The 127,318-nt window shown below is 44.2% G+C and overlaps 2 protein-coding genes and 27 non-coding genes across 35 annotated transcripts; 1 reads left to right on the top strand and 28 right to left on the bottom strand.

The window, feature by feature from the left end:
• Positions 1-281: 281 nt before the first annotated feature.
• TRNAT-CGU (transfer RNA threonine (anticodon CGU)) lies at positions 282-353 on the bottom strand. The gene has a single exon. It is a non-coding gene; the product is annotated as a tRNA-Thr (tRNA).
• A 1,223-nt stretch (positions 354-1,576) lies between these two features.
• Positions 1,577-1,648, bottom strand: TRNAT-CGU (transfer RNA threonine (anticodon CGU)). Its single transcript has one exon. It is a non-coding gene; the product is annotated as a tRNA-Thr (tRNA).
• Positions 1,649-2,871: 1,223 nt separating this feature from the next.
• TRNAT-CGU (transfer RNA threonine (anticodon CGU)) lies at positions 2,872-2,943 on the bottom strand. The gene has a single exon. It is a non-coding gene; the product is annotated as a tRNA-Thr (tRNA).
• A 1,223-nt stretch (positions 2,944-4,166) lies between these two features.
• On the bottom strand, positions 4,167-4,238 carry TRNAT-CGU (transfer RNA threonine (anticodon CGU)). Its single transcript has one exon. It is a non-coding gene; the product is annotated as a tRNA-Thr (tRNA).
• A 1,223-nt stretch (positions 4,239-5,461) lies between these two features.
• TRNAT-CGU (transfer RNA threonine (anticodon CGU)) lies at positions 5,462-5,533 on the bottom strand. The gene has a single exon. It is a non-coding gene; the product is annotated as a tRNA-Thr (tRNA).
• Positions 5,534-6,756: 1,223 nt separating this feature from the next.
• TRNAT-CGU (transfer RNA threonine (anticodon CGU)) lies at positions 6,757-6,828 on the bottom strand. Its single transcript has one exon. It is a non-coding gene; the product is annotated as a tRNA-Thr (tRNA).
• Positions 6,829-8,051: 1,223 nt separating this feature from the next.
• TRNAT-CGU (transfer RNA threonine (anticodon CGU)) lies at positions 8,052-8,123 on the bottom strand. Its single transcript has one exon. It is a non-coding gene; the product is annotated as a tRNA-Thr (tRNA).
• Positions 8,124-9,346: 1,223 nt separating this feature from the next.
• TRNAT-CGU (transfer RNA threonine (anticodon CGU)) lies at positions 9,347-9,418 on the bottom strand. Its single transcript has one exon. It is a non-coding gene; the product is annotated as a tRNA-Thr (tRNA).
• A 1,223-nt stretch (positions 9,419-10,641) lies between these two features.
• TRNAT-CGU (transfer RNA threonine (anticodon CGU)) lies at positions 10,642-10,713 on the bottom strand. The gene has a single exon. It is a non-coding gene; the product is annotated as a tRNA-Thr (tRNA).
• A 1,223-nt stretch (positions 10,714-11,936) lies between these two features.
• On the bottom strand, positions 11,937-12,008 carry TRNAT-CGU (transfer RNA threonine (anticodon CGU)). Its single transcript has one exon. It is a non-coding gene; the product is annotated as a tRNA-Thr (tRNA).
• A 1,223-nt stretch (positions 12,009-13,231) lies between these two features.
• TRNAT-CGU (transfer RNA threonine (anticodon CGU)) lies at positions 13,232-13,303 on the bottom strand. The gene has a single exon. It is a non-coding gene; the product is annotated as a tRNA-Thr (tRNA).
• A 1,223-nt stretch (positions 13,304-14,526) lies between these two features.
• Positions 14,527-14,598, bottom strand: TRNAT-CGU (transfer RNA threonine (anticodon CGU)). Its single transcript has one exon. It is a non-coding gene; the product is annotated as a tRNA-Thr (tRNA).
• A 1,223-nt stretch (positions 14,599-15,821) lies between these two features.
• On the bottom strand, positions 15,822-15,893 carry TRNAT-CGU (transfer RNA threonine (anticodon CGU)). Its single transcript has one exon. It is a non-coding gene; the product is annotated as a tRNA-Thr (tRNA).
• A 1,223-nt stretch (positions 15,894-17,116) lies between these two features.
• On the bottom strand, positions 17,117-17,188 carry TRNAT-CGU (transfer RNA threonine (anticodon CGU)). Its single transcript has one exon. It is a non-coding gene; the product is annotated as a tRNA-Thr (tRNA).
• A 2,519-nt stretch (positions 17,189-19,707) lies between these two features.
• Positions 19,708-19,779, bottom strand: TRNAT-CGU (transfer RNA threonine (anticodon CGU)). Its single transcript has one exon. It is a non-coding gene; the product is annotated as a tRNA-Thr (tRNA).
• Positions 19,780-21,002: 1,223 nt separating this feature from the next.
• Positions 21,003-21,074, bottom strand: TRNAT-CGU (transfer RNA threonine (anticodon CGU)). The gene has a single exon. It is a non-coding gene; the product is annotated as a tRNA-Thr (tRNA).
• A 1,223-nt stretch (positions 21,075-22,297) lies between these two features.
• TRNAT-CGU (transfer RNA threonine (anticodon CGU)) lies at positions 22,298-22,369 on the bottom strand. The gene has a single exon. It is a non-coding gene; the product is annotated as a tRNA-Thr (tRNA).
• Positions 22,370-23,592: 1,223 nt separating this feature from the next.
• TRNAT-CGU (transfer RNA threonine (anticodon CGU)) lies at positions 23,593-23,664 on the bottom strand. The gene has a single exon. It is a non-coding gene; the product is annotated as a tRNA-Thr (tRNA).
• Positions 23,665-24,887: 1,223 nt separating this feature from the next.
• TRNAT-CGU (transfer RNA threonine (anticodon CGU)) lies at positions 24,888-24,959 on the bottom strand. Its single transcript has one exon. It is a non-coding gene; the product is annotated as a tRNA-Thr (tRNA).
• Positions 24,960-26,182: 1,223 nt separating this feature from the next.
• On the bottom strand, positions 26,183-26,254 carry TRNAT-CGU (transfer RNA threonine (anticodon CGU)). The gene has a single exon. It is a non-coding gene; the product is annotated as a tRNA-Thr (tRNA).
• A 1,223-nt stretch (positions 26,255-27,477) lies between these two features.
• TRNAT-CGU (transfer RNA threonine (anticodon CGU)) lies at positions 27,478-27,549 on the bottom strand. Its single transcript has one exon. It is a non-coding gene; the product is annotated as a tRNA-Thr (tRNA).
• A 1,223-nt stretch (positions 27,550-28,772) lies between these two features.
• Positions 28,773-28,844, bottom strand: TRNAT-CGU (transfer RNA threonine (anticodon CGU)). Its single transcript has one exon. It is a non-coding gene; the product is annotated as a tRNA-Thr (tRNA).
• Positions 28,845-30,076: 1,232 nt separating this feature from the next.
• TRNAT-CGU (transfer RNA threonine (anticodon CGU)) lies at positions 30,077-30,148 on the bottom strand. Its single transcript has one exon. It is a non-coding gene; the product is annotated as a tRNA-Thr (tRNA).
• Positions 30,149-31,371: 1,223 nt separating this feature from the next.
• On the bottom strand, positions 31,372-31,443 carry TRNAT-CGU (transfer RNA threonine (anticodon CGU)). The gene has a single exon. It is a non-coding gene; the product is annotated as a tRNA-Thr (tRNA).
• A 1,232-nt stretch (positions 31,444-32,675) lies between these two features.
• Positions 32,676-32,747, bottom strand: TRNAT-CGU (transfer RNA threonine (anticodon CGU)). Its single transcript has one exon. It is a non-coding gene; the product is annotated as a tRNA-Thr (tRNA).
• Positions 32,748-33,970: 1,223 nt separating this feature from the next.
• On the bottom strand, positions 33,971-34,042 carry TRNAT-CGU (transfer RNA threonine (anticodon CGU)). The gene has a single exon. It is a non-coding gene; the product is annotated as a tRNA-Thr (tRNA).
• Positions 34,043-35,274: 1,232 nt separating this feature from the next.
• TRNAT-CGU (transfer RNA threonine (anticodon CGU)) lies at positions 35,275-35,346 on the bottom strand. Its single transcript has one exon. It is a non-coding gene; the product is annotated as a tRNA-Thr (tRNA).
• Positions 35,347-62,116: 26,770 nt separating this feature from the next.
• Positions 62,117-78,774, top strand: LOC143975824 (uncharacterized). 3 transcript variants are annotated; one of them, XM_077478382.1, is made up of 2 exons: positions 62,117-63,210; positions 78,541-78,774. In XM_077478382.1, exons 1-2 carry the CDS (start codon positions 62,133-62,135, stop codon positions 78,591-78,593), a joined length of 1,131 nt encoding a protein of 376 aa, XP_077334508.1. In that variant the 5' UTR covers positions 62,117-62,132; the 3' UTR covers positions 78,594-78,774. The 3 variants fall into 3 exon arrangements, with proteins under 3 accessions (XP_077334508.1, XP_077334511.1, XP_077334510.1); XM_077478385.1 differs by lacking the exon at positions 62,117-63,210 and adding an exon at positions 72,077-73,228; XM_077478384.1 differs by lacking the exon at positions 62,117-63,210 and adding an exon at positions 72,084-73,255.
• Positions 78,775-87,732: 8,958 nt separating this feature from the next.
• Positions 87,733-121,635, bottom strand: LOC143975825 (RING finger protein 145-like; the record flags this gene model as incomplete). Of its 5 annotated transcripts, XM_077478390.1 has the most annotated exon segments (9): positions 87,733-89,581; positions 89,732-89,761; positions 89,822-90,307; positions 95,957-96,313; positions 104,157-104,304; positions 106,749-106,931; positions 115,542-115,682; positions 119,069-119,244; positions 121,400-121,635. In XM_077478390.1, coding segments are annotated over 9 exon segments (2,975 nt in total), but the record flags the coding sequence as incomplete, so codon positions are not given.
• Between the last annotated feature and the right edge of the window lie 5,683 nt (positions 121,636-127,318).

Raw genomic sequence — 127,318 nt, forward strand, 5'->3', positions numbered from 1 at the left:
GTTGCAGGAGGGGGCAGACTTAATTCTACTTTTGTTATCATAACAAAGAAATGCACAAGCAACAGTTTTTCCATGATTGTGTTATCTCTGAGCCAACATTAATCCAGGAAGTGGATGGTGAACCCGGATGAGGACCATAACCTTCTCTTACCCTGGTGAATGGTACATGTTTTCTTCCTTACACCCAGATGAGATACATGCCTTCATAAATGAGGTTAATATGGTTCACCAGCTTATTGCCAATTATTATCACGCTCAATAGATTAATTTGAGAGAGTATTAGGTACAGATGGGGATTGAACCCATGATCTTTGGTTTACGAGACCAACGCCTTACCACTTGGCCACTGCGCCCTCTGTTGGAGAAAGACGGCTTCTTGTTAAATTCAAAAAATGCACTCAAGCTTTATTTAGTATTAGTACTTTGTACATATGACAATACAATGAAAGTCTTCAATCTATTGTTTGATTATATCCAACATAGTTATTATCATTCTTTGACTTGAAGGGATAAAAAATGTAGGGTGGCAGGGGTTATGCTTTGTTTGGTGTTTTGCAGTTAAATAAAGCACAAGTTCAGTTATGTAGAATATGGTTTCACTTATTCAATATAGAAGTTTTATAAAATGTCTCTGATAAATGATCTACCGAGGTGAGGGTTTGTTGCTGATGGTGTCCTATTTTCTGTTTTATTTAGTGTTGACAGGACATTTTTTGAATTTTGAGATGCTCAAAAAAATCCTAAGTGCAAGGTCAGTGTGCACCAAAACCACATCACATTATATCACTCACATTACCTGCACCCCCTCTCCACCTTGATAAAATAAAAGTTGGGCTTACACTGGTTAGGCCTTATCCCTCATTAAAATTGTCCGGCTGATGTTCAAGCACTTCTGTATCTTAATTCTTGTAGTGAAGCCCCCAGCATGTGCTCTTGTCTCTAGTAAATTTTGGCCCAGTCTTGCTCATTGAAATGCTCCTGCTGCTGGCCAGTTGTATACTTCTATGCAGTCTTCAGTCTCTTAAATCTTGTAGTATGATGCCAAGCTCAAGAGTATATGCAGTATTTCAAAAGTGGATCTTCGTCTGAGGTGTTCCAATGTTTGTAATGTAAGTCTCCACTTCTAGCACAGAGATTGCTCCTGGTTTCATACTTATAATCCATCCATGAGCTTTAGTTGGTAACTTTGTCTAGGCTGTGATCATGTCATGTCTGCTGCAGGCAGGAGGAAACTTTTCCCTTCTCCTCTTGCCCAGTGATTAGACTGTACATTCTCACGAAAAACTTGGTGAGAAGTTGCAGGAGGGGGCAGACTGAATTCTACTTTTGTTATCATAACAAAGAAATGCACAAGCAACAGTTTTTCCATGATTGTGTTATCTCTGAGCCAACATTAATCCAGGAAGTGGATGGTGAACCCGGATGAGGACCATAACCTTCTCTTACCCTGGTGAATGGTACATGTTTTCTTCCTTACACCCAGATGAGATACATGCCTTCATAAATGAGGTTAATATGGTTCACCAGCTTATTGCCAATTATTATCACGCTCAATAGATTAATTTGAGAGAGTATTAGGTACAGATGGGGATTGAACCCATGATCTTTGGTTTACGAGACCAACGCCTTCCCACTTGGCCACTGCGCCCTCTGTTGGAGAAACACGGCTTCTTGTTAAATTCAAAAAATGCACTCAAGCTTTATTTAGTATTAGTACTTTGTACATATGACAATACAATGAAAGTCTTCAATCTATTGTTTGATTATATCCAACATAGTTATTATCATTCTTTGACTTGAAGGGATAAAAAATGTAGGGTGGCAGGGGTTATGCTTTGTTTGGTGTTTTGCAGTTAAATAAAGCACAAGTTCAGTTATGTAGAATATGGTTTCACTTATTCAATATAGAAGTTTTATAAAATGTCTCTGATAAATTATCTACCGAGGTGAGGGTTTGTTGCTGATGGTGTCCTATTTTCTGTTTTATTTAGTGTTGACAGGACATTTTTTGAATTTTGAGATGCTCAAAAAAATCCTAAGTGCAAGGTCAGTGTGCACCAAAACCACATCACATTATATCACTCACATTACCTGCACCCCCTCTCCACCTTGATAAAATAAAAGTTGGGCTTACACTGGTTAGGCCTTATCCCTCATTAAAATTGTCCGGCTGATGTTCAAGCACTTCTGTATCTTAATTCTTGTAGTGAAGCCCCCAGCATGTGCTCTTGTCTCTAGTAAATTTTGGCCCAGTCTTGCTCATTGAAATGCTCCTGCTGCTGGCCAGTTGTATACTTCTATGCAGTCTTCAGTCTCTTAAATCTTGTAGTATGATGCCAAGCTCAAGAGTATATGCAGTGTTTCAAAAGTGGATCTTCGTCTGAGGTGTTCCAATGTTTGTAATGTAAGTCTCCACTTCTAGCACAGAGATTGCTCCTGGTTTCATACTTATAATCCATCCATGAGCTTTAGTTGGTAACTTTGTCTAGGCTGTGATCATGTCATGTCTGCTGCAGGCAGGAGGAAACTTTTCCCTTCTCCTCTTGCCCAGTGATTAGACTGTACATTCTCACGAAAAACTTAGTGAGAAGTTGCAGGAGGGGGCAGACTGAATTCTACTTTTGTTATCATAACAAAGAAATGCACAAGCAACAGTTTTTCCATGATTGTGTTATCTCTGAGCCAACATTAATCCAGGAAGTGGATGGTGAACCCGGATGAGGACCATAACCTTCTCTTACCCTGGTGAATGCTACATGTTTTCTTCCTTACACCCAGATGAGATACATGCCTTCATAAATGAGGTTAATATGGTTCACCAGCTTATTGCCAATTATTATCACGCTCAATACATTAATTTGAGAGAGTATTAGGCACAGATGGGGATTGAACCCATGATCTTTGGTTTACGAGACCAACGCCTTACCACTTGGCCACTGCACCCTCTGTTGGAGAAAGACGGCTTCTTGTTAAATTCAAAAAATGCACTCAAGCTTTATTTAGTATTAGTACTTTGCACATATGACAATACAATGAAAATCTTCAATCTATTGTTTGATTATATCCAACATAGTTATTATCATTCTTTGACTTGAAGGGATAAAAAATGTAGGGTGGCAGGGGTTATGCTTTGTTTGGTGTTTTGCAGTTAAATAAAGCACAAGTTCAGTTATGTAGAATATGGTTTCACTTATTCAATATAGAAGTTTTATAAAATGTCTCTGATAAATTATCTACCGAGGTGAGGGTTTGTTGCTGATGGTGTCCTATTTTCTGTTTTATTTAGTGTTGACAGGACATTTTTTGAATTTTGAGATGCTCAAAAAAATCCTAAGTGCAAGGTCAGTGTGCACCAAAACCACATCACATTATATCACTCACATTACCTGCACCCCCTCTCCACCTTGATAAAATAAAAGTTGGGCTTACACTGGTTAGGCCTTATCCCTCATTAAAATTGTCCGGCTGATGTTCAAGCACTTCTGTATCTTAATTCTTGTAGTGAAGCCCCCAGCATGTGCTCTTGTCTCTAGTAAATTTTGGCCCAGTCTTGCTCATTGAAATGCTCCTGCTGCTGGCCAGTTGTATACTTCTATGCAGTCTTCAGTCTCTTAAATCTTGTAGTATGATGCCAAGCTCAAGAGTATATGCAGTGTTTCAAAAGTGGATCTTCGTCTGAGGTGTTCCAACGTTTGTAATGTAAGTCTCCACTTCTAGCACAGAGATTGCTCCTGGTTTCATACTTATAATCCATCCATGAGCTTTAGTTGGTAACTTTGTCTAGGCTGTGATCATGTCATGTCTGCTGCAGGCAGGAGGAAACTTTTCCCTTCTCCTCTTGCCCAGTGATTAGACTGTACATTCTCACGAAAAACTTGGTTCGAAGTTGCCGGAGGGGGCAGACTGAATTCTACTTTTGTTATCATAACAAAGAAATGCACAAGCAACAGTTTTTCAATGATTGTGTTATCTCTGAGCCAACATTAATCCAGGAAGTGGATGGTGAACCCGGATGAGGACCATAACCTTCTCTTACCCTGGTGAATGGTACATGTTTTCTTCCTTACACCCAGATGAGATACATGCCTTCATAAATGAGGTTAATATGGTTCACCAGCTTATTGCCATTTATTATCACGCTCAATACATTAATTTGAGAGAATATTAGGCACAGATGGGGATTGAATCCATGATCTTTGGTTTACGAGACCAACGCCTTACCACTTGGCCACTGCGCCCTCTGTTGGAGAAAGATGCCTTCTTGTTAAATTCGAAAAATGCACTCAAGCTTTATTTAGTATTAGTACTTTGTACATATGACAATACAATGAAAATCTTCAATCTATTGTTTGATTATATCCAACATAGTTATTATCATTCTTTGACTTGAAGGGATAAAAAATGTAGGGTGGCAGGGGTTATGCTTTGTTTGGTGTTTTGCAGTTAAATAAAGCACAAGTTCAGTTATGTAGAATATGGTTTCACTTATTCAATATAGAAGTTTTATAAAATGTCTCTGATAAATTATCTACCGAGGTGAGGGTTTGTTGCTGATGGTGTCCTATTTTCTGTTTTATTTAGTGTTGACAGGACATTTTTTGAATTTTGAGATGCTCAAAAAAATCCTAAGTGCAAGGTCAGTGTGCACCAAAACCACATCACATTATATCACTCACATTACCTGCACCCCCTCTCCACCTTGATAAAATAAAAGTTGGGCTTACACTGGTTAGGCCTTATCCCTCATTAAAATTGTCCGGCTAATGTTCAAGCACTTCTGTATCTTAATTCTTGTAGTGAAGCCCCCAGCATGTGCTCTTGTCTCTAGTAAATTTTGGCCCAGTCTTGCTCATTGAAATGCTCCTGCTGCTGGCCAGTTGTATACTTCTATGCAGTCTTCAGTCTCTTAAATCTTGTAGTATGATGCCAAGCTCAAGAGTATATGCAGTGTTTCAAAAGTGGATCTTCGTCTGAGGTGTTCCAATGTTTGTAATGTAAGTCTCCACTTCTAGCACAGAGATTGCTCCTGGTTTCATACTTATAATCCATACATGAGCTTTAGTTGGTAACTTTGTCTAGGCTGTGATCATGTCAAGTCTGCTGCAGGCAGGAGGAAACTTTTCCCTTCTCCTCTTGCCCAGTGATTAGACTGTACATTCTCACGAAAAACTTGGTGAGAAGTTGCAGGAGGGGGCAGACTGAATTCTACTTTTGTTATCATAACAAAGAAATGCACAAGCAACAGTTTTTCCATGATTGTGTTATCTCTGAGCCAACATTAATCCAGGAAGTGGATGGTGAACCCGGATGAGGACCATAACCTTCTCTTACCCTGGTGAATGCTACATGTTTTCTTTCTTACACCCAGATGAGATACATGCCTTCATAAACGAGGTTAATATGGTTCACCAGCTTATTGCCAATTATTATCACGCTCAATACATTAATTTGAGAGAGTATTAGGCACAGATGGGGATTGAACCCATGATCTTTGGTTTACGAGACCAACGCCTTACCACTTGGCCACTGCGCCCTCTGTTGGAGAAAGACGGCTTCTTGTTAAATTCAAAAAATGCACTCAAGCTTTATTTAGTATTAGTACTTTGTACATATGACAATACAATGAAAATCTTCAATCTATTGTTTGATTATATCCAACATAGTTATTATCATTCTTTGACTTGAAGGGATAAAAAATGTAGGGTGGCAGGGGTTATGCTTTGTTTGGTGTTTTGCAGTTAAATAAAGCACAAGTTCAGTTATGTAGAATATGGTTTCACTTATTCAATATAGAAGTTTTATAAAATGTCTCTGATAAATTATCTACCGAGGTGAGGGTTTGTTGCTGATTGTGTCCTATTTTCTGTTTTATTTAGTGTTGACAGGACATTTTTTGAATTTTGAGATGCTCAAAAAAATCCTAAGTGCAAGGTCAGTGTGCACCAAAACCACATCACATTATATCACTCACATTACCTGCACCCCCTCTCCACCTTGATAAAATAAAAGTTGGGCTTACACTGGTTAGGCCTTATCCCTCATTAAAATTGTCCGGCTGATGTTCAAGCACTTCTGTATCTTAATTCTTGTAGTGAAGCCCCCATCATGTGCTCTTGTCTCTAGTAAATTTTGGCTCAGTCTTGCTCATTGAAATGATCATGCTGCTGGCCAGTTGTATACTTCTATGCAGTCTTCAGTCTCTTAAATCTTGTAGTATGATGCCAAGCTCAAGAGTATATGCAGTGTTTCAAAAGTGGATCTTCGTCTGAGGTGTTCCAACGTTTGTAATGTAAGTCTCCACTTCTAGCACAGAGATTGCTCCTGGTTTCATACTTATAATCCATCCATGAGCTTTAGTTGGTAACTTTGTCTAGGCTGTGATCATGTCATGTCTGCTGCAGGCAGGAGGAAACTTTTCCCTTCTCCTCTTGCCCAGTGATTAGACTGTACATTCTCACGAAAAACTTGGTGAGAAGTTGCAGGAGGGGGCAGACTGAATTCTACTTTTGTTATCATAACAAAGAAATGCACAAGCAACAGTTTTTCCATGATTGTGTTATCTCTGAGCCAACATTAATCCAGGAAGTGAATGGTGAACCCGGATGAGGACCATAACCTTCTCTTACCCTGGTGAATGGTACATGTTTTCTTCCTTACACCCAGATGAGATACATGCCTTCATAAATGAGGTTAACATGGTTCACCAGCTTATTGCCAATTATTATCACACTCAATACATTAATTTGAGAGAGTATTAGGCACAGATGGGGATTGAACCCATGATCTTTGGTTTACGAGACCAACGCCTTACCACTTGGCCACTGCGCCCTCTGTTGGAGAAAGACGGCTTCTTGTTAAATTCGAAAAATGCACTCAAGCTTTATGTAGTATTAGTTCTTTGCACATATGACAATACAATGAAAATCTTCAATCTATTGTTTGATTATATCCAACATAGTTATTATCATTCTTTGGCTTGAGGGGATAAAAAATGTAGGGTGGCAGGGGTTATGCTTTGTTTGGTGTTTTGCAGTTAAATAAAGCACAAGTTCAGTTATGTAGAATATGGTTTCACTTATTCAATATAGAAGTTTTATAAAATGTCTCTGATAAATTATCTACCGAGGTGAGGGTTTGTTGCTGATGGTGTCCTATTTTCTGTTTTATTTAGTGTTGACTGGACATTTTTTGAATTTTGAGATGCTCAAAAAAATCCTAAGTGCAGGGTCAGTGTGCACCAAAACCACATCACATTATATCACTCACATTACCTGCACCCCCTGTCCACCTTGATAAAATAAAAGTTGGGCTTACACTGGTTAGGCCTTATCCCTCATTAGAATTGTCCGGCTGATGTTCAAGCACTTCTGTATCTTAATTCTTGTAGTGAAGCCCCCAGCATGTGCTCTTGTCTCTAGTATATTTTGGCCCAGTCTTGCTCATTGAAATGCTCCTGCTGCTGGCCAGTTGTATACTTCTATGCCGTCTTCAGTCTCTTAAATCTTGTAGTATGAAGCCAAGCTCAAGAGTATATGCAGTGTTTCAAAAGTGGATCTTCGTCTGAGGTGTTCCAACGTTTGTAATGTAAGTCTCCACTTCTAGCACAGAGATTGCTCCTGGTTTCATACTTATAATCCATCCATGAGCTTTAGTTGGTAACTTTGTCTAGGCTGTGATCATGTCATGTCTGCTGCAGGCAGGAGGAAACTTTTCCCTTCTCCTCTTGCCCAGTGATTAGACTGTACATTCTCACGAAAAACTTGGTGAGAAGTTGCAGGAGGGGGCAGACTGAATTCTACTTTTGTTATCATAACAAAGAAATGCACAAGCAACAGTTTTTCCATGATTGTGTTATCTCTGAGACAACATTAATCCAGGAAGTGGATGGTGAACCCGGATGAGGACCATAACCTTCTCTTACCCTGGTGAATGCTACATGTTTTCTTCCTTACACCCAGGTGAGATACATGCCTTCATAAATGAGGTTAATATGGTTCACCAGCTTATTGCCAATTATTATCACGCTCAATACATTAATTTGAGAGAGTATTAGGCACAGATGGGGATTGAACCCATGATCTTTGGTTTACGAGACCAACGCCTTACCACTTGGCCACTGCGCCCTCTGTTGGAGAGAGACGGCTTCTTGTTAAATTCGAAAAATGCACTCAAGCTTTATTTAGTATTAGTACTTTGTACATATGACAATACAATGAAAATCTTCAATCTATTGTTTGATTATATCCAACATAGTTATTATCATTCTTTGACTTGAAGGGATAAAAAATGTAGGGTGGCAGGAGTTATGCTTTGTTTGGTGTTTTGCAGTTAAATAAAGCACAAGTTCAGTTATGTAGAATATGGTTTCACTTATTCAATATAGAAGTTTTATAAAATGTCTCTGATAAATTATCTACCGAGGTGAGGGTTTGTTGCTGATGGTGTCCTATTTTCTGTTTTATTTAGTGTTGACAGGACATTTTTTGAATTTTGAGATGCTCAAAAAAATCCTAAGTGCAAGGTCAGTGTGCACCAAAACCACATCACATTATATCACTCACATTACCTGCACCCCCTCTCCACCTTGATAAAATAAAAGTTGGGCTTACACTGGTTAGGCCTTATCCCTCATTAAAATTGTCCGGCTGATGTTCAAGCACTTCTGTATCTTAATTCTTGTAGTGAAGCCCCCAGCATGTGCTCTTGTCTCTAGTAAATTTTGGCGCAGTCTTGCTCATTGAAATGCTCCTGCTGCTGGCCAGTTGTATACTTCTATGCAGTCTTCAGTCTCTTAAATCTTGTAGTATGATGCCAAGCTCAAGAGTATATGCAGTGTTTCAAAAGTGGATCTTCGTCTGAGGTGTTCCAATGTTTGTAATGTAAGTCTCCACTTCTAGCACAGAGATTGCTCCTGGTTTCATACTTATAATCCATCCATGAGCTTTAGTTGGTAACTTTGTCTAGGCTGTGATCATGTCATGTCTGCTGCAGGCAGGAGGAAACTTTTCCCTTCTCCTCTTGCCCAGTGATTAGACTGTACATTCTCACGAAAAACTTGGTGAGAAGTTGCAGGAGGGGGCAGACTGAATTCTACTTTTGTTATCATAACAAAGAAATGCACAAGCAACAGTTTTTCCATGATTGTGTTATCTCTGAGCCAACATTAATCCAGGAAGTGGATGGTGAACCCGGATGAGGACAATAACCTTCTCTTACCCTGGTGAATGGTACATGTTTTCTTCATTACACCCAGATGAGATACATGCCTTCATAAATGAGGTTAATATGGTTCACCAGCTTATTGCCAATTATTATCACGCTCAATACATTAATTTGAGAGAGTATTAGGCACAGATGGGGATTGAACCCATGATCTTTGGTTTACGAGACCAACGGCTTACCACTTGGCCACTGCACCCTCTGTTGGAGAGAGACGGCTTCTTGTTAAATTCGAAAAATGCACTCAAGCTTTATTTAGTATTAGTACTTTGTACATATGACAATACAATGAAAATCTTCAATCTATTGTTTGATTATATCCAACATAGTTATTATCATTCTTTGACTTGAAGGGATAAAAAATGTAGGGTGGCAGGGGTTATGCTTTGTTTGGTGTTTTGCAGTTAAATAAAGCACAAGTTCAGTTATGTAGAATATGGTTTCACTTATTCAATATAGAAGTTTTATAAAATGTCTCTGATAAATTATCTACCGAGGTGAGGGTTTGTTGCTGATGGTGTCCTATTTTCTGTTTTATTTAGTGTTGACAGGACATTTTTTGAATTTTGAGATGCTCAAAAAAATCCTAAGTGCAAGGTCAGTGTGCACCAAAACCACATCACATTATATCACTCACATTACCTGCACCCCCTCTCCACCTTGATAAAATAAAAGTTGGGCTTACACTGGTTAGGCCTTATCCCTCATTAAAATTGTCCGGCTGATGTTCAAGCACTTCTGTATCTTAATTCTTGTAGTGAAGCCCCCAGCATGTGCTCTTGTCTCTAGTAAATTTTGGCCCAGTCTTGCTCATTGAAATGCTCCTGCTGCTGGCCAGTTGTATACTTCTATGCAGTCTTCAGTCTCTTAAATCTTGTAGTATGATGCCAAGCTCAAGAGTATATGCAGTGTTTCAAAAGTGGATCTTCGTCTGAGGTGTTCCAACGTTTGTAATGTAAGTCTCCACTTCTAGCACAGAGATTGCTCCTGGTTTCATACTTATAATCCATCCATGAGCTTTAGTTGGTAACTTTGTCTAGGCTGTGATCATGTCATGTCTGCTGCAGGCAGGAGGAAACTTTTCCCTTCTCCTCTTGCCCAGTGATTAGACTGTACATTCTCACGAAAAACTTGGTTCGAAGTTGCCGGAGGGGGCAGACTGAATTCTACTTTTGTTATCATAACAAAGAAATGCACAAGCAACAGTTTTTCAATGATTGTGTTATCTCTGAGCCAACATTAATCCAGGAAGTGGATGGTGAACCCGGATGAGGACCATAACCTTCTCTTACCCTGGTGAATGGTACATGTTTTCTTCCTTACACCCAGATGAGATACATGCCTTCATAAATGAGGTTAATATGGTTCACCAGCTTATTGCCATTTATTATCACGCTCAATACATTAATTTGAGAGAATATTAGGCACAGATGGGGATTGAATCCATGATCTTTGGTTTACGAGACCAACGCCTTACCACTTGGCCACTGCGCCCTCTGTTGGAGAAAGATGCCTTCTTGTTAAATTCGAAAAATGCACTCAAGCTTTATTTAGTATTAGTACTTTGTACATATGACAATACAATGAAAATCTTCAATCTATTGTTTGATTATATCCAACATAGTTATTATCATTCTTTGACTTGAAGGGATAAAAAATGTAGGGTGGCAGGGGTTATGCTTTGTTTGGTGTTTTGCAGTTAAATAAAGCACAAGTTCAGTTATGTAGAATATGGTTTCACTTATTCAATATAGAAGTTTTATAAAATGTCTCTGATAAATTATCTACCGAGGTGAGGGTTTGTTGCTGATGGTGTCCTATTTTCTGTTTTATTTAGTGTTGACAGGACATTTTTTGAATTTTGAGATGCTCAAAAAAATCCTAAGTGCAAGGTCAGTGTGCACCAAAACCACATCACATTATATCACTCACATTACCTGCACCCCCTCTCCACCTTGATAAAATAAAAGTTGGGCTTACACTGGTTAGGCCTTATCCCTCATTAAAATTGTCCGGCTAATGTTCAAGCACTTCTGTATCTTAATTCTTGTAGTGAAGCCCCCAGCATGTGCTCTTGTCTCTAGTAAATTTTGGCCCAGTCTTGCTCATTGAAATGCTCCTGCTGCTGGCCAGTTGTATACTTCTATGCAGTCTTCAGTCTCTTAAATCTTGTAGTATGATGCCAAGCTCAAGAGTATATGCAGTGTTTCAAAAGTGGATCTTCGTCTGAGGTGTTCCAATGTTTGTAATGTAAGTCTCCACTTCTAGCACAGAGATTGCTCCTGGTTTCATACTTATAATCCATACATGAGCTTTAGTTGGTAACTTTGTCTAGGCTGTGATCATGTCAAGTCTGCTGCAGGCAGGAGGAAACTTTTCCCTTCTCCTCTTGCCCAGTGATTAGACTGTACATTCTCACGAAAAACTTGGTGAGAAGTTGCAGGAGGGGGCAGACTGAATTCTACTTTTGTTATCATAACAAAGAAATGCACAAGCAACAGTTTTTCCATGATTGTGTTATCTCTGAGCCAACATTAATCCAGGAAGTGGATGGTGAACCCGGATGAGGACCATAACCTTCTCTTACCCTGGTGAATGCTACATGTTTTCTTTCTTACACCCAGATGAGATACATGCCTTCATAAACAAGGTTAATATGGTTCACCAGCTTATTGCCAATTATTATCACGCTCAATACATTAATTTGAGAGAGTATTAGGCACAGATGGGGATTGAACCCATGATCTTTGGTTTACGAGACCAACGCCTTACCACTTGGCCACTGCGCCCTCTGTTGGAGAAAGACGGCTTCTTGTTAAATTCAAAAAATGCACTCAAGCTTTATTTAGTATTAGTACTTTGTACATATGACAATACAATGAAAATCTTCAATCTATTGTTTGATTATATCCAACATAGTTATTATCATTCTTTGGCTTGAGGGGATAAAAAATGTAGGGTGGCAGGGGTTATGCTTTGTTTGGTGTTTTGCAGTTAAATAAAGCACAAGTTCAGTTATGTAGAATATGGTTTCACTTATTCAATATAGAAGTTTTATAAAATGTCTCTGATAAATTATCTACCGAGGTGAGGGTTTGTTGCTGATGGTGTCCTATTTTCTGTTTTATTTAGTGTTGACTGGACATTTTTTGAATTTTGAGATGCTCAAAAAAATCCTAAGTGCAGGGTCAGTGTGCACCAAAACCACATCACATTATATCACTCACATTACCTGCACCCCCTGTCCACCTTGATAAAATAAAAGTTGGGCTTACACTGGTTAGGCCTTATCCCTCATTAGAATTGTCCGGCTGATGTTCAAGCACTTCTGTATCTTAATTCTTGTAGTGAAGCCCCCAGCATGTGCTCTTGTCTCTAGTATATTTTGGCCCAGTCTTGCTCATTGAAATGCTCCTGCTGCTGGCCAGTTGTATACTTCTATGCCGTCTTCAGTCTCTTAAATCTTGTAGTATGAAGCCAAGCTCAAGAGTATATGCAGTGTTTCAAAAGTGGATCTTCGTCTGAGGTGTTCCAACGTTTGTAATGTAAGTCTCCACTTCTAGCACAGAGATTGCTCCTGGTTTCATACTTATAATCCATCCATGAGCTTTAGTTGGTAACTTTGTCTAGGCTGTGATCATGTCATGTCTGCTGCAGGCAGGAGGAAACTTTTCCCTTCTCCTCTTGCCCAGTGATTAGACTGTACATTCTCACGAAAAACTTGGTGAGAAGTTGCAGGAGGGGGCAGACTGAATTCTACTTTTGTTATCATAACAAAGAAATGCACAAGCAACAGTTTTTCCATGATTGTGTTATCTCTGAGACAACATTAATCCAGGAAGTGGATGGTGAACCCGGATGAGGACCATAACCTTCTCTTACCCTGGTGAATGCTACATGTTTTCTTCCTTACACCCAGGTGAGATACATGCCTTCATAAATGAGGTTAATATGGTTCACCAGCTTATTGCCAATTATTATCACGCTCAATACATTAATTTGAGAGAGTATTAGGCACAGATGGGGATTGAACCCATGATCTTTGGTTTACGAGACCAACGCCTTACCACTTGGCCACTGCGCCCTCTGTTGGAGAGAGACGGCTTCTTGTTAAATTCGAAAAATGCACTCAAGCTTTATTTAGTATTAGTACTTTGTACATATGACAATACAATGAAAATCTTCAATCTATTGTTTGATTATATCCAACATAGTTATTATCATTCTTTGACTTGAAGGGATAAAAAATGTAGGGTGGCAGGAGTTATGCTTTGTTTGGTGTTTTGCAGTTAAATAAAGCACAAGTTCAGTTATGTAGAATATGGTTTCACTTATTCAATATAGAAGTTTTATAAAATGTCTCTGATAAATTATCTACCGAGGTGAGGGTTTGTTGCTGATGGTGTCCTATTTTCTGTTTTATTTAGTGTTGACAGGACATTTTTTGAATTTTGAGATGCTCAAAAAAATCCTAAGTGCAAGGTCAGTGTGCACCAAAACCACATCACATTATATCACTCACATTACCTGCACCCCCTCTCCACCTTGATAAAATAAAAGTTGGGCTTACACTGGTTAGGCCTTATCCCTCATTAAAATTGTCCGGCTGATGTTCAAGCACTTCTGTATCTTAATTCTTGTAGTGAAGCCCCCAGCATGTGCTCTTGTCTCTAGTAAATTTTGGCGCAGTCTTGCTCATTGAAATGCTCCTGCTGCTGGCCAGTTGTATACTTCTATGCAGTCTTCAGTCTCTTAAATCTTGTAGTATGATGCCAAGCTCAAGAGTATATGCAGTGTTTCAAAAGTGGATCTTCGTCTGAGGTGTTCCAATGTTTGTAATGTAAGTCTCCACTTCTAGCACAGAGATTGCTCCTGGTTTCATACTTATAATCCATCCATGAGCTTTAGTTGGTAACTTTGTCTAGGCTGTGATCATGTCATGTCTGCTGCAGGCAGGAGGAAACTTTTCCCTTCTCCTCTTGCCCAGTGATTAGACTGTACATTCTCACGAAAAACTTGGTGAGAAGTTGCAGGAGGGGGCAGACTGAATTCTACTTTTGTTATCATAACAAAGAAATGCACAAGCAACAGTTTTTCCATGATTGTGTTATCTCTGAGCCAACATTAATCCAGGAAGTGGATGGTGAACCCGGATGAGGACAATAACCTTCTCTTACCCTGGTGAATGGTACATGTTTTCTTCATTACACCCAGATGAGATACATGCCTTCATAAATGAGGTTAATATGGTTCACCAGCTTATTGCCAATTATTATCACGCTCAATACATTAATTTGAGAGAGTATTAGGCACAGATGGGGATTGAACCCATGATCTTTGGTTTACGAGACCAACGCCTTACCACTTGGCCACTGCACCCTCTGTTGGAGAGAGACGGCTTCTTGTTAAATTCGAAAAATGCACTCAAGCTTTATTTAGTATTAGTACTTTGTACATATGACAATACAATGAAAATCTTCAATCTATTGTTTGATTATATCCAACATAGTTATTATCATTCTTTGACTTGAAGGGATAAAAAATGTAGGGTGGCAGGGGTTATGCTTTGTTTGGTGTTTTGCAGTTAAATAAAGCACAAGTTCAGTTATGTAGAATATGGTTTCACTTATTCAATATAGAAGTTTTATAAAATGTCTCTGATAAATTATCTACCGAGGTGAGGGTTTGTTGCTGATGGTGTCCTATTTTCTGTTTTATTTAGTGTTGACAGGACATTTTTTGAATTTTGAGATGCTCAAAAAAATCCTAAGTGCAAGGTCAGTGTGCACCAAAACCACATCACATTATATCACTCACATTACCTGCACCCCCTCTCCACCTTGATAAAATAAAAGTTGGGCTTACACTGGTTAGGCCTTATCCCTCATTAAAATTGTCCGGCTGATGTTCAAGCACTTCTGTATCTTAATTCTTGTAGTGAAGCCCCCAGCATGTGCTCTTGTCTCTAGTAAATTTTGGCCCAGTCTTGCTCATTGAAATGCTCTTGCTGCTGGCCAGTTGTATACTTCTATGCAGTCTTCAGTCTCTTAAATCTTGTAGTATGATGCCAAGCTCAAGAGTATATGCAGTGTTTCAAAAGTGGATCTTCGTCTGAGGTGTTCCAACGTTTGTAATGTAAGTCTCCACTTCTAGCACAGAGATTGCTCCTGGTTTCATACTTATAATCCATCCATGAGCTTTAGTTGGTAACTTTGTCTAGGCTGTGATCATGTCATGTCTGCTGCAGGCAGGAGGAAACTTTTCCCTTCTCCTCTTGCCCAGTGATTAGACTGTACATTCTCACGAAAAACTTGGTTCGAAGTTGCCGGAGGGGGCAGACTGAATTCTACTTTTGTTATCATAACAAAGAAATGCACAAGCAACAGTTTTTCCATGATTGTGTTATCTCTGAGCCAACATTAATCCAGGAAGTGGATGGTGAACCCGGATGAGGACCATAACCTTCTCTTACCCTGGTGAATGCTACATGTTTTCTTCCTTACACCCAGATGAGATACATGCCTTCATAAATGAGGTTAATAGGGTTCACCAGCTTATTGCCAATTATTATCACGCTCAATACATTAATTTGAGAGAGTATTAGGCACAGATGGGGATTGAACCCATGATCTTTGGTTTACGAGACCAACGCCTTACCACTTGGCCACTGCGCCCTCTGTTGGAGAAAGACGGCTTCTTGTTAAATTCGAAAAATGCACTCAAGCTTTATTTAGTATTAGTACTTTGTACATATGACAATACAATGAAAATCTTCAATCTATTGTTTGATTATATCCAACATAGTTATTATCATTCTTTGACTTGAAGGGATAAAAAATGTAGGGTGGCAAGGGTTATGCTTTGTTTGGTGTTTTGCAGTTAAATAAAGCACAAGTTCAGTTATGTAGAATATGGTTTCACTTATTCAATATAGAAGTTTTATAAAATGTCTCTGATAAATTATCTACCGAGGTGAGGGTTTGTTGCTGATGGTGTCCTATTTTCTGTTTTATTTAGTGTTGACAGGACATTTTTTGAATTTTGAGATGCTCAAAAAAATCCTAAGTGCAAGGTCAGTGTGCACCAAAACCACATCACATTATATCACTCACATTACCTGCACCCCCTCTCCACCTTGATAAAATAAAAGTTGGGCTTACACTGGTTAGGCCTTATCCCTCATTAAAATTGTCCTGCTGATGTTCAAGCACTTCTGTATCTTAATTCTTGTAGTGAAGCCCCCAGCATGTGCTCTTGTCTCTAGTAAATTTTGGCCCAGTCTTGCTCATTGAAATGCTCCTGCTGCTGGCCAGTTGTATACTTCTATGCAGTCTTCAGTCTCTTAAATCTTGTAGTATGATGCCAAGCTCAAGAGTATATGCAGTGTTTCAAAAGTGGATCTTCGTCTGAGGTGTTCCAATGTTTGTAATGTAAGTCTCCACTTCTAGCACAGAGATTGCTCCTGGTTTCATACTTATAATCCATCCATGAGCTTTAGTTGGTAACTTTGTCTAGGCTGTGATCATGTCATGTCTGCTGCAGGCAGGAGGAAACTTTTCCCTTCTCCTCTTGCCCAGTGATTAGACTGTACATTCTCACGAAAAACTTGGTGAGAAGTTGCAGGAGGGGGCAGACTGAATTCTACTTTTGTTATCATAACAAAGAAATGCACAAGCAACAGTTTTTCCATGATTGTGTTATCTCTGAGACAACATTAATCCAGGAAGTGGATGGTGAACCCGGATGAGGACCATAACCTTCTCTTACCCTGGTGAATGCTACATGTTTTCTTCCTTACACCCAGATGAGATACATGCCTTCATAAATGAGGTTAATATGGTTCACCAGCTTATTGCCAATTATTATCACGCTCAATACATTAATTTGAGAGAGTATTAGGCACAGATGGGGATTGAACCCATGATCTTTGGTTTACGAGACCAACGCCTTACCACTTGGCCACTGCACCCTCTGTTGGAGAAAGACGGCTTCTTGTTAAATTCAAAAAATGCACTCAAGCTTTATTTAGTATTAGTACTTTGTACATATGACAATACAATGAAAATCTTCAATCTATTGTTTGATTATATCCAACATAGTTATTATCATTCTTTGACTTGAAGGGATAAAAAATGTAGGGTGGCAGGGGTTATGCTTTGTTTGTTGTTTTGCAGTTAAATAAAGCACAAGTTCAGTTATGTAGAATATGGTTTCACTTATGCAATATTGAAGTTTTATAAAATGTCTCTGATAAATAATCTACCCAGGTGAGGGTTTGTTGCTGATGGTGTCCTATTTTTTGTTTTATTTAGTGTTGACAGGACATTTTTTGAATTTTGAGATGCTCAAAATAATCCTAAGTGCAAGGTCAGTGTGCACCAAAACCACATCACATTATATCACTCACATTACCTGCACCCCCTCTCCACCTTGATAAAATAAAAGTTGGGCTTACACTGGTTAGGCCTTATCCCTCATTAAAATTGTCCTGCTGATGTTCAAGCACTTCTGTATCTTAATTCTTGTAGTGAAGCCCCCAGCATGTGCTCTTGTCTCTAGTAAATTTTGGCCCAGTCTTGCTCATTGAAATGCTCCTGCTGCTGGCCAGTTGTATACTTCTATGCAGTCTTCAGTCTCTTAAATCTTGTAGTATGATGCCAAGCTCAAGAGTATATGCAGTGTTTCAAAAGTGGATCTTCGTCTGAGGTGTTCCAACGTTTGTAATGTAAGTCTCCACTTCTAGCACAGAGATTGCTCCTGGTTTCATACTTATAATCCATCCATGAGCTTTAGTTGGTAACTTTGTCTAGGCTGTGATCATGTCATGTCTGCTGCAGGCAGGAGGAAACTTTTCCCTTCTCCTCTTGCCCAGTGATTAGACTGTACATTCTCACGAAAAACTTGGTGAGAAGTTGCAGGAGGGGGCAGACTGAATTCTACTTTTGTTATCATAACAAAGAAATGCACAAGCAACAGTTTTTCCATGATTGTGTTATCTCTGAGCCAACATTAATCCAGGAAGTGGATGGTGAACCCGGATGAGGACCATAACCTTCTCTTACCCTGGTGAATGGTACATGTTCTCTTCCTTACACCCAGATGAGATACATGCCTTCATAAATGAGGTTAATATGGTTCACCAGCTTATTGCCAATTATTATCACGCTCAATACATTAATTTGAGAGAGTATTAGGCACAGATGGGGATTGAACCCATGATCTTTGGTTTTACAAGACCAACGCCTTACCACTTGGCCACTGCGCCCTCTGTTGGAGAAAGACGGCTTCTTGTTAAATTCGAAAAATGCACTCAAGCTTTATTTAGTATTAGTACTTTGTACATATGACAATACAATGAAAATCTTCAATCTATTGTTTGATTATATCCAACATAGTTATTATCATTCTTTGACTTGAAGGGATAAAAAATGTAGGGTGGCAGGGGTTATGCTTTGTTTGGTGTTTTGCAGTTAAATAAAGCACAAGTTCAGTTATGTAGAATATGGTTTCACTTATTCAATATAGAAGTTTTATAAAATGTCTCTGATAAATTATCTACCGAGGTGAGGGTTTGTTGCTGATGGTGTCCTATTTTCTGTTTTATTTAGTGTTGACAGGACATTTTTTGAATTTTGAGATGCTCAAAAAAATCCTAAGTGCAAGGTCAGTGTGCACCAAAACCACATCACATTATATCACTCACATTACCTGCACCCCCTCTCCACCTTGATAAAATAAAAGTTGGGCTTACACTGGTTAGGCCTTATCCCTCATTAAAATTGTCCTGCTGATGTTCAAGCACTTCTGTATCTTAATTCTTGTAGTGAAGCCCCCAGCATGTGCTCTTGTCTCTAGTAAATTTTGGCCCAGTCTTGCTCATTGAAATGCTCCTGCTGCTGGCCAGTTGTATACTTCTATGCAGTCTTCAGTCTCTTAAATCTTGTAGTATGATGTCAAGCTCAAGAGTATATGCAGTGTTTCAAAAGTGGATCTTCGTCTGAGGTGTTCCAACGTTTGTAATGTAAGTCTCCACTTCTAGCACAGAGATTGCTCCTGGTTTCATACTTATAATCCATCCATGAGCTTTAGTTGGTAACTTTGTCTAGGCTGTGATCATGTCATGTCTGCTGCAGGAAGGAGGAAACTTTTCCCTTCTCCTCTTGCCCAGTGATTAGACTGTACATTCTCACGAAAAACTTGGTTCGAAGTTGCCGGAGGGGGCACACTGAATTCTACTTTTGTTATCATAACAAAGAAATGCACAAGCAACAGTTTTTCCATGATTGTGTTATCTCTGAGCCAACATTAATCCAGGAAGTGGATGGTGAACCCGGATGAGGACCATAACCTTCTCTTACCCTGGTGAATGCTACATGTTTTCTTCCTTACACCCAGATGAGATACATGCCTTCATAAATGAGGTTAATATGGTTCACCAGCCTATTGCCAATTATTATCACACTCAATACATTAATTTGAGAGAGTATTAGGCACAGATGGGGATTGAACCCATGATCTTTGGTTTACGAGACCAACGCTTTACCACTTGGCCACTGCGCCCTCTGTTGGAGAAAGACGGCTTCTTGTTAAATTCAAAAAATGCACTCAAGCTTTATTTAGTATTAGTACTTTGTACATATGACAATACAATGAAAATCTTCAATCTATTGTTTGATTATATCCAACATAGTTATTATCATTCTTTGACTTGAAGGGATAAAAAATGTAGGGTGTCAGGGGTTATGCTTTGTTTGGTGTTTTGCAGTTAAATAAAGCACAAGTTCAGTTATGTAGAATATGGTTTCACTTATTCAATATAGAAGTTTTATAAAATGTCTCTGATAAATTATCTACCGAGGTGAGGGTTTGTTGCTGATGGTGTCCTTTTTTTTGTATTATTTAGTGTTGACAGGACATTTTTTGAATTTTGAGATGCTCAAAAAAATCCTAAGTGCAAGGTCAGTGTGCACCAAAACCACATCACATTATATCACTCACATTACCTGCACCCCCTCTCCACCTTGATAAAATAAAAGTTGGGCTTACACTGGTTAGGCCTTATCCCTCATTAAAATTGTCCGGCTGATGTTCAAGCACTTCTGTATCTTAATTCTTGTAGTGAAGCCCCCAGCATGTGCTCTTGTCTCTAGTAAATTTTGGCCCAGTCTTGCTCATTGAAATGCTCCTGCTGCTGGCCAGTTGTATACTTCTATGCAGTCTTCAGTCTCTTAAATCTTGTAGTATGATGCCAAGCTCAAGAGTATATGCAGTGTTTCAAAAGTGGATCTTCGTCTGAGGTGTTCCAACGTTTGTAATGTAAGTCTCCACTTCTAGCACAGAGATTGCTCCTGGTTTCATACTTATAATCCATCCATGAGCTTTAGTTGGTAACTTTGTCTAGGCTGTGATCATGTCATGTCTGCTGCAGGCAGGAGGAAACTTTTCCCTTCTCCTCTTGCCCAGTGATTAGACTGTACATTCTCACGAAAAACTTGGTTCGAAGTTGCCGGAGGGGGCACACTGAATTCTACTTTTGTTATCATAACAAAGAAATGCACAAGCAACAGTTTTTCAATGATTGTGTTATCTCTGAGCCAACATTAATCCAGGAAGTGGATGGTGAACCCGGATGAGGACCATAACCTTCTCTTACCCTGGTGAATGCTACATGTTTTCTTCCTTACACCCAGATGAGATACATGCCTTCATAAATGAGGTTAATATGGTTCACCAGCTTATTGCCAATTATTATCACGCTCAATACATTAATTTGAGAGAATATTAGGCACAGATGGAGATTGAACCCATGATCTTTGGTTTACGAGACCAAGGCCTTACCACTTGGCCACTGCGCCCTCTGTTGGAGAAAGACGGCTTCTTGTTAAATTCGAAAAATGCACTCAAGCTTTATTTAGTATTAGTACTTTGCACATATGACAATACAATGAAAATCTTCAATCTATTGTTTGATTATATCCAACATAGTTATTATCATTCTTTGGCTTGAAGGGATAAAAAATGTAGGGTGGCAGGGGTTATGCTTTGTTTGGTGTTTTGCAGTTAAATAAAGCACAAGTTCAGTTATGTAGAATATGGTTTCACTTATTCAATATAGAAGTTTTATAAAATGTCTCTGATAAATTATCTACCGAGGTGAGGGTTTGTTGCTGATGGTGTCCTATTTTCTGTTTTATTTAGTGTTGACTGGACATTTTTTGAATTTTGAGATGCTCAAAAAAATCCTAAGTGCAAGGTCAGTGTGCACCAAAACCACATCACATTATATCACTCACATTACCTGCACCCCCTGTCCACCTTGATAAAATAAAAGTTGGGCTTACACTGGTTAGGCCTTATCCCTCATTAGAATTGTCCGGCTGATGTTCAAGCACTTCTGTATCTTAATTCTTGTAGTGAAGCCCCCAGCATGTGCTCTTGTCTCTAGTAAATTTTGGCCCAGTCTTGCTCATTGAAATGCTCCTGCTGCTGGCCAGTTGTATACTTCTATGCCGTCTTCAGTCTCTTAAATCTTGTAGTATGAAGCCAAGCTCAAGAGTATATGCAGTGTTTCAAAAGTGGATCTTCGTCTGAGGTGTTCCAACGTTTGTAATGTAAGTCTCCACTTCTAGCACAGAGATTGCTCCTGGTTTCATACTTATAATCCATCCATGAGCTTTAGTTGGTAACTTTGTCTAGGCTGTGATCATGTCATGTCTGCTGCAGGCAGGAGGAAACTTTTCCCTTCTCCTCTTGCCCAGTGATTAGACTGTACATTCTCACGAAAAACTTGGTGAGAAGTTGCAGGAGGGGGCAGACTGAATTCTACTTTTGTTATCATAACAAAGAAATGCACAAGCAACAGTTTTTCCATGATTGTGTTATCTCTGAGACAACATTAATCCAGGAAGTGGATGGTGAACCCGGATGAGGACCATAACCTTCTCTTACCCTGGTGAATGGTACATGTTTTCTTCCTTACACCCAGATGAGATACATGCCTTCAAAAATGAGGTTAATATGGTTCACCAGCTTATTGCCAATTATTATCACGCTCAATACATTAATTTGAGAGAGTATTAGGCACAGATGGGGATTGAACCCATGATCTTTGGTTTACGAGACCAACGCCTTACCACTTGGCCACTGCGCCCTCTGTTGGAGAAAGACAGCTTCTTGTTAAATTCGAAAAATGCACTCAAGCTTTATTTAGTATTAGTACTTTGTACATATGACAATACAATGAAAATCTTCAATCTATTGTTTGATTATATCCAACATAGTTATTATCATTCTTTGACTTGAAGGGATAAAAAATGTAGGGTGGCAGGGGTTATGCTTTGTTTGGTGTTTTGCAGTTAAATAAAGCACAAGTTCAGTTATGTAGAATATGGTTTCACTTATTCAATATAGAAGTTTTATAAAATGTCTCTGATAAATTATCTACCGAGGTGAGGGTTTGTTGCTGATGGTGTGCTATTTTCTGTTTTATTTAGTGTTGACAGGACATTTTTTGAATTTTGAGATGCTCAAAAAAATCCTAAGTGCAAGGTCAGTGTGCACCAAAACCACATCACATTATATCACTCACATTACCTGCACCCCCTCTCCACCTTGATAAAATAAAAGTTGGGCTTACACTGGTTAGGCCTTATCCCTCATTAAAATTGTCCGGCTGATGTTCAAGCACTTCTGTATCTTAATTCTTGTAGTGAAGCCCCCAGCATGTGCTCTTGTCTCTAGTAAATTTTGGCTCAGTCTTGCTCATTGAAATGCTCCTGCTGCTGGCCAGTTGTATACTTCTATGCAGTCTTCAGTCTCTTAAATCTTGTAGTATGATGCCAAGCTCAAGAGTATATGCAGTGTTTCAAAAGTGGATCTTCGTCTGAGGTGTTCCAACGTTTGTAATGTAAGTCTCCACTTCTAGCACAGAGATTGCTCCTGGTTTCATACTTATAATCCATCCATGAGCTTTAGTTGGTAACTTTGTCTAGGCTGTGATCATGTCATGTCTGCTGCAGGCAGGAGGAAACTTTTCCCTTCTCCTCTTGCCCAGTGATTAGACTGTACATTCTCACGAAAAACTTGGTTCGAAGTTGCCGGAGGGGGCAGACTGAATTCTACTTTTGTTATCATAACAAAGAAATGCACAAGCAACAGTTTTTCCATGATTGTGTTATCTCTGAGCCAACATTAATCCAGGAAGTGGATGGTGAACCCGGATGAGGACCATAACCTTCTCTTACCCTGGTGAATGGTACATGTTTCCTTCCTTACACCCAGATGAGATACATGCCTTCATAAATGAGGTTAATATGGTTCATCAGCTTATTGCCAATTATTATCACGCTCAATACATTAATTTGAGAGAGTATTAGGCACAGATGGGGATTGAACCCATGATCTTTGGTTTACGAGACCAACGCCTTACCACTTGGCCACTGCGCCCTCTGTTGGAGAAAGACGGCTTCTTGTTAAATTCGAAAAATGCACTCAAGCTTTATTTAGTATTAGTACTTTGTACATATGACAATACAATGAAAATCTTCAATCTATTGTTTGATTATATCCAACATAGTTATTATCATTCTTTGACTTGAAGGGATAAAAAATGTAGGGTGGCAGGGGTTATGCTTTGTTTGGTGTTTTGCAGTTAAATAAAGCACAAGTTCAGTTATGTAGAATATGGTTTCACTTATTCAATATAGAAGTTTTATAAAATGTCTCTGATAAATTATCTACCGAGGTGAGGGTTTGTTGCTGATGGTGTCCAATTTTCTGTTTTATTTAGTGTTGACTGGACATTTTTTGAATTTTGAGATGCTCAAAAAAATCCTAAGTGCAAGGTCAGTGTGCACCAAAACCACATCACATTATATCACTCACATTACCTGCACCCCCTCTCCACCTTGATAAAATAAAAGTTGGGCTTACACTGGTTAGGCCTTATCCCTCATTAGAATTGTCCGGCTGATGTTCAAGCACTTCTGTATCTTAATTCTTGTAGTGAAGCCCCCAGCATGTGCTCTTGTCTCTAGTAAATTTTGGCCCAGTCTTGCTCATTGAAATGCTCCTGCTGCTGGCCAGTTGTATACTTCTATGCAGTCTTCAGTCTCTTAAATCTTGTAGTATGATGCCAAGCTCAAGAGTATATGCAGTGTTTCAAAAGTGGATCTTCGTCTGAGGTGTTCCAACGTTTGTAATGTAAGTCTCCACTTCTAGCACAGAGATTGCTCCTGGTTTCATACTTATAATCCATCCATGAGCTTTAGTTGGTAACTTTGTCTAGGCTGTGATCATGTCATGTCTGCTGCAGGCAGGAGGAAACTTTTCCCTTCTCCTCTTGCCCAGTGATTAGACTGTACATTCTCACGAAAAACTTGGTTCGAAGTTGCCGGAGGGGGCAGACTGAATTCTACTTTTGTTATCATAACAAAGAAATGCACAAGCAACAGTTTTTCCATGATTGTGTTATCTCTGAGCCAACATTAATCCAGGAAGTGGATGGTGAACCCGGATGAGGACCATAACCTTCTCTTACCCTGGTGAATGGTACATGTTTTCTTCCTTACACCCAGATGAGATACATGCCTTCATAAATGAGGTTAATATGGTTCATCAGCTTATTGCCAATTATTATCACGCTCAATACATTAATTTGAGAGAGTATTAGGCACAGATGGGGATTGAACCCATGATCTTTGGTTTACGAGACCAACGCCTTAGCACTTGGCCACTGCGCCCTCTGTTGGAGAAAGATGGCTTCTTGTTAAATTCGAAAAATGCACTCAAGCTTTATTTAGTATTAGTACTTTGTACATATGACAATACAATGAAAATCTTCAATCTATTGTTTGATTATATCCAACATAGTTATTATCATTCTTTGACTTGAAGGGATAAAAAATGTAGGGTGGCAGGGGTTATGCTTTGTTTGGTGTTTTGCAGTTAAATAAAGCACAAGTTCAGTTATGTAGAATATGGTTTCCCTTATTCAATATAGAAGTTTTATAAAATGTCTCTGATAAATTATCTACCGAGGTGAGGGTTTGTTGCTGATGGTGTCCAATTTTCTGTTTTATTTAGTGTTGACTGGACATTTTTTGAATTTTGAGATGCTCAAAAAAATCCTAAGTGCAAGGTCAGTGTGCACCAAAACCACATCACATTATATCACTCACATTACCTGCACCCCCTGTCCACCTTGATAAAATAAAAGTTGGGCTTACACTGGTTAGGCCTTATCCCTCATTAGAATTGTCCGGCTGATGTTCAAGCACTTCTGTATCTTAATTCTTGTAGTGAAGCCCCCAGCATGTGCTCTTGTCTCTAGTAAATTTTGGCCCAGTCTTGCTCATTGAAATGCTCCTGCTGCTGGCCAGTTGTATACTTCTATGCAGTCTTCAGTCTCTTGAATCTTGTAGTATGATGCCAAGCTCAAGAGTATATGCAGTGTTTCAAAAGTGGATCTTCGTCTGAGGTGTTCCAACGTTTGTAATGTAAGTCTCCACTTCTAGCACAGAGATTGCTCCTGGTTTCATACTTATAATCCATCCATGAGCTTTAGTTGGTAACTTTGTCTAGGCTGTGATCATGTCATGTCTGCTGCAGGCAGGAGGAAACTTTTCCCTTCTCCTCTTGCCCAGTGATTAGACTGTACATTCTCACGAAAAACTTGGTTCGAAGTTGCCGGAGGGGGCAGACTGAATTCTACTTTTGTTATCATAACAAAGAAATGCACAAGCAACAGTTTTTCCATGATTGTGTTATCTCTGAGCCAACATTAATCCAGGAAGTGGATGGTGAACCCGGATGAGGACCATAACCTTCTCTTACCCTGGTGAATGGTACATGTTTTCTTCCTTACACCCAGATGAGATACATGCCTTCATAAATGAGGTTAATATGGTTCATCAGCTTATTGCCAATTATTATCACGCTCAATACATTAATTTGAGAGAGTATTAGGCACAGATGGGGATTGAACCCATGATCTTTGGTTTACGAGACCAACGCCTTAGCACTTGGCCACTGCGCCCTCTGTTGGAGAAAGATGGCTTCTTGTTAAATTCGAAAAATGCACTCAAGCTTTATTTAGTATTAGTACTTTGTACATATGACAATACAATGAAAATCTTCAATCTATTGTTTGATTATATCCAACATAGTTATTATCATTCTTTGACTTGAAGGGATAAAAAATGTAGGGTGGCAGGGGTTATGCTTTGTTTGGTGTTTTGCAGTTAAATAAAGCACAAGTTCAGTTATGTAGAATATGGTTTCCCTTATTCAATATAGAAGTTTTATAAAATGTCTCTGATAAATTATCTACCGAGGTGAGGGTTTGTTGCTGATGGTGTCCAATTTTCTGTTTTATTTAGTGTTGACTGGACATTTTTTGAATTTTGAGATGCTCAAAAAAATCCTAAGTGCAAGGTCAGTGTGCACCAAAACCACATCACATTATATCACTCACATTACCTGCACCCCCTGTCCACCTTGATAAAATAAAAGTTGGGCTTACACTGGTTAGGCCTTATCCCTCATTAGAATTGTCCGGCTGATGTTCAAGCACTTCTGTATCTTAATTCTTGTAGTGAAGCCCCCAGCATGTGCTCTTGTCTCTAGTAAATTTTGGCCCAGTCTTGCTCATTGAAATGCTCCTGCTGCTGGCCAGTTGTATACTTCTATGCAGTCTTCAGTCTCTTGAATCTTGTAGTATGATGCCAAGCTCAAGAGTATATGCAGTGTTTCAAAAGTGGATCTTCGTCTGAGGTGTTCCAACGTTTGTAATGTAAGTCTCCACTTCTAGCACAGAGATTGCTCCTGGTTTCATACTTATAATCCATCCATGAGCTTTAGTTGGTAACTTTGTCTAGGCTGTGATCATGTCATGTCTGCTGCAGGCAGGAGGAAACTTTTCCCTTCTCCTCTTGCCCAGTGATTAGACTGTACATTCTCACGAAAAACTTGGTTCGAAGTTGCCGGAGGGGGCACACTGAATTCTACTTTTGTTATCATAACAAAGAAATGCACAAGCAACAGTTTTTCCATGATTGTGTTATCTCTGAGCCAACATTAATCCAGGAAGTGGATGGTGAACCCGGATGAGGACCATAACCTTCTCTTACCCTGGTGAATGGTACATGTTTTCTTCCTTACACCCAGATGAGATACATGCCTTCATAAATGAGGTTAATATGGTTCACCAGCTTATTGCCAATTATTATCACGCTCAATACATTAATTTGAGAGAATATTAGGCACAGATGGAGATTGAACCCATGATCTTTGGTTTACGAGTCCAAGGCCTTACCACTTGGCCACTGCGCCCTCTGTTGGAGAAAGACGGCTTCTTGTTAAATTCGAAAAATGCACTCAAGCTTTATATAGTATTAGTACTTTGCACATATGACAATACAATGAAAATCTTCAATCTATTGTTTGATTATATCCAACATAGTTATTATCATTCTTTGGCTTGAAGGGATAAAAAATGTAGGGTGGCAGGGGTTATGCTTTGTTTGGTGTTTTGCAGTTAAATAAAGCACAAGTTCAGTTATGTAGAATATGGTTTCACTTATTCAATATAGAAGTTTTATAAAATGTCTCTGATAAATTATCTACCGAGGTGAGGGTTTGTTGCTGATGGTGTCCAATTTTCTGTTTTATTTAGTGTTGACTGGACATTTTTTGAATTTTGAGATGCTCAAAAAAATCCTAAGTGCAAGGTCAGTGTGCACCAAAACCACATCACATTATATCACTCACATTACCTGCACCCCCTCTCCACCTTGATAAAATAAAAGTTGGGCTTACACTGGTTAGGCCTTATCCCTCATTAAAATTGTCCGGCTGATGTTCAAGCACTTCTGTATCTTAATTCTTGTAGTGAAGCCCCCAGCATGTGCTCTTGTCTCTAGTACATTTTGGCCCAGTCTTGCTCATTGAAATGCTCCTGCTGCTGGCCAGTTGTATACTTCTATGCAGTCTTCAGTCTCTTAAATCTTGTAGTATGATTCCAAGCTCAAGAGTATATGCAGTGTTTCAAAAGTGGATCTTCGTCTGAGGTGTTCCAACGTTTGTAATGTAAGTCTCCACTTCTAGCACAGAGATTGCTCCTGGTTTCATACTTATAATCCATCCATGAGCTTTAGTTGGTAACTTTGTCTAGGCTGTGATCATGTCATGTCTTCTGCAGGCAGGAGGAAACTTTTCCCTTCTCCTCTTGCCCAGTGATTAGACTGTACATTCTCACGAAAAACTTGGTGAGAAGTTGCAGGAGGGGGCAGACTGAATTCTACTTTTGTTATCATAACAAAGAAATGCACAAGCAACAGTTTTTCCATGATTGTGTTATCTCTGAGCCAACATTAATCCAGGAAGTGGATGGTGAAGCCGGATGAGGACAATAACCTTCTCTTACCCTGGTGAATGGTACATGTTTTCTTCCTTACACCCAGATGAGATACATGCCTTCATAAATGAGGTTAATATGGTTCACCAGCTTATTGCCAATTATTATCACACTCAATACATTAATTTGAGAGAGTATTAGGCACAGATGGGGATTGAACCCATGATCTTGGGTTTACGAGACCAACGCCTTACCACTTGGCCACTGCGCCCTCTGTTGGAGAAAGACGGCTTCTTGTTAAATTCGAAAAATGCACTCAAGCTTTATTTAGTATTAGTAGTTTGTACATATGACAATACAATGAAAATCTTCAATCTATTGTTTGATTATATCCAACATAGTTATTATCATTCTTTGACTTGAAGGGATAAAAAATGTAGGGTGGCAGGGGTTATGCTTTGTTTTGTGTTTTGCAGTTAAATAAAGCACAAGTTCAGTTATGTAGAATATGGTTTCACTTATTCAATATAGAAGTTTTATAAAATGTCTCTGATAAATTATCTACCGAGGTGAGGGTTTGTTGCTGATGGTGTCCTATTTTCTGTTTTATTTAGTGTTGACAGGACATTTTTTGAATTTTGAGATGCTCAAAAAAATCCTAAGTGCAAGGTCAGTGTGCACCAAAACCACATCACATTATATCACTCACATTACCTGCACCCCCTCTCCACCTTGATAAAATAAAAGTTGGGCTTACACTGGTTAGGCCTTATCCCTCATTAAAATTGTCCGGCTGATGTTCAAGCACTTCTATATCTTAGTTCTTGTAGTGAAGCCCCCAGCATGTGCTCTTGTCTCTAGTAAATTTTGGCCCAGTCTTGCTCATTGAAATGCTCCTGCTGCTGGCCAGTTGTATACTTCTATGCCGTCTTCAGTCTCTTAAATCTTGTAGTATGATGCCAAGCTCAAGAGTATATGCAGTGTTTCAAAAGTGGATCTTCGTCTGAGGTGTTCCAACGTTTGTAATGTAAGTCTCCACTTCTAGCACAGAGATTGCTCCTGGTTTCATACTTATAATCCATCCATGAGCTTTAGTTGGTAACTTTGTCTAGGCTGTGATCATGTCATGTCTGCTGCAGGCAGGAGGAAACTTTTCCCTTCTCCTCTTGCCCAGTGATTAGACTGTACATTCTCACGAAAAACTTGGTGAGAAGTTGCAGGAGGGGGCAGACTGAATTCTACTTTTGTTATCATAACAAAGAAATGCACAAGCAACAGTTTTCTCATGATTGTGTTATCTCTGAGCCGACATTAATCCAGGAAGTGGATGGTGAACCCGGATGAGGACAATAACCTTCTCTTACCCTGGTGAATGGTACATGTTTTCCTTCTTACACCCAGATGAGATACATGCCTTCATAAATGAGGTTAATAAGGTTAATATGGTTCACTAGCTTATTGCCAATTATTATCACACTCAATATGTTAATTTGAGAGAGTATTAGGCACAGATGGGGATTGAACCCATGATCTTTGGTTTACGAGACCAACGCCTTACCACTTGGCCACTGCGCCCTCTGTTGGAGAAAGACGGCTTCTTGTTAAATTCGAAAAATGCACTCAAGCTTTATTTAGTATTAGTACTTTGTACATATGACAATACAATGAAAATCTTCAATCTATTGTTTGATTATATCCAACATAGTTATTATCATTCTTTGACTTGAAGGGATAAAAAATGTAGAGTGGCAGGGGTTATGCTTTGTTTGGTGTTTTGCAGTTAAATAAAGCACAAGTTCAGTTATGTAGAATATGGTTTCACTTATTCAATATAGAAGTTTTATAAAATGTCTCTGATAAATTATCTACCGAGGTGAGGGTTTGTTGCTGATGGTGTCCAATTTTCTGTTTTATTTAGTGTTGACCGGACATTTTTTGAATTTTGAGATGCTCAAAAAAATCCTAAGTGCAAGGTCAGTGTGCACCAAAACCACATCACATTATATCACTCACATTACCTGCACCCCCTCTCCACCTTGATAAAATAAAAGTTGGGCTTACACTGGTTAGGCCTTATCCCTCATTAGAATTGTCCGGCTGATGTTCAAGCACTTCTGTATCTTAATTCTTGTAGTGAAGCCCCCAGCATGTGCTCTTGTCTCTAGTAAATTTTGGCCCAGTCTTGCTCATTGAAATGCTCCTGCTGCTGGCCAGTTGTATACTTCTATGCCGTCTTCAGTCTCTTAAATCTTGTAGTATGATGCCAAGCTCAAGAGTATATGCAGTGTTTCAAAAGTGGATCTTCGTCTGAGGTGTTCCAACGTTTGTAATGTAAGTCTCCACTTCTAGCACAGAGATTGCTCCTGGTTTCATACTTATAATCCATCCATGAGCTTTAGTTGGTAACTTTGTCTAGGCTGTGATCATGTCATGTCTGCTGCAGGCAGGAGGAAACTTTTCCCTTCTCCTCTTGCCCAGTGATTAGACTGTACATTCTCACGAAAAACTTGGTGAGAAGTTGCAGGAGGGGGCAGACTGAATTCTACTTTTGTTATCATAACAAAGAAATGCACAAGCAACAGTTTTTCCATGATTGTGTTATCTCTGAGCCAACATTAATCCAGGAAGTGAATGGTGAAGCCGGATGAGGACAATAACCTTCTCTTACCCTGGTGAATGGTACATGTTTTCTTCCTTACACCCAGATGAGATACATGCCTTCATAAATGAGGTTAATATGGTTCACCAGCTTATTGCCAATTATTATCACACTCAATACATTAATTTGAGAGAGTATTAGGCACAGATGGGGATTGAACCCATGATCTTTGGTTTACGAGACCAACGCCTTACCACTTGGCCACTGCGCCCTCTGTTGTAGAAAGACGGCTTCTTGTTAAATTCGAAAAATGCACTCAAGCTTTATTTAGTATTAGTACTTTGTACATATGACAATACAATGAAAATCTTCAATCTATTGTTTGATTATATCCATCATAGTTATTATCATTTTTTGACTTGAAGGGTTAAAAAATGTAGGGTGGCAGGGGTTATGCTTTGTTTGGTGTTTTGCAGTTAAATAAAGCACAAGTTCAGTTATGTAGAATATGGTTTCACTTATTCAATATAGAAGTTTTATAAAATGTCTCTGATAAATTATCTACCGAGGTGAGGGTTTGTTGCTGATGGTGTCCTATTTTCTGTTTTATTTAGTGTTGACAGGACATTTTTTGAATTTTGAGATGCTCAAAAAAATCCTAAGTGCAAGGTCAGTGTGCACCAAAACCACATCACATTATATCACTCACATTACCTGCACCCCCTCTCCACCTTGATAAAATAAAAGTTGGGCTTACACTGGTTAGGCCTTATCCCTCATTAAAATTGTCCGGCTGATGTTCAAGCACTTCTATATCTTAGTTCTTGTAGTGAAGCCCCCAGCATGTGCTCTTGTCTCTAGTAAATTTTGGCCCAGTCTTGCTCATTGAAATGCTCCTGCTGCTGGCCAGTTGTATACTTCTATGCCGTCTTCAGTCTCTTAAATCTTGTAGTATGATGCCAAGCTCAAGAGTATATGCAGTGTTTCAAAAGTGGATCTTCGTCTGAGGTGTTCCAACGTTTGTAATGTAAGTCTCCACTTCTAGCACAGAGATTGCTCCTGGTTTCATACTTATAATCCATTCATGAGCTTTAGTTGGTAACTTTGTCTAGGCTGTGATCATGTCATGTCTGCTGCAGGCAGGAGGAAACTTTTCCCTTCTCCTCTTGCCCAGTGATTAGACTGTACATTCTCACGAAAAACTTGGTGAGAAGTTGCAGGAGGGGGCAGACTGAATTCTACTTTTGTTATCATAACAAAGTAATGCACAAGCAACAGTTTTCTCATGATTGTGTTATCTCTGAGCCGACATTAATCCAGGAAGTGGATGGTGAACCCGGATGAGGACAATAACCTTCTCTTACCCTGGTGAATGGTACATGTTTTCCTTCTTACACCCAGATGAGATACATGCCTTCATAAATGAGGTTAATAAGGTTAATATGGTTCACTAGCTTATTGCCAATTATTATCACACTCAATATGTTAATTTGAGAGAGTATTAGGCACAGATGGGGATTGAACCCATGATCTTTGGTTTACGAGACCAACGCCTTACCACTTGGCCACTGCGCCCTCTGTTGGAGAAAGATGGCTTCTTGTTAAATTCGAAAAATGCACTCAAGCTTTATTTAGTATTAGTACTTTGTACATATGACAATACAATGAAAATCTTCAATCTATTGTTTGATTATATCCAACATAGTTATTATCATTCTTTGACTTGAAGGGATAAAAAATGTAGAGTGGCAGGGGTTATGCTTTGTTTGGTGTTTTGCAGTTAAATAAAGCACAAGTTCAGTTATGTAGAATATGGTTTCACTTATTCAATATAGAAGTTTTATAAAATGTCTCTGATAAATTATCTACCGAGGTGAGGGTTTGTTGCTGATGGTGTCCAATTTTCTGTTTTATTTAGTGTTGACCGGACATTTTTTGAATTTTGAGATGCTCAAAAAAATCCTAAGTGCAAGGTCAGTGTGCACCAAAACCACATCACATTATATCACTCACATTACCTGCACCCCCTCTCCACCTTGATAAAATAAAAGTTGGGCTTACACTGGTTAGGCCTTATCCCTCATTAGAATTGTCCGGCTGATGTTCAAGCACTTCTGTATCTTAATTCTTGTAGTGAAGCCCCCAGCATGTGCTCTTGTCTCTAGTAAATTTTGGCCCAGTCTTGCTCATTGAAATGCTCCTGCTGCTGGCCAGTTGTATACTTCTATGCCGTCTTCAGTCTCTTAAATCTTGTAGTATGATGCCAAGCTCAAGAGTATATGCAGTGTTTCAAAAGTGGATCTTCGTCTGAGGTGTTCCAACGTTTGTAATGTAAGTCTCCACTTCTAGCACAGAGATTGCTCCTGGTTTCATACTTATAATCCATCCATGAGCTTTAGTTGGTAACTTTGTCTAGGCTGTGATCATGTCATGTCTGCTGCAGGCAGGAGGAAACTTTTCCCTTCTCCTCTTGCCCAGTGATTAGACTGTACATTCTCACGAAAAACTTGGTGAGAAGTTGCAGGAGGGGGCAGACTGAATTCTACTTTTGTTATCATAACAAAGAAATGCACAAGCAACAGTTTTTCCATGATTGTGTTATCTCTGAGCCAACATTAATCCAGGAAGTGAATGGTGAAGCCGGATGAGGACAATAACCTTCTCTTACCCTGGTGAATGGTACATGTTTTCTTCCTTACACCCAGATGAGATACATGCCTTCATAAATGAGGTTAATATGGTTCACCAGCTTATTGCCAATTATTATCACACTCAATACATTAATTTGAGAGAGTATTAGGCACAGATGGGGATTGAACCCATGATCTTTGGTTTACGAGACCAACGCCTTACCACTTGGCCACTGCGCCCTCTGTTGTAGAAAGACGGCTTCTTGTTAAATTCGAAAAATGCACTCAAGCTTTATTTAGTATTAGTACTTTGTACATATGACAATACAATGAAAATCTTCAATCTATTGTTTGATTATATCCATCATAGTTATTATCATTTTTTGACTTGAAGGGTTAAAAAATGTAGGGTGGCAGGGGTTATGCTTTGTTTGGTGTTTTGCAGTTAAATAAAGCACAAGTTCAGTTATGTAGAATATGGTTTCACTTATTCAATATAGAAGTTTTATAAAATGTCTCTGATAAATTATCTACCGAGGTGAGGGTTTGTTGCTGATGGTGTCCTATTTTCTGTTTTATTTAGTGTTGACAGGACATTTTTTGAATTTTGAGATGCTCAAAAAAATCCTAAGTGCAAGGTCAGTGTGCACCAAAACCACATCACATTATATCACTCACATTACCTGCACCCCCTCTCCACCTTGATAAAATAAAAGTTGGGCTTACACTGGTTAGGCCTTATCCCTCATTAAAATTGTCCGGCTGATGTTCAAGCACTTCTATATCTTAGTTCTTGTAGTGAAGCCCCCAGCATGTGCTCTTGTCTCTAGTAAATTTTGGCCCAGTCTTGCTCATTGAAATGCTCCTGCTGCTGGCCAGTTGTATACTTCTATGCCGTCTTCAGTCTCTTAAATCTTGTAGTATGATGCCAAGCTCAAGAGTATATGCAGTGTTTCAAAAGTGGATCTTCGTCTGAGGTGTTCCAACGTTTGTAATGTAAGTCTCCACTTCTAGCACAGAGATTGCTCCTGGTTTCATACTTATAATCCATTCATGAGCTTTAGTTGGTAACTTTGTCTAGGCTGTGATCATGTCATGTCTGCTGCAGGCAGGAGGAAACTTTTCCCTTCTCCTCTTGCCCAGTGATTAGACTGTACATTCTCACGAAAAACTTGGTGAGAAGTTGCAGGAGGGGGCAGACTGAATTCTACTTTTGTTATCATAACAAAGTAATGCACAAGCAACAGTTTTCTCATGATTGTGTTATCTCTGAGCCGACATTAATCCAGGAAGTGGATGGTGAACCCGGATGAGGACAATAACCTTCTCTTACCCTGGTGAATGGTACATGTTTTCCTTCTTACACCCAGATGAGATACATGCCTTCATAAATGAGGTTAATAAGGTTAATATGGTTCACTAGCTTATTGCCAATTATTATCACACTCAATATGTTAATTTGAGAGAGTATTAGGCACAGATGGGGATTGAACCCATGATCTTTGGTTTACGAGACCAACGCCTTACCACTTGGCCACTGCGCCCTCTGTTGGAGAAAGATGGCTTCTTGTTAAATTCGAAAAATGCACTCAAGCTTTATTTAGTATTAGTACTTTGTACATATGACAATACAATGCAAATCTTCAATCTATTGTTTGATTATATCCAACATAGTTATTATCATTCTTTGACTTGAAGGGATAAAAAATGTAGGGTGGCAAGGGTTATACTTTGTTTGGTGTTTTGCAGTTAAATAAAGCACAAGTTCAGTTATGTAGAATATGTTTTCACTTATTCAATATAGAAGTTTTATAAAATGTCTCTGATACATAATCTAACCAGGTGAGGGTTTGTTGCTGATGGTGTCCTATTTTTTGTTTTATTTAGTGTTGACAGGACATTTTTTGAATTTTGAGATGCTCAAAAAAATCCTAAGTGCAAGGTCAAAGTGCACCAAAACCACATCACATTATATCACTCACATTACCTGCACCCCCTCTCCACCTTGATCAAATAAAAGTTGGGCTAACACTGGTTAGGCCTTATCCCTCATTAAAATTGTCCGGCTGATGTTCAAGCACTTCTGTATCTTAATTCTTGTAGTGATGCCACCAGCATGTGCTCTTGTCTCTAGTAAATTTTGGCCCAGTCTTGCCCATTGAAATGCTCCTGCTGCTGGCCAGTTGTATACTTCTATGCCGTCTTCAGTCTCTTAAATCTTGTAGTATGATGCCAAGCTCAAGAGTATATGCAGTGTTTCAAAAGTGGATCTTCGTCTGAGGTGTTCCAACGTTTGTACTGTAAATCTCCACTTCTAGCACAGAGATTGCTCCTGGTTTCATACTTATAATCCATCCATGAGCTTTAGTTGGTAACTTTGTCTAGGCTGTGATCATGTCATGTCTGCTGCAGGCAGGAGGAAACTTTTCCCTTCTCCTTTTGCCCAGTGATTAGACTGTACATTCTCACGAAAAACTTGGTGAGAAGCTGCAGGAGGGGGCAGACTGAATTCTACTTTTGTTATCATAACAAAGAAACGCACAAGCAACAGTTCTTCCATGATTGTGTTATCTCTGAGCCGACATTAATCCAGAAAGTCGATGGTGAACCCGGATGAAGACAATAACCTTCTCTTACCCTGGTGAATGGTACATGTTTTCTTCCTTACACCCAGATGAGATACATGCCTTCATAAATGAGGTTGATATGGTTTACTTGCTTATTGCCAATTATTATCACACTCAATAAATTAATATGAGAAAGTATTAGGCGCAGATGGGGATTGAACCCACGATCTTTGATTTATGAAACCAACACCTTACCACTTGGCCACTGCGCCCTCTGTAGGAGAAAGATAGCTTCATGTTAAGTTCGAAAAATGCACTCAAGTTTTATTTAGTATTAGTACTTTGTACATATGACAATACAATGCAAATCCTCAATCTATTGTTTGATTATATCCAACATAGTTATTATCATTCTTTGACTTGAAGGGATAAAAAAAATGTAGGGTGGCAGGGGTTATGCTTTGTTTGCTGTTTTGCAGTTAAATAAAGCACAAGTTCAGTTATGTAGATTATGGTTTCACTTATTCAATATAGAAGTTTTATAAAATGTCTCTGATCTACCCAGGTGATGGTTTGTTGCTGATGGTGTCCTATTTTTTGTTTTATTTAGTGTTGACAGGGCATTTTTTGAATTTTGAGATGCTCGAAAAAATCCTAAGTGCAAGGTCAGTGTGCACCAAAACCACATCACATTATATCACTCACATTACCTGCACCCCCTCTCCACCTTGATAAAATAAAAGTTGGGCTTACACTGGTTAGGCCTTATCCCTCATTAAAATTGTCCGGCTGATGTTCAAGCACTTCTGTATCTTAATTCTAGTAGTGATGCCCCCAGCATGTGCTCTTGTCTCTAGTCAATTTTGGCCCAGTCTTGCTTATTGAAATGCTCCTGCTGCTGGCCAGTTGTATACTTCTTTTTTTTTTTTTTATTCTTTATTTATTATTTAAATTTTTCATTTAAGTTGCGTAGAAAACATAATCAAGTATTATAAAAGAAAACCATAGGACCAAAATACATTCATGCCCTTCAATTTTTCACATTATCCTGGTTTTCTTTCTTTACTTCTCGAGTTCTTCTAAAATATCTCCCTCCCACCCCTCTCCCCACCCCTACCGACCCATTACCTCGTTAAAAATCATAGATTGTCTAAAGATTTTCCAGTATTTCCATTTCACATGGAATCTCTTTCTTTCTCTTTCTTCCTCCATTCCCAGCCCTTCAATACTATACATTTCCTCAACCTTTCCTAGCCATTCCTTTACTTTGGGTGCTTCTATTTCTTTCCATTTTTTCGGAATCAGGCTTTTTGCCACGTTTATTAATGAGCTTGTGAGGGAATTCCTATACTCCTTAATTGGGGTATCTACTGCATGGAATAGGCATAACCATGGGTTCTCAGGTAACTGTATTTTAGCTATTACTTCAATATATCTTATTATTTCTCTCCAATACTCTTTAATCTTGGGACAGTCCCACCATATATGGGCCAAACTTCCTGTTTGTCCACAATTCCTCCAACATTTCCCAGATTGTCCCTCCTGGTACTTTGCCATTATATCTGGGGTCCTATACCATCTTACTAAAATTTTATAATTTGTTTCTATCGTCTTACTATTTTCTGTGGATCTGTGCACCATCTTCAATATTTTTTCTATATTTTGGTTTTCACCCCATGCTCCTATCTCTTCTTCCCATTTTTTAATGAAAGTTGGTACCTCCGCTTCACATTCCCGTCTCAAGACCTTATAAAACTGGGCAATACCTGCCCTTGGGGATTTCCCCTCACATATCCGCTCCAAGGCAGTCAAATTTTCTCTATCTCTAAGCGGTTGTGGTAGTCTTGAGACGAAATGTCTAAGCTGCAGGTATCGCCACTCATTCAAATCCATCCAATCATTTTCTTTCTGTAATATTGCTAGTGTTTTCAATTTCCCCTCTTTAATTATGTGTCGTAATTGCATATTATCTTGTTTTATCCATTTCCCTCCTATTATACTTTTACCAGGTGCAAAAAAATCATTATCTTTTAAATAAATTAAAGGGGAATTATATTTCCACTTGTTATGTTTGTGTATTCCCTCCCATACTCTAAACAAATTTTTTGTGACCAAAGGTGTTGTCTTCCCTAGTGATCTATATTTTAAAGGAGTCCAGATTTCTCTACCTAAATTTGTGCCTGATAAACTGTGTTCTATTTTTCCCCATCTTTTTTTACTTTCTAATTTTGCCCATTCCACCACCCGTGTTAACACTGCTGCTTCGTAATATTTTCTAAAGTCTGGGACATTCAGACCCCCCTCATCTTTTCCCTTTTGCAAAGTCTTCAGTGGGATTCTAGGTTTCTTGTTGTTCCAGATAAATTTAGAAATTAAAGAATTTATCATTTTAAAATATAGGGAGGGGGGATATATATTGGTAATAGCTGAAATTTATAAAGGATTTTAGGTTGAATAATCATTTTTAAGGCATTAATTCTTTCTAACCATGACAGGGGCTTTGTTCTCATTCTCCTTATTTCTTCTCTCAATTCTTCTAGAAGGGGGATATAGTTTATTAGGTAAATTTTTTCTATTGATGCAGTCAGTTTAATCCCTAAATATTTAATTTCTTTTTGCCATAGAAATGGGAATTCTCTCTTAATGTCAAGTTCTTCTCTCGGATTTATATTTACGTGGTGTCCTATTTTTTGTTTTATTTAGTGTTGACAGGGCATTTTTTGAATTTTGAGATGCTCAAAAAAATCCTAAGTGCAAGGCCAGTGTGCACCTAAACCACATCGCATTATATCACTCACATTCCCTGCACCCCCTCTCCACCTTGATAAAATAAAAGTTGGGCTTACACTGGTTAGGCCTTATCCCTCATTAAAATTGTCCTGCTGATGGTCAAGCACTGCTGTATCCTAATTCTTGTAGTGAAGCCCCCAGCATGTGCTCTTGTCTCTAGTAAATTTTGGCCCAGTCTTGCTCATTGAAATGCTCCTGCTGCTGGCCAGTTGTATACTTCTATGCCATCTTCAGTCTCTTAAATCTTGTAGTATGATGCCAAGCTCATGAGTATATGCAGTGTTTCAAAAGTGGATCTTCGTCTGAGGTGTTCCAACGTTTGTACTGTAAGTCTCCACTTCTAGCACAGAGATTGCTCCTGGTTTCATACTTATAATCCACCCATGAGCTTTAGTTGGTAACTTTGTCTAGGCTGTGATCATGTCATGTCTGCTGCAGGCAGGAGGAAACTTTTCCGTTCTCCTCTGGCCCAGTGATTAGACTGTACATTCTAACAAAATCTTGATGAGAAGCTGCAGGAGGAGGCAGACTGAATTCTACTTTTGTTATCATAACAAAGAAATGCACAAGCAACAGTTTTTCCATGATTGTGTTATCTCTGAGCCGACATTAATCCAGGAAGTAGATGGTGAACCCGGATGAAGAGAATAACTTTCTGTTATCCTGGCAAATGGTATTTGTTGTTTTCCTTATGAAGCGCACTACTCAATTGGGAGCTGCAAAGTTGTTCTCTTTCCCACTGGCCACCCCAGACACCTGGAGCTACCCTCTCCTCTGACACTTCGGGTTCCATTTGTGTAATAACACCAACTCACTGTTTATGATGAAAATAACATTACGTTTACTGAAGAATAAGTGTATACAAGGGGTTACACAACTGCACTGCTCCACTAACATAGTGCAACAATACAGTGAATATTCACAACAATATGTACAAATAAGTTGGTATTTGGATAAACCTTAAGATTGTGTCTCCAATTGGGACTGATGCTCAGGATGCAAATGCCTGGCTGGGCACCTTCCCACTTCCAGCACACTCAAACTGAATACAGAAATGCAAATAATAATTTATGATGCACCACAACTACAAGGGAGCTCCCCCTACTTTAATAAAGGTGTAAGGCCTTGAAATATAAGATGCAGTCTTTGTTCTTCTTTCTTCCGCTAGCTATTTGTGTTTGTGACAAATTTGTAATCCAACAGTGGAATAACAAAGGTTAATTTGAGATGAATACTGAAACTGTTCCTGTAGTGTGATCCACTTGTAATTATCTCTGATATAATTGCTTAGGAATAACACAGTGTTCAAGTGAAGGATAGGCTTGAGGCCTGCTTAAACTCAGTCTTTATTAGATTCTCCTCCGTGGGACTACAGGTCCCAGCAACACTGTGTTAGGATCTAGGTGTATGAAAGTTCGTAATAAACTGTGGGCAACAGCTCTCTCACCAAACGGGATCTGAAGAGTGTAACAGCTCTGCTCCGGTGCACTCTGTCTTGCTTCCAACCAGCTCACTCACACCGCTCTGCAAGATGCTCCGACCTGTGTCTCTGGATCCTTCCCGATCCGGTCACTCAATCTCTCCAGCGATCAGATGAATGGCAAAGTCTGTATTTCTTCTGCTTCGCAGTGGTTGTATGCTGTGCTCCCTGGAGACCTACTCACAGGTCCTTACAGGCAGGCCATGCGTCCAGAAAGAGAAAGAAAATGGCCACGCAGGCTCTTTTATAGCCTACATAGCATGCAGTTCAGTACAGGGTGATCATGGGTAGGTCACCCGGCATTCTGGGTACAGCTTAACCAAACACGTACAGACTTCTCTTTATAAATCTGTTCTTCTCTCTTCTTTTTGAGCCTTTCTTCCCCTTGGTGCACTCCCACTCCAGGAACGGGTCTACCACGATAGACCGAGAGGTCCTCAGACAGAATCCTTGAAGCTCCTAAAACGTTAGTACAACCCAACGAACCACTATGACCAGTAGATCCTCCACAAAATACATCTTAACACATAATGTGCAGGGCCTTAACTCCCCTACAGAAAGGGGAAAGGCCTTTCAACAATACCATAGCATGGGGATAGACATACTGCTACTACAGGAGACACGCTTTTCATGGAATTCTGCCCCTAAATATTTAAATGCACGATACCCTACGGTCTTTTTGTCAAATGGACAGGATAAAAAATGGGGAGTAGCTATATGTATCACTAAAAAGATTCCTTTCACAGCCATTAACATTATGAAGGACAAAGAAGGCCGCTATATCATGGTAACAGGGAAAATCAATGAAAACGTAATCACTCTTCTCTGCTATTATGTTCCCAACACAGGTCAAACACAGTTCCTTTGCTCAATGCTAACAGTGATTATGTCCCATGTGACGGGACATGTAATTTTGGGGGGGATAACAAGACTTCCCTAGACCAAATATTAGATTGATCTAACCCTAGGAAGACAGTCGTAAAACACACCCCAAAACAGAGTGAGGGAATAGCACTACTACACAGCTACGATTTGATAGATATATGGAGAGATGCCCATCCCACCTCTAGGGACTACACATTTTATTTCCACGTGCACAAAACATATTCCCGAATCGATCACTTATTCACATTATCCACTCTGCTTTCATATATCTTTTCAGCTAAAATACTCCCTATGGCATAGTCAGACCATTCCTCGATCCAAGTCACACTAATAAACCTATGGTCGAAACCACAACCATCGTCTTGGCGATTAAACGAGTCCATATTAAATGTCCCTATTATTGCCAAAGAAGTTGAAATGGCTCTCCAACACTACTTTCAGGACAATCCCCCTTCGACCTCCTCCCCAACCATGATTTGGGCAGGCCATAAGGCCACTATTCACGGAAAACGGATACAATTAGACTCCAGAGTGAAATGAGCGTGAGAACAAACGATCAGTCAACAAAACGAGGAGTTGCGACGCCTTATGCGTGAACAAAGAGCCAAACAGCATCTTGATCTTAGAGACCAGATTGATGCAGCCCGTACAGCCCTGAATTTGAGCCTCACCACAAAAGCAGAAAAATACATTAGATGGTCCAGACATTGATACTATAAGATGGGGTTAAACCCAATAAACTTTTAGAGAGGAAACTAACTCCCAGACCATTTACACCTGCTCTACCTAAATTGCGATTGCAGAACGGCCAGACAACCCAGAATCCTCAGTTAATACTACATCAATTCTTCACTTTTTACTCCAAACTATGATTCCCCTAACCCTCTCCACAAGGATAAGGCAGAGGAGTTCCTTCGAGATATCCGGCTCCCTACACTAGATCGAGATCATGTAGAGTTAATGGATGCGGAATTTACCATAGGAGAAGTAGTAGCAGCTATTAAAAATCGAAACCTATCCAAGGCGCCAGGCCTGGATGGATTCTCAGGCCACTACTATGCATATACGCAGAGATTCTGACCCCACATATGTGCTCTTTTTACAATGAATTAAGAAAGGGGTCCCTCTTACCATCACATGAAAATATATTTACTGTATTTTCCGGCGTATAAGACGACCTTTTACACTTAAAAAAACTGGGCAAAAAGGAGGGGTCGTCTTATACGCCGGGTCAGCTGCTGGGATGCCTTCTGGATGTGCGGTAATACTGTATGTAGCTTCGGCTACATACAGTATATACCGCTGAGCCAATCCCAGTGAGCGATGTATTCAAATGAATACAGAGCCTGCTCGGATTGTTTCAAATTTCTCTTTATTTATATTATAAAACATACATTCAAAATTTTCCATTCAAATTTCACATCATTATAAAACATTCCCCGTACACAAAAAAAAAAAAAAAAAAAAATAAAACACAGCTTGTCAATACTATTCCATTCAATCCCCCTCCCTTACATACATTCCCACACTTTTCCTGAGGTACTCAATTCCTCCCATTTCTTCCAATAGTCCGAAATCTGTTTTTCTACATATCCCTCTTGTCTAATCTGTTTCTCCATGAAGCACACCTCGCTCATCTCATAATTCCACTCTGCTATTGTTGGAGCTACTTCCTTTTTCCATTTCCGTGCTATTACGGTTTTAGCTACTGTAGTCATTTGGTACAAAAATTCCATCTCTTTTCGTTTTAATTTTTCAGATGTATGGGAGAATAATACTGTCTTTATATCAAGTTTTATTCTTATACCTGTCAGTTCCTGATATAATTTTATTATCTTACCCCAAAATATTTTTATCTTCCAGCAACTGTACCAAATATGCTCTAAAGTACCCTTCTCCTTCTTACATCTCCAACATAATTCAGAGTTCTGTTTATTTATTTTATTCATAACCACTGAGCTTCTATAACATCTTAATAGAATTTTATAATTTTTTTCTTGATATTTAATAGCTAAGGGTGTTTTATATATTCCTTCAAATATCTCTTCCCACTCTTTCTCTGTCAATTCCTGCCCTATTTCTTCCTCCCATTTTTTTATTCCTGCTATTTTTTTAATATCCCCACTAGGAAGTAATAGGTTATATATCTTAGCTAATTTCTTATTTGCTTTATCCTTATTCATTGCTATTTGTTCAAATATGGTTGGTGGTCTATTAATCATTATCTTTATTGGGTCAATAAATGCCCTCAGCTGTAAATACTGAAACCATTTATTTTTATATTCTTGCCCCAATTCCTGAAATGTTGGAATATTTCCATCATTTAGGATTTGTATTATCCGCTCATGTTCTTCCATATTCCATTTCAAAAATGTATTATCCTTTACAGCTGGTATAAATTCGGGATTGCCAAATAAAGGGGTCATAGGGCCTATTGAAGATGATAGTTGTTTTTTCTTTATTATGTCATCCCAAATTTTTTAAGTTGTTCTTACAAAGATAGGCATTTCCTTCCTCTCTGGTCTTGACTTAGGTTTTATCCATGGCTGATGTTTTATTTTAGCCCCTAATATGTCTTCCTCCAATTTTATCCATTGCTTGTCTTTTTCATTATGCTGCCAATCGATTATTCTCATTAAAGAGGCTGCTTGTGAGTATTTAAAAAAGTCAGGCATTGCTAATCCACCATTATTTTTCGTTCTAATTAATACTTCCCTACCTACTCTAGGGGTCTTATGTGCCCATACAAAGCCTTCTACCATTTCTTTCAGATCTTTCATAATTTTTTTTTGATGGTATAATGGGTACCGTTTGAAAGATATACAGCATAATTGGTAAAATCTCCATCTTTACAATATTTATTCTCCCAATCCATGAGTGAGTTATTTTATCATATTTTCCTAGAAGTTTCTTTACCTTCTGAACTGCCAAGTTGTAATTCAAATCTTGCAAGAGTTTTAAATCTCTTGGAATATATACTCCCAAATATTTTATCGCATCTTGCTTCCATTTAAACGGAAAATTCTTTTGTAAAACAATTTGGACTCTCTCTTCTAATGTAATATTCATTAATTCAGATTTATCATAATTTACTTTAAAATTACTAATTTAACCGAATCTCTCAAGTTCTTTTATTAAATTTGGTATAGTAATTATAGGATTAGTTATATATAATAGAAGGTCATCTGCATAAGCAGCCATCTTATATTCTTTGCCTTTGACCTTTATCCCCATAATATCTTTGTTTATTCTTATAGCCTCCATGAGATGTTCCATCATCATGATATATAAGGCCGCGTACACACGCGCGGACTGTTCGCCCAACCTTGTCCGCTGAACAGTGTTTGGGCGGACAGTCCGCTCGTGTGTGGGGCTTCAGCGGACAGTTTCAGCGGACAGTTGGCCGAACAAGGTCTTACGGAAATTCCGAAAAACTGTCCGCTGAAACAAGGTTTCAGCGGACTGTTCGCTCGTGTGTAGGCTTGTTCGGCCAACTAAGTCTCGCGCATGCTCAGAAAGGATTTCCACGTCGGAAGGTTGCATTGCAGTGTATAGGACGTCGTATTTTTCATCCCGTCGTACGTGCCGTTCACGTCATCGCGCACGGTTTCAGCAAACTGTTCGTCCGTCGTGTGTGGCCATGTCCGTCCATGCTAAGTTTGAGCGGACTGTTCGCTCAAACTGTTGGACGGACAAAGTTGGGCCAACAGTCCGCGCGTGTGTACGCGGCCAAAAAGTGGTGATAACGGACACCCTTGTCGGGTTCCATTTGAAATCTTTATATATTCTGATAATATCCCATTTGTTCTCACTTTAGCCCTTGAATTCTTATATAGGGCCATAATCCTTCCTAACATCTTAGGTCCCATCGTTGTTTGCTTCAATACTTCCTCTAAGAACCGACATCCCACCCTATCGAATGCCTTTTCGGCATCTATAGCCAGTAGTCAGGTAGGGATGGCAGTTCTCTGAGCGTATTCCATCAACGTGCATGCTTTAATGATATTATCTCTTGTCTCCCTCCCTTTCATAAACCCCGTTTGTTCCAGGCTTATATTATTTGAGATAATGGCCGTTATTCTTTTGGATAAAATTTTTGAAAATATTCTTATATCTAAATTAGTCAAAGATATGGGTCTATAATTTTTACATAGTGATTGATCTTTTTCCGGTTTTAATATTAATACTATATGAGCTTCCGTACCTTGTATCGCAAATGGCTGATTTAAAGATATAGAGTTAAATGTTTCCTTAAGTATGGGTATTATTTGATCCTTGAATGACTTATAGAATCTAGCTGTATATCCATCTGGCCCTGGACTTTTTCCCAGAGCAAGTTCTTTAATAGTTTGTTGAATTTCTTCTGTTGTAATTTATTCCTCCAACCCCTCCATCTTTTCTTTTAAGCGGTTAAATATAGCCATTTCCTTTACATATTTTTGTATGTTCTCCCCTTTGTCTTCTCCTTCCTGATGTTCCTGACCATCTTTTATATTGTATAATTTAGAATAATATGTATGGAAGGTTTCAGATATTTCCTCTGGGTCATATGTAATTTCCCCATTTGGCTTTACAATTTTCTCTATATAACTTGGGGGTTGTTGCTTTTTTAATGCTCTGGCTAATATTTTCCCAGGTTTATTACCAAATTTGCACCACTGCGCTCTATCCTTATCTCTTATCCGAAGGGAATCTTCATCCAGCACTGATTGTAATTCCAATTGTTTTTCCTTTAATCTAGCTCCATCACACAATTTCCTACTTACTTTATGCAGTTCTTCTAGTTCTTTGATCTCACTTTCCAATTGACATATTTTTTGTGTTTTTTCTTTTTTTTATTCTTGCTCCGTGCTTGATGAATATTCCCCTCAGCACACATTTTAATGTTTCCCATTGCGTTGGAGGTGAGGTTTCATCCCTTTCATGAATTATCAAAAATTATTTTATTACTTGTAGTATTTCTGCCTCGCATTTTCTATCTTTAATTAAATTATCATTCAATCTCCATATCCCATTTATTTTCTTTGTTTCAATCACTGAAATTTCCATATATATTGGGGCATGGTCCGACCAAAGGAATCCTCCTATTTCTGTTACTGGTTTCATCATTAAACCCTCTTTATTTATAAAAAAAATAATCCAATCTATGATATGAATTGTGTATATTTGAATAATATGTGTAATTTTTTTTCCTTTTGGTGTTGAGCCCTCCATATATCTATTAATTGATATTTTTTCAGTATATCCTTAAATTCCTTTATTCTATTGTTATTATTGTTTTTTTTTTTTGTAATTGAGTATTTGTAGTATCTTTCTTTACATCCATTAAAAAGTTTATATCACCACCCACTATTACCACTCCTTCCGCCTTCTTCATTGCGTCCGATAGGGCTTTAGTACCATTCTCTATTTGTCCATAATTAGGGAGATACAAATTTACTATAGTAAATTTTTTTCCAAATAACATAAACTTTATTATTAAAGATCTCCCATCTTTGCCTTCATATTTTTGTAGTATTTGGACCGGCAAGTCCCTATGGAACGCAATTGATACCCCTTTTGATTTGGAATATGGAAATGTGTCATGTAACCATGTACTATAATTTCTATTATTGATTTTAGGTATATGATCTGAGCGAAAATGTGTTTCCTGAAATAGCACAATGTCTATTTTCTGCTTATGTAGGAAATTTAGAATTTGATTTCTTTTAGCGGGGGAATTAATACCTCTTACATTAAAAGAACAGAGCTTCACACTACCCATAAAAAAATACAAAATAAAAAAAATAAAAAAATTTCAATAAACAATAATCTCACTTAGAGTTACCTCTATCTATTTCAACACAAATACTAGATATTACAAACCACCTATCCCGCATTCATTCCTTAACTTACATACCCCACCCACCCTATCCCTATCTCATATACACACCCACTTATCTCCCACACTTCAATTCCCACCCCCTATGACACCTCTTAATCCCTATATATTGACTATTTTAGTCTATCTCACCAAAGGTGAGGTCCCTATTGAGGGGGTATTTAAGACTACTGATCCAGATATACTACCATTTGGTCTGTGCAAGCTACTTACAATCTCTTCCCTTTCTCTCCTCACTCCATTTCTCCACTATCCCTCTATTTATATTCTTTCTTGGCTGTCCCTAGTTCTTAATACTTCTATCATTACTGGAAAAATATCAGGGATCATAGGGAAGAAGAGAACAGAAAGAGGAGAGAGAGAAATCGAGATATCGAGATATCCCGCTCCCTACACTAGATCGAGATCATGTAGAGTTAATGGATGCAGAATTTACCATAGGAGAAGTAGTAGCAGCTATTAAAAATCGAAACCTATCCAAGGCACCAGGCCTGGATGGATTCTCAGGCCACTACTATGCATATACGCAGAGATTCTGACCCCACATATGTGCTCTTTTTACAATGAATTAAGAAAGGGGTCCCTCTTACCATCACATGAAAATATATTTACTGTATTTTCCGGCGTATAAGACGACCTTTTACACTTAAAAAAACTGGGCAAAAAGGAGGGGTCGTCTTATACGCCGGGTCAGCTGCTGGGATGCCTTCTGGATGTGCGGTAATACTGTATGTAGCTTCGGCTACATACAGTATATACCGCTAAGCAGGGGCGGACTGACAACTCATGGGGCCCCCGGGCAATAGAAGATCATGGGGCCCCCCTTGGTCTCCACACTCAAGCCAAACCTGCACAGGGAGACACTGGAGAGAGAACATACACACAGGGGGACACGAGAGGGAGAACGTACAAACACACATGGGGACACCAGAGGGGGAACGCACACACACACACACACACACACACACACACACACACACAGGGGGACACTGGAGAAAGAAGGCGCACACAAAGGGGGACACTGGAGGGAGAAGACACACACAGGGGGACACTGGAGAAAGAAGGCACACACAAAGGGGAACACTGGAGGGAGAAGGCACACACACAGGGGGACACTGGAGAAAGAAGGCGCACACACAGGGGGACACTGGAGAGAGAAGGCACACACACAGGGGGACACTGGAGGGAGAAGGCACACACACAGGGGGACACTGGAGGGAGAAGGCGCACACACAGGGGGACACTGGAGGGAGAAGGCGCACACACAGGGGGACACTGGAGGGAGAACGCACACACACACAGGGGGACACTGGAGGGAGAACACACACACACACAGGGGGACACTGGAGGGAGAACGCACACACACAGGGGGACACTGGAGGGAGATCCCGCACACACACACAGGGGGACACTGGAGGGAGAACGCGCACACACACAGGGGGACACTGGAGGGAGAATGCGCACACACACACACGGGGACACTGGAGGGAGAATGTACACACACAGGGGGACACTGGAGGGAGAATGCGCATACACAGTGAGACACGCACACAGGGGGACACATGTGGGACACGCACACAGGGGGAAACGCACACAGCACAGGGGGACATGCACACGGGGGACACATGTGGGACACGCACACAGGGGGAAACGCACACAGCACAGGGGGACATGCACACGGGGGACACGCACACAGCACAGGGGGACATGCACACAGGGAGACATGCACACAGGGGGACACGCGCACACAGGGGGACACTGGAGGGAGAGCACACACAGGGGTACACTGGAGGGAGAGCACACACAGGGGTACACTGGAGGGAGAGCACACACACACAGGGGGACACTGAAGGGAGAGCACACACACACAGGGGGACACTGGAGGGAGAACGCACACACACAGTGGGACACTGGAGGGAGAATGCGCACACAGGAGGACATGCACACAGGAGGACACGCACACAGGAGGACACGCACACAGGGGGACACTCACACAGCACAGGAGGACACATGCACACAGGGGGACATGCACACAGCACAGGGGGACATGCACATAGGGGGACACACACAGCACAGGGGGACATGCACACAGCACAGGAGGACACGCACACAGGACACTTACACAGCACAGGGGGACACGCACACAGGAGGACATGCACACAGGGGGACATGCACACAGCACAGAGGGACATGCACACAGCACAGGGGGACACGCACACAGGAGGACATGCACACAGGGGGACATGCACACAGCACAGAGGGACATGCACACAGCACAGGGGGACATGCACACAGGGGGACATGCACACAGCACAGGGGGACATGCACACAGGAGGACATGCACACAGGGGGACATGCACACAGGGGGACATGCACACAGGACACACACTTACACAGCACAGGACATGCACACAGGACACTTACACAGCACACAGGGTGACATGCACATGGGGGGACATGCACACAGCACAGGGGGACATGCACACAGGAGGACATGCACACAGGAGGACATGCACACAGGGGGACATGCACACAGGAGGACATGCACACACGGGGACATGCACACAGCACAGGGGGACATGCACATGGGGGACATGCACACAGCACAGGGGGACATGCACACAGGAGGACATGCACACAGGGGGACATGCACACAGCACAGGGGGACATGCACACAGGGGGACATGCACACAGCACAGGGGGACATGCACACAGGAGGACATGCACACAGGGGGACATGCACACAGGGGGACATGCACACAGGACACACACTTACACAGCACAGGACATGCACACAGGACACTTACACAGCACACAGGGTGACATGCACACGGGGGGGACATGCACACAGCACAGGGGGACATGCACACAGGACATGCACACAGGACACTTACACAGCACACAGAGGGGCATGAACACAGCACACAGGGGGACATGCACACAGCACACAGGGGGACATGCACACAGCACACAGGGGGACATGCACACAGCACAGGGGGACATGCACACAGGACATGCACCCAGCACAGGGGGACATGCACACAGCACAGGGGGACATGCACACACACAGAGGGGCATGAACACGCACACAGGGGGAAACGCACACAGCACAGGGGGACATGCACACGGGGGACACGCACACAGCACAGGGGGACATGCACACAGGGAGACATGCACACAGGGGGACACGCGCACACAGGGGGACACTGGAGGGAGAGCACACACAGGGGTACACTGGAGGGAGAGCACACACAGGGGTACACTGGAGGGAGAGCACACACACACAGGGGGACACTGAAGGGAGAGCACACACACACAGGGGGACACTGGAGGGAGAACGCACACACACAGTGGGACACTGGAGGGAGAATGCGCACACAGGAGGACATGCACACAGGAGGACACGCACACAGGAGGACACGCACACAGGGGGACACTCACACAGCACAGGAGGACACATGCACACAGGGGGACATGCACACAGCACAGGGGGACATGCACATAGGGGGACACACACAGCACAGGGGGACATGCACACAGCACAGGAGGACACGCACACAGGACACTTACACAGCACAGGGGGACACGCACACAGGAGGACATGCACACAGGGGGACATGCACACAGCACAGAGGGACATGCACACAGCACAGGGGGACATGCACACAGGGGGACATGCACACAGCACAGGGGGACATGCACACAGGAGGACATGCACACAGGGGGACATGCACACAGGGGGACATGCACACAGGACACACACTTACACAGCACAGGACATGCACACAGGACACTTACACAGCACACAGGGTGACATGCACATGGGGGGACATGCACACAGCACAGGGGGACATGCACACAGGAGGACATGCACACAGGAGGACATGCACACAGGGGGACATGCACACAGGAGGACATGCACACACGGGGACATGCACACAGCACAGGGGGACATGCACATGGGGGACATGCACACAGCACAGGGGGACATGCACACAGGAGGACATGCACACAGGGGGACATGCACACAGCACAGGGGGACATGCACACAGGGGGACATGCACACAGCACAGGGGGACATGCACACAGGAGGACATGCACACAGGGGGACATGCACACAGGGGGACATGCACACAGGACACACACTTACACAGCACAGGACATGCACACAGGACACTTACACAGCACACAGGGTGACATGCACACGGGGGGGACATGCACACAGCACAGGGGGACATGCACACAGGACATGCACACAGGACACTTACACAGCACACAGAGGGGCATGAACACAGCACACAGGGGGACATGCACACAGCACACAGGGGGACATGCACACAGCACACAGGGGGACATGCACACAGCACAGGGGGACATGCACACAGGACATGCACCCAGCACAGGGGGACATGCACACAGCACAGGGGGACATGCACACAGGACATGCACACAGCACAGGGGGACATGCACACAGGACATGCACCCAGCACAGGGGGACATGCACACAGCACAGGGGGACATGCACACAGCACAGGGGGACATGCACACAGGACATGCACACAGCACAGGGGGACATGCACACAGCCAGGAGGACACTGTGGGATTGGGGGACCCGGGGCCCATGCATCTGTCTGTACCCCCCCATCATGTGTGGTGGCCCTGGTGTCTTGGCTTCACTCACGAGTCACTGGATGCTGAGCCTGAGAAACTTCTAATGGTGCGCTGCTCCCCACCGGCCCCTCCACTCTTCTGGTCCGTCCCAGGTCAGGTGATGTCACGACGCATACAGTACAAGCACCTGGCCTGGGATGGACGGGGGGGAAGGAGGGGCCGGCGGGGATCAGCGCACAGTTAGCATCTGCATCGCGGCATGTAATTCAGCCGCTGCAAGTGGCCTCTCATATGGCCGAGTCCGGGCCCCTAATGTCCGCGGGCCCTCGGGCGGCGTCCGAGTGACCGACTGGTCAGTCCGCCCCTGCCGCTGAGCCAATCCCAGTGAGCGATGTATTCAAATGAATACAGAGCCTGTTCGGATTGGAGTAACAATTTCTGCCAATCCGAGCAGGCTACACACAGTAGCCTGCTCGGATTGGCTTTGAGAGTCAGAGAGGCGCGGGCTGATGATGTTACAGCCTCTGCCAATCCAAGCAGGCTTTGTATTCATTAATAGAATACATTGCTCGCCGTGATTGGCTCCAGCACCAGCAAGAAGGAAGAAGGAAATGGCTCCAGCAAGAACGAAGAAGAGGGATATGAAGTGTAGGAAGCCTCGGAATGGGGGGGTCGTCTTAAACGGTGAGTACGGGCAAAACATTTTAAAAACCTGTACAATTAGGGGGTCATCTTATATGCTGGGTCGTCTTATATGCCAGGTCGTCTTATACACCGGCAAATACGGTACCCAAACCGAACAAAGACCAAAAGTGTCATTGAGCATATCGCTAAAATACACAACAGGATTGCAGCAATCATGCTGATGGTAAAAGATTGCAGGCCCGAACCAACTTCCACCAGGTATACTCGACCCTATCTCTACTGAACCGGATGACTTGCAATCCTCTACTCAGCCCTCTACATTTCCATAACCCTCCCTGGACTCGTGGATCTGCTTATACTAGTACTGTTCTCATGTCCTACATGTAGGGGGCTTGTGTTACTGTTTTTTGCTCTTGTTTTTATTCCTCAGTAGGGGTGTTATGCCTGCCGAGAGCCGTCTTTTTCACTACCCTTCCTCAACATGATTATGAGAGGGTTCTTGCCTCCCTGGGTACCGTTCCCCATCCCCCCCTTTACCCCCCTCTCCCCCCCCCCCCCTCCCTTCTATTTTTTCTTTCTTCTCTTTTCCTTTTCTCTCTTTTCTTTCTGTTAACGACTAAACTGCATGATGTCGCGACCCTTCGGGTCATCAGGATGTTGTATTCTTTTTTTTCTTTTCTACCATGATACTGTCAAACTGTTCAACTGATATGTATTGTCAATTCTTCAATAAAAATATGTTTAAAAAAAAAAAAGATTGCAGGCCCAAGCAGCCCAATAGAGAATATACAACAGGGGGGGTCCAACTCTGTGTTTTCTCACCCGGTGACAGGGTCCTGGTGTAAGTTCCCACTGTTGAGTGCAAGTTCCTGGCTAAGTGTCAGGGTCCCTTTTTGAAGTAATTGAAAGAGTTGGGGAGGTCAATTACAAAGTATATCAACCAGGAAAAAGGAAGTCCGAACAGATTTACCACATAAACCTATTAAAGCGCTAGAAGGATAAACTGGCATTAACTGCGAGGTCCCTCCCAGTAACATCTAAGTCCCCTCTGATCCCTGAGGTCATGATTCCAGACTCCCTGTCATATTCCCAAAAGCAGGAAGCTAGAGAGTTCCTGATAAGGAATAGAGTGAAATTTTCAGTTACCTGGCACGACTTCAGCAGTTCAGCATGATATTGTTACTGAACCTGGGATCCATATCAAGCTCAAACCAAATTCCCGAAAGCTATAAGAAAGGACATCAGTGATGAAGTTAAAAGGATGTTGGAACTAGATGTCATTGAGGAATCCAATAGTGACTGGTCTAGCCCCATCGTGTTAGTCCCAAAACTGGATGGCACTTGGAGGTTTTTTTAATGATTTCAGGAAGCTTAATGCAGTGACAACGTTTAACACGTACCCAATGCCCAGAGTGAATGAACTTATAGACTGACTTGGCAAGGCCCGCTATCTGACCAAATTGGACTTGACAAAAGGTTATTGGCAAATACTCCTGACTGGTAGCGCCAAAGAGAAGACTGCATTTGTGACCCCGAAGGGTTCCTTTCAATATAAAAAAAATGCCTTTCTGGTTGCAAAATGCCCTTTGCGACATTTCAGAGGGCCATGGACAGGACCCTAAGACCCCACCGATGGCATGCAGCAGCCTATCTAGATGGCATAGTTGTACATATCTCTGACTGGGAGTCTCACTTGCCCTGTGTGCAGGCTGTCCTTGATTCCCTCTTCAAAGAAGGTTTTACGGCAAATCCCAAAAAAATGCCATTGGTTTAGAGGAAGCAGTGGTGTCATAAAACCTGAATAAAATAGAAGCCATTGCAGGAGTGGCCACATCCTGCAAACAAGAAGCAGGTCAAGGCCTTTCTTGGGATTGCGGGGTATAATAGAAGGTTTATCCCGAATTTTGCAACTGTAGCTGCCCCACTGACAGACCTAATGAAAGGGAAAGTCTCTGTAATGGTGAAATGGTCCCCAGTAGCAGAGGAAACTTTCCAAGTCCTGAAGAAGGCTCTTTGTGCACAGCCAGTACTGTACTCCCATGATTTCTCCAAAGACTTGCTGATTCAGATGGATGAGTCTGATATAGGTTTCGGAGCAGTATTGTCACAGGTTCACAATGGGGAAGTACACCCCGTGGTGTACCTAAGCAGAAAGCTCAATGACCATGAGTAAAAGTATGCAGTCATTGAAAAGGAATGTTTAGCCATAAAGTGGGCCGTAGACACGCTAAGATATCATTTGTTAGGGCGCCAGCTTGATTTTATAACTGACCTTGCTCCCCTGAAATGGATGGCCCAAAAGAAGGAGACTAATAGACGGGTGAACCGGTGGTTTCTGGCTCTACAGGATTATTCCGTCACTGTAAAACACAGGCCAGGTGTTGAGATGGGGAATGTAGATGCCCTGTCCCGTGTTCACTCATGTTGGGCCACAGGTGTTCCAACCATGGGGTTGAAACAAGGGGGGGGATACAGTGACTACAAGTAGTATTCAACCCCCTGCAGATTTAGCAGGTTTGATAAGATGCAAATAAGTTAGAGCCTTCAAACTTTAAACAAGAGCAGGATTTATTAACAGATGCCTAAATCTTACAAACCAAAAAGTTATGTTGCTCAGTTAAATTTTAATAAATTTTAAACATAAAAGTGTGGGTCAATTATTATTCAACCCCTAGGTTTAATATTTTGTGGAATAACCCTTGTTTGCAATTACAGCTAATAATCGTCTTTTATAAGACCTGATCAGGCCGGCACAGGTCTCTGGAGTTATCTTGGCCCACTCCTCCATGCAGATCTTCTCCAAGTTATCTAGGTTCTTTGGGTGTCTCATGTGGACTTTAATCTTGAGCTCCTTCCACAAGTTTTCAATTGGGTTAAGGTCAGGAGACTGACTAGGCCACTGCAACACCTTGATTTTTTCCTTCTTGAACCAGGCCTTGGTTTTCTTGGTGTGCTTTGGGTCGTTGTCTTGTTGGAAGATGAAATGACGACCCATCTTAAGGTCCTTGATGGAGGAGCGGAGGTTCTTGGCCAAAATCTCCAGGTAGGCCGTGCTATCCATCTTCCCATGGATGCGGACCAGATGGCCAGGCCCCTTGGCTGAGAAGCAGCCCCACAGCATGATGCTGCCACCACCATGCTTGACTGTAGGGATGGTATTCTTTGGGTCGTATGCAGTGCCATCCAGTCTCCAAACGTCACGTGTGTGGTTGGCACCAAAGATCTCGATCTTGGTCTCATCAGACCAGAGAACCTTGAACCAGTCTGTCTCAGAGTCCTCCAAGTGATCATGAGCAAACTGTAGACGAGCCTTGACATGACGCTTTGAAAGTAAAGGTACCTTACGGGCTCGTCTGGAATGGAGACCATTGCGGTGGAGTACGTTACTTATGGTATTGACTGAAACCAATGTCCCCACTGCCATGAGATCTTCCCGGAGCTCCTTCCTTGTTGTCCTTGGGTTAGCCTTGACTCTTCGGACAAGCCTGGCCTCGGCACGGGAGGAAACTTTCAAAGGCTGTCCAGCCCGTGGAAGGCTAACAGTAGTTCCATAAGCCTTCCACTTCCGGATGATGCTCCCAACAGTGGAGACAGGTAGGCCCAACTCCTTGGAAAGGGTTTTGTACCCCTTGCCAGCCTTGTGACCCTCCACGATCTTGTCTCTGATGGCCTTGGAATGCTCCTTTGTCTTTCCCATGTTGACCATGTATGAGTGCTGTTCACAAGTTTGGGGAGGGTCTTAAATAGTCAGAAAAGGCTGGAAAAACAGATAATTAATCCTCTCCTGTTCTTTGTGCCTGAACTACTTCTTAATACTTTAGGGGAACCAAACAGAATTCTGTTGAATTGAGGGGTTGAATAATAATTGACCCTCTGAATAAACTTTTCACTATTTAAAAAAAAATTCAACAAAGAAATAACATTCTTTTTTGCTGCAGTGCATTTCACACTTCCAGGCTGATCTACAGTCCAAATGTCACAATGCCAAGTTAATTCCGAATGTGTAAACCTGCTAAATCTGCAGGGGGTTGAATACTACTTGTAGGCACTGTATGTAGCAGAACGTCCCAGAGAGAGCCGGGAAAAGCTGTTAAGCTATATCTATTGAAGCTGACAAAGCTGTAGGCTTGCTCAGCCTGGTAGGGCCTGTATATATTGTATAGTTAGTGCCGAGACACGGCTAGGTTTTTTTTTGGCGATTTTTGTTCTGTCCGTTTTTCTGAAACACTGTACAGCACCTGTGTATATATACACTGCACTGTTTGTCACTACCTCACTGCATTTGGTACCTGTGCCTAAAATACTGCTTATCCCAGGGAGCTTTGTACCTGCTACCTGTCCCCCAGGCTACAATATATAATTTATTTTATGAGTGGTGATAAATCACTGGTGGGGGAAAAAAACTTTCCAGCCTCAACCATACTATAAAATTTCAATTTCGAACAGATGGAGAATTTAATTGCAGTTTGTTGGCGGGTCTTAGTGCCCTTTAATTATCTCTCCTGTAGTGATGTAATGGGTGTAGATACAGCTGTGAGTGGGTGCCCAGTGATATGGGAATAAGACACCCCCTGATCACCCAAGATATAGCCCCTGTCAGGGAAGTAGGCCCAACCTCACGAGGTACGTTCGTGTTAACGCGCGTCAGCACTCACGGAAGCGCAAGGTAGTTCCAAGACGAACGCCCGACGCTACGTCTGATCAGGCGGGCGTACGCGGTGATGTTACGAACGCACAACGTACTCGACGTAGCCGTACGAACGCCTCGACGCGCTCACAACGTGACCTGGGCACCTTGCCTATTTAAACGTTCACCTGACAGTGCTGCATCGCTGGATTATCGTCAGCTCTCCTGTGTACCTGTGCCTGTGATTCTTGCTGTTTGACCTCCTGTGTACCGACCCGGCTTGCTCGACCTGCTCCTGTTGTTCTCCTGGCTCTTACCCCTGGCTTGTACCCGACGTTCCTTGTCTGCTCCCTGCACCCGATCCTGGCTCGGCTTAGACTCCTGCTCTCCGGTCTTCAGCTCAGTACCCGTTACTCTGATCCTAGGACTGATCTCCTGTGCTTGAACCTCGGCTTGGCCTTGACCCTCCTACTGGACTTCTGTTACCCCACTCTTGGACTTCCTAGCATGGTTGCCCCCGGAGACTTGTTCACTCGGCCCTTGTCTTCTGCTGCTGCTACCTGGCAACCTGTGCTACTGTGGGCATCGCATCGCTGTGTCATCTTCAGGGTTGTGCTGCACTCGGCCGCAAGGGGAGCCCTCTCAGCATCTCGGCCTCGTTCCTGAACGTGACAGCCCCTCTGCAGGGCTGAATTGCCAGTGCGGTGAGTGGGGACACTTGAGAGCAGACAGAGAAACCGTGACACCCCCCCCCCTCCCGACCCTCACCTAGCAGGTCCTGTGGCTTGGTTTAGAGCAGCCTCTGGGCCTATGAAGGACCTCCCTTGTGTGTGTGGGGAAGGAACACCCTGTGTTAGTAACACCATTACTACGAGACTGTAGAATCTGGGGAACAGGGTTGCCAACCATCTGTAAATTTATGGACCATTTGTAAAAATGTTTACACTGTCTGTAAATAAATGTTCCTTATCCTTGTCGCGGGATGGCGCAGTACCGAAGCTGGGTGGGCAGGCGCGTAGTGAGGTCATCGAGCAGCTTGACGCCTGTTACGCATTGTAGGAGGGAGACCAGGAGCAGCAGTACCGGGATGGGGGAGGGCTGGAGTCCAGATGGAGGATCAAGAAGCAAAGGTGGACCGTGGTCTGATTGAGCCTGCCTTCAGTTCCCTGCACCCAAGCAGTCTTAGCCCTTGTACACACGGTCGGACATTCCGACAACAAAATCCGTCAGATTTTGTCCGACAGATTTTGTCCGAAACTTGTGTTGCATACACACGGTCGGACAAAGTTGTCGGAAAATCTGATAGTTCGGAACGTGATGACGTAATTTCGTTACGACGGGACTACGTTCAGGCTAGTAGCCAATAGCTTTGGTGTAGGAATTTGATCTCAGCATGCGTGGCACTTTGTCCGATCGGAATTCTCTACACACAATCGGACAAAGTCCGATCGGATCATGTTGTCGGAAAGTTTTATAGCCCAGCTCTAAAACTTTGTCTGTCGGATATTCCGATGGAAACAGTCCGATGGAGCCCACACACAGTCGGATTATCTGACAACACGGTCCGATCAGACATTCCGATGGAAAATGTGTACAAGGGCTAACAGTGGTGGCAGGTCAGTAAAAGCCCCAGCCACCCAGGCCACACAAAGTCTCTGGGGGGGTCACTGATGTGATGGGGACTCAGTTGGAGAGAATACACTAATGTAAGGGGGGACACTGATATAAAAGTTCGACCTTATATCAATAACACCCCCTTACCTTACCTTAGTGTATTCACTCTGCAGAAGGTGGTCTTAGTGTCCTCAGAGTTCCCCTTAACTTACAGTACAAGGGTAAGGGGGAACTCTGTGGACCCTCGTGTAAACGTAAATTCTGATGTAAAGTGCAATGCTGCAGACCCTGAGTCCACAGAATTGTACCTTACATCACGGTCCACAGAGTTCCCCTTTGCATCGGAGTTCCCTTTTACATCAGAGTCTGCAGAGTTCCCCCTTACGCTGTAAAGTGGAGCCATGCAGACTCTGATGTAAGGGGGAATACTGTGGATGGTGATGTAAAGGGGAACTCTGGAGTCTGATTAAAGGGAAAAATCTCTGTGGACTGTGATGTAAAGAGGAGCTCTGTGGACTCTTGTGTAAGGGGGGGGGGGGGGGGGGCTTAGGTGACCAGACAGAGACAGTGTCCTGTCAGTAGATTTTTTTTGTTTTGTGTCAGTAAATTGAATTTTAGGAGCTTGGCAACCCTGCTGGGGAAGATGGCTAGAACGGTTCTGAGACACGATGAAGTGCTCTGCACTTCTGGGCCCCCCCCTGTATGGAAAGTCATGAGGGGGGAAAGTGTTACGCACTATGGATGTCTGCCAGTTGTGCTGGAGTGAAGTTGAGCAGTAAAGCATTTAAAAGGCAACTTGACTGGACATTCATTTATTCTGGACAACAGGCCTTAGGCCGGGCCAGGGGAAGTATGACACAATATGGCAGAGAACCTCTTTAGAATAGGTTGGTGACTGTCCCATCCAAGAAGCTAACCCCCAACCAATGAGATGGACTCTTGCAAATTTGCAATCACTATTTCAATTATTTAACCACTTTGCGCCGGGTGGACGTCCTGGGACGGCCTCGACTTTCCGGGGTTATATCTGAATGATGCCTGAGGTTACAGACATCATTCAGATATCGGTGATTCCCTGCACCATAAGAATGATCATAGCGGCTGTTCCGCCACTTGAATGTTCTTACGGGCAGTGGGAGGGGACGTCCCCCCCCTTCCGCCGCCCTCTGGTGCTTCTACCGACTCACCACTTCCATCGGTGAGTTGGACACAGGATCCGCCGACCCCGGATAATGATCATAGAGATTCCGGCGACCATCTGGTCCGCCGGAGTCTCTATGATCGTTCGGAGGCCGGGCGCGATGTTATGACGTCACACCCGGCCTCTGCATTCAAATTAACGGCACCGCCTCAGCTGGGAAGCCAGGATCGTTTTTTTTTTTTATTTTAGGCTTCCCAGCCTAGAGGTGAGATGTGGGGTCTTATTGACCCCCCATATCTCACTGTAAATAGGTCCGATGGTGCCATATTCCTATTACAAGGGATGTTTACATTCCTTGTAATAGGAAAAAAAGTAATCAATTTTTTTTTTTTAAAGTGTCAAACTAAAAATAAAATAAAAGTAAAATTAACAATAAAAATAAAATAAAATTTAAAGCGCCCCTGTCCCCGTGAGCTCGTACGCAGAAGCGAACGCATACGTAAGTCCCGCTTACTTATGAAAACGGTGTGCAAACCACACATGTGAAGTATTGCCGCGAACGTTAGAGCGAGAGCAATAATTCTAGCCCTAGAGCCCCTCTGTAACCCAAAACATGTAACCAGTAAAAAAATTTAAAGTGTCGCCTATGGGGATTTTTAAATACCAAAGTTTGGAGCCATTCCACGAGCGCGTGCAATTTTGAAGCATGACATGTTGGGTATCTATCTACTCGGCATATCTTCATCTTTCACATTATGCAAAAAAATTTGGTTACTTTATTGTTTTTTTTTTGTTTTTTTTTAAGGCATGCAACTGTTTTTTTTTTCCTGAAATTCGAAAAATTGCTGCGCAAATACCGTGCGAGATAAAAAGTTGCAACAGCCGCCATTGTATTCTCTAGAGTCTTTGGTAAAAAAAAAAAAACATATATCATGTTTGGGGGTTCTATTTAATTTTCTATCAAAAAAATTATGAATTTTACATGTAGGAGAGAAATGTCAGAATTGGCCTGGGTGCGAAGTGGTTAAAACAAAATAGCATATAATAAGCATTCCTAAAACATAGTTCAAAACAAATGCTACAGCAGCGCTCCCGTCAGTCCATGACAACTTGACCGGCATTAATGTAATAATAAATCCTATATGAGATAACAGGATGATGAAGGTGAGTAGTTCTAAAGATAGAAGGTGGTCCTAGGAGAAATTAGATCCCATCCAAGAAGCCAACCAATGACAGGGCCTCTTACAAGTTTCCAGTCACTATTTCAGCTGTTTTAAATTATTCTATTTAAAAAAAATGAACACAGCTCTGGCCTTATTCCATCTTACACAAAATGCTTTTTATGGTGTATTCAGCAGACCAGCAGCAAGTAAATAAGAGACATAAATTGTTATGCCCCGTACACGGGATAGGATTTTCCTGACGGCTTGTTGTCGGAAATTCCGACCGTGTGTGGGCTCCATCGGGCATTTTCCACTGAAATTTCCGTCACACAAAATTTGAGAGCTGGTTCTCAAATTTTCCGACAACAAAATCCGTTGTCGGAAATTCCGATCGTGTGTGTGTAACACAATTCCGACGCACAAGGTTCCACGCATGCTCAGAATGAAGCAGAAGGACTGGCTATTGAACTTCATTTTTTCTCGGGTCGTTGTATGTGTTGTACGTCACTGCGTTCTTGATGTTCGTAAATCTCTGACCAACTTTGTGTGGCCGTGTGTATGCAAGACAAGTTTGAGCCAACATCCGTCGGGAAAAAAAACAAACAACATGGGATTATGTTGTTGGGAAATCCTATCTTGTGTACAAGACATTACAGTTTATATACACTTAAAGAAACGTTTTAGGCCAACTCACAAAATAAGATCAAGGAATTGATCCTTTGACTGACCATCTTTCTTTCCTTATAATGTCTCATATTTATCTATGTTAGTCAGAAGAGTTTAGTTTCTGATTCCCAAACTGTGGTCGTGACGTTTGTCTGGGATGAAGCCAGTTCAGACTTCCTGTTTATGGTTTTTCCTCATGTATTGTGAATGTGGGGTGTGCCAATTCTTCATTGCCAAATTCGAAGTCTTTGTATACACACATGAGAGCTGAGACCTTCCCGATCAAAATGCAGCCCTCTGTACGGAGAAATCTAGAGGAGATAAAATCTGTCTTAAAATGCAGAGGATATCACTTCTCTGGAAAATTACTGTCCATTGAGGAGATTAAATACAACTTGACTTCTCTGGGTAATATAAAGACAGCCGGGAAAACCATGAAGAAGAACATTGACAGTGTTCACACCGATCTCTCTCTCCGTCTACCAATAGACTTCCCCGTCATGAAGCTGCAGCATGCCACCGATTGGGAATCCTTACAAGAAATTCTGAAATCAAAATCTTTCAAGGGAAGAGGAGACCATGAGAGAGAAGAATTCAGAGACCTGTCATTCTGGAGTTCAGACAACTGTCCAAAGTATATTGAGAGCGCTCGCCAACAGGCCTATGACAAAGTCCGACATGTGAGAAATGCCAAAAGATTCCAGACAGAGATAAAGGAACAATATGCCAGCTCCCCGGCGTTTGATCATTCTGCTTCTCGGTACGGCAACTTCAGACTTTCCTTCCCATTGTCCTACCTTCTGTTCTTGTACAAGACTCAGCACTGCGGGGGTGAGGAACCTCAACTGAGGATTCTGGGGACTGATATCTACAAACAGGAGATCGCTCACTACATTGTAGTTCACCGTCCCAACACCGACCAATTCAATGACCTTCTAAGTGTGCCAACTGCCATCTCTGGACATATGCCCTTTGTCTACTGGATGGAGGAAAGATTGTTCTGGAGACCAGAATCCACCTCCAGATCTCTGAAGCTGAAGATCTCTGAGGAAGACTGCCAGGTGAGACCTTCAGACCCTCCTCCTCATTCTAGAAGGTCAAAGCCCTGGCGTAAAAAGCGCGCCTATGAACCTCGCTGTGTGTGGAATGAGCTTGTGGTTGCCTTTCACCTTCCCGGCAATGGACGGCTTCAACTCCCTATGTCAGAGCTTCTGACCCACCTGACTCCTTGTGATGTCCTACAGCCTTACTTAAGGAAAACACCGATGCAGAAGCATGAAGCCAAGGCCATAATAGGAAGATTGAGGAAAGAGTTTAGTAGAGAGAGGAGACGGCAAAGTAAGACATTATGTTGTATGTGCTGTGTGTATCTTGGTAAATGCATTATATTTGTATAAAATATTGGGCAAAAAAAAATGCACTACTAATATCAACAAGCAGCCGGCATCAGCAATAAGAGTAAATGCACAAGGTAAAAGAACAGGGGAGATGCAGCGTTATAGAATAAATGTACACCCCGGATTGATGTCCAGGGGTGTGTGCTCAATGTGGGGTACTATAAAAAGTGTCAAGTGCATATATAACCAAAAAAAACAACTAAAAAGTGAAAAAATATATGAAAGGTATCAAGTAATATACCAAAGTGCTGTGTGCAGTGCTGTATACATGTATATACAAGAAATGCTCTTAGAAGTGAAGATCATTCAAGGTGGTGCATTAACACAGACTAAAAATATGCAACCATAAATAAGCCAGAATGAAATTTGCACATCATAGTTACATAGTTACATAGTTACATAGTTAGTCAGGTTGAAAAAAGACACAAGTCCATCCAGTTCAACCTTAAAAACAAATAAATAAAATAAAAAATAATCGTACAATCCAGATACCCAATTTTATGCCCACAATTGATCCAGAGGAAGGCGAAAAAAAAAACCAGCAGAGCATGCGCCAATTTGCTACAGCAGGGGAAAAAAATTCCTTCCTGATCCCCCAACAGGCGATCGGATTTTCCCTGGATCAACTTTACCTATGTTAGTACCTAGTTATATTATGTACCATCAGGAAAGTATCCAAGCCTTTCTTAAAGCAATCTACTGAACTGGCCAGAACCACCTGTGCAGGGAGTCTATTCCACATTTTCACAGCTCTAACTGTGAAGAAACCTTTCCGTACTTGAAGATGAAATCTCTCTTCCTCTAGACGTAAAGAGTGCCCCCGTGTCCTCTGGGTTGACCGTACAGAGAACAACTCAACACCAAGTTCACTATATGGACCCCTAATGTATTTGAACATGTTGATCATATCCCCCCTTAATCTCCTCTTCTCAAGAGTGAATAAATTTAGTTCCTCTAATCTTTCCTCATAGATGAGTTCCTCCATGCCTCTTATCAGTTTGGTTGCCCTTCTCTGCACTTTCTCCAGTTCCCCGATATCCTTTTTGAGAACTGGTGCCCAAAACTGAACGGCATATTCCAGGTGAGGTCTTACTAATGATTTGAACAGGGGCAAAATTATGTCTCTTTCTCTAGAGTCCATACCTCTCTTAATACAAGAAAGGACTTTGCTCGCTTTGCAAACAGCAGCTTGGCATTGCATGTTGTTATTGAGCTTATGGTCTACCAAAACCCCCAGATCCTTCTCCACTATGGATTCCCCCAGTTGTACTCCCCCTAGCGTGTATGATGCATGCATATTCTTAGGCCCCAAGTGCATAACTTTACATTTATCAACATTAAACCTCATCTGCCACATAGTCGCCCAATTAGACAGTGTATTGAGGTTGGCTTGTAAATTGGAGACATCCTGTAAAGACGTTATTCCACTGCATATCTTGGTGTCATCTGCAAAGACAGAAATATTACTTTTGATCCCAGACCCAATATCATTTATAAAGATGTTAAAAAGTAAGGGTCCCAGCACTGAACCTTGGGGTACACCACTGATAACCTTAGACCATTCAGAGTAAGAGTCATTAACCACTACTCTCTGAATTCTGTCTTCTAGCCAATTTTCTATCCATTTACAAACTGATATTTCCAAACCTGTAGACTTTACCTTACACATGAGCCGTGTGTGGGGAACTGTATCCAACGCTTTTGCAAAATCCAAGTATACCACGTCCACCGCCACCCCTCTGTCCAAGGTTTTACTTACCTCCTCATAAAAAGAAATCAGATTTGTCTGACAACTTCTGTCTTTCATGAATCCATGCTGTCTGTTGCTTAAAGTGTTTTTGTTCAGCAAGAACTCGTCTATGTGGTCTTTTATTAAACGCTCCAGTATCTTCCCAGCTATAGAAGTTAAGCTAACAGGTCTATAGTTACTTGGTAAAGACTTTGATCCCTTTTTAAATATAGGCACCACGTTCGCCCTGCGCCAATCCAGTGGGACTATTCCCGTCATTAATGAGTCCCTAAAAATTAGATACAATGGCTCTGAAATTACAGAGCTCAATTCTTTTAGGATCCGTGGGTGGATGCCATCAGGGCCAGGTGCTTTATCCACCTTTATTCCGTCTAAGTATTTCTGGACCATATCACTTTTGAGCCATTGTGGATCATTTGGGGCTGTGTCACTATCACCCCCATTATGGACATGAGCTCCCCCATGCTCTTTTGTGTACACAGAGCTGAAGAAAGTGTTTAATAAATTAGCCTTCTCTTTGTCCCCAGTCACCAACTCTAGATTGTTTTGTAAAGGGCCTACATGCTCAGACTTGACCTTTTTACTTTTAATATATTTGAAGAATTTTTTGGGGTTTGTCCTACTATCTTTTGCAATCTGTCGTTCGTTTTGAATTTTTGCATCCTTGATTTCCTTTTTACATATTCTGTTAATTTCTTTGTAACATTTAAATGACACTAGTGATCCTTCATTTTTATATTTTTTAAAAGCTCTTCTCTTACAGTTTATAGCTTTTTTAACTTTGGCCGTGAGCCACATAGGTTTTGTTTTTAGCCTTTTAAACTTATTGCCCATGGGAATATACTTTGCAGTGAGGTCCCCAACAGTCTTTTTGAAGAATTCCCATTTCTGTTCTGTGCCCATTGAAGCGAATATTCTCTCCCAGTCTAAGTCCTGGAGAGTAGCCCTCATGCTCGGAAAATTAGCTCTCTTGAAGTTAAGTGTTTTTATCTTACCCGTATGTATTTCTTGTTTAGCGCTAACATCAAAGGAAATCATGTTATGATCACTGCTACCCAGGTGTTCCTTTATCTGGACATTAGTAATAAGCTCTGCATGGTTTGAGATTACCAGGTCCAACAGAGCTTCATTCCTAGTTGGGGCCTCAATAAACTGGACCATAAAATTGTCCTGTAATAGGTTTATCATTTTTTGCCCTTTAACTGTCCCAGCAGTGCCATTACTCCAGTCAATTTCTGGGTAGTTAAAATCCCCCATTATTATCACTGTCCCAGCCCTTGCAGCCCTTTCCATCTGTGCAAGGAGCTGAGTCTCCACCTCCTCATTCACATTGGGTGGTCTATAACAAACTCCAACGATTAACTTTGAACTACACCCATCTAAATGCAGTTCCACCCATAATGCTTTGGACTCATCACACTCTCCATCCACCAGGTCCTCTTTCACACTTGCTTTGAGATCATTTCTCACATAGAGACAGACCCCGCCACCTTTCCTTTTTACCCTGTCTCTCCGAAAGAGTGCATAGCCAGGAATATTAATAGCCCAGTCATGTGAGGATTGAAGCCAAGTTTCAGCAATACCGATTACATCATAGCTCTCCTCATGCACCACAGCTTCCAATTCACCTATTTTGCTTGGCAGACTTCTGGCATTGGTGAACAAACACTTTAATGCATTATTACATTTTGCTCTGGTGTTTTTCATATTATTTTTAGTAGTACAAATTGCACTATAGTTTTCAATGGCTGTTTGCAACATGGGAAATTTCTTGTCACCTGCCATATCCCACCCCCCATCTATCCCCATTCCACCCTCCATTAATGTCTGACCCCTAACTGACCTGTCTGCCCAATGTACGTCTGGTTCACCCTCCCCCCTCAAACCATCGAATGGTTTTGGGGAAGGAAACGTCTAAAGAACGCAGCTAATAAACTTGAATGACCACATGAGAGTCCCCTGAAGGTAAAAGTTCAAAATCTCATGCTCAGATCCTCAGATATGGTCACAAGATATAATAGGTCATGAGGTAAGATACTGAAGCTGGAATATGCAAGGTGGTATTCACACACAGCACCCGGGAGTGTGCACCCGACACCAGGGAAGGGGGATGGGTACTCTTACCCCAAGACGTAGACACATCGTGCGTCAAACAGGCATAGATGATTGTCAGGAACCCAATCTCCGACCAGAACTCCTGTAGAAGGATTGCATGCACCCGCACCCGCATCCATAAAGCCAAAGGTGGCACAGAGACGTGGACTTCAGTGGCAATGTTCCTGATAGAAGTGGTGCCCCTATCTGCGTGCGTCCATAAGGGGCGCACAGGCAACGCCCCCTCTCTTCTTCCACCTCTCTATCACCATAGATAGATTCATGCATTGCATGAATCTATCTATGGTCGCCGCTGCTACCCCTTATTCAGGTGCCCGGCCCCTTGTCAGGCGCCGGGCGGGGTATTTTTTGGAAGCACCTGATTAGGCTCTTAGGCAAATACACACCTAAAGTTTATAACATTTAAGGTACAAACTCTTCAGTGATTCAAGCCCAGAGAGACTCTCAGTGGAGCCTGAAGATTCACCAGGATGAGTTTAGGCGTGTTATTTGGATATACTGCATTTATCGGCGTATAACACGCACCTTCATTTTAAGAGGGAAGTTTCAGGAAAAACTCAAATTTTAATTAAAGAACCATGAAGCAAAATAAGGGTCAGTGCCCATCAATGCAGTCTAATCAGTGCCCACCTACAGCCTCACAAGTGCCACAAATGCAGCCTCACAATTGCTATGAATGCAGCCTCACCATTGACATTAATGCAGCCTCACCATTGCCATGAATGCAGCCTCACCATTGACATGAATGCAGCCTCACCATTGTCATGAATGCAGCCTCACCATTGACATGAATACAGCCTCACCATTGACATGAATACAGCCTCACCATTGACATGAATACAGCCTCACCATTGACATGAATGCAGCCTCACCATTGCATGAATGCAGCCCCACCATTGCCATGAATGCAGCCTCACCATTGACATGAATACAGCCTCACCATTGCATGAATGCAGTCCCACCATTGCCATGAATGCAGCCTCACCATTGACATGAATACAGCCCCACCATTGCCATGAATGCAGCCTCACCATTGACATTAATGCAGCCTCACCATTGCATGAATGCAGCCTCACCATTAACATGAATGCAGCCTCAAATGTAGCCTCACCATTGCATGAATGCAACCTTCATCAGGTTCTGAACGATCGGATTTTACGACAACTTTGTCCGACCGTGTGTATGCAACACCAGTTTTGGACAAAATCTATCGGAAAAAATCTGACGGATTTTGTTGTCGGAATGTCCGGCCGTGTGTACAAGGGCTTAGAGCTGTGAAAATGTGGAATAGACTCCCTCAAGAATTGGTTCTGGCCAGCCCAGTAGATTCTTTTTTAAAAAGTGCTAGATACATTCCTAAATACAAAAATATAGCTGGATATTAATATTTATAGGTAATTATAGGTAATAAAATGACAGGGGTTGTTAATCCAGGGAATATTAGTTTGCCTATGGGGGGGATCAGGAATACATTTTTTTTCCCCGCTAGAGAAAACTTGAAATTATTTTTGTGATTATTTTGCTTCTTGGTCAACTGCAGGTATAGGATTGTGTATACGGAGATATTTGTTGTGTTTTTTTTTTTTTGCCATTGATTTAACTAGATGGACCTTGTGTTTTATTCTTCCACCTATGTATTAAACGTAAAAGGCCTGGTATGAATTGTTGGGGGAGCCCCATGCTGTTGTTTTATTAGACTATCCCAGCTTCTTCACATGCATTGCTGGGGATACAAGGGAATGGGGTCGATGATGTCACTGGTTGTTAAAGAGTTGGAGGTGCCTGTACCCACCAGCGTCCTTAACAAGCAATGACAGCAAGAAACTTTCAAGAATAACAGTGGAATTAATACTGCGATTATACATGGCGTTTGGCTTCCGTCCAACCGGTAAATGTTTGGGCATTTGTCTTAGGCTAGGTTCACACTGGTGGCATGCGAGAACCCCTGAGAATCCAGCACGGGTTCCCGCATCACCCTGGACTCGCAGGGAGTTCACACGGCCATATCCGAATCACTGCGGGTGTCAATACAAAGTTAACCACTTGCAGACCGGACCATTTTGCTGGTCAAAGACCAGAGCACTTTTTGCGATTCGGCACTGCGTCGCTTTAACTGACAATTGCGCGGTCGTGCGACGTGGCTCCCAAACGAAATTGACGTCCTTTTTTCCCCACAAATAGAGCTTTCTTTTGGTGGTATTTGATCACCCCTGCGGTTTTTATTTTTTGCGCTATAAACAAAAATAGAGCGACAATTTTGAAACAAACGCATTACTTTTTACTTTTTGTTATAATAAATATCCCCCAAAAATATATAAAAAAACATTTTTTTCCCTCAGTTTAGGCCGATACGTATTCTTCTACATATTTTTGGTAAAAAAAATCGCAATAAGCGATTACTGATTGGTTTGCGCAAAAGTTATAGCGTTTACAAAATAGGGATAGTTTTATAGCATTTTTATTAATAATTTTTTCTTATTTTTTTTTTTACTAGTAATGGCGGCGATCAGCGATTTTTATTGTGACTGCGACATTGTGGGGGACCCATCGGACATTTTTGACCCATTTTTGGGACCATTGTCGTTTATACAGCAATCACTGCTATATAAATGCAGTGATTCCTGTGTAAATGACACTGGCAGTGAAAGGGTTAACCAGTGGGTGGCAGTGTAGGGGTTAAGTGTTCCTAGGGGTGTGTTACTAACTGTGGGGGGGTTGGGCTTTCATTTAGTGTACACTGATCTCTGCTCCAATCACATGGCGCAGAGATCAGCGTCACTAGTTGCTAGGCAGAATGGAGAAATGTTGTTTATGCAGCATTTCCTCCATTCGGCCGCTCCGTGAGACGATCGCGGGGATGCCCGCGGCGATCGAGTCCGCGGGTCCCACGACCGGACTCACGGGGGTCCCGACCAGCGCGGGAGCGCCCCGCGGGAGCGCCCCGCGGGAGCGCCCCGCCGGCGGCGCGCTCCCGATGGCAGGGCGGCATCGAATATTGGACGTACCTGTACGCCAATATGCCTGCCCATGCCATTCTGTCGACGTACATCGTCGTGCGCTGGTCGGGAAGTGGTTAATGACGCCCCCCGGATCGGCTCGCATATCACAGTGCGAACTGTCAGTTCAGACATGAATCAGATAGAATGAGTGTGGACACCCACACATGCAATCTGATTCTGGTGCGGAGCAAAAAGGGGTCCCGTGGCTCGAAGACCAAAAGACCAATTTGTGGTCTTTATTTACAATGCAAAAAAACAAACAAAAACTCAGTGGTGATAAAATATCACTAAAAGAAAGCTCTCTGTGAATAAAAAAGGACAACAATTTTTATATGGGCACAATGTTGCATCACTGAGTAATTATCAAAGTGTGAGAGCACTGAAAATTGGCCTGGTTAGGAAGGGAAGTGCACATTAGGCAAGTGGTTAATCAGTATAAAACATGAACGCGGCCTCGTTCTTGGTCCATCTCGCATCGAAAATGTATTTTAATCCATTGATCTTGCGAGTGTGACAGTGCGAGGGCTCTGCCATGATGCGAGAGTAGAAAATTCTTGGAAGAAGGGCACACGTGCAGCGCGTGGGGTTCCAAAGTATAGATTATGAGTAGAGAAAACATTCTTAGGTATTCCCAGATTAGGCTTCGCAGTTTGGAGTTTTTACAGTGTCTTGGGAGGGAAGAAATCTTTAACCCAATGTCCATGTTTTGTTGAAAACCAGCAGGGTGTGTGTCCAGGTGCACACATGCCTTATAATGATGGTCTTGAGAGATCTCAGGGTAGTTGCAGCCATTTGGAGAGAGGGTGTATGAGAGAGAGAGAGAGAGAGAGAGAGAGAGTGAAAATAGCAGTGCTCTCCAGCCAGGAGGGTGTCAGGTCACCTTGAGGCCAGGTGACAGATGCACACCGTAGGGATCAGGAGTGCACCGCAAGTTTGTGGACCCTACGGCTGACTGCTGCCAATGGGAGTCAAGGTGATAAGGAAGGCAGGGCCGCCAGAACACCAAGCTGGATCCCACTGGGGTTAGAGCGTAAGATTCCCTGGGGCGCGGAGTCTAAGAGCCAGCAGGTGATCACCAGAGCCTCTAGTGGTGAGGAGGGACTGGGCTGCAACTGGCTCCAGGTCATGACCCCCAGCTCACACCCACAGTAGGCAACACGAGGATAGGGATAGTGAGGGATAAAGCCAAGGCCGGGGCCACAAGCAGACAGGAATAGTCTGGGACACGCCAAAAAGGTCAGGATCACAGGCAAACAGGGATAGTCAAGGACACGCCAAAGTCGGTAACAGAACAACAGACAAGCACACGGCAGGTAACAGGAAGCCAAACACACAATGGTTGATCAGCAGGGTTGGCCTGCAGTGCACAGGTTAATATAGAGTTCTCTGATAGGAGCTAGGGTGGAGCCATGCCAGAGGATGGATTACAAAAGCAGTCCGGTGAGAGTTGGCTGGTCTCTAGAGATGAACACATGGAGACAGGTAAGCAGTCAAACTCTATTGCATAACCATGACAGAGGGATGACATTCTTGGGAGACAAGACCTTATGTTGGGGGGACTTCTTACCTGAAGGACTGTGAAATTCAGCACAGCTACGAGGCCAAGAAAGCTTAGGTGACTAGCGAGTCCACAGAGGGGGCTGGAGGGAGTCCTGTGTTCCTGAGAAATGGGAGAGCTCAGGGTGCTGGGAGAACCCTATCCAGAAGCTAGGAGTGGGGCCCGTGCAGTAAGGTGCTGCAAGCATTGGTTGAGTGAATCTGAGGGGCCCAAAGGTTGAATGAGCAGCTCTCACATTAATATAAAATAATCCACTAGTTGAATTGACATTGTCCATTGACCACGTTAGTTATAAGAACCTGCATTCTGTTTTCCGAAACTGAAATTGTGAAATGTCTGGAATGAAGTCAGTTCAGATTCCTCCAGTTCATAGTTTCTTCCTGTAAAGTGAATTTCGGGGAGTGACTATTCTCTGTCACCAAATTCAAAATCTTTCTATACACGATAGATGTGTAACAGTTCTAAAAACTTGTCCTGAGCTGAGACATTCCTGGCTACAATGCAGAGAAATCTAAAGGAGATACAACTTGGCAGAACTTGCCGAGGATACCACTACTCTGGAGAATTACTGTCTATCGAGAAGACGTATAACAAACTGACTTCTCTGGACGAGATAAAGACAGCCGGGAAAACCATGAAGAAGAACATTGACAGTGTTCACACCGATCTCTCTCTCCGTCTACCAATAGACTTCCCCGTCATGAAGTTGCAGCATGTCACCGATGAGAAATCTTTACAAGAAATTCTGGAATCACAGTCTCTTAAGGGAAGAGGAGACCACGAGAGAGAAGAATTCAAAGACCTTTCATTCTGGAGTGCAGACATCTGTCCAGATAACATTGAGAGCGCTCGCCAACAGGCCTATGACAAAGTCCAACATGTGAGAAATGCCGGGATATTCCAGACAGAGATGAAGGAACAATATGCCAGCTCCCCGGCGTTTGATCATTCTGCTTCTCGGTACGGCAACTTCAGACTTTCCTTCCCATTGTCCTACCTTCTGTCCTTGTACAAGACTCAGCACTGCGAGGGTGAGGAACCTCAACTGAGGATTCTGGGGACTGATATCTACAAACAGGAGATCGCTCACTACATTGTAGTTCACCGTCCCAACATCGACCAGTTCAATGACCTTCCAGTTGTGCCGTCTGCCCAGAACATCTCTGGACCTCTGCCCTTTGTCTACTGGATGGAGGAAAGATTGTTCTGGAGACCAGAATCCACCTCCAGATCTCTGAAGCTGAAGATTTGTGAGGAAGACTGCCAGGTGAGACCTTCAGACCCTCCTCCTCGTTCTAGAAGGTCAGAGCCCTGGCGTAAGAAGCGCGCCTATGAACCTCGCTGTGTGTGGAATGAGCTGGTGGTTGCCTTTCACCTTCCCGGCAATGGACGACTTCAACTCCCTAAGTCAGAGCTTCTGACCAACCTGACTCCTTGTGATGTCCTACAGCCTTACTTAGGAAAAACACCGATGCAGAAGCATGAAGCCAAGCATATAATAAGGAGATTGAGGAGAGTTTAGTAGAGAGACGGCAGAGTAAGACCATCATAATGTCCTTATGGGGTATGTACTGTATGTATCTTGGTAAATGCCATGTATTTGTATGATCTACTGATTTATACAGAAGAGAGCTGGGGCTAAGTGAAAGGTTTGATAAACCTGAGATAGTACGTCGGAATTTAAGGTGTACCTCAGAATGCTGGCATAGTATTCATACCTCAGACATATTTTTGAGAACACAATGATATTATCTCAGAATTCTTGCACATTATTTCTTATTTGCCCCCCACGGATCTTCTGTTTTGTGGGGCAGGGCCAAGTTAGAGTTAAAAACAAAAAAAAAAACCTCCTGCAAATTCTCAGATAACTTGTCAAAACTCTGAGATCTAGTGATGCAAAGGAAAAAAACAAAGGTTAGAAATGCTAGTAATATGCAGGAGATCTGCTGGAAAAAAAAAAAGGAATACGTGCCAATAGGCTGCAGGAGAGCTGCTGAGGAAAAATAAGTAGAAGTTAATATACTGCAGGAAATCCACTGGAAAAAAAGGGAAATGGATGGCAATAGGCAAAGGTACAAACAAATTCCCCAGTGATTCAAACCCACAGGGACTCACAGTGAAGCCTGGAAATCCACCAGACCTCCCTCTCGAGTAAACCCCTCTGGAAGTCTCTGCCCCATCCACAGGATGCAACCCTTTAAATACTGGGAAAAAAGGCAGATTGCACCCATGAAACTTCCTTGAAATGTTTTGACACATTGGATGGTCGATTCACCACACCATCTCAAAAATGGCCTAATATGTGTTGGTGGTACACCCAACCTACGACAGATTGCATATCAATGACATTGATCCACACTGGTGGTGGTACAGATAATGTATTGCTTTATGGGAAAACTCTCCCCAGTCACCACCGATGTGAGAGTTGTACTTTTTTTTGCACTCTTCAGTATCTACAGGTATCAAATCCACACCCCTGTACATCCAAGTCTTTCTGCCCTTCCCTTCCGATCTGTAGTAAGCTTAGGGGGTTAGGGTTTACCCTTGAAGAACAAGGTTAGGACTCAGGGATTGGAATAGGGACCTCCTCCAAAGAGCCCTCCTGCTCGAGAACAGACAGCCATGCTCCACAATCTGTAAGTTGTGTGTCACTATAAAACATACCAGTGGTGGCTGGTGCTCAATTTGTTTGGGGGGGGGGGGGGGTGGCAAACCTGGCCACCTCACTTACTACACCCTGTTGCTTGGCCTTCGCCTGCCAGCCTGCACTTACCCCATCCAGGTCACGGCTTCCCCCCTGCATCTCCTTCCAAGTCCCGGCAGTCGCGTCTAAGGACCCGCCTCCCGATTGGCTGGGAAGAGAAGCAGGAAGATATTAGCGAATATTAATTTGCTAATGTCACACAAGCGGGTGGGCCCGGGGTGCAATGTTCTGTGCCTCAAGACCACCCCTTTTGAAGTCAATTAGAGCGCCAGGCTCTAATCATGTGCTTAGAAAAAAAAAAATTTGAATCCATGCGTCCGGCGCTCTGCATGTAGATTAGGGCCCGGGCGCATGGATTAGGGGGGCAGCGCCCCTGCGCCCCTTATGACCTTCCCCAGTCTCATCTGTGTGATTGGGGAGTTAGAGGATGAACCCACTGGCGGCAGCGGTTTACCATTGAGCTGGCTGTGGACCAGTTGGCCCCCGGCCAATTCTTTGACCGCTGGAGGCTACAAGCAACGTCATGACATCACTTTCAGTGCCAGCAGATGTAAACACTGACTTTTTTTTTTTGGAAAGCAGTGGCGGCTGGTGTTTTTTTTTTCTTGGCAAACAACCACCCCCTGGGTGGCTGCCACTACCCCCAGCCCCCCCCCCCCATCTGCCGGTCAGTCCTGCACTTATCCCATCTAGGTTGTGGGCTACAGGCAGCGGCTCCGGTGTCCTCCAGCGTGGTGGGCAGGGGATGCGGTGTCCTCCAGTGTGGCGGGCAGGGGCTCCGGTGTCCTCCAGCGTGGCGGGCAGGAGCTGTGGTGTCCTCCAGCGTGGCGGGCAGGAGCTGTGGTGTCCTCCAGCGTGGCGGGCAGGGCCTCCGGTGTCCTCCAGCGTGGCGGGGAAAGGGGCTGGGGTGTCCTCCAGTGCGGTGGGCAGGGGCTCCGGTGTCCTCCAGCATGGCGGGCAGGGACTTCGGTATCCTCCAGTGTGGCGGGCAGGGGCTGTGGTGTCCTCCAGCATGGTGGGCAGGGGTTCCGGTGTCCTCCAGCGTGGCGGGCAGGGGCTTTGGTATCCTCCAGTGTGGCGGGCAGGGGCTGCAGTGTCCTCTCCAGTGTGGCGGGCAGGTGCTGTGGTGTCCTCCAGTGTGGCAGGCAGGGGCTCTGGTGTCCTCCAGCGTTGCGGGCAGGGGCTGCGGTGTCCTCTAGCGTGGCAGGTAGTGGGCAGTGGCTTCAGCATGGTGGGTGGCGGGCTGCGGTGTCCTATCCTCCATGCATCGCCTCTCTCCTCCTCCTTGGCTCTAGGTGCCCAATAGGATCGACTGATGTTTTGGCCAATCAGGGAGAAGATTTAGTCTGAAAACAGCAAATATTCATTCACTATCGCCACACAAGTGTGATTGCGGCTCAGCGCTCTGCGCCCCGAGCCCACCCTTTTTTGAAGCTTGTTAGAGCCTTTGGCTCTAATCACATGTATATATATATGTGCTATAATAAACTATTACTGAAAAAAAGCAACCCAAGAAGTTCATATATACAATTCATATTGCATATTCCAGCATGCTTTTGATGAAGGCCTAAGGCCGAAACGCGTCAGATTTTTGGATGATGTTATTGCTGTCATGCTTAAATAAATATTTGAGAAGCTGTCGAGTTGCCGGCCTGTACTTTTAATAGATCTTTTGTGAGCTTAGTTATGCTTGATTATGAAATCACTAAATATTACTGACAGCTATATGACTTTTATGTCTGTTTTGCATTTGCACGTCTGAAAGGCTTGTGCCCTGATTTTATAAGCCATTTATCTGCCATTTTGTATAAAATACATACACTCACCGGATACTTTTTTAGGTACTCTACACCTTGCTGATACCAGGTCGGACCCCCTTCTGCCTTCATTCTTGGTAGCATAGATTCAACCTGGTGTTGGGAACATTCCTCTGAGATTTTGCTCCATAGTGACATGATAGCATCACGCAGTTGCTGCAGATTTGTCGGCTGCACATCCATGATGCCAATCTCCGGTTCCTCCACATCCTAAAGGTGCTCTATTGGATGAGATGTGGTGACTGTGGAGGCCATTGGACGACAGTGACCTCATTGTCCAGTGGTGAGATCTGGTGAGTGTGGAGACTATTGGAGGGCAGTGACCTCATTGTCCAGTGGTGAGATCTGGTGAGTGTGGAGACTATTGGAGGGCAGTGACCTCATTGTCCAGTGGTGAGATCTGGTGAGTGTGGAGACTATTGGAGGGCAGTGACCTCATTGTCCAGTGGTGAGATCTGGTGAGTGTGGAGACTATTGGAGGGCAGTGACCTCATTGTCCAGTGGTGAGATCTGGTGAGTGTGGAGACTATTGGAGGACAGTGACCTCATTGTCCAGTAGTGAGATCTGGTGAGTGTGGAGACTATTGGAGGACAGTGACCTCATTGTCCAGTGGTGAGATCTGGTGAGTGTGGAGACTATTGGAGGGCAGTGACCTCATTGTCCAGTGGTGAGATCTGGTGAGTGTGGAGACTATTGGAGGGCAGTGACCTCATTGTCCAGTGGTGAGATCTGGTGAGTGTGGAGACTATTGGAGGACAGTGACCTCATTGTCCAGTGGTGAGATCTGGTGAGTGTGGAGACTATTGGAGGGCAGTGACCTCATTGTCCAGTGGTGAGATCTGGTGAGTGTGGAGACTATTGGAGGGCAGTGACCTCATTGTCCAGTGGTGAGATGTGGTGAGTGTGGAGACTATTGGAGGACAGGGACCTCATTGTCCATTGGTGAGATGTGGTGAGTGTGGAGGCTATTGGGTTACAGTGACCTCATTGTCCAGTGGTGAGATGTGGTGAGTGTGGGGACTATTGGAGGACAGTGACCTCATTGTCCAGTGGTGAGATGTGGTGAGTGTGGAGACTATTGGAGGACAGGGACCTCATTGTCCATTGGTGAGATGTGGTGAGTGTGGAGGCTATTGGGTTACAGGGACCTCATTGTCCAGTGGTGAGATGTGGTGAGTGTGGAGGCCATTGGAGGACAGTGACCTCATTGTCCAGTGGTGAGATGATTGGAGCTTCGTGACATGGGGCATTATCCTGCTGGAAGGAGCCATCAGAATATGGGGACACTGTCATCATAAAGGGATGGACATGGCCAACAACAATACTCAGGTAGGCCGTGGGGTTTAAACGATGCTCAATTGGTACTAAGGGGCCCAAAGTATGCCAAGAAAATACCCCCACACCATTACACCCCCACCACCAGTCTGAACCGGTGATACAAGGCAGGATGGATCCATGCTTCCATGTTCTTTACACCAAATTCTGACCCTACCATCTGAATGTCGGAGCTGAAATAAAAACTCATCAGACCAGGAAACGTTTTTCCAATATTCTATTGTCCATTTTTGGTGATCCTGTGCCAATTGTAGCCTCAGTTATCTGTTCTTAGCTGACAGGAGTGGCACCTAGTGTGGTCTTCTGCTGCTGTAGTCAATCTGCTTCAAGGTTGAATGTGTTGTGCATTCAGAGATGGTATTCTGCATACCTTGGGTGTAACGAGGGGTTATTTGAGTCACTGTTGCCTTTCTATTACCTGGAACCAGTCTGCCCATTCTCCTCTGACATCAACAAGGCATTTTCCTCCAGGCAACTTCCGCTCACTGGATATTTTCTTTTTTTTTTGGACCATTCTCTACAAACCTGAGAGATGGTTGTGTGTGAAAATCCCAGTAGATCGGCAGTTTTTTAAATACTCAGACCAGCCCCGTCTGGCACCAACAACCATGCCACATTCAAAGTCATTTAAATCCCCTTTCTTCCCCCATTCTGATGCTCGGTTTGAACTTCAGCAAGTCATCTTCACCACGTCTAAATGCATTGAATTGCTGCCATGTGATTGGCTGATTAGAAATTTTTGTTACCAAGCAATCGAAACAGGTATACCCAATAAAGTGGCCGGTGAGTGTATACACCCTTTAAATACATTGTTGCCCTCTTCTTACCCTTCTCCCCATCCCACACATTGATACTTCTTTCTATGTTCACTATACAACTATATGACTCTTCTAGTTCAGAGTTTTTATTTGTGCTGATTGTGGGGGGAGGAGGGGGGGGCAGCTGACTCTTCTTTATGAAACTAACAGACTTTTTTCCCCCCTATTTTTCAGACATTCGAGAAAGACCCAAAAAGACATCAACTTATGATAAATGTCTTGAATAAAGACGGGTGACTGCTCAGCTTATGGACTGAACATTGATCTCCTGTTGGTGACCTGGGATGGGTCTCATTACTTATAATTGACTTGATTTATAATCCTATGTATTCAATATAAAGATCAAAATTATTTTCAGTTTTTTAATGTTCTCAAATTTGTTAAATAAAGCTTTAATCGTCATAACAAGGTGTCTTTCGTTCCTGGAGAAGGGTGTGGTTCTTATTGCTGAGACATGTCCCACAGGTAGACAGTATGGTCAGGCTATAGGGTGTGAAGACAGGTCATAAAGTCAGGCTATAGGGTGTGCAGACAGGTCATGAGGTCAGGCCAGAAGGTGTGCAGGAAGGTCATGCGGTCAGGCCAGAGGGTGTGCAGGAAGGTCATGCCAGAGGATGCGCAGATAGGTCATGAGGTCAGGCCAAAGGGTGTGCAGGTAGGTTACGAGGTGAGAGCAGAGGGTGTGCAGGTAGGTCATGTTGTAAGGCCAGAGGGTGTGCAGGCAGGCCATGCTATAGCGTGTCCAGTAGGTTTGCCACCTCATCCCTTTAAAACGGAACACATATGAATTACACGGGTTCTGTGGCTGATTAAGGTGGTAATTAAACTCACTTGGTGCCTTATCTGCATTAAATTAGCCTCAGAACCTGTGTAATCAATATGTGTTCTAGTTTAAAGGGATGAGGTGGCAACTCTAGTGTGCAGGCAGACCATGAAGTTGGGCTATAGGGTGTACAGACAGGTGACGAGTTCAGGTTATAGGATGTGCGGACAGGTCATGAGGTCAGGCTATAGGGTGTGCAGGTAGGACATGAGTTCAGGCTATAGGGTGTGCAGACAGGTCATGAGGTCAGGCTATAGGGTGTGCAGGCAGGTCATGAGGTCAGGCTATAGGGTGTGCAAACAGGTCATGAGGTCAGGCTATAGGGTGTGCAGGCAGGTCATGAGGTCAGGCCAGAGTATGCAGAAAGGTCAGGCCAGAGGGTGTGCAGGCAGGTCATGAGGTCAGGCTATAGGGTGTGCAGACAGGTCATGAGGTCAGGCTATAGGGCATGCAGACAGGTCATGAGGTCAGGCTATAGGGTGTGCAGATAGGTCATGAGGTCAGGCTATAGGGTGTGCAGACAGGTCATGAGGTCAGGCTATAGGGTTTGCAGACAGGTCATGAGGTCAGGCTATAGGGCGTGCAGACAGGTCATGAAGTCTGGATATAGGGTGTGCAGACAGGTCATGAAGTCAGGCTATAGGGTGTGCAGACAGGTCATGAGGTCAGGCTATAGGGCGTGCAGACAGGTCATGAGGTCCGGATATAGGGTGTGCAGACAGGTCATGAAGTCAGGCTATAGGGCGTGCAGACAGGTCATGAGGTCAGGATATAGGGTGTGCAGACAGGTCATGATGTCAGGATATAGGGTGTGCAGACAGGCCATGAGGTCAGGCTATAGGGTGTGCAGACAGGCCATGAGGTCAGGCTAAAGGGTGCGCAGACAGGTCATGAAGTCCGGCTATAGGGTGCACAGACAGGTCATGAGGTGAGGCTATAGGGCGTGCAGACAGGTCATGAAGTCCGGATATAGGGTGTGCAGACAGGTCATGAAGTCCGGATATAGGGCGTGCAGACAGGTCATGAAGTCAGGCTATATGGTGTGCAGACAGGTCATGAAGTCAGGCTATAGGGTGTGCAAACAGGTCATGAGGTCAGGCTATAGGGTGTGCAGACAGGTCATGAGGTCAGGCTATAGGGTGTGCAGAAGAGGTCATGAGGTCAGGCTATAGGGTGTGCAGACAGGTCATGAAGTCCGGATATAGGGCGTGCAGACAGGTCATTAGGGCAGGCTATAGGATGTGCAGACAGGCCATGAGGTGAGGCTATAGGGTGCGCAGACAGGTCATGAGGTGAGGCTAGAGGGTGTGCAGACAGGCCATGAGGTCAGGCTATAGGGTGTGCAGACAGGTCATAAGGTCAGGCCATAGGGTGCGCAGACAGGTCATGAGGTCAGGCTATAGGGTGCGCAGACAGGTCATGAGGTCAGGCTATAGGGTGCGCAGACAGGTCATGAGGTCAGGCTATAGGGTGCGCAGACAGGTCATGAGGTCAGGCTATAGAGCATGCAGGCAGGCTGTGTGGTCAGAGGGTATGTAAGGCAGGTACTGCAGTGTGGTCAGGTTGGTGGGTGTGCAGCCAGGGTGGATGGTTTTCAGGAAGGCAAAGTAATCAGGCTAGCGAGTGTGCAGGCAGGCAAGTTGATCAGGGCTGGGAGTGTAAAGCATTGTATTTTATTTGAGACATGCTGTAGGCTTCAGATATGGCCTGTGGGCCGGTACCAGGACTCAGGGCCAGGGTAATGAAAACAATATGATGGTGAGAACACATGGGGTTTCAACTCTATGTGGGCAGAAATATTAGAGAGCTTTGTCAATGAAGGAGTCGGACTAATGAAGGATCATGAGGTCATAGTTATGAAGACACTTCCCCAATGGGCGCACACACACTGTAGGCACTTCTAGGAGTTTTGTAGGAGTGATGGTGCCCCCTCGTTGATGGTGCTCCTAATACAGGTAACATGGCACGTTTTGGCTGCGGTCCACCCTGAAGCACCATCCCACACCGTGAATGAAGACCAGCTGCGGCTGCCTACTTACTGAAGTTTTGAATGGTGTGCACTGTCAAGTCCTGGAAAGATGTAGAGGACGGGTAATAACTGGAAACAGAGGCCAGCATGGAGGACAAGAAACATTACAGGTCAGAGGTCACATCTTTTTTTCAGACGTCCCCCCCCCCATTTATCTTCACCTGGTGATCCTGCAAAAAGCACACCTCTGGTTCCTGGAGGGCTACATTTCCTGACTCCACTGTATGGAAGACCCCCAGATGCCACCTAGACTGGACTTCAAACATTTGCTCTTCTCCATTACATGTGGGGTGGTAGGAACCAGTAGTTTGGTAGATTAATGACACCACCAAGCTTCTAATTCACTCCCTGGTCATCTCTCGCCTCGACTACTGCAACTCCCTCCTCATTGGATGACCTTTACATAGACTATCCCCCCTCCAGTCCATAATGAATGCCGCTGCTAGACTCACCCACCTTACCAGCCATTCAGTGTCCTCCACCCCTCTCTGCCAATCCCTCCACTGGTCTCCATTCAGTGTCCTCCACCCCTCTCTGCCAATCCCTCCACTGGTCTCCATTCAGTGTCCTCCACCCCTCTCTACCAATCCCTCCACTGGTCTCCATTCAGTGTCCTCCATCCCCCTCTGCCAATCCCTCCACTGGTCTCCATTCAGTGTCCTCCATCCCTCTCTGCCAATCCCTCCACTGGTCTCTATTCAGTGTCCTCCACCCCTCTCTGCCAATTCCTCCACTGACCTCCATTCAGTGTCCTCCATCCCTCTCTGCCAATCCCTCCACTGGTCTCCATTCAGTGTCCTCCATCCCTCTCTGCCAATCCCTCCACTGGTCTCCATTCAGTGTCCTCCATCCCTCTCTGCCAATCCCTCCACTGGTCTCTATTCAGTGTCCTCCACCCCTCTCTACCAATTCTTCCACTGGTCTCCATTCAGTGTCCTCCACCCCTCTCTACCAATCCTTCCACTGGTCTCCATTCAGTGTCCTCCACCCCTCTCTGCCAATCCCTCCACTGGTCTCCATTCAGTGTCCCCCACCCCTCTCTACCAATCCCTCCACTGACCTCCATTCAGTGTCCTCCACCCCTCTCTGCCAATCCCTCCACTGGTCTCCATTCAGTGTCTTCCACCCCTCTCTGCCAATCCCTCCACTGGTCTCCATTCAGTGTTCTCCACCCCTCTCTACCAATCCCTCCACTGGTCTCCATTCAGTGTCTTCCACCCCTCTCTGCCAATCCCTCCACCGGTCTCCATTCAGTGTTCTCCACCCCTCTCTGCCACTCCCTCCACTGGTCTCCATTCAGTGTCTTCCACCCCTCTCTGCCAATCCCTCCACTGACCTCCATTCAGTGTCCTCCACCCCTCTCTGCCAATCCCTCCACTGGTCTCCATTCAGTGTCCTCCACCCCTCTCTGCCAATCCCTCCACTGGTCTCCATTCAGTGTCCTCCATCCCCCTCTGCCAATCCCTCCACTGGCTTCCACTCACCCAACGAATAAAATTCAAAGTACTAACAATAATTTACAAAGCCGTCCATAACTCTGCCCCCAGCTACATCACTGACCTAGTCCCAAAATACCAACCAAGCCGCTCTCTTAGGTCATCTCAATACCTCCTGCTCTCTAGCTCCCTTGTCACCTCCTCCCATGCTCGCCTCCAGGATTTCTCCAGAGCTTCTCCCATCCTTTGGAACTCCCTACCCCAATGTGTCCGACTGTCCCCTAATCTATCCATCTTTAGACGATCCCTGAAAACCCTTCTCTTCAAAAAAGCCTATCCTGCTTCTAACTAACACTGTTATACTTCCTCCGTCAGCTCACCCCCCCACAGCTATTACCTTTTGTATCAATTGCCCCTTCCTTTTTAGATTGTAAGCTCTAACGAGCAGGGCCCTCTGATTCCTCTTGTACCAAATTGTAATGTAGCTGTAATGTCTGCCCTCGTGTTGTAAAGCGCTGAGCAAACTGTTGGCGCTATATAAAACCTGTATAATAATAATAATTAGGCATCTGGAGCAATTATTCTAACCCTCCTGGGGATCCCTCCAATGGTTTTTCGGTCCAGTACACGCCTCATTCAACAATACTAAGCCCTGACGAAGGGTGACCCTTTGAAATCCCTGAAATGTGTTGGCTTTTTATGATACAAGAGTCAGAATAAAATGTAATCTGGACTTCCAATTTGCTATTGGTGCTTTACTTCTCGCACACCGAGCAATACAGGTCACAGTTGGCTGAAGGATCCACATAGCGCAGAGAGGGACTAGTTATTGGACGAACCCAGAACTGGTAAATGCTGAACATTCATTAGTAAGCTTGGATCCATAACCCACTGCAGTTTAATGTTGCAGGCAGCAGATAGGGGTGTATTCATTTCTTGCTTTGCAGTCATGCATTCTTTTAAGACTAGGGAAAAAGTTGAATCAATTGGTCCAAATTTAAATTTTATTCTGACTCCTATATGATAAATATCAGCATGTTTCAGGGGTTCAAATGGTTCCCCCTTCATCAGGGATTGGTATTGTTAGAAGGATTGTGAAGGATAATTAATGTGATGATCACTTCAGATGCATTTTAGTTACTTAAACACGTCAGTACCAGACACTTGCCCCCCTACCCCACCCTTGCTGCCCAGGCCAATTTTCAGCTGATGGCGCGGTCATGCTACACTGTACCCAGATAACGTTTTTATCACTGTTTTTTTTTCACACGAACGGAGCTTTCTTCCGGAGGTATTTAATCATCACTTTATTTTTTTTTGCAAAATAAATGCGAAAAAGACAGATATTTTTTTTTTCTCAACTTGTTTTTGTTCATTTTGGTTAAAACATTTTGCAAATAAATTATCTTTCTTCATAAATTTAGGTCAAAACGTATTCTGCTACAAAATAACCCAAATCAGTATATATTATTTTGTCTGTAGGAAAGTTATAGAGAGTCCACAAACTATGGGATACACAGTATCTCACAAAAGTAAGTACACCCCTCAGATTTTTTGTATATCTTTTCTTCTATCTTTTCATGTGACAACACTGAAGAAATGACACTTGTCTACAATGTAAAGTAGTGAGTGTACAGCTTGTATAACAGTGTAAATTTCCTGTCCCCTCAAAATAACTCAACACACAGCCATTAATGTCTAAACCGCTGGCAACAAAAGTCAGTACACCCCCCTAAGTGAAAATGTCCAAATTGGGCCCAAAGTGTCAATATTTTGTGTGGCCACCATTATTTTCCGGCACTGCTTTAAAGCGGTAGTAAACCCGCAAATTTTTTTTTTTTTTTAAACCTGCAAAGCAAAAGGCATAATGAGCTAGTATGCACCGCATACTAGCTCATTATGAAATACTTACCTTACAACGAGGCCCCGACATCTGGCCCGATCCACGCCGAGGGAGCTGACATGCTCCCTCGGCGTCTCTTCCGGGTATCGCGGCTCCGGCGCTGTGAGTGGCCGGAGCCGCGATATCGTCACTCCCGCGCATGCGCGTGGGAGATTTCAGTCCGGCCGGACGAGCGCTGCCGGATTTTCACGGCGAGAACCCCTTTGTGCGCATGCGCCGCTGCAGTCAGCGGCGCATACCGAGGGGAATATCTCCTAAACCGTACAGGTTTAGGAGATATTTTTTTTACCCTACAGGTAAGACTTATTATAGGCTTTCCTGTAGGTAAAAGTTAAAAAATTGACCATACAACCACTTTAACCCTCTTGGGCATGGAGTTCACCAGAGCTTCACAGGTTGCCACTGGAGTCCTCTTCCCCTCCCCCATGATGACATCACGGAGCTGGTGGATGTTAGATAAACTTTAACTGCAGACGTTTTTTTTAATGTAACATTTTAAAGAGGAAGTAAAGCCTGATGGGTTTTACTTCCTCTTTGTTTCCCATGCAAAGGTAAAGCATAATGGACTACTATGCATCGCATCGCATCGTATAGTAGCCCATTATGTGTCACTTACCTGACACAGGAGCCAGCGATGTCACCGCTGTCCCCTCTTCCACGAATTAACCGTGTAGGTTTAGGAGATATTTCTTGCACCTACAGGTAAGCCTTAATCTAGGCTTACCTGTACGTAAAAGTGGTCTGTAAGGGTTTACAACCACTGTAAATTACATGCTGCTCGTTTCTCAAACAAAATCTTAGCATACTGTACACAGAAACCCCACTATGCTTCAGTTCGGCCTAAGAGGGAGTGACCCAAGAAACCTTGGACCTCTTTACATGTCCCCTACTCCACCATTAGGCCCAGTATCAGGTGAACCACGTCAGAAGAAGAGGAGGTCCCAGGTGGGGTTTTCATGTTGCGTCTTCGATACAATAAAACTCCAGACAGGTGCTGGAACTTCTTGAAGAATAACTGAAAAGTAAGAAACTTGACCTGGTCTAGGGCCCCCGTGACTGGACAGTGAAGGAGGAGTAGTAACACCGATGGGCTCTCCCTAAAGAGCCTCGATTGACTCAAACTGACCCACCTCTCTCTCAGTTAAAGTGGAACTAAACCCTCCTATCATTTTTAGCTGGAAGGAAGCTGCCATCTTAGCCTCTATTTGATCTTCAACTGCCATGATGCTGCTCATGTGATCAGTTATGACACCGGCCATTTCACGGTTTGGTTGGGAAGGGTTTAGAAAAGATTTACCCTTCATGCAGCCAAAAAAAAAAAACTAACAGGGGTTCTAATCCTTTTCTTGGCTTTAGATACACTTTAACTTCAGAAGTTCCTATTATCTTCAGGGGAACAGTTTTTTTTTTTAACATATATATATATTTTTTTTTTTAAATACACGCTGCTCGTTTCTGAAACAAAATCTTAGCATACTGTACACAGAAAGCCCACTATGCTCTGAACTGGCCTAAGAGAGAGTGACCCAAGAAACCTTGGACCTCTTTACATGTCCCCTACTCCACCATTAGGCCCAGTATCAGGTGAACCACGTCAGAAGATAAGGAGGTCCCAGGTGGGGTTTTCATGTTGCGTCTTCGATACAATAAAACTCCAGACAGGTGCTGGAACTTCTTGAAGAATAACTGAAAAGTAAGAAACTTGACCTGGTCTAGGGCCCCCGAGACTGGACAGTGAAGGAGGAGCAGGAACACCGATGAGGTCTCCCTAAAGTGCCCCGATTGACTCAAACTGACCCACCTCTCAGTTAAAGTGGAACTAAACCCTCCTATTGTTTTCAGCTGGAAGGAAGCTGCCATCTTGTCCTCTGTTTGATCTTCAAATGCCATGATGCTGCTCATGTGATCAGTTATGACACCGGCCATTTGACGGTTTGGTTGGGAAGGGTTTAGTTCTGCTTTAAGTGCTGCTGTGCAGGGAACTATAGAAGGCTGATATAACGTCAAAGTACCGTATTTATCGGCGTATAACGCGCACTTTTTTCCCCTTAAAAGCAGGGGAAAATCGTGGGTGCGTGTTATACGCCGATCCCCCGAAATTCTGAGCCTCTGGGCGGCTTTCAAGTGCCTTCGCCCATTATCGGCGGCTTTCGGCCATCTCCGGACGTTCTCGGCAACTTTTGGTCACCTTCGGCCGTTCTCTGAAGCTTTCGGCCGTCTTCGGCTCTTCTCAGCAGCTTTCGGCCACCTTCGGCTCTTCTCGGCGGCCAAAAGCTGGCGAGAAGAGCCGAAGGGCCCGCCGAGAACTACCGCACGCCGCCGAGATACACATCCGGCTCTGTATCTCGGCGGCGGCATTTTAAAAAAATAAAAAAACAAATCGCAAAATAAATAGACAAGGCTGCAATGGGGGACAAGACTGCATAAGGCTGCAATGGGGGACAAGACTGCAATGGGGGACAAGGCTGCATAACACTGCAATGGTGGACAAGGCTGCATAAGACTGCAATGGTGGAAAAGGCTGCATAAGACTGCAATGGTGGAAAAGGCTGCATAAGGCTGCAATGGTGGAGAAGGCTGCATAAGGCTGCAATGGTGGAGAAGGCTGCATAAGGCTGCAATGGTTGACAAGGCTGCATAAGGCTGCAATGGTGGACAAGGCTGCATAAGGCTGCAATGGTGGACAAGGCTGCATAAGGCTGCAATGGTGGAGAAGGCTACATAAGGCTGCAATGGTGGACAAGGCTGCATAAGGCTGCAATAGTGGACAAGGCTGCAATGGTGGACATGGCTGCAATGGTGGACAAGGCTGCAATGGTGGACAAGGCTGCAATGGTGGACAAGGCTGCAATGGTGGACAAGGCTGCAATGGTGGACAAGGCTGCAATGGTGGACAAGGCTGCAATGGTGGACAAGGCTGCATAAGGCTGCAATAGTGGACAAGGCTGCAATGGTGGACATGGCTGCAATGGTGGACATGGCTGCAATGGTGGAATAGGCTGCAATGGTGGACAAGGCTGCAGATGACACTGATGGGCATATAAATGTAAGTTTTTTGTTTTTTTCCCTTAAACTTCCCTCCTAAAAGTTTTTTTCCTTAAAATTCCCTCCTAAACTGTTATACGCCGATAAATACGGTATGCACTCATAATACTTGTAAGTAAAATACACTTCATTTGCTTTAGATTATTTTTAATATTTGCCCGGAGTTCAGTTTTAAGTTGTGAAATCTTACATTTTCTACAAGCCAGTCATATTTTATACCAGTCATTTGTTTTCAGAAGCAATGTCTGATCTTTGTTTTCATTAATGTTATTAGGAACTCTATTCAATAAAAGTTTTCTTTTCTTTTTTAATGAATGGCTCTAGGGTGACCATGGCACAGTGCTCTGGTGATTGGAGGCCCCAGTCCAGCTGGGAGCATGGCTATTTTCCTGTTAAACATCATTGGATCAATACTGGATTCTATAAAACCAAAATAAACTATACATCCCTGATATTTATCATCACTGGAACCTTACTGGAGTCTTTTGTCTTGTTTATTAGTAAGTCTCTTAATTTTTGGGTCTTTCGAAACCTCAACTGCCAGTGTAGGATGTCAGCGAGAAGCCATATTGTCCCTCAGCTGGGCGGTTCTCCACAATTATGAGAGCGTTGCTCCTAATCCGGGGCTCTCGCCTCTGACTCCGGTAGTGGCACTTGTCATTTCCTCAGGCCACCAGTCTTTTTTTTTTTTTCATTGCAGATTCTCCAGTTTCTTTTTGGCATCAGTTTACAAAATCATCTGTAGCTTTGTCCACCCAGAATTAAGTTCCTTCACCATAGAGGACTCCTCCCTCTTTCTGCTCCCTGTAGGTGTTCTCTTCTGATACTTCCTCTGCCTCTTTGTAAAGAACCTGTGTCACCTCCAAAAAAGGCACTACTTCTTGCTCCTCGTTTACCTGCACTTCCTCCACCTCCCTGTAAAGAATCGTCTCTTTTCTATAAGGGTTCAACTCTGCCATATCCCCTGCCTCCATGTAAAGATCCTGTACTACCTCCATAAAAGGGACCACCTCCTGCTCCTCCTTATAGGGGTCTCCCCCTGCTCCTTCATCCACCTCTCTGTAAAGAAGTTGTGCTGGCTTCCTACAGGGTACCACCCCCTCCTCATCTTTTCTACAAGGGAATTCCTCCCTGTAGGGAACCTCCTCCAACTTTCTGTAAAGAACCTGGACTGCATTCCTACAGGGTTCCACCTCCTCTAACTTGCTGTAGAAGACCTTCTCCTTTCCACCAGGAACTTCTTCCTTCTGCATCTCCCTGCAGGGGACCTCTTCCAACTCACTGTAAAGGACCTGAGCTTCCTTCCTTAAGGGGATTAAATCCCAGTCTTCCTTGCAAAGAACCTTTGTCTCCTCTCTACAAGGAACCTCATCTTCCTGCTCCTCACTGTAGTGAACAACTCCTTTGACCCCGAGATTGACCTGGACTGCTTTTCTACAGGGTTCCACTTCCTCTCCCTTGCTGTAGAAGACCTTCTCCTTTCCACCAGGAACTTCCTCCTTCTGTATCTCTCTGCATGGGACCTCTTCCAACTTCCTGTAAAGAACCTGGATTGCATTCCTACAGGGTTCCACTTCCTCTCCCTTGCTGTAGAAGACCTTCTCCTTTCCCCCAGGAACTTCCTCCTTCTGTATCTCTCTGCATGGGACCCCTTCCAAACCACTGTAAAGAACCTGACCTGTCTTCCTAAAAGGGACTTCCTTGCAAAGGACCTTTGTCTCCTCTCTACAAGGAACCTCACCTTTATGCTCCTCCCTGTAGTCAACAACGCCTTCCTTCCCGAGAAGAACCCGTACTGCTTTTCTAGAGAGGACCACCTCCTGCTGCTCCCTGAAGATGGTCTTTTCCTTTTCACTACTGAGAAAGTTCTCTTTTATTTGCTCTTTTCTACGGGTATGCCCTTTTTTCTGCTCTTCCCTATGGAGGACATCACCCTGACACCATGAGGCCTCCTGTTTGTCTTCCTCTCTATGGAGGACCTCATCCTCTTGTTTCTCAAAACAGAGGACCTCATCTTCTTGTTTTTCCACACAGAGGACCTCATCTTCTTGTTTTTCCACACAGAGGACCTCATCTTCTTGTTTTTCCACACAGAGGACCTCATCTTCTTGTTTTTCCACACAGAGGACCTCATCCTCTTGTTTTTCCACACAGAGGACCTCATCTTCTTGTTTTTCCACACAGAGGACCTCATCTTCTTGTTTTTCCATAGAGAGGACCTCATCTTCTTGTTTTTCCATAAAGAGGACCTCCTCTTGTTGCTCTTCCCTGTAGTGATCCTCCTCTAACCGCCAGTAAAGAATATCCTTCCTCTCCTCTAAAAGGACCCCGAACACCTCTCTGTAGGGAACATTCTCTCTTTCTTGTTGTAATTCAGGGTGGCTTCTTCCAGTAGTTTCTTCTATCCCGTGGCCATGCTCTCCAACAAATGTTCCCCTCTCTACTCCATAGTTTCCTGCTTGGGGTTCTTCCAAGTTCTCCCCTTGTATTCCAAGCCCACCATCTCCTGTATGGATTCCACCTCGTCCTCCAGCTCCCCCCTCATCGGAATCGGGCTCCTCAAATTCTTCTTCCTCATCACCTCTGGCTATAGCTCTTACCAGCTGGTGACACAGGGGACAGGTGTCCTGCACATACAGCCATTTCTTCAGACAGTCAGCATGAAAGTAGTGACCGCAGGTGGTGATGACAGCGAAAGACATCTCCTACCGGATCACAGAGATATATATTATTACAATGCCCAGATGAAGAAGTTTAAAAAGATAGAGAGTCAATATATAAGCGCCCTGGATACTAAGCCTTGGTTTACGTAGAACTGGCTCTTAATAAAAGGACACGCTGCAGGTTTCATGGGTAAATTACATTTTTTTGGATATCAAAACCTTTAAAATAAACTTGTTCCTTTTAACCAAAGTAACAATTGCTCTTACCTTTCTCTGTACTTCCCGGTAGCAAACCAGAGCCCTCAAGAATAAGCCTTGCGTACATCTGTGCTGGAGCCAATATAGGGCTATGATCTTTTGACCATTCCCTTACAGGGCTGGACTGGGACAAAAATTTGGCCCTGGACTTCATCGTGACCGGCCCACTTTTATAGTGATCATCCCCAACAGTGTCCCCTTTCCATCAGAGTGTCCCCATCAGCAGCCCCCTTCCCATCAGAGTGTCCCCATCAGCAGCCCCCTTCCCATCAGAGTGTCCCCATCAACAGCCCCCTTCACATCAGTGTGTCCCCATCATCAGCAGCCCCCTTCACATCAGTGTGTCCCCATCATCAGCAGCCCCCTTCACATCAGTGTGTTCCCATCAGAGTGTCCACATCAGCAGCCCCCTTCACATCAGAGTGTTCCCATCAACAGCCCCCTTCATATCAGTGTGTCCCCATCAGCAGCCCCCTTCTCATCAGTGTGTCCCCATCAGCAGCCCCCTTCTCATCAGTGTGTCCCCATCAGCAGCCCCCTTAACATCAGTGTGTTCCCATCAGTGTGTCCCCATCAGCAGCCCCTTCTCATCAGTGTGTCCCCATCAGCAGCCCCCTTAACATCAGTGTGTTCCCATCAGAGTGTCCCCATCAACAGCCCCCTTCACATCAGTGTGTCCCCATCATCAGCAGCCCCCTTCACATCAGTGTGTCCCCATCAGCAGCCCCCTTCTCATCAGTGTGTCCCCATCAACAGCCCCCTTCACATCAGTGTGTCCCCATCATCAGCAGCCCCCTTCACATCAGTGTGTCCCCATCAGCAGCCCCCTTCTCATCAGTGTGTCCCCATCAGCAGCCCCCTTAACATCAGTGTGTTCCCATCAGTGTCCCAATCAACAGCCCCCTTCACATCAGTGTGTCCCCATCATCAGCAGCCCCCTTCACATCAGTGTGTCCCCATCACCAGCAGACCCCTTCACATCAGTGTGTTCCCATCAGAGTGTCCCCATCAACAGCACCCTTCACATCAGTGTGTCTGCCTCATCAGCAGCCCCCTTCACATCAGTGTGTCCCCATCATCAGCAGCCCCCTTCACATCAGTGTGTCCCCATCACCAGCAGACCCCTTCACATCAGTGTGTTCCCATCAGAGTGTCCACATGAGCAGCCCCCTTCTCATCAGTGTGTCCCCATCAGCAGCAGCCCCCTTCACATCAGTGTGTTCCCATCAGAGTGTCCCCATCAACAGCACCCTTCACATCAGTGTGTCTGCCTCATCAGCAGCCCCCTTCACATCAGTGTGTCCCCATCATCAGCAGCCCCCTTCACATCAGTGTGTCCCCATCACCAGCAGACCCCTTCACATCAGTGTGTTCCCATCAGAGTGTCCCCATCAACAGCCCCCTTCACATCAGTGTGTCCCCATCATCAGCAGCCCCCTTCACATCAGTGTGTCCCCATCAGCAGCCCCCTTCTCATCAGTGTGTCCCCATCAACAGCCCCCTTCACATCAGTGTGTCCCCATCATCAGCAGCCCCCTTCACATCAGTGTGTCCCCATCAGCAGCCCCCTTCTCATCAGTGTGTCCCCATCAGCAGCCCCCTTAACATCAGTGTGTTCCCATCAGTGTCCCAATCAACAGCCCCCTTCACATCAGTGTGTCCCCATCATCAGCAGCCCCCTTCACATCAGTGTGTCCCCATCACCAGCAGACCCCTTCACATCAGTGTGTTCCCATCAGAGTGTCCCCATCAACAGCACCCTTCACATCAGTGTGTCTGCCTCATCAGCAGCCCCCTTCACATCAGTGTGTCCCCATCATCAGCAGCCCCCTTCACATCAGTGTGTCCCCATCACCAGCAGACCCCTTCACATCAGTGTGTTCCCATCAGAGTGTCCACATGAGCAGCCCCCTTCTCATCAGTGTGTCCCCATCAGCAGCCCGTCACATCAGAGTGTCCCCATCAGCAGCCCCCTTACATCAGAGTGTGCCCATCAGCAGCCCCCTTTCATCAGAGTGTCCTCTCTCTCCTCCCCCTCCCACGTGTACTCACAGTTCTGAAGGCATCTCGTTCCTCTCTCCAGTCATGATAAGTGACAAGTGATAAGGGGAGAGAGGAAGGAAAGTCTGCCGGCTGTCTATCTCCCCTCACAGGCTGGAGGGAGCAGAAAGCCTAATCCTCTCTCCAGTAAGTGATGGTAGCTGCTCATCCTGACAGGAGTGAAATCGCGATCACTCACTGTCAGAGACGAGCGGCTCCAGGACTGCACCTGACCTGCCCACTGAGCCATCGGCCCACCGGGAAACTCCTGGTAGTCCTGATGGCCAGTATATGCCTGTTCCCTTATGTGTCAGTGCTTGGGCCTAGTGACTGGCTGCCCAGGTGTCACGCAATGCCTTATTAAATTAACCAATACTTGAAATACTGGATTCTTCACAGGGCTCCTGCTGGTCATCATACTAGCGGAGGAGTGTTAGAAAAAATATTATTGGGCGGCACGGTGGTGTAGTGGTTAGCACTCTCATCTAGCAGTAAAAAGGGTCGCTGGTTTGAATCCCAACCACGACACTACCTGCCTGGAGTTTGCATGTTCTCCCTGTGCCTTGTGTGGGTTTCCTCCGGGTACTCCGGTTTCCTCCCACACTCCAAAGACATACTGGTAGGTTAATTGGCTTCTGTCGAATATTGGCCCTAGTATATGAGTGGGGACCTTAGATTGTGGGCTCCTTGAGGGTAGGGACCAATGCGAGTGTGTAATGTACAGGGATAGGGACAATTGTAGACACTCACTCAGGTTGAACTGGATGGACTGGTGTCTTTATTCAACCTTACTATCCATGTAACCACCATGATAACAGCTATTGAGTGAACCAGATACATTGCCTGGAAATGGCCAAAAGGAACAGTGACAGGCCCAACCTCTGGGGGTTTGAAAACATAGCCAGGCTATTGCTGAACTTGAACAGCGGCCACTGTTTGGACTTGCTAGACCTATTTAGAGTGCACTTGGTGATTCTGGTCAGCATGTTCTACAACACAGGACTTCTGATTCAGTAAAGGCCGTGCGTTGTTCTAAAACACGACTGTTTCATATAGGACTACATACTCATATCATAGAACCGATTGCTCTTCTCTGATATATACAGTATATAGAAAACCACACGGACGCTCGCGGAGCAACTCGTTTCGAGCGACCCTGCTCTTTGTAGAGGGGAAAACTTCCAATGGGGACACTAGGAATTCCCTTAATTTGCAGGGATTTCCTCTCACTTCCCGTTTGGCTCTGGGACAGGAAGTGAAGGGAAATCTCTCCAATGGGACACAGATGGCGAAAAAAAAAAAAAAAAAAAATCTGACTGGGAGTCAAAGAAAGTTTTGCCTATAGTTCTACTTTAACCACTTCCCGCAAACCGACGTAGCTGTACGTCGGTATTTTAACATAGAATACCGAGGTTATGGCAGCATATAGCTGCCATAGCCCAGGTATTTTCCCGAAATGGCGGTGGGGCGGTCCTCTTTACGATAAAAGTAATCTCCGTAACACATTCGCCGCAAGATCACTTTTTTATATATATATATATATATATATATATATATATATATATCGGCGGCGGGAGAGGTGCCCACCCCCCTCCTCCCGCTGTGTTCTGGTCATCTCTGCTGCTTACCAGAGCCCTCAGAGGCTGTGAGTTGAGTGAGGGAATGATGAGCCCCCGCTCGACTCAATGATGCTGGATGATGGAAGCGACATCAAATGTCACTTCCTCCCAACGGCCTTAAAAGGAGGAAAAAATAATTTTATTGGAAAAAAATAAAGTGTAAATTATGAGAGGTGAGGTCTTTTTGACCCCCAGATTTCACATTAAAGAGGACCTGTCGTGCTTTTTTTTTCTATTACAAGGGATATTTACATTGCTTGTAATGGGAATAAAAGTGATCCAATTTTTTTTTTTTTAAAGGGACAGAGTAATAAAAAAATGAAATAAAAAAAAGTACAAAAAAAAAGAAAAAAAATATAAGCGCCCTGTCCCACCGAGATCGCCCACAGAAGCGAACGCATATGTAAACAGTGTTCAAACCACACATGTGAGGTATCGCCGCGATCGTTAGAGCGAGAGCAATAATTCTAGACCCTAGACCTCCTCTGTAACTCAAAACTGGCAACCTGTAGACATTTTTGTAAATGTCGCCTATGGAGATTTTTAAGGGTCAAAGTTTGTCGCCAGTCGGGACGCAATTTTTGACATGACATGTTGGGTATCAATTTACTCAGCGTAACATTATCTTTCATGATATATATATATAAAATAGATAGATAGAGATTTATATATAGATAGATATCTAATTTTTTATTACTGTTTTCATATTTTTTTAATTCAAAAAAGTTTTTTTTTTTTTCCAAATAAAATTGCATTTGTAAGACCGTCGCGCAAATACGGTGTGACATAAAGTATTGCAACGACCGCCATTTTATTCTCTAGGGTGTCTGAAAAAAATAAAAATAATAGTAATAAAAAATTAGATATCTGTCTATATATAAATCTCTATCTATCTATTTTATATATATATATATATATATATATATATATATATATATATATATATATATATATATAGAGAGAGAGAGAGAGAGAGAGAGAGAGAGAGAGAGAGAGAGAGAGAGAGAGAGAGAGAGAGAGAGAGAGAGAGAGAGATTGTATGTATGTATGTATGTATGTATGTATGTATGTATATATATATATATATATATATATATATATATATAGATAGAGCTATATATATATATATATAATAGATAGATTTATATATAGATACCTAATTTTTTATTACTATTATTTTTTTCAGACACAGTAGAGAATAAAATAGATTATAGTGAGATTATATATATATATATATATATATATATATATAGAATATATATTTATCTCTATGACCGCCATTTTATTCTCTAGGGTGTCTGAAAAAAATAAAAATAATAGTGATAAAAAATTATATATGTATCTATATATAAATCTCTATCTATCTATATATATATATATATATATATATATATATATATTTTTATATATATATATATTTTTATATATATATTTTTTTATATATATATATATATATATATATATATATATATATATATATATGATATATAGATTATATATGGTATATATATATATATATATATGTATAAAATAAATGTTTGGGGGTTCTAAGTTATTTTTTTCTAGCAAAAACTAGTAAAACAAACAAATTTGAAAAACATGGCTGGTCCTTAAGTGGTTAAATGAAATTGCCAGTGGTGCTGCGACCCTTCCTGTGGACTGTTCCTTTGGTCCAGACCTGAACTGACGAGCACCAGAAGTCTTTACCCCGAGTGCAGCTCACCTGTTTAGTAAATAAAACACACACTTCCCCTCCCCCCCAAGTTCCCCTCACCTGGAAGCAGATGGAGCAGACATCGTTGTGGGCCCTCAACTCCTCCTCCGTGGCCCTAGGCAGGTGGCTGATCTTCTTGGCGGCCTCCCTGCGGAGCAGGAAGCTCTTCCAGCCAGACTGAGCCCTCAGCCAGACGTTGAAGTAGGAATGGACGATGATGACCGACACGCCCATCCAGCTCCACTCCCCAAAGATGGACTCCCAGGTCCCGTAGGCCACCACGCACAGCGCCACCAGGAACTCCAGCACCCGGCTGACGGCGTTCACGCCGTAGATGATCTCGTCCATCCGCTCCACTCGGCTGTCCAGGAACAGCTCCACCATGAAGAGGGCGTAGATGAAGAGGGCGCCCAAGACCTTGGAGGAAAAGGACAGTGAGGGGGGGCGGGGGGCCATGTTGTCAGAATGGGCAAAAACATTGAACGATCACTGGTTTGCGGAAGCACGGTATATTAACAGAGAATTATGCGTTTGTATTTTAATAATTGACAATTTTTATGACGTTTTGATCGTTTCAATACAAAAATATAAGGCACAAGTACAAGAGGGGGTTGGGTTTGATTTTTTTTTTTTTATAGAATCGTACTTACCTAGGTACATGCAACGCCAGTGCAATTCTGCATCTGTCCCCCCCCGCTGGCTCTAAGACTGAGAACCGAGCGATCAAACACCGCTGATCGCTCAGTCCTCAGGTCTCCCTGAGCAGAGAGCTGCAGACTGTCAATCACAGCTCTCGGCTCCGCCCCTACCTCCTCGCTTGCTGGAGCGCCGGGCTGCGGAGGGAGGAGGGTGGGAGCGGCTGGCTCAGGCTCTCACTGAGAGGCTGAGCCGGGTGCCAGTCCAGGCATGTTGGATGGATCCCCGACCATATGGTCGCCATCTTTATCGAGCCTGGACCGGATCTGTGACGTCAGCCGACAGTGAGCTTTGGCTGTACTCCCTAAGGCTGCATTCACACCTGAGCGTAGCTTTTTCAAGCGTTTTTTGCGGCGTTTTTTACCGCGATTTGCGAAGTTTTTTACCGCGATTGCGGCGTTTTTTACCGCGATTCGCAGCGTTTTTTGCCGCGTTTTGTCGCAAATTGGTGCAGGGCAAAAGGTCACCAATGTTAAGCATTGAGCAGATACAGCGTCAAAACGCCCATAGAAACGCTCGTTGTCGCGCTAATCGCTCGAATCGAGCGTTTCCATTCGTTTCTATGGGAATGAAAACGCCCAAATCAGCCCGATTCGAGCGACAAAAAAGGGTCCGGAACTTGTTTGAGCTTCAGGCGTTTGGCTTCAGGCGACTTGGAGTGGAGATGTGAACCATCTCCATTGAGAATAATGTATTTTTTCCCCTCCAGCGTTTTGTAGCTTCAGGCGTAGGGCTACAAAACGCTCAGGTGTGAATGGGGTCTAAACCACTTGCCGACCAGCCGCCGTCATTATACTGCGGCAGGTCGGCACGATCCCGCGAGCCGTCGTAGCTGTACGATGGCTCCTTTAATCGGGATAGCAAGCGTGCGCTCGCTGCACAGCGGGGGGGGGGGGAGGGGGAGCCAATGCTCGTGACTGGCGGTTGCGATGACGGACGCCCACGAGCGACCTCGGGCACGAGAGGCAGAAGAGGGACATGTGTGTGTGTAAACACACAAATCCCCGTTCTGTGATGAGTAGAGACAGATCGTGAGTTCCTACGAGCTGGGAACCACGATCTCTCAGCTCCCATAGTCAGTCCCCTCCCCCTACAGTTAGAACACACACAGGGAACACACTTAACCCCTTGATCGGCCCCCCTAGTGTTAACCCCTTCCCTGCCAGTGACATTTATACAGGAATCAGTGCATTTTTATAGAACTGATCGCTGTGTAAATGACAGCGGTCCCAAAAATGTGTCAAAAGTGTCCGCCATAAGGACGCAGTGCCATATCGCAAAAAATGGCCTGGTCAATGAGCAGCCAATTCTTCCCGGGGGAGGGGGCTGAAGTGGTTAAATAGCGGAAGTTTTTATATTTTTTTTATATTAATTTCGCCTTTTTGATACATCTCAGAGCTGCTGATCTCCTGCACCGTCTTAACAGTCACTTCCTGTCTACAGGCACTCCAGGGTCGGCTGCATGTCATTTCTCTCACTATGGGAGCGTTCTTCTCATTCTATTGCCTTTACAGGTGTCAAATGGAACAGGAAATGGTAAAATATAACCACTTCCTGTCTATATAATGGAATGTCAGAAAAACAGGAAGTGGGGGGGGGGGAGGTAAGGGGGGTAATCTGCCCCAAAAGGAAAAGCAGCGTCAAAAACCACGGACGCTTAAAAGCTCACTTAGGATTGATGTAGAAGGTTTTCTAAGCATGAAGGTAAAAAAAACAACATCTCTGTGCAGAAGCCCTCCTAATACTTACCTGAGCCCCGCCGTGGTCCAGCGATGTGCACGAGAACCTCGGCCCTCTGGGGACTCTCCCTCCTCATTGGCTGAGACGGCAGCGGGAGCTGTCAATCACAGCCAGCGAGCCAATGTGGAGAAAGAGAGAGAGAGGGGGCGGGGCCGAGCTGTGGCTCTGTGTGTAAATGGACACATAGAGCAGTGGCTTGGGAGCAAGCATGCCCGGGTGCCCCTTTCTCTGGGGACGGGGCACTCGACAGGAAAGAGAGGCCAGGGGCTCCAGAGAAGAGGAGGATCGGGGCTGCTCTGTGCAAAATCAACTGCAACAGAGCAAGCAAGGCCTCTCCTCCGCCCCCTAAAAGCATTTGATTACACAGAGATTGGCGTGTTTGGATGCTTTGCCCCATTTAAAAATAACGCCGTTTTCATCCAGGAAATGGGAAGCGACATCACTTCCTGTACTACAGAGGTCATCATCAGGGAAGCGACATCACTTCCTGTACTACAGAGGTCATCATCAGGGAAGCGACATCACTTCCTGCACCACAGAGGTCATCAACAGGGACCTTCTGGTCCTCCATGATCTCTATGGTAAGCTGGCGGAATCACCGGCTTTCATTCTGGGCTCTTCACCAGGACGAGAGCTCCCAGAGGGGGGGGACCCCTTCTTTCTGCCGCTTGTAAAAGCAATCCAGCGGCTAATTAGCCAATCGGGTGGCTTTTACATAAAATAAACAAAACACACAATACTGGGACGATGCCTGTAGCTCACTTAAAGCCAAATTATGTACGTGATTTGGCGTTAAGTAGTTAATACATGTAGCCCCAGCGGTAGTGACCCCCCTCCACCATACTATTTTTTTATTTTTTTACAACCCCCCCCTGCTTATTAGCTCAGAAAATGGATCTGAACCTCTTTGAAAGGCTCAAACCGAACCCCCAAGGCAGCTGATTTAATTCCTAACAGGAGGTGTGAAAGTTGTGGAACCTCCTTGCCCTAGTTATATTGCCCCCCCCATCCCTCGGAGTCAGGGGGGTCTGCATATGTGTTAATACTTTGATCTAGGTGTGAATTGTTGTCGAATTGCCAGAATAGAAATATCAAGGAAAACTCTTCTTTTTTTTTTTTATTCTTTTAAAAAAGGACAATGAGGTGCAAATTATGGACATAAAGCACAAATATTTCTCAAGAGGTGGGAAAGAGGCCATCTTCCTCAAACCGGAATCACCGTTCCCTGCACAGGGGTTGGACCCTTTGACACCATTTGTCTTCCATAGACCAGACACTTTATTAGGTACACCTGTTCAATTGCTTGGTAACACAAAACTGCTAAATCAGCCAATCACACGGCAGCAACTCAATGCATTTAAGCATCTAGACGTGGTGAAGACGACTTGCTAAATTTCAAACCGAGCCTCAGAATGGGTATGAAAGGGGATTTAAATGACTTTGAACGTGGCGCGGTTGTTGGCGCCAGACGGGCTGGTCTGAGTATTTCTGGGATCTTCACGCACAACCATCTCTCGGGGGTTACAGAGAATGGTGGGGGTAAAAAAAAAGAAAATATCCAGTGAGCGGCAGTTGTGTGGAGGAAAATGTCTCATTGAGGTCAGAGAAGAATGGGCAGACTGGTTCCAGATGATAGAAAGGCAACAATAATAACTCAAATAACCACTTGTTACACCCAAGGTATGCACAATAGAATCTGTGAACGCACAACACATCCAATCTCTAAGCAGATGGGCTACAGCAGTAGAAGACCACACCGGGTGCCACTCCTGCCGGCTAAGAACAGGAAACTGAGGCTACAATTGGCACAGGATCACCAAAATTGGACAATAGAAGATTGGAAAAAAACGTTGTCTGGTCTAATCAGTCTGGTTTTCAGCTGTGAGATTCAGATGGTGGGGGTCAGAATTTGGTGTAAAGAACATGAAATCATGGATCCATCCTGCCTTGTTTTACCGGTTCAGGCTGGTGGTGGGGGTGTAATGGTGCGGGGGATGGGGTATCACCGGTTCAGGCTGGTGGTGGGGGTGTAATGGTGTGGGGGATGGGATATCACCGGTTCAGACTGGTGGTGGGGGTGTAATGGTGTGGGGGACGGGATATCACCGGTTCAGACTGGTGGTGGGGGTGTAATGGTGCGGGGGATGGGGTATCACCGGTTCAGGCTGGTGGTGGGGGTGTAATGGTGTGGGGGATGGGATATCACCGGTTCAGACTGGTGGTGGGGGTGTAATGGTGTGGGGGATGGGGTATCACCGGTTCAGGCTGGTGGTGGGGGTGTAATGGTGTGGGGTATGGGGTATCACCGGTTCAGGCTGGTGGTGGGGGTGTAATGGTGTGGGGGATGGGATATCACCGGTTCAGACTGGTGGTGGGGGTGTAATGGTGTGGGGGACGGGATATCACCGGTTCAGACTGGTGGTGGGGGTGTAATGGTGCGGGGGATGGGGTATCACCGGTTCAGGCTGGTGGTGGGGGTGTAATGGTGTGGGTGATGGGATATCACCGGTTCAGGCTGGTGGTGGGGGTGTAATGGTGTGGGTGATGGGGTATCACCGGTTCAGGCTGGTGGTGGGGGTGTAATGGTGTGGGGGATGGGATATCACCGGTTCAGGCTGGTGGTGGGGGTGTAATGGTGTGGGGGATGGGGTATCACCGGTTCAGGCTGGTGGTGGGGGTGTAATGGTGTGGGGGATGGGGTATCACCGGTTCAGGCTGGTGGTGGGGGTGTAATGGTGTGGGGGATGGGGTATCACCGGTTCAGGCTGGTGGTGGGGGTGTAATGGTGTGGGGGATGGGGTATCACCGGTTCAGGCTGGTGGTGGGGGTGTAGTGGTGTGGGGGATGGGATATCACCGGTTCAGGCTGGAGGTGGGGGTGTAATGGTGTGGGGGGTGGGGTATCACCGGTTCAGACTGGTGATGGGGGTGTAGTGGTGTGGGGGGTGGGATATCACCGGTTCAGGCTGGTGGTGGGGGTGTAATGGTGTGGGGGATGGGATATCACCGGTTCAGACTGGTGGTGGGGGTGTAATGGTGTGGGGGATGGGGTATCACCGGTTAAGACTAGTGGTGGGGGTGTAATGGTGTGGGGGACGGGATATCACCGGTTCAGGCTGGTGGTGGGGGTGTAATGGTGTGGGGGGTGAGGTATCACCGGTTCAGGCTGGTGGTGGGGGTGTAATGGTGTGGGGGATGGGGTATCACCGGTTCAGGCTGGTGGTGGGGGTGTAATGGTGTGGGGGATGGGATATCACCGGTTCAGGCTGGTGGTGGGGGTGTAATGGTGTGGGGGATGGGATATCACCGGTTCAGACTGGTGGTGGGGGTGTAATGGTGTGGGGTATCACCGGTTCAGGCTGGTGGTGAGGGTGTAATGGTGTGGGGGACGGGATATCACCGGTTCAGACTGGTGGTGGGGGTGTAATGGTGTGGGGGATGGGATATCACCAGTCCAGGCTGGTGGTGGGGGTGTAATGGTGTGGGGGATGGGATATCACTGGTTCAGACTGGTGGTGGGGGTGTAATGGTGTGGGGGATGGGGTATCACCGGTTCAGACTGGTGGTGGGGGTGTAATGCTGTGGGGGATGGGGTATCACCGGTTCAGGCTGGTGGTGGGGGTGTAATGGTGTGGGGGATGGGATATCACCGGTTCAGGCTGGTGGTGGGGGTGTAATGGTGTGGGGGATGGGGTATCACCGGTTCAGGCTGGTGGTGGGGGTGTAATGGTGTGGGGGACGGGATATCACCGGTTCAGGCTGGTGGTGAGGGTGTAATGGTGTGGGGGATGGGATATCACCGGTTCAGGCTGGTGGTGGGGGTGTAATGGTGTGGGGGACGGGATATCACCGGTTCAGACTGGTGGTGGGGGTGTAATGGTGTGGGGTATGGGATATCACCGGTTCAGACTAGTGGTGGGGGTGTAATGGTGTGGGGGGTGAGGTGTCACCGGTTCAGGCTGGTGGTGGGGGTGTAATGGTGTGGGGGATGGGATATCACCGGTTCAGACTGGTGGTGGGGGTGTAATGGTGTGGGGGATGGGATATCACTGGTTCAGGCTGGTGGTGGGGGTGTAATGGTATGGGGTATGGGATATCACCGGTTCAGACTAGTGGTGGGGGTGTAATGGTGTGGGGGACGGGATATCACCGGTTCAGACTGGTGGTGGGGGTGTAATGGTATGGGGTATGGGATATCACCGGTTCAGACTAGTGGTGGGGGTGTAATGGTGTGGGGGATGGGATATCACCGGTTCAGGCTGGTGGTGTAATGGTGTGGGGGATGGGATATCACCGGTTCAGGCTGGTGGTGGGGGTGTAATGGTGTGGGGGATGGGATATCACCAGTTCAGGCTGGTGGTGGGGGTGTAATGGTGTGGGGGGTGAGGTATCACCGGTTCAGGCTGGTGGTGGAGGTGTAATGGTGTGGGTGATGGGGTATCACCAGTTCAGGCTGGTGGTGGGGGTGTAATGGTGTGGGTGATGGAGTATCACCGGTTCAGGCTGGTGGTGGGGGTGTAATGGTGTGGGGGGTGGGGTATCACCGGTTCAGGCTGGTGGTGGGGGTGTAATGGTGTGGGGGGATCTTTTCTTGGCACACTTTGGGCCCCTTAGTACCAATTGAGCATCGTTTAATCGCCACGGCCTACCTGAGTATTGTTGCTGACCATGTCCATCCCTTTATGACTACAGTGTCCCCCATCTTCTGATGGCTCCTTCCAGCAGGATAATGCCCCATGTCACAAAGCTCCAATCATCTCACCACTGGACAATGAGGGCACTGCACTCCAATGGCCTCCACACTCACCAGATCATACCACTGGACAATGAGGTCACTGTACTCCAATGGCCTCCACACTCACCAGATCTCACCACTGGACAATGAGGTCACTGTACTCCAATGGCCTCCACACTCACCAGATCTCACCACTGGACAATAAGGTCCCTGTCCTCCAATGGCCTCCACACTCACCACATCTCCGAAAAATTTGCAGCAACTGTGTGATGCTATCATGTCACTATGGAGCAAAATCTTTGGAAGTTTCCAAGATCTTGTTGAATCTACGCCATATAGAATGAAGGCAAGAGCGGGGAGGGGTCCAACCCGCTACTAGCAAGGTGTACCTAATAAAGCGGTCGGTGAGTGTATAATATTGCTTTAATATCTCTACACTCTGGGGATTGGACAACAATTTACAAGTTCAGCTATGCAAGACGTAAGGATTACCACCTATGCTGGAATGACGAGAGGGATGGAATTGTAGAGCTAGAACAAGGTGGTTCCACAACTTTTGCACCTCCCATCCCATTCTTGAATAGAGATGAGCCTGGGTTGGACCCCACATTCGGTCCAACCCCAAAAAGGCAGTTGTCCATGCTGGGCCAACCAGCTGTGAGCAAAGGGGATTTCCCACCCCGCAGCTGCTCACACACAAAGCGTCGGGGATGACTTGATGTGGCTACATGGCCATAGAAAGGTCAATGAAGTTTGGCCAAACTTGGGGTTCAAAGTGAACCCAAGCTCATCACTATTCTTGGGTGATCGACATCTGTCCTTACACATTCCATGGCGATTGGATGACGGTGTTGGTGTGTGGATAGAAAATATCGGAGGATGTTCCTCACACTCAGTAGAACTGAAGAACTGGCTTGGAGAAGGTACAACAAAAAAAAAAATGTCCTCAACATTACAGAACAAGTCCCGGTTAAATGTGACCAACTGTTATTGGCTATACCATGATAAGTTGTCAGTTCTAGGTGGAAGGAACCTTTAAGAGAAAAAATAAATGAACCCCTGGTGAGACGCGTGGACAAGGCTGGGTTACCTGCAGGGAGGTGAGCAGACAGCTGGAAACCAGGATGAGCAGCCAGAAGTCCATGTGGAAGAAGTAGGCGATCTTGTAGGCCATGAAGGTGGGGAAGACCAGAAGGAAGAGGCACAGGCTGAGCCCCCTCACGTGTTTCCACACACTCCTGAGGGCAGAACAGACAATGAGGACCATGGGGGACTTCTCAGAGAACAATTCAACTCTATCACAGCGTTACTTTTTGATTCAGAACTCGCAACCACAATGCTAATATTTGGGGCTTAAAGTTGAAGTTTATTTGCCCTGGTGCCCCCCCAACTACCCCATGCTAATGACGTTTTTAAATAAAACATTTCCATTTTCATTACATACCTTATAAATAGATGCATTCGTGTTGCAGGGGTCTCCCAACTTTCTAAACAAGGAGCCAGTTTACTGCCCTTCAGACTTCAGGGGGGCTGGTCTGTGGGCAGTGGGATTAGAAAATGCCCCAAGTTGGGAGAGGAATCATGCCCCAACATTGGTGTCAGTGAAAGAATTAATGCCCCATCGCTGGTGTCAGCGGGAGGAATAGTGCCTCATCCTTAGTGTCAGTAGGAGGAATCGTGGATCATCGGTGGTGTCAGTGGGAGGAATAGTGCCCCATCATTGGTGCCAGTGGGAGGAATAGTGCTCCATCATTGGTATCAGTGGGAGAAATAGTGCCCCATCATTGGTATCAGTGGGAGGAATAGCGCCCCATCATTGGTATAAGTGGGAGAAATAGTGCTCCGTCATTGGTGTCAGTGGAAGGAATAGTGCCCCATCATTGGTATCAGTGGGAGGAATAGTGCCCCATCATTGGTGTCAGTGGGAAGAATTGTGCCCCATCCTGGGTGTCATTCGGAGAAATTATGCCCCATTGTTAGTATTAGTGGAGGGAATAGTACCCCAATGTTGGTGTTAGAGGGAGGAATTGTGTCCCAACCTTGGCGCCAAAAGGAAGAAACGTGCTCCATTGTTGGTGTCAGTGGAAGGAATGGCGCCTCATTGTTGGTGTCAGTGGAAGGAATGGCGCCTCATTGTTGGTGTCAGTGGAAGGAATGGCGCCTCATTGTTGGTGTCAGTGGAAGGAATGGCGCCTCATTGTTGGTGTCAGTGGAAGGAATGGCGCCTCATTGTTGGTGTCAGTGGAAGGAATGGCGCCTCATTGTTGGTGTCAGTGGAAGGAATGGCGCCTCATTGTTGGTGTCAGTGGAAGGAATGGCGCCTCATTGTTGGTGTCAGTGGAAGGAATGGCGCCTCATTGTTGGTGTCAGTGGAAGGAATGGCGCCTCATTGTTGGTGTCAGTGGAAGGAATGGCGCCTCATTGTTGGTGTCAGTGGAAGGAATGGCGCCTCATTGTTGGTGTCAGTGGAAGGAATGGCGCCTCATTGTTGGTGTCAGTGGAAGGAATGGCGCCTCATTGTTGGTGTCAGTGGAAGGAATGGCGCCTCATTGTTGGTGTCAGTGGAAGGAATGGCGCCTCATTGTTGGTGTCAGTGGAAGGAATGGCGCCTCATTGTTGGTGTCAGTGGAAGGAATGGCGCCTCATTGTTGGTGTCAGTGGAAGGAATGGCGCCTCATTGTTGGTGTCAGTGGAAGGAATGGCGCCTCATTGTTGGTGTCAGTGGAAGGAATGGCGCCTCATTGTTGGTGTCAGTGGAAGGAATGGCGCCTCATTGTTGGTGTCAGTGGAAGGAATGGCGCCTCATTGTTGGTGTCAGTGGAAGGAATGGCGCCTCATTGTTGGTGTCAGTGGAAGGAATGGCGCCTCATTGTTGGTGTCAGTGGAAGGAATGGCGCCTCATTGTTGGTGTCAGTGGAAGGAATGGCGCCTCATTGTTGGTGTCAGTGGAAGGAATGGCGCCTCATTGTTGGTGTCAGTGGAAGGAATGGCGCCTCATTGTTGGTGTCAGTGGAAGGAATGGCGCCTCATTGTTGGTGTCAGTGGAAGGAATGGAGCCTCATTGTTGGTGTCAGTGGAAGGAATGGTGCCTCATTGTTGGTGTCAGTGGAAGGAATGGTGCCTCATTGTTGGTGTCAGTGGAAAGAATAGTGCCTCATTGTTGATGTCAGTGGAAGGAATGGCGCCTCATTGTTGGTGTCAGTGGAAGGAATGGCGCCTCGTTGTTGGTGTCAGTGGAAGGAATGGCGCCTCATTGTTGGTGTCAGTGGAAGGAATGGCGCCTCATTGTTGGTGTCAGTGGAAGGAATGGCGCCTCGTTGTTGGTGTCAGTGGAAGGAATGGCGCCTCGTTGTTGGTGTCAGTGGAATAGTGCCCCATTGTTGGTGTAATGGGCAGGCGCTCAGGTGGGTGTCAGTCTGGAGGAGTGGGCATTCCTAGGCACGCTGTCCTAGGTAACATCCACAAGGGATGCGAAGCCTCCATGAATGAAAGAAGTGCAATCCAATGGATGAAGGGGGTGGAACAGGGACAGTCAGGCTGGGGAGGAAAGAGCTGAATGATGCACGAATGCCCCAGCCAGGAAATAAGGTGGGCTCTATCTGACTTGCTGCAACTTCTAATGCATATAAGTAGGGGGGAGGGGGGGGTTCCCAGTTATAATTAAGCCTCTGTGGTGTAATACCTGTTGCCGGTGGCGGCGAGGGCCAGCACGATGGGGTCAGCGATCTCAATCATGGACTGCAGGGTGGAGGTGACCACAATGAATAAGATGATGCTGAGCAGGAAGGTTCTCTGTAGGACCTGCATCTCCAGGAGACCCGTCTGCAGAGACAGGAGCATCAGGGTCACCCCTTCTGTGACCCCCCTGAAACAAGACAAAAAGTTCCATTACTGCCCAATAAAAGACTAAATATACCAGAATAAACCAGTTCCTTTTTGGATTTTCACCAATAAGTGCTAAACCAGTTCTGGACATTGAGTGCGCTACACACGCCACAGAAAATTCATCGAAACACTCTGGGCATGTTCTAGTACGCCCCCCGTCCTTCCTCCTCTGTAGCATCTGCATTTACCAGCAACATCCGGCTGTCATTTTGACAGCCAAGGCTTGCTTTATTTACACAGGGAGCAGATCTTTGTGTAAAGGGATACTCAGAACAGTATCTGCAGTGACAAAGAGTTACAATGAAATAATGTTGTTTTCTCTATTGTCCATTGAAGGACACAGCTCTGATGAGAATGCTTAACAGCCTCTTTATCACCTTCAACACCAGGCACTTTTACCCCCTTCCTGCCCAGGCCAATTATCAGATTTAGCACTATGTACTAACTAACTATATCATCACCGCTGTTTTTATTTTATTTACTAAACATTTGGGGGGAAAAAAATGAAAGTTTTTCTCAGTTTCAGTTATAAAATTTTGCAAATAAGTCATTTTTATTTTTCACTAATGAAGCTGCACTGAAGATCAGTACCCCGAATAATGTGCCCTGTCAGACTTGCCGGATATCGGCTCTCCTTTCCTGATGCAGAGACAGCGTGTGAAGAAAGGAATGCAGATAACCGCCAAGTCTGTTTACATATGATTGGACACAGCTGACCACATGGTAAAGGGCTGCTGTGATTGGACACAGCTGATCACATGGTAAAGGGCTGCTGTGATTGCACACAGCTGATCACATGGTAAAGGGCTGCTGTGATTGCACACAGCTGATCACATGGTAAAGGGCTGCTGTGATTGCACACAGCTGATCACATGGTAAAGGGCTGCTGTGATTGCACACAGCTGATCACATGGTAAAGGGCTGCTGTGATTGCACACAGCTGATCACATGGTAAAGGGCTGCTGTGATTGCACACAGCTGATCACATGGTAAAGGGCTGCTGTGATTGGACACAGCTGATCACATAGTAAAGGGCTGCTGTGATTGGACACAGCTGATCACATAGTAAAGGGCTGCTGTGATTGGACACAGCTGATCACATAGTAAAGGGCTGCTGTGATTGGACACAGCTGATCACATAGTAAAGGGCTGCTGTGATTGGACACAGCCGACCAGATTGTGGTAAAAGGCCAAAGGACACATTGGTAACAGAGCTCCCCTGATGTGCACCCCGGGGGGGCGGGGGGGGGGGGTGCGCAGGAGGCATGCACAAGGGAGGAGGTCCATGGACGGGTCGGGTCGGTTGGTACACTTACCCCACCCATGGTGGGCAATCACGGGCGCTTCTCCTTCCCCTGCTCGGCAGTTTGTCTCCTCCCTCCTTCTCATTGGCCAGTCAGAACGCTTCTTCTTTCACCCAATCGGGAAACATGTCTCAGACCCGCACTACCTGATTGGTGGAGAGGCGATTCAGTGTAAGAATAGGGAATATTCATTCGCTATTCTCACACACCTGGGTAAGCTCATAGTGCAGTGCTCTGCGCCTGGAGCCCACCCTATTTTGAAGCCTATTATAGCCTCTGGCTATAAACCGGTACTATAAAAACACCCACCCCGCATTGGAATCCGTGCTCCGGGGTCCTGAAAGGGGCCAGACACATGGATAGGGGGTGGCGGCGATGAATAGCGGAGGCGGCGATGTATAGGGGAGGCGATGGTGGCGATGTATAGTGGTGCCGGCGATGGATAGGGGAGGCAGCGATGGATAGGGGAGGCAATGGTGGCGATGGATAGTGGAGGCGGCGATGGATAGGGTTTGCAGCGATGGATAGGGGAGACGACAATGGATAGGGGAGGCGGCAATGGATAGGGGAGGCGGCAATGGATAGGGGAGGCGGCAATGGATAGGGGAGGCGGCAATGGATAGGGGAGGCGGCAATGGTTAGGGAAGGCGACGGTGGTGATGGATAGTGGAGGCTGCGATGGATAGAGGAGGCGACGGTGGCGATGCATAGGGAGGTGGTGATGGATAGGGGAGGCGACGGTGGCCATGGATAGTGGAGGCGGCAATGGATAGGGGAAGCGGCGATGGATAGGGGAGGCGGAGATGGATAGGGGAGGCGGCGATGGATAGGGGAGGCGGCGATGGCCATGGATAGTGGAGGCGGCAATGGATAGGGGAGGTGGCGATGGATAGGGGAGGCGGCGATGGTTAGGGGAAGCGGCGATGGTTAGGGGAAGCGACAGTCGCGATGGATAGTGGAGGCGGTGATGGATAGGGGAGGCGAGGGTGGATAGTGGAGGCGGCGATGGATAGGGAAGGCAGCGATGGATAGGGGAGGCAATGGTGGCAATGGATAGTGATGGCGACGATAGATAGGCAAGGCAACAGTGGCGATGGATAAGGGAGGCGGCGATGCATAGGGGAGGCGGCAGGAGCGATGGATAGTGAAGGCGGCGATGGATAGTGGAGGCGCTGATGGATGGGGGAGGTGGCAATGGATAGGGGAGGCGGCGATGGATAGGGGAGGTGGCGATGGATAGGGGAGGCGACTATGGATAGGGGAGGTGGCGATGGATAGGGGAGGTGGCGATGGATAGGGGAGGCGACTATGGATAGGGGAGGTGGCGATGGATAGGGGAGGTGGCGATGGATAGGGGAGGCGACTATGGATAGGGGAGGCGACGGCGGCAATGGATAGGGGAGGCAACAGTGGCGATGGATAAGGGAGACGGCGATGGATAGGGGAGGCGTCGATGGATAGGGGAGGCGATGGCGTGATGGATAGGGGATGTGATGGTGGTGATGGATAGGGGAGGTGACGCCGGTGATGGATAGGGGAGGCGGTGAGGCGGTGATGGATAGGGCAGGCAGCGATGAATAGGGGTGGGGGCTCTTGTGCGCCCTTAATGGACGGACCAGCCCCTGTCAGGTAGATTCATGCCCAATATTTTAAATTCTCGAAGTTTCTCCAGCCAGCCACCATACACTTGTAGATTCATCCCGGATATATTAAATCCTGCAAGTCTCTCCAGCCAGCCAACATACACTAGCAGATTCACGACCGATATATGAATTCTGAAAGTCTTCCCAGCTAGCCGCCATAGAATGGTCGATGCATGCTGGATATATTAAATCCTGGAAATGTATCCAGTCATTCGGGCACAGCTTTTCCTACTTTTCCATACTGGACATACTGAAGTGTGGTAGTCAAGGCGTTATCAGGCCAGTATTGCCGGGGGATTTCTTGCTAAATGTCAGGGGCAGGGCTGGGAAATGTGAGTATGCCAAGGATTGTGCTCATTGGCTGTTTTACTATATCTTGTTGTGTAGGGAACGGGTCCCCCTTTTTTTTTCTGTTTACCGAGCTATGACTTGTTATTAGTATAGTTCTCAGCGGTGTTAAATTTTGTCATCTAAAATACAACTAAAACAACTGAGATTACTAAAAAAAAAAAAAAAAAAACAAAAAAAAAACACGACTAAAATGGCATTTAAGTCAAAAGACTATGACTAAAACGAAATTTACTACCACATAAGAATAAGTAGGGGGCATCTACTAAGCTGCTAAAAGAAAAACAAATAAAGAAAAAAGGCTTGTTTTACTTTATTTTATATATTTAATGTTGGCAATATATTCAGATAATATGTGCAATGGCATTACAGCCAATAGAATAAAGTTTTGTTTTGTTTTTTATATAAAGTTTTTTTTTTTTTTTTATATATTTTAAAGTTGTATTTTTGCTTGTCAAAAAGAAATATATTTGTTTATAAAAAAAAAAAAAAAAAAAAACAATGTTTCATAAACAAAGACGTTCTATATCACAAAGGATAGATCTGTGTCTGTACTGCATGTTCAAACCTTAAAACAGAGTTCCCACTATGAAAAAGACAAATTAAAAAAGTCCGCAGCTACAAATACGGCAGCTGCTGACTTTTAATAATCGGACACTTACCTGTCCCCAGGGTCCAGCGATGCCCCACTCGTCTCCCCCTCCTCTCAGCGGCGCCGGCATTTTAACTGTGGGTGCCCGGCTTTGGCTTTACAGCCGGGCACCCACCGAGCATACTCGAGCGCCGCCGCACGCCGTGATTGGCCGCGCAATCATCTGGTGCCTGTCACGTGTCAAGAGGGAGGGGACAGAGCTGAGCCCTTCCTGCGCCCCCAGGGGAAGTGATGTCAAGAGCCTAGGTACTGAAGAAGGAGGCAGATTACGAGGGACCCCCTAGCAACAGCCATTTAGAGGCGAGTAAAAAAAATTGAAGGCACATTCATGATTTTTTTTTTTTTTTGGGTGGAACACCATTTTAAATAACGCATTACAATTAAACCCATTCGATTTTAGACAGATAAAATGTACTGGAGATTTTAGTCAACTAAAATACAACTAAAAAAAATTCAGATGACTAAAATTGGACTAGGACTAAAACTAAAACGGCATTTTAGGCAAAAGACTATAACTAAAACTGAAACGAAATTTGTTGCCAAAGTCAGCAGTTTACGTCATAGCTGGGACTTTTCTGACATGACTCACCACTGTTTAGTCCCAGACGTTTACATTGTGCCTGGGACTTTCTCTGTATGACTCAATGCTGTGTTTAGTCCCCAGTGGTTCACATTGCAGCTGGGACTTAACCCTACATGACTCGCCGGTGTGTTTAGTCACAACCATTTACTTGGGTTGGGACTTTTTCTGCATGACGTTGCGATTATTAGTTCCTAGATGTTTACATTGTCACTGGATGTTCCCTACATGACTATGACTATGTGTTTAGTCCTAGCCCTTTACATTGTGGTTGGGACTTTCCATACATGACTCACTATGTGTTTAGTCACAACCATATAAATAGCAGCTGGGACTTTTTCTGCATGACGTTGCGATTATTAGTTCCTAGATGTTTACATTGTCACTGGATGTTCCCTACATGGCTCACTATGTGTTTAGTCCTAGCCCTTTACATTGTGGTTGGGACTTTCCATACATGACTCACTATGTGTTTAGTCACAACCATATAAATAGCAGTTGGGACTTTTTCTGCATGACTCATTACTGTGTTTAGTTCCCAGCCGTTTATACCGTAAACTGAACTTTCCCTACATGACTCATTAGGGTTTAGTCCCAGCCATTTACATTGAAGCTGGGACTTCCCTACATGACTCGCTAGTGTGTTTAGTCCTAGCCCTTTACATAGCAGCTGGGACTTTTTCTGCATGACTCACTACTCTGTTTAGTTCTCAGCCGTTTACATTGCAGCTGGGACTTTCCATACATGACTCACTATTGTTTTTAGTACCAGCCATTTACATTGTGGTTGGGACTTTTTCTGTATGACTCATTACTGTGTTTAGTTCCCAGCCATTTATATTGTAAACGGAACACATGACTCGCCAGTGTGTTTAGTCACAACCATTTACATTGTTGTTGGGACTTTTTCTGCATGACTCACTACTGCATTTAGTTTCCAGCCATTTATACTGTAAACTGAACTTTCCCTACATGACTCATCAGGGTTTAGTCCCAGCCATTTACATTGAAGCTGGGACTTCCCTACATGACTCATTACTGTGTTTAGTTCCCAGCCGTTTATATTGTAAACAGAACTCTCCCTACATGACTCGCCAGTGTGTTTAGTCACAACCATTTACACTGTGGTTGGAACTTTTTCTGCATGACATCCTATTATGTTTAATTCCTAGATGTTTACATAGCCGCTGGATGTTCCCTACCTGACTCGCTAGTGTGTTTAGTCCTAGCCCTTTACATTGTGGTTGGGACTTTTTCTGCATAACTCATTACGGTGTTTAAAGTGGTTGTAAACCCTCCCCCACAACTTTGTCCCATGTAAATCAGCATAAAAAACCCTAATGAACACGGCTTGTAGATATCTCCTTACTTGCTTTGTATTGTTGTAATCCTTTTTTGTTCTTTAGAATGACGTCACTGAGCATGCCCAGATTTCCCCTGATTTACGGCACATTCTCTATGTCTTATCTATCTGTTATCAGGACTTCCTAAGGCACAACACTGAACTCCCAGGAGGCTGCTAATCACTCAGAGCTTCCTTCTACACACCATGTGACCATGTGACATCACATACAGTGTAAAGCAGGGCATGGGACAGAAATAACTACAGTCTTATCAGCTGAAGCTGATAGGACTGACACAGGCAAACACTAGGTAATCAGCACAAGTAAATACTATGAAATAAAACAAGTCAGCTATGAACAGGGAAGCAGGGTTGCCATAGAAACATTGGATTGAGAAGGAGGCTTGGTTAACAATACAGGAAGTGCTCAATGTAAGGGCGGAAATACACTCCACTGTGGACTCAGAAAACAATACTTAAGATGGCGCTGCCTAACCCCTGGAAACAAGTTTTTTTTAAAGTTTCTTTAAACAGTAAGTAATATGTGATTTGGGCTGGATTACGGTGGCCATAGTCTTATAATGACTTATTATAATGGACTAAATGAAAAGAAGCAACAGAGTGGCAGAGTTTACTTCCTCTTTAATTCCCAGCCGTTTATATTGCAAACTGAATTTTCCCAACCTTTCCCAACCCTATGGACACTATTCTGTACTTCTATTCCTGGACCTTTCTGCTGCCTTTGATACAGTTGACCACTCCCTCCTCGCCTTTGGTCTCAGTGACTTCATTGGTTCTCTACCTACCTATCCAACCGTGCCTTTAGCATTACTTACAATTCTACTTCCTCCTCTTCTCTTCCTTCCTTTGTTGGGGTCCCCCAAAGTTCTGTTCTTGGACCTCTCCTATTTTCAATCTACACCTCCACCAAGGGTCAGCCTCTCATGGCTTCCAATACCTCCTCTACACTGATGACCAAATCTATTTCTCTACTCCTCAGCTCACTCCCTCCGTCTCCTCACGCATCACTAATTTACTAATAGATATATCCCGTTGGCAGTTTGTGAGAAGAGATGTGGGGGGACACAGCAAACATGGGGAAGAAGGTGATCTGGTCAGATGAGACCAAAATTTTACCTTTTTGGCCTAAAAGCAAAACGCTGTGTGTGGCGGAAAACTAACACTGCACATCACCCTGAATTCACCATCCCCACTGTGAAACATGGTGGTGGCAGCATCATGTGGTGGGGATGCTTTTCTTCAGTGGGGGCAGGGAAGCTGTTTAGAGATGATGGGAAGATGGTTGGAGCCAAATACAGGACAATCTTAGAAGAAAACCTGTAATGCCGCGTACACACGATCCGTCTTTTTGACAGCAAAGGTCCGACGGAACAAGTCTGTTGGACAATTCGATCTTGTGTGTGGGCTCCATCGGACCTTTGCTTACCAAAAATCCAGCGGACTTTACAAATAGAACGTTTTAAATTTTCCCACCGGAAATCCGCTTGTGTGTATGCTAGTCCGACGGACAAAAACCGACGCGAGGGCAGCTATTGGCTACTGGCTATGAACTTCCTTATTCTAGTCCGGTCGTACGTCATCACGTTCAAATCCGTCTGACTTTGGTGTGATTGTGTGTGGCCAAGTCCGTTCATTCGGAAAGTCAGTCGGAACTCCGCCGAAAGTCCTTCGGAACTAGTCCCTCGAAAAAGTCCGGTCGTGTGTATGCGGCATTAGAGTCTGCAAAAGACTTGAGACCGGGGCGGAGGTTCACCTTCCAGCAGGACAACGACCCGAAACATCCAGCCAGAGCTACAATGGAATGGTTTACATCAAAACATATTCATGTGTTAGAATGGCCCAGTCACAGTCCAGACCTAAATCCCATAGAGAATCTGTGGCAAGGCTTGAAAATTGCTGTTCACAGACGCTCTCCATCCAATCTGACAGAGCTTGAGATATTTTGCAAACAAGAAGAATGGGCAGAAATGTCCTCTCTAGATGGGCAAAGCTGGTAGAGACACCCCCAAAAAGACTTGTAGAGAAAGGGGGTTCTACAAAGTATTGACTCCGGGGGGCGCCATACAAATGTACACCCCACACTTTTCAAATATTTATTTGTAAAATATTTGGAAAACCATGTATCATTTTCCTTCCACTTCACAATTATGTGCCACTTTGTGTTGGTCTATCACAGTGATTCTCAACCAGGGTTCCTCCAGAGGTTGTAGGGGTTCCTTCAGCATTGGGCAATAAATAAAATCTACTAAATAAACCTATTAAAATGTGGTTGATACTTAATATCATGGATAAATATTGCCCTTTAGTGGCTATTAATAATATGTATACGGGAGGTGGCCTTGAATGATATGGACATATATCGCCCTCTACTGGCTATTTGTAAAAAAAAAAAAAAAAAAAAGAATTGGTGCTAAAATCTTGGAGGTGTTTTACCTTAAAAACAAAGTTCAGGAATGGAGGGGGGGGAATAAAAAAAAAATAATAATAATAAAAAAAACAATAAAAATAAAATAAATAAAATAAAAATAAAATAAATAAATAATAAAAAAATTAAAAAACTAAATAAATAAAATAAATAATATATATATTTTTTTTTAAATCACACTCAAAGACTGCTGACCGCTCAGTTCTTGGTCTCCAGCCTGCAGCAAAAACACAATACACAAAGAGATGGGAAAGACGTGCGCTGTGCGCTCTCACCTGTGCATGGCGTTCCCGTTCTGGAAGGCTGCGTATCCCATCAGGTAGAACTTGCAGAGGTTCAGCATCCCCAGAGCCAGGTAGGACACGGTGGAGGTGAGTCCCAGGAGACAATATGGCGTCCCACAACACTCCGACACACTGCGAGGATACAGACAGAGTCTCCTGTAACTGCTGGAAAACCCCCCACACAGAGTGCGCCTGTACCGTGATCAATAATGCATGCCCTAATCCTATCATACAAGGGCATTCCAAACGTAACCACTTCACCCCCCCCCCGGAAGAATTTACCCCCTTTCTGACCAGACCACTTTTTGCGATTCGGCACCGCGTCGCTTTAACTGACAATTGCGCGGTCGTGCGACGATGTACCTGAACAAAACTGACGTCCCCCCCCGGCCCCCACAAACAGAGGTTTCTTTTGGTGGTATTTAATCACCTCTGCGGTTTTTATTTTTTGCGCTATAAAAAATAAAATAAAAATGAAAAACAAAACAAAGAGCGACAGAGTTTTGAAAAATAAATAAATAAAAAAGGCAAATTTTTAAACTTTTTGCTATAATAAATATCCCCCCCCCCCCCAAAAAAAACAAATGAAAAAAAAAACAAATTTATTTTGCAGTTTAGGCCGTATTCTTCCACATATTTGTGGTAAAAGAAAAATTTTTTTTGCTCTATTAAAAAAATAAATAAAAATAAATAAAAAGAAAATGAAAAAACAACTAATATAAAAAAAAAAAAAGTTTTACTTTCTGCTATAAAATAAAAAGAAAAGGAAAAAACAACTAATTAAAAAAAAAAAAAGTAGTTTTACTTTCTGCTATAAAACACATCCGACAAAAAAAATAAAAAAAAATAAAAATAAATCACATTTCTTCATTAATTTAGGACAATACGTATTCTGCTACAAATCTTTAGTAAAAAAACAAAAACAAACAACAAAAAAAAAAACAATAAGCGTATACTGATTGGTTTGCGCGAAACTGTATGATAGATTTATGGCATTTTTATTATTAATTTTTTTTATTTATTTTTATTAGTAATGGAGGTGATCAGCGATTTTTAATCGGGACTGCGACATTGCGGCGGACAGATCGGACACTTTTGACACCAGTGACTTTTATACAGCGATCAGAGCTACACTGATTACTGCATAAATGACACTGGCAGGGAAGGCGTTTAACACTAGGGGGGGGGGGGGGGATCAAGGGGTTAAGTGTGTTCCCTCAGCGTGTCCTAACTGTGGGGATGGGCTATCTAGGACATGACAGCGATCACTGCTCCCGATAACAGGGAGGAGTAGATCCCTGTCATGTTACCAGGCAGAACAGGAGAATGCCTCTCTTCTGCCTCTCCTCGTTGCGATCGTGGGACACCGACAGACAACGAGATTGTGGGACCCGCGGGCACGGCGAAGGGACGTACGGGTACACCCTTTTGTGCACCCGTGCTATTCTGCCGATGTACCGCCGCCGGGAAGCGGTTAAAGGGTAAATCCACTTTTGTGGGAACATAGCAAAAAAAAAAAAAATTATTAATAATAATAATAATAATAATAATAATAATATCCAATTTAAAGCGGAGTTCCACCCAAACGTTCCGCTTTAAAGGGAAGGTGACCCCCTGACATGCCACATTTGGCATGTCATTTTTCTGGGGGGGGCAGTTGAAATCCTCATTTTACAGGGTCCCAGCTCCCACTTCCTCCCGGCGCACCGCGGCACCGGAAAGGGGTTCACCTCTGCCCCCTTCCCTCTCGGCAATCATCTGGGACACGTCACGGGTCCCAGATGATCGCCCGGCCAGTCACGGCGCCGTGCTTGCGCAGTGCGTGCCAGGCTGTGAAGCCAGTGGCCACAGCGTCTATGCCGGTGCCGCAGAGAGGAGGGGGAGAGGAGCGGGGCTTCGTTCCCCCCCTCCCCCGCATCACTGGGCTCTGGGGACAGGTACGTGTCCAACTATTAAAAGTCAGCAGCTGTACTAGTATTTGTAGCTGCTGACTTTAAATTTTTTTTTTTTTTTTTTTAAGCAGAACACCGCTTTAATACATCCTTTGCATTGAGGTGAAAAAACTGCTGTCAGTGACCGCCTCCCCCACCCCCCGTCCCCCTCCCCTTTTACTTACCTGAGCCTCGTATTTCCCTCGGCGGAGATGCGCTCTCCCTCTCTCTGCACAGGCTCCCGACTCTTGATTGCATAGATTGATAGCAGCGCAACCATTGGCTCCAGCTGCTGTCAATCAAATCCATGACGGGAACGCAAGGTAACCCCCCCCCAGGAGAGAGCTTCTAGGGGGGTTATCTGATGTGGGGAGGAACTGCGAGACCTGCCAAGGGACCCCAGAAGAGGATGCTCGTTTTATTTTTTAATTTTTATTTTTTACTAGTAATGGCGGCGATCAGCGTTTTTTTTATCGTAACTGCGACATTGTGGCGGACACGTCGGACAATTTTTGACACATTTTTGGGACCATTGTCATTTATACAGCAATCAGTGCTATATAAATGCAGTGATTCCTGTGTAAATGACACTGGCAGTGAAGGGGTTAACCAGTGGGTGGCAGTGTAAGGGGTTAAGTGTTCCTAGGGGTGTGTTACTAACTGTGGGGGGGTTGGGCTTTCATTTAGTGAACACTGATCTCTGCTCCAATCACATGGAGCAGAGATCAGCGTCACTAGTTGCTAGGCAGAATGGAGAAATGCTGTTTACTCGGCATTTCCTCCATTCGGCCGCTCCGCGAGACGATCGCGGGGATGCCCGCGGCGATCGAGTCCGCGTGTCCCGCGACCGGACTCACGGGGTCCCGACCAGCCGATGGCAGGGTGGCATTGAATATTGGACGTACATGTTCGCCAATATGCCTGCCCGTGCCATTCTGTCGATGTACATCGTCGTGCGCTGGTCGGGAAGTGGTTAAAAAATAAAAATAAAAAATATAAAAAAATAAAAATAAAAATAAAAGAATAAATAAAAAATAAAAGAATAAAATGCAGAGGCGATCAAATACCACCAAAGGAAAACAAAATTAGCTTTTTTCAAAATTTTCGCTCTTTTTTTGTGTATAGCGCAAAAAATAAAAAACGCAGAGAGGATCAAATACCACCAAAAGGAAAAAATAAAATTAGCTTTTTTTAAAAAAAAAAAAAGAAAGAAAAAAAATGGGGATATTTATTATAGCTAAAAGTATTTTTTTTTTGTTTCAAAATTTTTGCTTTTTTTTTGTTTATAGCGCAAAATAAAAAGTTTTAATTTATTAATAAAAAAGAAGTGATCAAAAAAGAAGTATATTTCATTTGTAAAATATCTTTTCAATGCTTTGTAGCATTGCTGACAGATGGAAAACAAAACAGTTGCGGTAAGTATTGGCGAGGTACTAAAAAAAAAATAAAAAAAATACAAATAAAATAAAGGAAGTATCGGTATTTGGACAAAAAATGGTATCGGTGCATCGCAAATGACAACGGTCATGGAGTGGGGGGGAGGGGAATCAGTGGTGGAAAAGGTAGGTAGAGGAAGGAGAGTCTCACCTATTGAGGAGGATGAAGATCGCCCCCTGCTGTTCTAGGATGCTGGACTTGGAGGACATGGCACTGTAAATGTGGAGGAGGTAAAGCACCACCCAGAAGACCAGGAAGATGGCCGGGACAGCCAGCTGCGTCCAGAGTGCCATTCCGAGGGCCACCAACCTGTAGAGTTCCATCTCCTGTCAAGGACAAGGCAAAGACACAATAAAAAATAAATAAACAAAAAAAAAAAAAAACAAAAAAAAAAAAAACAAAAAAAAAAAAAAAACAAACAAAAAAAAAACAAACAATCGGTCACACAGTGTTCAGCAGGGAGGATTAGCAGCACGCAGAGGGCCCATCCCCCAACCAGGGGTGGGGGGGGGGGGGTCCAGCTACATAATCTACCACTAATAACCCCCTGCACTATCCAGGCCAATTCTGACATTTCTCTCCTACATGTAAAAATCTGCAATTTTTTATTTTTTATTTTTGCTAGAAAATTACATAGAACCCCCAAACATGTTTTTTTTTTTTTTTTTTTTTTTTTTAGCAAAGACCCTAGAGAATACAATGGCGGTCGTTGCAACTTTTTATCTCCCACGGTATTCATGCAGCAATTTTTCGAAGGCGTTTAAAAAAAAAAGAAAAAAACTGTTTCGTGCTTTAAAACAAAAAAAAAAATAAAAAAAATAAATAAAACAAACATTTAGCCCAATTTTTTTTTGCATAATGTGAAAGATGAAGTTACGCCGAGTAAATAGATACCAAACATGTAACGCTTAAAAATTGCGCGCACTCGGGGAATGTTGTGCATACTAAGGCTGCAACCAATGATTATTTTCATAATCGATTATTTGGCCGATTATTGTTTCGATTAATCAATAGCTCATTAAGCCTTTGCCTTGCAGGGTGTATTTTTTTCTTTTTTTTCTTTTGGCTTTTACTTCCTCTTTAAAAATCCCCATAGTAAAGTTTTTTTTTTTTTTTTACTGGTTACAGGTTTTGAGTTACAGAGGAGGTCTGGGGCTGGAATTATTTCCCTCGCTCCAACGTTCGCGGCGACACCTCACGCGCGTGTGGTTTGAACGCCGTTTTCATATGTGGGCGGGACTTAAAGGGGCGTTCCGGCCAATAAATTTTTTTTTTTTTTTTAAAGTCAGCAGCTACAAACACTGTAGCTGCTGACTTTTAATAAGGACACTCACCTGTCCAACGGTCCCACGATGTTGGCCGCCCCCGTCCTATCGGATCGGCTGCCGGCGCCTCCAGGGAAACAGGAGGCGGAGCCTTTTGCGGCTTCACTTCCCTGTTTCCTACTGCGCATGTTGCGCGGCGCTTTGTGAATGGCCCCCCGTTTGTTTTCTGGGACACACGCACATGTCCCAGAAGGCAACGGGGGGCCGCTCACCGAAGAGGAGAAGGCGCCGCGGAATAGGAAGAGGCAGATTAGGAAGACTGCCTAGCAACAGCGTTTCAGGTAAGTGTCCCGGGGTCCAGCGATGTCGACTGCGGAAGCCGATTAAATCGCTCGCCGCCATCCTCGGTGAGGGGAATCAGGAAGTGAAGCCTTGTGGTTCCCTACTGCGCATGCGCAAGTCGCGCTAGGTGTCCTCACTGGTCCCCGCTATCTCCTGGGACCTGTGTTTCCCAGGAGACAGCGGGGGGGGGGGGGGGGCGTGGCTCCCGTGGCAGTCTATTCCTGGAAGTGGGTGCAAATAGCTCTCTATCTGCACCCCCCTCGCCCCCTGAAAGGTGCCAAATGTGACACCGCAGGGGGGGGGGGGGTTCCAAAAAGCGGAGGTTCAATTTTTGTGTGAACCTTCCCTTTAACTTGAAACCAACAAATGTCAGAAAAAGGTTTAGTGTTTAAAAACTTTCCTCATTTACACACAGAAGTTTATTCCTTTGTTACAAATTGTTACAATGTTTATACTTAAGTTCCACTGATAAAGAATGTTGCGATTTTTGGCAGACTGCCCGTTTTTTTTTTCTCTTCCCTCATTTACACACAGAAGTTTATTCCTTTGTTACAAATTGTTACAAAGTTTATACTTAAGTTCCAGTGATAAAGAATGTTGCGATTTTTGGCAGACTGCCCGTTTTTTTTTTCTCTTCCTTTCTTTTGAGGGCTGTCGGCTTCAGAAGAGCAGAGAGAATTCTTTGCATAGAAATAATCTTTTATCAAGATCACGGGGGGGGGGGGGGGGGGGGGTAATAAAAAAAACGACCGGGAGGATATTTTACGACTTCCATCCAGGTTAGGAGAAGCTCCCGCTCGCCCCGTCAATCGGCTGTAGGCCGGGAGGGAGAAGCGGTTGATATTACATTATTCCCGAGGTCTCGGCCTCTTACCTGCGTGACTTCCTCGTAGGCCTTGGTGAAGAGGCGGCAGAGAGGGCGGAACCCGGACAGCGCCACGTAACACATGACCAGCAGCGTGGCGCCGGTGGAGACGGCATTGAAGAGAGGTAGGGAGCGGAGAGGAAGTCCAGTTAGGCGAGCCAAGAGCGGCAGGATGGGGGCGCTGAACAGCCAGGCCTGACGAGTCCTCATGAGCAGGGAACAAAGCGTGCATACCATCACAAGGCCTGAGGGAAGACGGGGATACAAGCAGCCAATGAGAGGGAGGCATACAGTACTGGGAACATTGCAAGCAGCCATGTACATCCCCCCCAAAAAAACAGTTTCATGCTTAAAAAAAAAAAAAGAATACAATGGCGGTCGTTGCAACTCTTTATCTCGCACGGTATTTGCGCAGCAATTTTTCGAACACGTTTTTTTCAGAAAATAAAAATAAAAATTCATGCTTAAAAAAAAAAAAAAAAAAAAAAAAATAGAATACAATGGCGGTCGTTGCAACTTTTTATCTCGCACGGTATTTGCGCAGCAATTTTTCGAACGCGTTTTTTTCAGAAAAAAAAAAACAGTTTCATGCTTAAAAAAAAAAAAAAAGAATACAATGGCGGTTGTTGCAACTTTTTATCTCGCACGGTATTTGCGCAGCAATTTTTCGAACGCGTTTTTTTCAGAAAAAAAAAAAAAAATTCATGCTTAAAAAAAAAAAAGAATACAATGGCGGTCGTTGCAACTTTTTATCTCGCACGGTATTTGCGCAGCAATTTTTCGAACGCGTTTTTTTCAAAAAAAAATAAAAATTCATGCTTAAAAAAAAAAGAATACAATGGCGGTCGTTGCAACTTTTTATCTCGCACGGTATTTGCGCAGCAATTTTTCGAACGCGTTTTTTTCAGAAAAAAAAAAATTCATGCTTAAAAAACAAAAAACAAAAAACAAAAAACAAAAAAACAAAAAAAAAAACAGTAAAGTTAGCCCAATTTTTTTTTGCATAATGTGAAAGAGGAAGATACGCCGAGTAAATAGATACCCAACATGTCACGCTTCAAAATTGCACGCGCTCGTGGAATGGCGACAAACTTTGGTATTTAAAGCGGAGGTCCACCCTAAAGTGGACCTTCCGCTCATTGGAACAGTACAGGTATCTGCACCCACTTCCGGCGTAGATTCTGAAGAAGCTACGCCCCTTTCAGAAAGTCCCCCGCTGCCTGCTGGGAAACACACGGATCCCAGAGACAGCGGGGACCATTCCTTATTGAGCAGCGCGACTCGCGCATGCGCAGTAGGGAACCGGGAAATGAAGCCGAAAGGCTCCACTTCCTGATTCCCATACCCAAGATGGCGGCGGCAGCACCCGAGAGACGATCGAGAGATCGGCTTCGGATGCCGACATCGCGGGCGCGCTGGACAGGTAAGTGTCACTGTGACAGTGGGGTCACTTTAGACACAGGGTGAATAAAAGAAACCCCCGATATGGTCTGTGATAGCCATATTCAAGGCTGTATAATACATTGTGGATAAGTTGGATGTATATTGTATGTGGGGGTTAAGTGTCATTGCTGTGAGGAATTAAGTTGTTTTGCATTTCTATTGTTCATTTAAGTCTATCCTTGTGTGTATTGTAAAGTGCCAGACAGACTGGCTGCTAACCCTTTGTGAAAAGATGTGTATTGGGTGGGATCGTTTGAAGCATAGCAGACGTCTTGGGATGTGTGGGTGGAGCTGGGCTCTTGTTCATGTTAAAGCATGTGCCTTGAATTGTGTATAAAAATACAATGTTGGTTTTTAATAAAGTCATTCCTACTACAGAAGAGACAGAGTGCGTCTCGTCTTTTTGCCAGAGGGGTCGGCTCCTATAGGAAAGGGTCGTTTAGCTGTGGATATTGGTACCGATTGGATGTGTGTCTCGGAGAGGGAACATCGTAAACGGCGTTAACCCCCTTTATATTAGGCCTGCCGTTACATTGGTGGCAGCGGCGGGATCTTCCCTCCAGTTACTGGGACACTTCAAACCACCACAGTAAATGACCAGCTATGCGGCCTGCAGGAAAGCCGCACTGAAGACTTACTTGAGAGCCGTGGAGGGACCAGTGGGACAAAGAACAAGGCCACCTTGATCAGGGAACTAACCGAGATGGATCAGAGGGATGGTGATGCAGGACCCCGGTCAGTTGAAGACTTGTTTCAGCAACGAGTTCGACAGCGGGTGGCATTATATGGTGCTAACCCATCAGAGACCGCCATACAGAATGCCATTAGAGACATCCAGCTGCAGGATGAGCGACAGGAGAGAGAACTAGAGCGGCAACATGAGCAGAGAATGGCAGAAATACGGCAATCGGAGACAACACCTAAAGATGCAGCGCCTGTCCGTAAGTTGCCCTTTCGGGCGTTCAAACTATTTAAGGAGGGAGAGGAGGAAATTGAAGCATTCCTGCAGGACTTTGAGAGACTATGCCAGATACATGAAGTATTGCCCCAAGATTGGGTCGTCTTACTGGCAAGTAATTTAACTGGCAGTGCGGCGGATGCGTATCGGGCCCTGGAGGATGAGGCCGCTAAAGACTATGATCGGGTAAAAGAAGCTCTGCTAGCCCGATTTGCCATTACACCCGAAGCCAGCCGGATTAAGTTTCGAGAATCTCGGAAACAAACCCACATAACATACGTGGAGTGGGCACATCGTCTGCAGCGAGACCTTAAGGGCTGGATCCAGGGAAGCCACGCTCATACCATAGAGGACATCACCCCACTAGTACTCTTAGAACAGTTCTTTAACCACACCCCGTACTAAGACCCAGGTCTTGGCCTTCTTGGGAACTGCAGGGTACTACCGACGTTTTGTCCCTAATTATAGTGCTATCGCCAAACCCCTGACTGGACCTGACGAAAAAGGATTTACCTAGGCAAGTCCTCTGGTCTCCAGCTTGTGAATCCGCGTTTCTAGCCCTCAAGCAAGCACTTGTAAATGCCCCTGTCTTGGCTGCCCCAGTACCTAACAAGCGTTTTCTTGTCCACACAGATGCTTCCATGTTTGGACTGGGGGCGGTGCTGAGCCAAGTTGGGGAGGATGGAGGAGAACACCCTGTCGCATACCTGAGTAGAAAACTATTACCCCGGGAAGTGAGCTATGCGGCAGTGGAGAAGGAGTGTTTGGCCCTGGTCTGGGCCCTTAAAAAGCTGAACCCTTACTTATACGGACAGGAATTTTCACTGGTCACCGACCACAACCCATTGGTATGGCTTAACCGGGTCTCCGGAGATAATGGCAGGTTGTTGCGGTGGAGCTTAGCCCTACAACCTTACAACTTCACCATCAGCTACCGACCCGGTAAGCAAAATGGCAATGCTGATGGGTTGTCCCGGCAAACCGACGCCCTCCCGGGCTCCTAGTGCAATGTTGATGGGTTATCCAGTATTGGAAGAATGGACCCATGGACTAACTGCGGAGTCAACCCATCTGGGGTCCCCTCCTCTGTTAGTCCCCTGCCAAAAGGGGAGATGTGTGACAGTGGGGTCACTTTAGACACAGGGTGAATAAAAGAAACCCCCGATATGGTCTGTGATAGCCATATTCAAGGCTGTATAATACATTGTGGATAAGTTGGATGTATATTGTATGTGGGGGGTTAAGTGTCATTGCTGTGAGGAATTAAGTTGTTTTGCATTTCTATTGTTCATTTAAGTCTGTCCTTGTGTGTATTGTAAAGTGCCAGACAGACTGGCTGCCAACCCTTTGTGGAAAAGATGTGTATTGGGTGGGATCGTTTGAAGCCTAGCAGACGTCAGGATGAGGTGTTGAGTCTTGGGATGTGTGGGTGGAGCTGGGCTCTTGTTCATGTTAAAGCATGTGCCTTGAATTGTGTATAAAGTTACAATGTTTCTCTTTAATAAATTCATTCCTACTACAGAAGAGACAGAGTGCGTCTTGTCTTTTTGCCAGAGGGGTCGGCTCCTATAGGAAAGGGTCGTTTAGCTGTGGATATTGGCAGCGAGTGGATGTGTGTCCAGAAGAGGGAACATCGTAAACGGCGTTAACCCCCTTTATATTAGGGGAGCCGTTACAGTCACTATTTTAAAAGTCAGCAGCTGCAGTATTTGTAGCTGCTGGCTTTTAAAAAAAAAAAAAAAAAAAAAAAAAACGGCGGATCTCCCGCTTTAAAAATCCTCATAGGCGACGCTTTAAATTTTTTTTACTGGTTGCATGTTTTGAGTTACAGAGGAGGTCTAGGGCTAGAATTATTGCTCTCGCTCTAACGTTCGCGGTGATACCTCACATGTGTGGTTTTCACACCGTTTTCATATGTGGGCGGGACTTACGTATGCGTTCGCTTCTGTGTACGAGCTCACGGGGACAGAGGCGCTTTACATTTTTTTTATTTTATTTTTTATTGTTAATTTTATTTTTATTTTTTTTAGTTTGACACTTTAAAAAAAAAAAATTGATGACTTTTATTCCTATTACAAGGAATGTAAACATCCCTGGTAATAGGAATATGGCACGATCGGACATATTTACAGTGAGATCTGGGGGGGGTCAATAAGACCCCACATCTCACCTCTAGGCTGGGAAGAATAAAAAAAAAAAAAAAAAACGATCCTGGCTTCCTAGCCAAATCGGCGCCGTTAATTTGAATGCAGAGGCCGGGCGTGACGTCATAACATCGCGCCCGGGCCTCCGAACGATCATAGAGACTCCGGGGACCATCTGGTCCGCCGGAAATCTCTATGGTAACTTCTAGGGGCCGGCGGATCCTGTGACCGACTCACCGATGAAAGCTGTGAGTCGGTAGAAGCACCGGAGGGCCGTGGGGGGGGGGGGGGGGGGGGGGGTGCCTGTAAGAACGATCAAGCGTTCTTATGGTGCAGGGAATCGCCGGCTGAAAACGCCGATATCTGAATGATGTCTGTGGCCTCAGGCATCATTCAGATCTAACCACGGAAAGCCCATGACGTCATATGACGTAGTATGGGCGCCAAGTGGTTAAAAAAATAAAAAAAATAAAAAAAAAAAAAGTGGATCAAATTGACGTTCATTTTCAACCACAGTAACAGGAAAATTTGGAAATAATAAAAAAAACAAAAAAAACTTCTCGGTCAAAGAAATTTTCAGCGGATGCGGTTTTTTTGTTCAGAAATGAAGATAAAAATTTCCAACAAAATTCTTTCATTCGGCGAATGTACAAAGATTTTTTTCTTCTGAATATTCTCACCCGAGATTTGATCGGCGAGGCCGGCTCGGGCACACACCTATGCAGTTTTTGCTTTTGATCTGTTTCTGCGGTGCTTTTTTGCTGTGCGTTTTTTTTTTTTTTTTTTTTTTGCGCACGTGATTTTACTGCAATTTGCGTTTTTTTTTTTTTTTTGAGCACGTGATTTTACTGCAATTTGCGTTTTTTTTTTTTTTTGCGCACGTGATTTTACTGCAACTTGCGTTTTTTTTTTTTTTTGCGCACGTGATTTTACTGCAATTTGCGTTTTTTTTTTTTTTTTTGCGCACGTGATTTTACTGCAATTTGCGTTTTTTGCATTTTTTTTTTTTTTTTTTGGCAGATTAAAAAACACAAATTGCTGCAAAAAAAAAAACGCATGACGTTCTTTTTCTGCAGCTTCTGCATTGAAGTATATTGAACCAAAAAAAAAAAAAAAAAGCAGCGTTTTGCGTTAAAAGTCCCCGACCGTTTTTCCAAATACGCAGCGGCTGAAAAAAAAGCACAGATAGGAACGTGTCCCATAGGAAAACCATGGAAATGAACTGTAGTGCGTTTCTGCAAAAAGCACCAAAAACACAGAGATGTGAACCAGGCCTGAGAGACCCCCATTATGTTACTGGCCGATTAATTGATTATGAAAATAGTAATCGATTCATTTCATAAATTGATTAGTTATTGATTCGTTGTTTCAGCCCTGGTTTCA

This window comes from Lithobates pipiens, unplaced genomic scaffold (assembly GCF_037356315.1).
Source record: "Lithobates pipiens isolate NorthernLeopardFrog02 unplaced genomic scaffold, aLitPip1_a1.2 Scaffold_13, whole genome shotgun sequence".
NCBI classification, from domain to species: Eukaryota; Metazoa; Chordata; class Amphibia; order Anura; family Ranidae; genus Lithobates; species Lithobates pipiens.

What these genes read in the sequence shown, in the direction of transcription:
- LOC143975824 (XM_077478382.1), top strand. Translation starts at nt 62,133, where the DNA reads ATGAGAGCTGAGACCTTCCCGATCAAAATGCAGCCCTCTGTACGGAGA. An exon ending in TAGAGAGAGGAGACGGCAAA is followed by an intron (nt 63,211 to 78,540) that starts GTAAGACATTAT and finishes CCTATTTTTCAG; the next exon opens with ACATTCGAGAAAGACCCAAA.